Source organism: Hemiscyllium ocellatum, chromosome 15 (genome assembly GCF_020745735.1).
Source record: "Hemiscyllium ocellatum isolate sHemOce1 chromosome 15, sHemOce1.pat.X.cur, whole genome shotgun sequence".
NCBI classification, from domain to species: Eukaryota; Metazoa; Chordata; class Chondrichthyes; order Orectolobiformes; family Hemiscylliidae; genus Hemiscyllium; species Hemiscyllium ocellatum.
In genome coordinates, this window is record NC_083415.1 from 13,922,050 (window position 1) to 14,066,228 (window position 144,179).

Consider the following 144,179-nt stretch of genomic DNA (forward strand, 5'->3'; position numbering starts at 1 on the left):
AAAAAAGGAAAAACCATATCACAATGAGGCACAACAACTATCATTTTTGGTCTTGCTAAATTACTATGGCAGTTTTGTTCCAAATCTTACCAACCTCAGTGCTTCCTGCAAGTAATGTAGAAAATGGGTGAGTGCTGATTCATGAGTCAGGATGGAGGGTGTTGGTGCTGTCTTGGCACATTGTAGTGACAGGGAGGTTCACTGGTCAATGTTTAAGCTGCTGTCATGAGACTTCATTGGGTCCAAAATGAATGTTGAGGATTCCCATGGCAACTCCCTCAATTTTTGGACTCCACACATGTGCATACCAACAAGGAATCCAAAAGTTACCATCAACTACTCTGCATTGTTGACTTCAATTAACTACAAATCAATTGATTAGATTTTCCACTATGATGCTGTAGGATTCACTAATTACACCTTGTTGAATTAACAATTAGAATTTTAGTGGTGTACTCCTAATTAAATCTAGGTACCCTCACTGACTCCAAAAAGTTTATTTTATATTTCTAAAATGACACATTTCTCCATAATGTTAAGAATCCCTCTTTGTAAAATGTTTACTATTATTTCAGTTGCCATGTTAATCCAATCATAACCATTGACTTCACTATCCAAACATTCAAAAGCAAATTATACATATTAACTGTTTTTAAGATCCTGGATGCTTACATGTAAATGTTTAAAGTGATTGGCTGTCTATATACTGACAGACAGCTTGTGGACCAAGACATGTCTTTGACTTAAGAGAAAAGGAAACCATTTCACAGGGTAGCTTTTTTGAGGCCAGTAGTGAATACAGTTTATTTCACTTTTGGTTATAAAATCTGGTTACAAATGTAATTTTTGGGGGTTGACTATCTCATTTGGCTGGAAGGCTGGTTTGTGATGTGGATTGATACCAGCAACGTGGGTCCCATTCACATACTGCCCAAGATTACCATGGAACATGGTTGCCCTTTGCCTGAGGTATGGTGATCCTCAGAGTTGATGAGCAATGGAATAAATCAAGTTATGGAAAGCTATTTTTTCCAATTCATCTATCATTTGGAAAATTCACGTGCAAGTTACTAAAGCAAGAAGGAACTCTGTGGCAATCAGAGCCATCTTGCTATGTAGAATTATGCATCTCTAAACAGTGTGGTAGTTGATCTTAGGATAAGACTGGAAATTATTAGCATTCGTTAATACTCCTTTTATTTTAAAATATGATTCTATTTAGTTTGACTTTTGACATTTCATATGAGCCTTAACTTCATAGTTTGGCAATGCAGTGTTTTCTGATCAGTTCAGAATGGTCTGGAAATGATGAAGGCATGCAGCACTATTTGCAGTGTATACTTGAAGGGTTAGAGGCTCACTGATAGTTACCACTATCCCAGACATTTCACACATGAGATCACATTTCAGCTCATGGGCTTGGCTGTGAATGCTCCCTCTAAACACGCTGGATAAATAGCAATGGGAAATTGCAATATTATGAATTATCACAGTAAAGCTGAACTTTTTGTAAGGAACACTAAATAAGAGTAGCTGAATTTTAATTTGGAGCTGGTCTATTTAAGCATAATTAACTACAGATAACTAACAGTTTCTTCCAACACTTTGCACTTGCTTCTTAATAATGTTGATGCAGATTTATTCTGTTCAATGTTTCTGGGGGGGCTTGTAAACTTTTACCATCTGTTGGAATTGAGATTTGAAAAATGTATTCTGTAATTTTTTTTAAAAATCAAATTTATACAATTAAGAATGAAACTACTAATCATTCCATTACCAACCATATATTAACTTGGTGTAATCTGCTTGAAATACTTCACAACATGAATTAAATGAGGCTTATAAATTAATCTAATTAACCACTTAAAACTGTATCAGGAATATTTTGCACTTAACTAAGTCCCTGAAATCCTATAAACTTTAAAGAGTGGTGTATTTCTGCTTGTCTATCCAAAAGTTATTTTTCACTCTGTCTTAACACAGCTCTGTTGATGGTATCTAAATGTGTGCAAATTGCCTCCTATATTTCCGTCTGTACTTAATAAAAACTTATTTGGCTGTAATGCATTTTGGGGAACCCTGATAGCATGCTCGGCAGTATATAAATACAAGTCTTTCTTTCCCTCTTACTTTGGTTGGTCACATTAATGTGTTATCACATTTTATTTATTTTGTAATGCCCACAGTACAAAGGCATTCAGCAGCCATCGCTATGGCCGGCACCGGACGTACGACTCAACTATGGAAACTGGCTTATTCCGAGAATTGAACGGGGCTCTAGCAGATGGTCTCGCTTTATAAGTGCCACCTCAATGCTCGTGAGTTCTATAATGTTGCCTACTCATTTACTATTGCAGTTCATTTACACTTTTATATTCAATTCCTGGATAATTTCACACATCTGACTCAAAACGGTTTTGCCCCCTATCAGAATCGCTTCTGCAAGCAACGTATACACTCATTCTCTGACAACTTTTTTGCTGAGTGAATCCACAGTTGGCTTCTAAATTGATCTAGAATTTGAAAGCAGAATTCTTTCCGGATCCCTGAGATTATCCTCGACTGAGGAGAGCTAGGCACTACTTTGTGATCAGGCACAGTGATGAAAGCAGTACAGGCCATAGGTTTTCAGTGTTATGTAAGAAATGATGAGCAAGTTGATGCCGAATTCAATTAGAATGAATCCGACAAACGTACAAATAATGTAGCGATTAATATGCTGGATAGAGAATATTATGTGGATTGCACCAGTTGAAATTTGATATGTCTTGCCCTGGGCTGCATTTCTGACCCTTGGGATGCATTTGCTAAACATGAAGGCTATGTAAAACAAATCCTGTAATACTTAAATCAAATTGTTTTGTAATGTTTTTGTTTGCAAATTTTATGAATAAAATATAGTTTTGAAAAAAGAAACAAATGTAAAGCAACATTTGCAACTGCTGGAAATTTGAAATACAAATAAATTTGTTAGAAATAGAATGGGCTAGAATTGAAAATTATACTCTTGTCTATACTGTATTTTGATTAGGTGTTTTAATGGTGCTTCTCTTTCAATGAATAAATAGAGCAGAAGGTTTTGTAATTTTCACATCATTCACATATCCTTCTTCAACTACATAAACAGTTTCCATTTCCTCTCCAGTAAAGGGGAGCTGATTTCAGTCAAGCCAGACTCCAATAACGTTACTCAATCTAGCCTGATTATTCCAAAAATGTTTTCTAACTAACCTTTTCACAGACGTTATTACACAACTCTAGCAGAGATAGGAATTGAACCCAGCCTCCTGTCTGCTACTGCAACACAAGAACCCTTCCAATGATTATTGCATATTAAAATTCCACGGTGTTATACAGTTGCAATGAAACAGCAAGGGAATGACTGGAACTTTAGTTATCTGCCTGTATTGTCACTACATGTATGTATCTTTGAAAAATGCAGTCCAGAAATGTTATTTTGTCAGACCAGCTGAAGGATGGTAAGCGATCCTGGTGTAGATCATATGCCAGCAAGAAATTTCAATTCATAACTTTGCCATTCAGTGTAAGAGTGATATTACTGAATTCAATTGATATCAAATCATCATTTCATGTGTATAAAAAACAAGCTACATGGTAAAAAGATGATGATTACTGACAATCTTTTATATATATCATTGTGGTATTTTTCCAAACCACTAATAAAGGTGACATGCTAGTGAAATGCATGGTGATTTAAATGTAAGGTCGGTTACTTCTTGTTTCAGAGAGATCAACCAGGACAGGCATAGGTAAAACACCAATCACTTAATTGATCAGACGTCTGTGAAAAACATTTGTCTTCAGATGCAATTTCACAGAGACATAGTATGAAAACGTGGTACAAATATCACTCAATGCCTAAAAGGTCAAATTTCATCTATGAAATCAAACACATCTCGACAGTGTATACGTATAAGCTTAAATTTGTTCGACCCTTGAGTAAATGAACAAATACAAATATGCATTGTATAAAGTTGTGTGTGTACAGTGGGCTGCACTCATTGAATAATTACATTGGCATATATAAAATGAAACTTAGAAACATTGGTAATATGTTAAACATTTATAATGTCTTATTTTGTGAATAAATCTAAATGTGAGCAGCATTTGACTTCTGGTCTCCTCCTTAACAGGTTTAACAGCAAATGTCTCAGTTTTCATGTTATATGATAAAGCGATGCAATTGGTGTGTGCGAGCACATGTTAGCTCACTATCAATAAAGCAAACACCGGACTTTGCACACACTATGTTGCAGAGTGATAGCATTTGGCATGTGTTCATGATGTCCCCCACTTTGCTTTTGACTCGACTGAAGGATAATTTGTATCTGACTTTCAAACATCTAACAATGTGTGGTGTGGAAACTAGGAAGTTAAAAGCACCTCATTACCCTACACTGTTAATTGACATTTATTTCATTCGTAAGCTTCACAAATTTCTGAAAATACAAACTAAAGTAAGAATAAGTAAAAGTTCTCATTTCCACATTTTAGAGCAAAAATTGTGAAGACATAATATTCCACAATTGTAACATCAGCTTTTCTGGAATAGTGAGGATGTTTCACAAGAATTATGAAATTAGCACATTATTAAAAACCAGCATGAGGCAAAACTCTGTCAAGGCTTTTACAACAAGACTTACAATAAAAACAGAAGTTTTCATCAATTCATGACTGCAATGGAGAAAATATTCTAAGAAGACCTCAACTATGCACACTGTCAAGGATATTGTCAGCTTGAATGGTGTGATAACAAATGCTGATATTACCAAGCAATAATATGGGGCAATTGTTTAACAGAGCACATTTAATGTGTGGAGGAACCAAGAAAATCTTCAAAGAAAAGCTGCCTTGAGTGAGAGAATGAATAAATTACTCTTATGCAGTTATCATTGGAAGGTTATGAAATATGTTCAGCAAAGACAACGACAGCAGAGATCAGAAAGACTTTTAATGACTTGGCTCGTTTTATTCACAACTAGCCCTTTCTTTCAACAATGAGATCGCTTGACTGTACAACCAGATGTGGTCCAAGGACACACAGGAGTGCTCTCCTACATGAGGCGACCTTGGTAAGTGCTCCTGGTCCAGTTGTTCTTGAAGTTGAGAACAGCCAGTCCAAGCAGCTGCTTAATGAGAATGGTGCTGCCAGATCTCCTGTTTTGATTGGAGTAGTTGTTGGGTTTCTGGTGTTCCTGTTGATGCTGATGGGTGCAGTGTACAGAATGAAGAACCCAGCCCAGTCTGTCCCCAGTGTCATGAGATTGAACTGTAGAGCTTGAATACAAATAAACCAGACAAACCTGTAAAAAAAATGAGATCTCTCTCCACAATGCTGCAAGGCCATGCTGAATTTCTCAAGCATTCCCTATGTTCCTTTCAGATCCACTGTATTTGTTTTTATTTTGAGATATGTTGTGCAAACAATTTGGATCTGCCTACAGACAAATGTTTCATAATTTCTTTTGACAGAAGCAGGACCAATTCATTCCTGTTGAGTAAAGTAAAATCTTTCCCCATATTGATTCATACATGCTGCCTAAATATTACTATTTATATTCAACCATGCTGTGTATACATAGAACCATGTAAAACTGTCTGCATGAAGAGTTCATGTCAGCTGCAATTCATTGATAATACAGGTCACCAATTCACTGAGCAGAAAATCTAACCTGACACTTTAATGGATCATTAAGGAGCTGCTGCCTTTCAGATTGAGACACCATCCACCCTCCCCATCTTTATTTTAATTTTAATCCCTCAGCACCCTAGCAGCTTCTTTTATACTCTTCAGCAAATCAACAAAACAATTAAACAAATTCACTGATTAACAGCCCAGTAAAAGAGTACTGTAATAAAAATTAAATAATTGACCAACAAATCATTACATGGTACTAAATCCTAAATTTCTCAGCACAACCACAAACCTCATGGTCACACCGCTCAAAAGAATGAGAAGATCTTATGCTATGATTCTGAAATAGGATAGAGCAGTTCCCCTGGTTCCATGACTAATATTTTACCTCAACAAGTAAAACAGAGAGATTATCTGTCCATTTTCATGTTGCTGTCTGCAGAAGCGTGCTTTGTGCAGATTGGTTACAAATGTTCCCACTTTACAGCACTGAATGCACCTTAAAATTATTTCATTGGAAGTGAAATTATGTGGGATGTGCTGAGGTCATGAAAGATGCAATGGAGAACTTTCTTTTTGTGGTGTTTCTAATATCAGTACAAAATGCCTTACAGATCATTACACAACCAGAAAAATGTACTTCTCATGTATATATTCATTTAACCAACATTTAGCACTACTCAGTAATCAACGAAATAATGCATGCATAATGATCTAAAACCAATCCTACAATCTGTTTTCCACATTTTCACGCACCAAATGGACACAAGAGTTAAAATTCATTTATGGCCCGCGGATATAAATATTGAAAACAAATGGTCAACAATAGTGTCTATGGTGTTCATTTGTAACATGCTGATAAATATACAATCAGCCACATCAAGACCCTCAATTCACCAAATGTGACTGGTGACTGATGCGTTTGATAACACTGAGTAAGTGTAGCAAAGTAATTGTTCGTCTGCCAATAAGAATTACCACTGGATGGCAGCAAAAAACATTCAAATTTTCATCTATTCTATGTACAATTATTTATTTGTATCATTGGCAATGTCAGCAAATTCATAATAACGTTACCTCCAGCTACATGAGCACAACCAAGAAAAAAATCTAGGTCAGTCTCACAGGTTTAGTGGGGACCAATGGCACTTCTGGCTTTATTTTAACAAAATATTGTTATGGCCCAAACCTGGGAAATTTATTACATCAACAGGAAAGATACCCCAAATTATTAAGGCCCCTGTTAGGGGCAGTAGGAATGAACTGGCCGCATAGTTATTCCTCTACACTCTCAGTTGGTTGCAATATGGTTAATTCATAAAAGATCCCTTTGTTGTAATAACTTTTTACTCGATCTAACTGAAATTTCAATATTCATACATTTCAAAAATATACTTTATTCATTAAAGTATCTTTGTATACATATAGTCACTAAAGCAACTCAGTTCTGTACAGTAACACATGAAGAAACAAACATAAAATATTTTAAAACAAACCTATCCTTACTGCCTGAACAGTTACATTTTTAAAACCTTCACTGAAGGTCAGAGGACATGACCAACTTTTCAAGCAAGGTGACAGAGTCATTGAGATGTACAGCACGGAAACAGGCTCTTTGGTCCAACTCGTCCATGCTAACCAGATATCCTCGATAAATCTAGTTCCATATCCTTCTAAACCCTTCCTATTCGTGTACCCATCCATCCTCCACCACTTCCTCATTCCATACATCCACCACCCCTTGCATGAAAAAGTTGCCTGTTAAGTCCATGTTCTAAATCAGTGCATAAAGACTGCAAAAACACAACTTGTGCAGTCAGCAACTTGTGCTAAAAATATGCTGAAAATGTGTAGCTAGAAAAGCGCAGCAGGTCAGGCAGCATCCAAGAAGCAGGAGAATCGACGTTTCGGGCATGAGCCCTTCTTCAGGAATTCCCGAAGAAGGGCTCATGCCCGAAACGTCGATTCTCCTGCTCCTTGGATGCTGCCTGACCTGCTGCATTTTTCCAGCAACACATTTTCAGCTCTGATCTCCAGCCCTCACTTTCTCTTGTGCTAAAAATATGCCACCGTTTGCGTCAGCTGTGCTAACTTTGGTTGAAATGGGCTGTCTGTTGAAATCTGTTGTATCACGAACAATGGGCACTGGGAATGGGAAACATAACCCACCTTCAATTGTTCCAAGACGAGGAAGATGAAATGGAACAAATTCTGTCAACAATGTCAAAATATCTCAACAAACCATCAAACAGTATACTACAAATGATAAACTTGGCTCAATATTAACACTCTTGCTACCAGATTAGAGAGCTTTTCATTCAAACCTCATCCTAGAGATTTTTGGATAACCAGTATTGAATGAATGCAGCACTGTTAGAGAGGCCGTCTTTCAGATTAGATTAGATTAGACTTACAGTGTGGAAACAGGCCCTTCGGCCCAACAAGTCCACACCGACCCGCCGAAGCGAAACCCACCCATACCCCTACATTTACCCCTTACCTGACACTACGGGCAATTTAGCATGGCCAATTCACCTGACCCGCACATCTTTGGACTGTGGGAGGAAACCGGAGCACCTGGAGGAAACCCACGCAGACACGGGGAGAACGTGCAAACTCCACACAGTCGCCTGAGTCGGGAATTGAACCCGGGTCTCAGGCGCTGTTAGGCAGCAGTGCTAACCACTGTGCCACCATGCCGCCCACTAATGAGATAATAAAGCAAGGCAAAATTTGACCTAAAAACAAACAAAAGCAGAAATAACTGAAGAAACACAGCAAGTCTGATAGCACGCATAGAGAGAAAAACGGAGTTACGATTTCGATCCTGTGACGTTTCCTCCTCAAGGTTCTGAGGAGGGTCACTGGATTCGAAACGTCGGCTCCATTTTCACTCAACAGATGCCATCAGACCTGTTGTGCTTCTCCAGCAATTTATGTTTTTTGCTTGTTTCAAATTTCCAGTATTCACAATTCTGCTTGATTTCAGTGACCTCTCAGGTAAATGATCTCACAACATGATTTGAAAAGCAGAGGAAAATTGGTGTCCCGGTCACTATTTACACATCAACACCTAATTAAACATTGTATGGAGATGCTCAATTGGTTTATTTTGATTTTGTAAGTAAGACTTTACAGCATGTAAACAGGCTGCAGGATTCCTAACAATGTCTACTCTTCAAAAGTACTTAATTGACTGCAAAGTACTTTGGGATATCCTGAAGTTGTGAAAGCTGCTCAATGAATAAGTTATTGCTTCCAACTTTTGGAAACATCTGCCAAATGCGTAGTTGGAGATGTGGCTCTAGGACACGGCTCATCAGCCAAACAAAGACCCACAGAACACATGACCAGTTAAGCAGAATTTCCAAGGCGGACAATTATTTTGTTAGCAAGTGATTGCTACATACAGAATTTATTCATACGCATAGATAAACAGTAGGGTGGTATTCAGTTTTTAAGTGCACCCCCGAGAATTTCTCTGCACTTTTAAAAATAGCATATTAGCAATGACAACAGGAAATGGATCTTTGGTATATCCATTCTGTTTTCTGTCTCTGTGATACATTGTGTACTGTAGCAGTGTAATAGAGATCTGTGTAATGGCAGGTCCTCTGTTTATTTCTCCATACCTTATGGTCTTTTATTTTCCCTTTCAATTGTTTGTAGAAGTAGCCCATCAAGTCTGCACAGGCCCTCCAAAAGCATCCCATCCATACCCCTACTCTATCCCCTCAATCCCATGTTTACCATGGTCAATCCACATCATCAGCATACGTTTGGACTGTGGGAGGAAACCGGAGCACCCAGAGGAAACGCACGCAGGCATGGGACAAAAACGAAAACTTCAGACAGTTGCCCAAGACTTGAATTGAATCCGGATCCCTGAGGCAGCAATATTGAGCAACCATGCTGCCCCAACGGGTCCCTCCAACTGACATGCTCCATCCTTCTCCAGTGACCCTGTGGAGTTATATTTGGCAGAGGTCTTTTGAGGCTGAGCCTTGAATATACTTAATGGCCGAGATAGACAGATTTTTAATCAGGAATGGAATCAAGGGTTATGGGGAAAAATAAGAAAGTGAAGCAAAGAATTATCAAATCAGTCTTGATCTCATTGAATGACAGAACAGACTAGATGGGCTAAACGGTGCACAAATACTTCAAAATCTTATGATCTTACAGAAACATATTTGGCAAATTTCTAGTCTTTAGATATTTGCTTTTTCTTAAGATCAACATTTCAGGCCCAAACAAAAAGGTACACAGCTTTGATAATTATTTCTTCAGGAGTTTTACTCATTCATGTTCTGTGCAATTCTTTATTTACAGAATATATTCTTTGCCATTGGTGTCCCAGCCCCTTTCCTTAATGATCTTCTGACAAGGTGCTTCCCAATACCTATCCCAACTACTGACCATTGATCTTGATCTCTGATTTCCCACTATTGTTCTTCCAATATTCATGATTATTCCGACATATGGGTTGAATGGCCTCTTTGTACACCTTCTGTGGTTATGTTTTATATGTTCATTTCAAACAGTAAACATTCCCTGATTTGGTTCTTCTGCCTTTATCTATGGTAGACCACAAAGGAACAATGCAGTGAAACCCAAGCTTGAGCTCACAATCATCAGGTATTTTGTGAATGTGGAGAGACACCAACAAATCCCAAACACCACAGATTCGCAAGAACACTCGAGCAGAATCAAAGTGAATTCCCAAGAGCTGTGGCACACCTTGGTTTAGTCTCAGTTCCTGAAAGATACAGGGAGATACTTGAGTTGAAATATAAATAGAACATGGAATGATCTATTGATAATTTTGGTCTTAATTAAATAAGTTTATGAACTACAGTGTTAATAACTTGCTACTTTTAATTCTTGTCCAGAACCTCTTGTTAACATGCAAAACCTTGTGGAGTATTCTTTCAGTTAATAACGGAGAGATCCAATTGCTTTTTAAAAGCTAATGGTCTCTCTTGAGGTTATAACACTGCAGATCTTCTGTACTACTGGGCACAGAAAAAGTTCCAGCTCTTGCTTTAAGGCATGCAATAAGTCCATTGTACACGGCCACAATTTGTACCAGAGTTTCATTATACTCAGCAGAAGGGAATCACATTGTGACCTTTAAGTCTAGTCTTATACAACTATGAGGAGATGATGGCCTAATGATATCATTGCTAGACTATTAATCCAGAAACTCAGCCAATACTCTGGGAACCCACGATGACAAAATTTGGAATTAAGAATCATTGTCAATTGTCAAGAAAAACCTAACTGACTCACAAATGTCCTTTCAGGGAGGAAATCTGTCATTTTAGTTATATTAATTGCTATAAAGTCTCAACAAATAAATGAAACCAGACATATCACTTCACATCGATCGAAGTACCAAATTATTCTTGAGCTAAAGCCAGAAACATGCCTGTCAACCTTACACAGTTCTCCTTCCTAACATTTGGGGGTTTGTACCTAAATTGGGAGACCAGTTTCAGACAAGTTGAGCAACAGCCTGACACAGACATACTCATAGAATTTTACCTTAATGATAATGTCCCAGACACCATCATCGTTATTCCTGAACAAACCCTGTGTTGCCATCTCAACAGACCTAGTTGAGATGGCAACACAGTGATGTACAGTGGGAAGAAGTTGCCCAGGGAACCCTCAACATTGACCCCCAGACCCCTTGAAGCCTTATTGCTTCAGGTTAAATATGGGCAAGGAAATCTCCTGTTTACCACATTTCGATCTCCCTCAGCTGATGAAATCAGTACTCCTTAATATTGAACAATGCTTGGAGGAAGTGCTAAGAGTAACAAGGGCACAAAATGTGCTCTGGATGGGGATTTCAACGTCCGCCATCAAGAATGGCTGGGCAGCAGCACTACAGATCGACCTGGTCAGCTACTAACGGATGTACCTGCTAGGCTGGGTTGGCAGCAGGAGGTGAGGGAACCAACAAGAAGGAAAAACATACTTGACCTCATCCTTACCAATCTATCAGCTGCAGACATATCTGTTCATGACAGTAACGGTAAGAGTGACCACCATTCATTTCTTGTTGAAGTGAAGTCCCATCTTCTAATTGAGAATAACTGCCATTGTGTTGTGTGACACTATCACCGTGCTAAATGGGACAAACATCAAACAGATTTAGCAACTCAAAGTTGGGCATCCAAGAGATGCTGTGGGCACCAACAGCAGTAGAATGTAACTCTAGCACAATCTGTAACCTCTTGGCCTGCCATATGCCCCACTCAACCATTACCATCAAGCCATGGGATCAACTCTCGCTCAAGAGAGTGTGAGAGGGCATGACAGGAGCAATACCAGATATACTTGAAAATGAGGTGTCAACCTGGTGAAGCTACCAACAGGATTACTTGCATGTCAACAGCATAGGCAGCAAGTGATAGTCAGAACTAAGTGATTCTACACCAGTGGGTGGGATGTAAGTTCTGCAGTCCTGCTAATTACAGTCATGAGTAGTGGTGGACCTTTAAATAACTCACTGGAAGATGAGGTTCCACACATATCTCTAATGATTGTGGAGCCCAACATATCAGTGCAAAAGATAAGACTGAAGTTTTTGCAGCATTGTTCAACCAGAAATGTAGACTGGATAATCCAGCTTGGCCTCCTGCAATAGTCCTCAGTATTACATATACCATTCTTCAGCCAATCAGATTCACTCCACACTATAACAGTTGGAGACACTGTATACTGCAAAGGCTAAAGGCCATGACAACATTTTGGCAACAGCACTAAAGACTTATGCACCAGAACTTATCGTTCCAGGAGCCAAGCTCTTCCAGTACAGTTATAATGCTAGTATCTACATGACAGTGTGGAAAATTGCCCAAGGATGCCCTGTACACAAAAATCCAACAAAGACAACTATTGACCCATCAGTTTTGTCTGCAATCATCAATAAAGTGATGGAAGGTGTCATCAACAATGTTACCAAGCAGCACCTGCTCAGCAATAACTTGCTCAGTGACACACAGTTTTGGGTTCTGCCAGGGCCTCTCAGCTCCTGATCTCATTCCAGCATTGGTTCAAACACAAGCAAAAGAGCTGAATTCCAGGGGTGAGGTGAGAGTGACAGCCTTTGGCATCAAGGTTGCATTCTACCAAGTGTGACATGAAGCAACCCCAGCAAATCTGGAATCAATGAGAATCCAGAGAAAACTCTTTGGTAGTTGGAATCATACCTGGGTCATATGAAAATGGTCATGGTTGCTAAAGGTCAGTCAGCTCAGCTCGAGGACATCTCTGTAGGTGTTCCTCAGGGTAATGTCTTCAGCCCAACCATCTTCAGCTGATTCATCTAAGACCTTCCCTCCATCATATATTATCTATAGCACATGGACCACAGTGTCATAGAGTCACAGAGTCATAGAGATGTACAGCATGGAAACAGACCCTTCGGTCCAACCCGTCCATACCGACCAGATATCCCAACCTAATTCAGTTCCACCTGCCAGCACCCAGCCGATATCCCTCCAAACCCTTCCTATTCATATACCCATCCAAATGCCTCTTAAATGTTGCAATTGTACCAGCCTCACCACTTCCTCTGGCAGCTCATTCCATACACGTACCACCCTCTGCATGAAATTGTTGCCCATTAGGTCTCTTTTATATCTTTTCCCTCTCATTCTAAACCTATGCCCTCCAGTTCTGGACTCCCCGATCCCAGGGAAAACACTTTGCCTATTTATCCTATTCATACTCCTCATAATTTTGTAAACCCCAATAAGGTCACCCCTCAGACTCCGACACTCCAGGGAAAACAGCCCCAGCCTGTTCAGACTCTCCCTACAGCTCAAATTCTCCAACCCTAGCAACATCCTTATAAATCTTTTCTGAACCCTTTCAAGTTTCACAACATCTTTCCAATAGGAAGGAAACCAGAATTGCACGCAATATTCCAACAGTGGCCTAACCAATGTCCTGTACAGTCGCAACATGATCTCCCAACTCCTGTACTCAATACTCTGACCAATAAAGGAAAGAATACCAAACGCCTTTTTCACTATCCTATCTACCTGTGACTCCACTTTCATGGAGCTATGAACCTGCACTCCAAGGTCTCTTTGTACAGCAACACTCTCTAGGACCTTACCATTAAGAGTACAAGTCCTGCTAAGATTTGCTTTCCAAAAATGCAGCACCTCGCATTTATCTAAATTAAACTCTGTCTGCCAGTTCTCAGCCCATTGGACCATCTGGTCCAGATCCTGTTGTAATCTGAGGCATTCCTCTTCGCTGTCCATTACACCTCCAATTTTGGTGTCATCTGCAAAATTACTAACTGTATCTCTTATGCTCGTATCCAAATCATTTATGTAAATGACAAAAAGTAGAGGACCCAGCACCAATCCTTGCGGCACTCCACTGGTCACAGGCTTTTAGTCTGAAAAACAACCCTCCACCACCACCCTTTGTCTTCTACCTTTGAGCCAGTTCTGTATCCAAATGGCTAGTTCTCCCTGTATTCCATGAGATCTAACCTTGCGAATCAGTCTCCCATTGGGAACCTTGTCGAACGCCTTAATAAAGTCCATATATAACACGTCTGACACTCTGCCCTCATCAATACTCTTTGTTACTTCTTCAAAAAATTCAAGCAAGTTTCTCAGATATGATTTCCCCACACACAAAGCCATCTTGACTATCCCGAATTAGTCCTTGCCTTTCCAAATTTAAGTACATCCTGTCCCTCAGGATTCAGTCCAACAACTTGCCCACCACTGAGGTCAGTCTCACCAGTCTATAGTCCCCTGGCCTGTCCTTACCGCCCTTCTTAAACAGTGGCACCACATTTGCCAACCTCCAGTCTTCTAGCATCTCACCTGTGACTATCGATGATACAAATATCTCAGCAAGAGGCCCAGCAATCACTTCTCTAACTTCCCACAGAGTTCTCGGGTACACTTGGTCAGGTCCGAGGGATTTATCCACCTTTACCCATTTCAAGACATCCAGCACTTCCTCCTCTGTAATCTGGACATTTTGCAAGATGTCATCATCTATTTCCCTACAGTCTATATCTTCCACATCCTTTTCCACAGAAAATACTGATGCAAAATACTCGTTTAGTATCTCCCCCATTTTCTGCGGCTCCACACAAAGGCTGCCTTGCTGATCTTTGAAGGGTCCTATTCTCTCCCTAATTACCCTTTTGTCCTTAATATATTTGTAAAAACCCTTAATTCTATTTGCCAAAGCTATTTCATATCTCCTTTTTGCCCTCCTGATTTCCCTCTTAAGTATACTCCTACTTCCTTTATACTCTTAGATGAGCAGAGGGATCTTGGTGTCCATGTACACAGATCTCTGAAAGTTGCCACCCAGGTAAATAGTGCTGTGAGGAAGGCATATGGTGTACTGGGCTTTATTGGCAGAGGAATTGAGTTCCGGAGTCCTGAGGTCATGTTGCAGTTGTATAAGACTCTGGTGAGGCCTCATCTGGAGTATTGTGTGCAGTTTTGGTCGCCATACTATAGGAAGGATGTGGAAGCTTTAGAACGAGTGCAGAGGAGGTTTACCAGGATGTTGCCTGGAATGGTAGGAAAATCTTATGAGGAAAGGCTGAGGCACTTGGGGCTGTTCTCATTGGAGAAGAGAAGGTTTAGGGGAGATCTGATAGAAGTGTATAAGATGATTAGGGGTTTAGATAGGGTAGATACTAAGAACCTTTTACCGCTAATGGAGTCAGGTGTTACTAGGGGACATAGCTTTAAATTAAGGGGTGGTAGGTATAGGACAGATGTTAGGGGTAGATTCTTCACACAACGGGTTGTGAGTTCATGGAATGCCCTGCCCGTATCAGTGGTGAACTCTCCTTCTTTATGGTCATTTAAGCGGGCATTGGATAGGCATTTGGAAGTTATTGGGCTAGTATAGGTTAGGTAGGATTCGGTCGGCGCAACATCGAGGGCCGAAGGGCCTGTACTGCGCTGTATCCTTCTATGTTCTATGTTCTATGTACTCTTCTAAGAATTCACTCGATCTATCCTGTCCATACCTTACATATGTTTCCTTCTTTTTCTTAACCAAACCCTCAATTTCTTTAGTCATCCAGCATTCCCTATACCTACCAGCCTTCCCTTTCACCCTGACAGGAATATACTTTCTCTGGATTGTTGTTATCTCATTTCTGAAGACTTCCCATTTTCCAGCCGTCCCTTTACCTGCGAACATCTGCCTCCAATCAGCTTTCGAAAGTTCTTGCCTAATACTGTCAAAATTGGCCTTTCTCCAATTTAGAACTTCAACTTTTAGATCTGGTCTATCCTATTTCATCATTATTTTTAAACTACTAAAATTATGGTCACTGGCCCCAAAATGCACCCCCACTGACACCTCAGTCACCTGCCCTGCCTTATTTCCAAAGAGTAGGTCAGGTTTTGCACCTTCTGTAGTTGGTACATCCACATACTGAATCAGAAAATTGTCTTGTATGCACTTAACAAATTCCTCTCCATTTAAACCTTTAACACTATGGCAGTCCCAGTCTATGTTTGGAAAGTTAAAATCCCCTCCCATAACCACCCTATTATTCTTACAGATAGCGGAGATCTCTTTACAATTTTGTTTCTTAATTTCCCTCTGACTATTAGGGGGTCTATGATACAATCCCAATAAGGTGATCATCCCTTTCTTATTTCTCAGTTCCACCCAAATAACCTCCTTGGATGTATTTCCAGGAATATTCTCCCTCAGCACAGCTATAATGCTATCCCTTAACAAAAAAGCCACTCCCCCTCCTCTCTTGCCTCCCTTTCTATCCTTCCGATAGCATTTGTATCCTTGAACATTAAGCTGCCAGTCCTGCCTACCCCTGAGCCATGTTTCTGTAATTGCTATGATATCCCAGTCCCATGTTCCTAACCATGCCCTGATTTCATCTGCTTTCCCTGCTAGGCCCCCTGCATTGAAATAAATGCAGTTTAATTTATTAGTCCTACCTTGTCCCTCCCTGCCCCGACTGATTGACTCACTTCTGTTCTCAACTGTACCAGTTTCAGATTGATCTCATTCCTCACTACCTCCCTGGGTTTCACCCTCCCATCTTACTAGTTTAAATCCTCCCAAGCAGCTCTCGCAAATTTCCCTGCCAGTATATTATTCCCCTTCCAATTCAAGTGCAATCCGTCCTTCTTGTACAGGTCACTTCTACCCCAAAAGAGATTCCAATGATCCAAAAATGTGAATCCTTCTCCCATACACCAGCTCCTCAGCCATGCATTCATCTGCTCTATCCTCCTATTCCTACCCTCACTAGCTCATAAGACCATAAGACATAGGAGTGGAAGTAACGCCATTCGGCCCATTGAGTCCACTCCGCCATTCAATCATGGCTGATGGGCATTTCAACTCCACTTACCAGCTTTCTCCCCGTAGCCCTTAATTCCTCGAGACAACAAGAATCTATCAATCTCGGCCTTGAAGACATTTAGCGTCCCAGCCTCCACTGCACTCCGTGGCAATGAATTCCACAGTCCCACCCCTCTCTGGCTGAAGAAATGTCTCCGCATTTCTGTTCTGAATTGACCCCCTGTAATTCTAAGGCTGTGTCCACGGATCCTAGTCTCCTCGCCTAATGGAAACAATTTCCTAGCGTCCACCCTTTCCAAGCCATGTATTATCTTGTACGTCTCTATTAAGTCTCCCCTAAATCTTCTAAACTCCAATGAATACAATCCCAGGATCCTCAGCCGTTCCTCATATGTTAGACCTGCCATTCCAGGGATCATCCGTGTGAATCTCCGCTGGACACGTTCCAGTGCCAGTATGCCCTTCCTGAGGTGTGGGGACCAAAACTGGACACAGTACTCCAAATGGGGCCTCACCAGAGCTTTATAAAGTCTCAGTAGCACATCTCTGCTTTTATATTCCAACCCTCTTGAGATAAGAGACAACATTGCATTCGCTTTCTTAATCACGGACTCAACCTGCATGTTTACCTTTAGAGAATCCTCGACTAGCACTCCCAGATCCCTTTGTACTTTGGCTTTACTAATTTTCTCACCATTTAGAAAGTAGTCTATGCTTTTATTCTTTTTGCCAAAGTGCAAAACCTCACATTTGCTTACGTTAAATTCCATCAGCCATTTCCTGGACCACTCTCCCAACCTGTCTAGATCCTTCTGTAGCCTCCCCACTTCCTCAGTACTACCTGCCTGTCCACCTAACTTCGTATCATCGACAAACTTCGCTAGAATGCCCCCAGTCCCCTCATCCAAATCATTAATATATAATGCGAATAGCTGTGGCCCCAACACTGAACCCTGCGGGACACCGCTCGTCACCGGCTGCCATTCTGAAAAAGAACCTTTTATCCCAACTCTCTGCCTTCTGTTCGACAGCCAATCCTCAATCCATCCCAGCAGCTCACCTCGAACACCATGGGCCCTCACCTTGCTCAGCAGCCTCCCGTGTGGCACCTTATCAAAGGCCTTTTGAAAGTCTAGATAGACCACATCCACTGGGTTTCCCTGGTCTAACCTACTTGTTACCTCTTCAAAAAACTCCAACAGGTTTGTCAGCCATGACCTCCCCTTACTAAATCCATGTTGACTTGTTCTAATCAGACTCTGCTCTTCCAAGAATTTAGAAACCTCATCCTTAATGATCGATTCTAGAATTTTACCAACAACCGAGGTTAAGCTGATTGGCCTATAATTTTCCATTTTCCATAGCACTGGGAGTAATCCAGATATTACTACCATTGAGGACTTCCTTTTTAAATTTTTGCCTAACCCTCTGTAATCTCCCTTCAGAATCTCAATCTTTTCCCTTCCTATATCGTTGGTTCCAATGTAGACAATGACCTCATGCTGGCCCCTCTCCCCCACGACAACATTCTGCACCCTCTCTGAGACATCCTTGATCCTGGCACCAGGGAAGCAACACACCATTCTGCTTTTTCACTGCTGGCCACAGAAATCTGTACCTCAGACGAGAGAATCCCCTAACACCATTGATCTCTTGGAACTCGATATACCCCTCATTGCATTAGAGCCAGTCTCAATACCAGAAACTTGGCTGTTCGTGCTATGTTCCCCTGAGAATCCATCACCCCCGAGAATCCATCACCCCCTACATTTTCCAAAATAACATACCTGTTTGAAATGGGTATATTCACAAAAGACTCCTGCACTAGCTGCCTACTTCTCTTACCCTTCCTGGAGTTAACCCATCTCTGTGACTGTATCTGAGACTTTCCCCCCTTCCCATCACTGCCATCTACCACATACTGTTGCTGTTGCAAATTCCTCATCGCTTCTAACTGTCTCTCCAACCGATCCATTCGATCTGAGAAGATTCACATCCAGCAGCATTTATGGCAGATATACTCCGCAGTAACCTTTAAAACTCCCACATCTGACAAGTATATATCACAGTGGTTCAAGAAGGCAGCTCACCACCACCTTCTCAAGGGCTATTAGGGGCGGGCAATCAATTCTAACCAAGTGCACACCCCACAAAGTCAAAATTGGACACAGTTCTTTTTTTAACCTCAGGAGAGACCAAGGCCTATTTTGTTTCAAAACACCTCGCCTTGGGCTGGAAAGCTCATCGAATCAAAAAGGTTCTTACCGAGCTGCAGTTAAGCAAAGTTCACCATGATGCATAGTGCACAAGCTTACTGACGGGTTACCCGTGCAGAATCTGGGCTGAAGCGTTTAATTTGGTTCTGGCTTTACTGTTTGTTTGCGTTATTCGAATTGTTATATTCACGAGAGTAAGCCACATTGCGTCCGAAAAATCTGGTTTGAAAAACAGAACTAGTTGAAGGACCTTGATTGGTCTGGAACTTTCAGATCCAAGCCACTCCATCCGCCCTCCCTCTCAAAAACGAGCCCCTCAAAGAAGGGTCTAGTGAACGTGTCGTGCTTGAAGCCTGGAGCGATACAGCGTACTTCTTTGCATAAATCATTTACATCATTGGCAATGCAAAGTTCACTAGTCCGCTTAAAATGTTTGGGTTTGACCGTGTATCGCCTGAGCTGTTTTGTCATGTGAAGAGGGGGTCAGAACCAATCCTCCCGAGATTGCACTTACAACGTGTGAAAACGTCCAGGACCCGAGCTAATTGTTGTTCACCAATTTGCTCGGTCCCAGCCTTCACTCTCATTCAAGTTGTCGCTCTGGATTGGTTTTAAAATTCTCCATGTTACACCCGCGCAGCTTTTCTCTCGTGTGCCTCCTGTTCTTGCTTTCTCTCTCTCTCCCCCCCACTCACAATGCTGGGATCTTGCTCTCTGGAGATTTCCCCCTCTCTCCCTGCCCTGCCCTGTCTCCCACGGGCCAGTTGGTGGCAGTGCGGGCCCGGGGAGGATCAGGGAGGGACTGAGTTCAGGAACAGCCCCATTCCCGGGAAGTGGACGGGCCCGCCCTCAGCACTCACTGGGAAAGCTCAGCTCAGCGCCAGTGCAGGCAAATAAAGTTAAAAGTTGCGTTATTGCAAGTTCCCGCACTTTGTCGATTCTTACCCCCATTTGTTTCTGGTTATCCTGAGAATCCCGGAGGAAACCGTGTGGGATTGTGCAATTCCAACACGAGCCGAGAGACGCCATCAACGAACAGTGTCGCGGGGTTAGCATTGTAAAGTTTGAGTGTGTTCCCAACTTCCAGGCTGCAGCAGCCCCTCACTGTTCAAGGGCCTCACTGGCTGAAGCATGTTCAGCAGTTAGTTCTATCTCGAGAGCTAAAACCAGGTAAAAGCCTACTTGATGATAATTGATTGACATATCCATATTCTAGGTACATTACTGCCTTCATGGCTATGTGTTTTTGAGTTTGGAGACAGTCGCTGTTTTATGTTTACTGTTCCAAGCTGCCACTTTTGGGATTTGTGTCATTTTGTTTGTTCACCAGTGGATGACAAATCAGGCTGGGGAATATTCCGAGAGAAAAAGTGTTTTGCTGGAAAAGCACAGCCGGTCAGGCGGCGTCCAAGGAGCAGGAGAGTTGACATTTCGAGCATAAACTCTTCATCGGGAAAATTTATTCCAGAGACGGTCTTCCTCTCAGCTAATATAGTTCTTTTTCAAATAAGGTACTTGCGGCTCCCTCCCAAGCGGGGTTTGTGGTTCAGTGAGTCACAGCATTGAAGCTCTCCGGCGGCAAATTAATTATTCACTGGAACTACCACCTCATTGCCCTGACCTCAACCGAGCCCAGTGAAATCTGGGCACTGAACGGACCGCTTTCCTGATTGATGAGCAGGTTCTCCTATTGGAACCTCTGAGATTTCTGCAGCATGTCACTGTGGACCCCTCCAGGATTGGATGATATCAGTGTAATTTCTCGCCGCACGTGTACGCCTTGTTACTCTGATTGTGTCGGGGTCTATTGTACATAACTGATTTCTCTCTCTCCCCCCCCCCCCAACCCTGTCAAGAAGGCTGCAGTATGTCACTCTCGTCTTTTCAGAGTGTTCTGGTCTGTAACTGCTATTGTTCCTGGGATAACACAATACTGCATTTCAATTGTGAAGTGGAATATATGATATTCACCCAGAGTGTTATGTCACAATACCCTTTCTCACCAGCCAATGTCTTTTCCTGTGTCTTATGTTTGAATTACTAATGCATGGTTTATGTCATACCATCCCACTGTGTGAGCAGTGACCTGGACACAGTGTTTTACTTTGTTTCTGCTGTAATTTTCAGCATGTGATGTGGCATGGCCTCGAAGATTCTACACAAGTTTAGAAGGAAGGTTAAGAAACACAACACAACTGAGGAAACGGTGGAAGATTTTCCTGAAAGATCAGAGCTCGATGATGACACAGAGGGATTGTCAGCACGCCTGAGTGGGACACTGAGTTTTGGAGATGTCGATGTGACAGATGAGGAGTATACCCAAGCAGATGCAGCGAACAGTGACTCTGACTTTTTACAAAGTTTTGAAAGTGGTGAGATGGAATGCACAGGTAAACATTGTTTTGAAACATATCAGGATAAATTCTTAACATTCTAATTTTGATGTGACTGTTATTCTTACTGCTGAAGAATATGACATATATGGTTTACATCAATATTTAATATGTGTTCAGACTTGCTACTGTGAATGAAACTACTAGAATAGTTGATGGTGTAAATTCTGAAAATAGCTATTTTGTAGTTTCAGAGGGTTCAAATGTAGAACAATTGGAAGTAGAGCAGTAAATATAGCTTCAGAAGATGCAACAGAAACAGACATTGCTGGAGAAACTCACAAGGTCTGGCAGCATTTGTGGAGAGAAAACAAAGTTTTCCGAGTCTTTTTAGGATAACTGGACTGGAGATGTTAACTGTTTTCTCTCTGCAGTTGCTGTCAGACCTGGTGAGTTTCTCCAGCAGTTTCACTGTTCATGTTTCAGATTTTTAGCATCTGCAGTTTTTTTGTTTGATTTCAGAAGATGCAGTTGATCTAAGTGGCAGGTTGAACTATTGGCTCTGATTTTGCAGAGTGAGTACTAAATGGCTTGGTGCTCACAGTTCTCTGAAGCAATACACAAAACTCTGGCATTTGCACATATGTAGTTTGACATTGAAATCAAGATATTGCTGTTCCAGCTTTTCTGCAATCTGGTTGAAGGTGCACATTGTTGTTTACTTCTGCTCAGAGATACCCCAGCTTCATTGACTAGAATGTCTACTAATCTGGCTCTTCAATTTGCATAACACATGGTACTAAAACCCATTCAAATTCTGCTACTGACCGAGAGATCCCATTTGATATACATTCCATTTAAGCAATGATTGGGTAATTTGTAACCCCTAAAGTTACTGATTTGAAATTGTGGTATACTGTTTTCATTGCATAATGATCTACAGTGATATTGTCTTTTTTTTTAGCTTTTTGTTTATGTTGTGTGGTCATCTCTGGAAGACCAATATTTACTGTCCATCTTGAATTGATCCTGAACTGAGTGGTTTGTTAAACCATTTCAGACAGCAGTTAAGGGTCATTGCTCATTGCTAAGAGTCTGCAGTCACGTATGGGCCAGACTGGGTAACGATGGTGGATTTCCTTTCTTAGTTCCATCTGATTCACTAATGGAATTTATCAGTGATCATTATCATACTTACCATGACAGAGACTAGCTTTATATTCCAGATTTATTAATTGAGTTTAACTTCCACCATCTGTTATGGGTGAATACGCGTGTTAGCCTGGGGCTCTGGATGACAACGCCTTGTGCTAACATTTCTTAAAAAAAAGTCTAATTTCAGTTATATTAGATTTGCATTGCTAGTACGTACCTACAACAAAAGTTTCCTTCCAGATAAACTAGGCTGAAATATTGATTTACAGTTATGGTGGAGACAGATGTGGCTTCTAAACAGCTGGATCAATAGTTAAAATTCTCCTAAGGGTAACGCATTGGATGCACAACCATAATGCCAGTTGCTGTTCAAGCTCCTTCAGCTGTCAACACTTGCTGTTTTTTGTAAATATATTTATTAGCAAATTTTTTTTACTTTACAAACTTATAAAGTTATTGAAAAATACAATCAATAACAAATATCAGTATAATAAAAAGAAAAAAACCCATAAATTACAGTACAGCTACTGTCTATTAACTACTAACCTACCCTATAATACAAAATAAATCCTAACACTGTGCAAAGCAACACCAAAAAAACCCCACAAAATACAGAACAGCTATGCGCAAAGCTCCCAAACAAAGGAACGGGAGCATTGTATGTGTGTGTGTATGTGTGTGTGTGTGTGTATACACACACACACGTGCACACGCGCGCACACACACACACACACACACACACACACACTCTCAGGAGACAACCCCCCCCGAGGGCCCAGGGCTTGACAAATCTGACCATCCTGGTTAAACAAACACCCTAGTTAAGATCACTGACAAATAATCAATAATCCAAATAACTCAAGGGAATGTGCTCCATAATTAATTTCTGCTATCCCAGCAAGCCCGGCGGGTTCTCAGACACCCAATTCATCAGAATATTCTTCTGTGCACAGTATGCAAGAATATTTAATAGTTTCTTCCCATGCCTGTCTAAAGATAGTAACTTCAGGAGACCTAAGAGAGAGATATCAGGTCCACTTTGACTTCAGTCCTCAATACCCTCCCTATCTCTCCCGCCACAGTGCTCCAATAAACGTGGAGCCTGTGGCATATCTAGAAGCAATGGGTAAGAGTACCTACACTTATTTTACATTTGAGGCACACTGATGATTTTAAACTTCGCCAGACAGTCTGGTGCCAGATGAGCCCTGTGCAGAACTTTTAATTGCGTAGCGCATGTCCTATTACAGATTGGGATCTTTCAAGTATTTTCCCATATGTTCTCCCATATTTCAGGAGTAATTTCCACTCCTAGCTCTTGCTCTCAGAGCTCACATAACTGGTTAATATCCCAGCAGGCAATAGAGGGCACTAACCGAAAGGGTGTTTGTGGAACACAGCAACAACCTCCCTGTATTGGGCTTATAGGGCTCAGTGAGAAGTATAGTCTTCTTCTAGATGAAATCCCTAAACTGAAAAAAATGGGAAAGGTCTCTGCTGGGCAACCTGTATTTTCAGCTCAGTTGCTCAAAAGACATCATAACCTCCCCTTCAAACAAGTCTCCCAAACTAGAAATTCCTCTCGCTGCCCATAGTTTGAACCCTGAGTCCATCATCCCTGGTTGGAACCCTGGCCTGCCAACTATTGGTGTAAGTGGCGAAGTCTTGGATGAGCAGCCCTCACTCTGACGCATCACCCTCCATGCCTTGACAGTCCTAATGTCAATGGGGTTCCGGCAGTGGTCCATAACTGTCCTCATCTTATCCATGAACAATAGGTTAGTAAGAGGGCACTTTGCCTGGGAGGCCTTAATATCCAGCCATATTGAGTTTGGATTGTTACCTATCCAATCACAGACAAAGGAGAGCAGGGAACTCAATTGATACCTCCTGATGTCTGGGAAATCAACTCCTCCCCCTCCTTGAGGCAACTGCAATTTAGTAAGTTTGATGAGGGGCCACCCACGATGGCAGACAAAGAAACCAAACCACCCCATAAGCTTCCGCAGCATTGACCTGAGAAATATTATAGGAAGCATACGCATGGGATAAAGCAAATGAGGAAGAACATTCATCTTAATGAGATATATTCGGCCCAGCCATGAAATTGGAAGAGCCTCCCAACTCTGGAGATCTTGCCTAATATTGTCAAGCAAGTGAGCAAAGTTAATCCGAAATAACAGATCAAACTTGGGGGTAATAAAAATGTCGAAGTAACAGAACCCTGCCAGTGACCACTTAAAAGGGAACTTGGGCCACCTTCAACTTCTGGCACATCCTTAAATTTCTCCAAAGGCATAGCTTCTGATTTTGCAAAGTTAATTTTGCAAAGCCTGAAATAGCCTGAAATGAATTGATACATTGTATCAAATTGGGTACGGAGGTCATTGGGTTTGATTAAAAACAAAAGGACGTCACCAGCATACAGTGTAATCTTGCGTGCCCTCGATCCCACTTCAGGGCGTTATGACAAATGGCCTCTGCCAGCGGCTCTATCATGTAAACAGCAACGATGAGAGGGGGCAGCCTTGCTGACTACCCCTACTAATCCTAAAATTCCCAGACTTCACCCCGTTGGTGATGACCGCAGCCAGAAGGTGGAGATATAAAATGTCCACCCACCTAGCAAAGACTCCCTCCAACCCAAACTTTTCTAAGACGTAAAAAAGATACGGCCATTCCACCCAATCAAATGCTTTCATTGCATCTAAGGAAATCACCAAACCCTGAATCGATTGTTGCTGATAAACTTGGACCATATTCAGCAACCTCCTAATATTATTAGAGGACCTACGGCCCCTTATAAAGCCTTTCTGGTCCTTTTTAATAATATGGGGAAATGCCCTTTCCAATCTCAGCGCCAAGAATCTTGAAATTTGAATTTTATAGAGAGATGGGCCTGTATAAGGCACAATCCTCAGGAACCTTCCCCTTCTTAAGAATTAAGGAAATATTAGCTTCTCTGAAAGATGGTGATAGGCATTCATGCATGTAGGAATGACTGTACATTTCCAACATCGGCCTTGACAGAATACCTATAAACACCTTATAAAACTCACCCAGGAGACCATCAGGGCCAGGTGCTTTCCCACTCTGAAGTTGCCTAGCTGCCTGCTGTTTTTCCTGAACTGTCAAGGGGGCATTAAGGAGAGAGGCCTGTTCCAATGTACCCCCTGGGAGGTCCAGGTTATTAAAAAAGTCTCCATTTTAGCCCTTCTGTCCTCGCAACTTTCAGATTGATACACTTCAGAGTAAAAGCCTCATTAATCTTTTTAGCGTTGTATGTGAGGACCCCGGCTCTGTCTCTGATTGCGGTAATAGATTGGGGAGCTTTATCCTAGTCAGGTACGCTAAATACTACCCTGCCCTATCCACACATTCGAACAGCCTTTGTCTAGCAAAGGCAAGTTCTTTCTTTGCGTTTTGTGTCAATATTGAATTCAAGGCAGCCCGGAGGGCCGTGATTCGCTGTGGCTTAATCACTGAAGGCCGCACAAAATGTGCCGCCTCTGCAGCTTTCAACCACATCTCAAGTAGACGCTGCTGTTTCTCCTTCTGTCATTTCCGGCTAGCTGAATAAGAAATAACTAATCCCCTAGCAAAGGCCTTAGCAGTCCCCCGTAGCATAGACGGACTACTAGCCACGCCTGAGTTGATAGTCAAGAATTCCTGAAACTCCTTCAAAAGGTATTCCACAAATTTGGAATCCTTAAGAAGAAAAGGGTCCAAACGCCAGTGCCGCAAACCTAGCCCTTCACTCTTGGCCTTAACCTCCAAATATATGCCGCATGATCAGAGATAGCTACATTTCCAATTTTAAAACCCACAATCGAATTCAGAAGGAGGTCAACGCTCGTGTGACATTTATGTGGGTTTGAAAAAATGGTGAAGTCCCTGCCAGTAGGGTAAAGACATCGCCAACTATCCACCAGCCCCAACCCCTCACATAAGTCAACCACCTGCTTGGCCTGCGAATAAATAGATGGATTAGATTAGATTACTTACAGTGTGGAAACAGGCCCTTCGGCCCAACAAGTCCACACCGACCCGCCGAAGCGCAACCCACCCATACCCCTACATTTACCCCTTACCTAACACTACGGGCAATTTAGCATGGCCAATTCACCTGACCCGCACATCTTTGTGACTTGGCCCACAAGGATCCAAAAGACAATTAAAATCCCCCCTATAATGATGTGCCACAGTCGATGTTTAAAATGGTATATTCCTCCTCACGTATCAGGGCTTTAAGCATCACAAATTGTCCCAGCTCATCTATCACCTGCTCTAATAATGTGAATGGAAGATTTTTCTGGATAAACCACTCTCCTACTTTTAGTAGTAAAGGATGAAAAGAATACCCAGTCATTACCCCCCATTATAATTTCAGGTATCCCCCATCATCAAGATGGGGGTCTTGTAACAAAGCGACATCAACCCTTTCCCTGTTAAGGCTAGAAAGCACTTTTTTCCTTTTAACAGACGAATGACTTCCCTTAATGTTCCAGGTGCACCATTTAATAAGACACTTAGCCATATCTTCTTTCAGAGACCCTTGAACCCCTTGGAGGGAGAACCCTGCTTACAAAGCACTGAGCCTAAGTAAATAAAGACTCATAGATTCGAAGAGTAGTTTTTGTATATATAGTTTTATCATAACCATGAACAACTATTACTGTGAAGAAAACCAACTCTAAAACCTTGAATGGAAGACCCCTTCCCCTGCCCATAGGGGGCACTCACCCTACCCATCCCCTCCTTCACAGCTCATTCAAACCGGATTGTGCTCCAGCCTTAGGCTAGAAAAAAACCAAGGAACTGATCCTTAAATCAACAGAAAAAAGACAAAATCAGGATGAGCACTCCACCTATCCCTGGCTTCATGTCGCCCCTAGTTGTGACTAAAAGAGAAACAAAATAAACAAAAACAGGAGAGACAACAAAGAACATCCACAAAATTTCCAATCAAAAATCCAGTTATTAAAACAATAGGCACAACTGATTCCAAGGTCTTTCCCCCCCCCCGCCCCCCGCTTTCCAAAACGGAAATTATTAGGGAGGAAGAAAGGAATTAAAAAAAAGGAAGGGAAAACATAGGGAAGATAGAAAAGACAATAAACATTAACCGTATGCTTCAGGTCAATCCGTCTATTTTAAAGAGTCCACAAAGTTCTTAGCTCTATCGCTGAGTCAAATGTATAAACTGCGTCCTTGTGGCTGAAACGAAGCACTGTGGGGTATCTCATGGAGTACTGGATGCCCAGGTTCCTCAGCCTCTCTTTAACTCCATCAAAGGACTTGCCCTTTCGAATTACAGCTGCAGAGAAGTCCTGGAAAAACATGAGTTTTGATCCCTTGTACAGCAGTGCCTGTGGGTCATTTCCCAGTAATCTAGAAGCTTCTATCACTTTTTGCTAGTCCTTATATGAGTGGAAATGCACCAGGACTGGGCGGGGGCGCTGCACTGGGCCTGACCTGTGCACTGTAACCTGATAAGCCCTTTCAATCTGCAGCCTGCTGGACTTGATGTGAAGGCCCAAAACCTTCGGCAGCCAGCTTTCAAAGAAGCTGACTGGCTGCTCACTTTCCTCACCTTTAGGGAGCCCGACAATTCGGAGATATATCCTCCGACCTCAATTTTCGAGGTCGTCGTTATGGTCTCACAAGGCCCGCACCTCTCACTCCAGCACCTGGATCCGACTGGATGACGACTCCAGTGCAGCTTCCGATGGCTTAGTTCGACCCTCTACCCCCTCCAGCCTCTCCCCAAGACCATGGATCTCCTGTTCATGCTTCTGCAGTATGGATGTGATAAGTTGGACCTGGGCACGAATCTCCCCATAGCTTTCCTCAATCACAGCCCCAACTTTCAAGCTAAGTCTCTCCATTGCCGTGGCCAATTCCTGTGAGTCTGTCAGGTTCCCGGGGGGGTTCAGGAGAGGCTGCTACTGCTACAGTCTCTGGTGTGGTAGGTGCTGCAGGGGAGTGTCCTCCCTGCTGCTGTTTGCTCACCCCTTTTCCCTTTGGCATCCTCCCACTCCCAAATATCAACAAATATGTGTTCTGTAAGGTTTTAAACTAATAATTCCACCACATAAATTGGCAAGGAATGGCAAAAAAACACCAGTATGCCTTGGCTGTTAGGCAGAGCTGTCCACAGCAGTTCTCCAGAATTGCTGCCATCTTGCCGAGTCAAACACTTCCTGCTTTATTTATTCACAAGATGTAGGTGTCCACTGGCTGGGCCCGTATTTATTGTCCATCCCTAATTACCCAGAGGGCAGTTAAGAGTGCACCAAATAGGTATGGATCTGTAGTCACGTGTGGACCAGGTAAGGATGGTAGTTTCCTTCCCTAAAGGACATTAATGAACCAGGTAGGTTTTTCTCTCACAATCTGCAATTGATTCATATTTCTAGATTTTAATTGAATTCAAATTCCACCACCTGCCATGGCGGGATTTGATCCTGGGCCCCCAGAAGATTACCTGGGTCTCTGGATTAATTGTCTAGCAATATTACCACAAGGCCATCATCTCCCCCATTGTCTAGGGCATGAGGTTTTTATGGAGTTCCCATGTCAAACAAGATAGATCTGAGGTAATCTGTCAAAATCTAGAAATGCAAACAAGAGATTCTGTTCAAACAGTAGTTTAGCCTTTTGACCATTTTTTCTTTTTCATTATATCTGGGAATCCCATCATTTCCACCTTCTGAAAAGTAGCTGTCACTGAGTCTAGGTGAAGAGACTGATTGCTTCACACTGTGTTTCCTTCAATCAAACTAAATGATACTATATATACCTAGCTATGGAAATGGCAACGTTAAGAAAATCTTTCTTTGAACCAACATGGAAAAGTTTAACAAATTATACAAGAGAATAAATTAAATTTGATGTACTTGAGGTACCAGCAGCAGCTATTATAGCGTGGAGTTAGCTGACAATATGAAGTTATTCAGCTGGTTGTAACATAATACTGACAATATTCAGTTGTACAGTTAATGCATGAAGGCGGAAGCAGAGTAAACATTTCAAATCAATAATCTTTCATCATAATGTTTGCTGATAGGGCCATGTCAAGATGTCCTCCAAAGGCTGGTGAAATAATGAGGTACCAGCTGACTGCCTACTTAGCATTAACATTATGAAATATTTTCCTTGAAACATCCTAAAATCTTTTGAACTTTTAAGTTTCCATTCTTTAGGCAAATGGTCCTGTATCTGATGTTCAAACTTGATCAGCTGTAGCTCAGTTGATGTTGGTTCCTGACTTGAATTTGTTTCCCACGCTAAGGTCTTCATCAGAAAATGAAAATCCTACCAGGAGAGTCAGGGAGAGAATTTTTTAAAAATGTGTTGATGGGATGTGGTGATGCTGACTAGGACTGCATTTATTTTCTGCCTCTATCTTCTAGATTCTACTTCTGCTTAATTTTGAATTCAGGTATTTTTTCAGCTCATTTAATCCAGGAGCTATCTATCAGGATATACCACTCCTTTCTGTGCCCCAGAAACAATCTACTTAACATAATACGCAAACTAACTGCTAAGGAATCTGAGTAAACGGAAGCGAGAATAAGGCTGGGGAAATAAGAACAGGGAACCAGGAAAGGGCACAGGAGTTAAATAGTTTCCATCAGTCTTCACGGTAAAAGACACAAAATTACTAACCAATGAAAGGACAATAGGAGGAGAGGAATTTAAATATACAACTATCCCTAGAGAAAAAAGTGTTAGGAAAACTAATGGAGTTAAAAGTTAATAAATCCCCTGATCTAATGGGATGCATCCTCGCAAGTTAAAAGAAGTAGCCACAGAGATATTGATATATAGTAGTAATCTTCCAAGAATAATTAGATCCTGGAAAATCCCAAAGGGTTGAAAAACTACTGCAACAATACATTTATTTAAAAAGGGAAGGAGACCAGAAATAGGTAACGAAAGGCTAGTTAGCATATTGGGAAAATGTTCATTGTGAAGGATGTAATAGCAGAGAATTTAGAAATGCATAATATGATCAAACACTGTCAACAAAGCTTCACAAATTAATTACACTTCTTTAAGGGAATAACAAACAGGATAGATAAAACAGAAGCAATGGATGTAATATATATAGATTTTCAGAAGGCATTTGATAAAGTGCCACATGTTAAGCTGCTTGATTAAGTGCCCACAGAGTTGGAGGCAGTATACTATTATGGATAGATGATTGGCTAACTAATAGACAATAAAGTTGGGGTAAAGGAGGCATTTTCAGATTGCAACCTGTAATTAGTGGAATGCCACACAGATCAGTGCTAGAGTCCTATTTATTTGAGTATATATACAGGAAAGTGAATATACTATTGCCAGTTTTGAATATGACCCAAAAAAAGGTGAGAAGCCAAGTAGTGAGAATGGCATAGAGTCTGTAGAGAGGTTAAGTGAGTGGACAAAAGCTTAGCATATTGAATATAATCTGGGAAAATGTGAAACTGTGTACTTTGTCAGGTAGAATTCAGAAGCTGAATATTATTTAAATGACAAAGGACTGTAGTAAGCTACAGCTGCAGCACTGAGAGATTTAGGAGACCTGGTGCATAAATCTGAAAAAGCCAGCATCCAATTTCATTGGATAATAGGGATGGCAACTGAAATGTTGACCTTTAGTTCAAAGGTAATGGAATATAAAAATAAGGAAGTATTTCTAAATCTATAGAAATACCTATCATACCATAGCTGTAATACTTGCGTGAGGAAAGATATAGTGGCGTTGGAGGCAGTTCGGAAAAGGTTCACCAGGCTAATCCTCAGTACGAAGGAACTATCTTTTGTGAAGAGATTGAGTAAGCTGTTTCCCCTTGTTGGAGAGTCTGGGACCAGATGGCATAATCTCACAATAAGGAGTTTACCTGTTAAGACAGTGATGAGGGCGAAGTTATTTTCTGACTGTCATGAATTTGTGAACTTTTTTTCTCACAGAGGACTGGATTGATAAATATATTCAAAGCTGAGACAGACAAGTTTTTATTTAGTGAAGGAATGGAAAAGCTGGAAACTGGAGTTGAAGATCACTAGATTGGCCATGATCTCGTTGAATAGCAAGGAAGACTCACTGGGCTAGATAGCCTGTTTCTGCATTGATACATTTTGGTCTTATTAACTGACATGTAAATCCAAGAGCAGGATTCTTCTTTCTACACTTAGCTAAAAGGTGCATGGTCAAAAGGACGGAAAGGATTTTATACTTTGACTTCCTGTTTTTTAAAATGAACACAATTATGTTCAGTGAGTCAGTTTTTTTATCCTCTTATCACCAAATGCAAATATTGCTGGAGATTGCTTAATGGCTTTAGTCCTTATTTACAGAGTATGGAATTGCCAAAATAATTAGTGCAGGGGATATACAGACAACAAACAATTTAATCCAGAGCATTTACTGTCAATTGTTTATATCTTTTTAACGCACGATTACTTTTTTTCCTTTCAGCATTTGTAACTTGCCTAATGTCAGTGACCCTGATGTTCATCCTGCAGGTCTGAGGCCAGTAACATCTTTGCCAGAGATTGATAAACAAAATAATCTGTCACGTATTCCCCTGATAAAATCACTGCATAATCTGAGGCTTATGTGAGATTATAAATAATGTGTGGTATTCTCCAGTGGATTTTCATAATCTAATCTACAAGGAAGAGCTTGAATTTAAACAATACCCCTCATGATCTCGAGTTGGTACAGCCAGTGAATTAGTTTTGAAGTGTGATCCGTACTGTAATGTAGGAAAAGGTAAGCTTGATCCCACATACAGCAGTGAGATCAAATGTACCTTAATAGTGTTGGTTGAGGGATAAATATTCTTCAACTTTTCCGCAAACAATTTCATGGAATCCCCATGATTGGAGAATAGAATTGACCATGGGAAATAAAAAAATCAGAGAGTAGAGAGGCTGATGCTCCAAACAGTCTTCTCCCACTACATAACAGGACCTGAAACATCAGTGATGAAGAGCACCCGCATCCTGTCTGGTTGAGGATCACACATGGGAGAAAGATTTGGAAGGAGAGAAAACCACATTGCAAAATATAGATTATCCAAATGTTTTTATTAGATGTGTCAATTTCTGATTTATGAGCAGATGATTACTCTGCCCTGCACAGAATGTAGCCAGTTTTAATCTTGAACACGGTAAAGTTGCCATGAATTAATTTGCCACAGTGGTATGAATGAGGAATGTCATGTAGAAGGGTTATTAACATCTTTTGTAAATACTGTCTTGTAGCTTCCCGATTGGATCTGAAAATTGATGCACAATAACAATGACCATTTTGAATGTTTAGGTTCATTCAAAAAAAATCATTTACATATAGCTTTCTTAGGTTTGCAGATATTCTGTCATAACTAGTTTTTGTGCGGCATGCTCCTACAGATAGCAAATTAGATGAATAACCAACCTATCTTTGGTATTAATCAAGAAAGAAAAGCTTTTTTTGGACACTAGAGAATTGTTGTTCTTTACGGGACCTTTAACATTCACCAGAACTACCAGAATAGACTTCGATGTAACATCTGAATGAAATTCAGCAAGGCATTCAACAAGGTGCCACATGGTAGACTGGTTACAAGGTTAGATCACATGGATTCGAGGGAGAGCTATCCATTTGGATACAAAATTGGCTTGAAAGTAGGAGACTGTGGTGGTGGAGGGCTGTTTTCTAACTGGAGGCCGGTGACCAGCATTATGCCGCAAGGGTAGGTGCTGGATCCACTGTGTTTTGCCATTGTGTAAATTATTAGGATGTGAATGTAGGAGGAATGGTTAATAACTTTGCAGATGGCACCAACTTTGGTGTAGTGGATAGTGAAGAAGGTTATCTCAGAGTATAATTGGATCTTGATCTGATGGGCCAAGGAGAGGCTGATGGAGTATAATTTAAATAAATGTGAGGTGATGTGTTTTGGAAAGGCAAATCAGGGCAGGACTTATACACTTACGGGGGACCTTGGGGTGCAGATTCATAGTTCCTTGAAGGTTGAGTCACAGGTAGACAGGGTAGTAAAGAAGGCATTTGATGCACTTTCCTTTATTGGCCAGTGCATTGAGTACAGGAGTAGGGATGTCCTGTTGTGACTGTATAGGACATTGGTTTGGCTCCTTTTGGAGTACTGCATTCAATTCTGGTCTCCCCGCTGTAAGAAACATGTTGTTAAACTTAAAAGGGTTCAGACAAGATTTACAAGGATGTTGACACGGTTGGAGGGAGAAACTGAATAGACCAGGCTATTTTCCCTGGAGCATTGGAGGCTGAGGTTGATAAAGGTTTATAAAATCATGAGGGGCATGGAGAGGGTGAATAGCCAAGATCTGTTCCCCAGGGTAGGGGAGTCCAAACTAGAGGGCATAGATTTAAGGCGAGCGGGGAAATATATAAAAGGGCCCTAAGCAGCAATATTTTCACACAGGTTAGTATGTATATGGAATGAGCTGCCAGAGGAAGTGGTGGAGGCTGGTACAATTGCAACATTTAAAAGGCATCTGAATGGGTAAATGAATCAGAAAGCTGTAGGGGGATTTGCATCGATTGCTGGCAATTGGGGCTAAATTAATTTAGAATATTTGGTTGGCACTGAGAAGTTGAACCAAAAGGTATGTTTCTGCACAACTCTGACTCTAATATGTCACCTCCATCAATACCTGGCACCTTAAAACTATACTGTGTTGCTGACCAAGGTTCCATTCGTGGAGGAGCAGGTTGGGGCTTGAACACAAAATCTAGGTTTAAATGCTGCCTATTGATCAAGTTCACACTAATAATCTGTTTTGTCTTCGACTGAAGAATTCAAGATGTTTACTGACAAAGAGAAAATGTAACTGGTTGGCAATGGAACGCAATTCTAAAGTGCATGAGGGTCGTTGTGGATTTTATCTATGGAAAAATAGACTAAATTTGAAGATTAAAGTCCATCTAAACTATGTGTTCTGTAGTTTCCTTTTTGGAGATTTAAAATAAACTATCTATTTTTACCAATTGACAGTCATATAAGCTTGAACAGGATACCAATAAGAGTTTTCGTAGAAATACTTTGACTAATTTGAAGCTAAAAAAGAGAGACAGAATTAGTTTAGCCTTGATCGGCTCACGTTCAAGGAGTAGATTTGTCTGTTATGGTAGGTTTTAACTCCAAATGAGGAAATATTTAACTTGCCACAAACTTTTTCCATTCATCTATTTGTCCAAATGTCTTTTAAATGTTGTAACTGTACCTTCATCTACCACTTCCTCTGGCAGTTCATTCCACATTGAACCATTCTCTGTGTGAAAACATTATCCCTCCGGTCCCTTTTAAATCTTTCTCTACTCTCCTTAAAATTATGCCCTGTAGGTTTTAACTCCCCCACCCGAGAGAAAAGACATTTTGCTATTTACCTTATCTATGCCCCTAATGGTTTTACAACCCTCTACAAAGTCACCCCTCAGCCTCCTATGCACCAGTGAAGAAAGTCCCAGCCTCTCCTTCATAACTCAAACCTTCCAGTCCTGGCAACATCCTGCTAAATCTTTTCTGAACCCTCCACTTTAATAATATCCTTCCTATAGCAGGGTGACCAGAACTGGACACAGTACTCCAAAAGTGGCCTCATCAAAGTTCTGTACATGATATCCCAACTTTTATACTCTGGTGGTCTGAGCAGTGAGAATAAGTGTGTTAAATACCTTCTTCACCAACCTGTCTACCTGTTTTTAAATTTGGGAGTTGGTGTTGAAGATCCTTTAACCAGTTTCTGCAGCACATGTTGCAACTGTGCTATACAATTGATTCTGGTGCTTGAGACTGTACCCATCCAGGAAAGTGAAGAGAATTCCATTATGCTTTTGAGTTGTAAAGAGATGCACATGCTATCGGTTGTAATTTGTCTTGTAATGGATTCATGGTGAAACAACATTCTGGTTGTTATGGGCGAAAATATATTTTGAATAAACTTCTGATGTATGTTTATCGAGTGGTATTTGCATTCTTAATTTTGTGTTAAAAATCCACTCCACGGTCTTGCATTTAATTTTACATTTTAATGCAGGAGTGAGGAAGTGCTGCATTGTTGCAGGATCAATTTTTTTTTGAGTGAGTATTCAAACAAAGATCTTGCCTGTATTTCCAGAAGAATGTGAAAGGTCTTGGAACAATATTTCAATAATGTTTTAAATAAATCATATATGTCTGGCTCCAAAATGATTAGGCTTGTGAACCAAATGGGCCAAACATTTCGAAATCACTGATGATATGTGTTTCTTTCTCCTCCTCCAATTTTGTTGTTTTTTTTTCTCCACTTCTGCAAGGATTCACTAAAGTCATCTCTATGGCAGCATAGAAACAGACCCTTCAGTCCAGCTTGTCCATGCCAACCAGATATCCCAACCCAATCTAGTTCCCCTGTCAGCACTCCATATCCCTCCATATCCTTCCTATTCATAATCCCATTCAAATGCCTTTTAAATGTTGCAGTTGTACAAGCCTCCACCACTTCCTCTGGCAGCTCATTCCACGCACCACCACCCTCTGCGTGAGAAAGTTGCCCCTTGGGTCTCTTTTATATCTTTCCCCATTCACCCTAAACTTATGCCCTCTAGTTCTGGACTCCCCGATATCAGGGGAAAAAACCTTGTCTATTTACCCTATCCATGCCCCTTATGATTTTAAAAACCTTTACAAGGTCACCCCCCTCACCCTGTGGCGCTCCAGGGAAAACAGCCCCAGCCTATTCAGCCTCTCCCTATAGCTCAAATCCTCCAACCCTGGCAACATCCCTGTGAGTCTTTTCTGAACCCTTTCAAGTTTCACAACATCCTTCTGATAGGAAGGAGACAAGAATTGCACGCAATATTCCAGAAGTGGCTTAACCAATGTCCTGTACGGTTGCAACATGACCTCCTAACTCATGTACTCAATACTCTGATCAATAAAGGAAAGCATACCAAACACCGCCTTCGCTGTCCTATCTACCTGCGACTCTACTTTCAAAGAGCTGTGAACCTGCACTCCAAGGTCTCTTTGTTTAGCAACACTCCCTGGGACCTTACCATTAAGGGTATAGGTCCTGCTAAGATTTGCTTTCCCAAAATATGGCACATCAAATTTATCTAAATTAATCTCCATCTGCTACTCCTCAGCCCGTTGGCCCATCTGATCAAGATCCTATTGTATTCTGAGGTAACCTTCTTCGCTGTCCACCACACCTCCAATTTTGGTGTCATCTGCAAACTTGTACATCTATACTATCTGCAAGAATTTTTATTTGATCTCAGGATTAAGAGAAAATGAGGGAAGGAGATTAGAGTTCCTTTTTTTTCTCCATACAGACAAGAAGCTCATCTTCACCAGGGCAGAGTAAGAAAAATGTCGTACTTAAATTTTTTTTTATTCCCCAATTAATGCACTTGTACAAATGATCTTGGATTTCTGCTCAGGGAGTCTGCAACTAGTTTTTTTTAAATTACTTAGTGTGGAAACAGGCCCTTCCACCCAACAAGTCCACACTGACCCTCCGAAGAGCAACCCACCCAGACCCATTCCCCTACGTTTACCCCTTCACCTAACACTACAGGCAATTTAGCATGGCCAATTCACCTGACCTGCACGTTTTTGGACTGTGGGAGGAAACCGGAGCACCCAGAGGAAACCTACGCAGACACGGGGAGAATGTGCAAACTCCACACAGACCGTTGCCTGAGGTGGGAATTGAACCCGGGTCTCTGGCATTATGAGGCAGCACTGCTAACCACTGTGCCACCATGCCGCCCATTAGTGTGTGGAATGAATCGCCAGAGGAAGTGGTAGATATAGGTACAGTTAGAACATTTATAAGACATTTGGACAGGTACAGGCATTGGGAAGGTTTATAGGGATATGGGTCAAATGCAGGCGAGTAGGACTAGTTTAGTTTGGGAACAAGGTCGGCGTAGACGAGTTGGACGGAAGGATTTGTTTCCATGCTGTATGACTATGATAGTAAACAATCACATTAAGTCATTATGCGGCATTGCAGTGGCTCAGTGAGTATATTACAGGAGGCACCTGAGTGCTATAGGTGAGCATATTTTCTTAGTGGGTCACTGATTTGTTGAACAATCTCTGTCAGGACATCTAATGGAGCAAAGTATTTGGCCTGTCTATCTAAATGGGAGAGTTCCTACTCCTGGTTGTACAATGGTGATCCTTGTTGAGGTATATATTCCAAATATAAAGAAGCTTGGTTACACCACATCTGGAGTCCTGTGTGCAGTTTTGGTCTCTTTATCTCAGTAAAGATATTGTTACCATACAGAGTGTGCAAGAAACATTCACCAGATTTGTTCTCGGGATGATAGGACTGTCCTATGAAGACAGATTGAGTAAACTGGGCACTTATTCTCTAACGTTTTGAATAATGAGAGGTGATCTCATTGAAACCTACCAACTACTGAAAGGGATTAACAGAATAAATGCAAGTAAGATGTTTCCCCTGATTGGGAATGTAAAACCAGGCCATACAATTTAATATTAAGGGCATGTCATTTGGGACTGAAATGAGCAATAGCATTTTTACCAGGGGGTTGTGATTTTTTGGAACTCTGTAGCCCAGAGCACTGTACAAGCTGAGTCTTTGATTATGTTTAACGTTAAGAGATTTATTGCACCATACATAACCCAAAATCGAAGAGTTAAGTGAATAGTATGGGTAAAAGTCATTGAAGTATTTGATCAGCCACAGTTTTCCAAACTAAACTAGTCCCATTTGCCTGCGTTTGGCCCATGTCCCTCTGAACCTTGATCAGTGATTAGCATGCTGACACTTTTTGACTTCTGGTTTCAGAATTCACTGTTGTGCCCAGACCTCCACTATCTGTGCAGCAGAGAAAGAAAATTAGAGAGAACGCAGCATCAGAGAGGGCAGTACAGATCTCAATTATGATTCTTTCCTCCTCCAGAATTCAACCATGTAGGTCATAGAGTCATAGAGATGTACAGCATGGAAACATACACTTTGGTCCAATTCATCCATGCCGACCAGATATCCCGACCTAATCTAGTCCCACTTGCCAGCACCCAGCCCATATGCCTCCAAACACTTCCTATTCATATACCCATCCGGATGCCTTTTAAATGATTCAGTTGTACTGACCTCTACCAGTAGGTTCTCCGGGAGCTCATTCCAAACATGTACCACCCTCTGCATGTAAAGGTTGCCCCTTAGGTCTCTTTTTTATATCTTTCTCTTCTCACCCTAAACCTATGCCCTCTAGTTCTGGACTCCCCTATCCCAGGGAAAAGACTTTGTCTATTTATCCTATCTATGCCCCTCGTGATTTTATAAACCTCCATAAGGTTACCCCCTCAGCCTCCAACGCTCCAGGGAAAACAGCCCCAGCCTCTCCCTATATTTCAAATCCTCCAACCCTAGCAATATCCTTGAAATTTTGTCTGAACTCTTTCAAGTTTCACAGCATCTTTCTGATATTAACTTACATTTTAGTTGAAATTAAGTTGAATGAAATGAGAAGGAGAAAACATCTGAAACACGGTGATGATATAATGATTAAAAAAAACGCTGTTTTTTAAAATGTTTGTGTTAGGCTGAAGGAATGTGTGTGTGTTTAGATTGAATCATTGAGTCAGCAGTAAAGGACTGAACTGTCACAATAACTCTGGAAAAGGTTGAAGTTTTGTTTAAAACAGAAACTGAATCAGATGTGATTTCAACATTCCCTGTAATCTTTGTCATGCATGCCAATTGACCTTTGCCTGTGTAGCGATTAAGAAAATTAGAGGGAACTTGTGATAATGTGAACTACAGGTAGTTCTATAATGCCGTAGTTGCATTGCAATGAAACCTTGCTTAACAGAAAACCACTTAAGTGAATAAAATGGGGTCTATGGGAAAAGTGGGATTAGAGGCAAAGCAGGAAAAAGCGTCACTCATGATCGCTCAAAAATCACCCAAAAGCTGACATAAAGTATAGAATGAAGGTTTAAATCATATTTATTAACAAAAGTAAATGTAACACATTACATTCAAAAAATATTGTTAATGCAGGAAGAGACAGTCATCATCACCACCTTCAGGTGCAGTTGTGGTTGCAGAAGTGGATAGCTGTGTTTCATGGTCTTCTGACTGTGTCTTGGGGTTTGGTTTAAAAAAGACATTCAGTTTTTGCTGCTTTGTCCTTTTTCGTCTGTCTTGAAGAAGCTGTTCATAAGGTGCCAAATGATATCTTGTTGAACAAACTGCTACCCTGCTGCATTCTGGGTTGTAATCAAAGTCTTTTAAGAGCTGCAACTGCCTTTCAATTTCCCTCCGTGTAAAAGAGGAAAGAGAAGTGGAAAGCTCTCATGGTGTTGTATCCTGGACTTCAGCTTCCACTTGCCCCTCAAGAATATTCTCCTCTCAGAGGGAGAGCAATGAATATTCATTAGTCTAATTTTTGAGATGAAGCTGCTCAATGTATGGTACCTCTCACATGCTCTGACAGCAGCTGACATCAGAGCATGTGCAGAACGAAGCATGCAAAATAATCCATTGCTAGAATCGGGCTATTGCGAACAGAAGTGAGCGTTCTCAAAAATTCCATTCCATAATTCTTCAGCCAAATCACGCTGCTGAAACACACTTCATACAAGAACTATCTGTACTTACCAACTCAATTTGTGATTGTTATGGAACTGTACCATGTAAATATCATACAGTTAATTGGATAACCTAAAAATGGTCAACAACAAAAGCAAGCCAAACTTTATGTCAAAGTTCATCAAGGTATGAGCATTTTTCCATGAGCAAATGTTAATGAGTTAATTGAACAAACTGATGTGGAAAATATGACATGTTTGTGATGTTTGCCAGTGGTCAAATTGATCATATGCTGGAGACTGGACAATGTCAAGATGCAAAGTTTCTTTTTATGGAAAGAGTATAAACCAGCTTGCCTCAACGAAAAGTTTAGCTACCTTCTGGAAGAGGTTGATTTATCAATGACTAAAAGCTGAGAAGGAGTAGATCTGTTCTGTATGATATTCCGACAAATCCATATACAAGGGTTCACTTGTGATTTTAAGCATTGTATGGGTAAGATTTGTATAGATTATTTTTGCAGTGAACTTCGCTTTAATTAGGGAGATTGACTATATTCCTTTCTGAGGACTGCCTTGGGTTATTGATATCCAGAGTAAAACCAATAGACCAGGGAAAGTGAAAATAAAAGCTTAAGACAGCTTGTTCAAACTTAAAGTTTAATCTCATGCATAGTTGCTGGGCAGGACATAGAGAATGAGGTTTGCCTCTGGAATGGTATCCCAGCATGGGACAATGAGTTCAGGAATGGAAAGAAAATAATCTGTTTTAAAAACATTGAAGGTTCATGACCAACAGCTTGGTTTGGTTGTAGATATAGAGATTATAACGAGCCAAGTGGCCCTCATACAATATGATTACTCTGAAAGGGGCTGCAAATCTGATCCTATTAGGGATCCCAGGCTGACAGAGAAACAGGAGTGTCAGAGGTTGTGTTGACTCTGAGACCTGGCTCTGAGGAATCTGGATCAGTGTCAAGGACTTACCACTTGTAAATAAAGGGTGATTTGGTGACAGCATTCCAGCTTCTGCAGAATTATTTCATTAATGGAATTTTTTGCTTTGATTTGTTGCAAAACATCTTATTTAAAGCCATGACCAAAGGTTGAAACTAAACTAGAATTTTCAGTTTTGGTACTGCTCTTTGCAGAAAGCAGAAGCGAGATAACATCAACTGTGGTTAAGAAGTGAAGTATTACAGGGTTTTGTGCTCTGCAGCCCATGGCGGTTTTTTTACAAAGTAGTATAAATACGTCCAGTTCCACCCAATGTTTGGCAGTGGGATGCACGCTTTCCTCAGCAAAGGAGGAAGTCTTGCAGCAAAGGAGGAAGTGAACTGATCTTCATGAGACTGTATTATGTTCTCTGGTTGTGCATTGTTGACCAGATGGGAGTTTAGGCAAATGAGGACAATTTGTATTACATTGAAGAAAAAGTACTTCCTAAAAACACATCTATAGCTTAAAATGTAAGTTTCTTTGTAATTGCAGAAATGGTCTCTTGAATGAAGGAAAAATGTATATTTTAATGGAACATACTTTTCTTTCTACAAACAAAGCTAACTATCTGTGAATTACCTTTACAGGCAGTTATCAAACTATTCTTGCTATTAAACTGTTTTTCTCTCACATATTAGCATAAGATATGATTCCTTTCAAGTAATTATTTGCATTTTAGGTTTTGATTGTCATGAATGTTTCACAACTAGACTGTTCACTTTTTGTATGATTTGTGGTTTCAAGTGTTTGATTCAATTGGTAACTCCATTGCCTCCAAGTTAAATGGCTGTGGGTTCAAACATTAAGCACACATTCTGACTAACAGAATCACATTTGAGCACATGTCAGCAGTCCCTTTTTCATAAGAGCAGCTAAAATGAGGTCCTCCCTACTTGCATGGATGGTTGTGACTGATCCCACAACATGATTTGAAGAAGGAATCCTGGCCAAAATTTTATTTTCAATGAAAACAAAAGATTTAGCCATTCAATAATGCAGTAAGCTGTTTGTGGATAGTGTGTTCAAATTGGTTATTGTATTTGCTTACCTAACAGTGACTCCTTTTAATCTGGTAATCTGGCCTAGTCAGTTCATTTTTTTGATAACACCTGCAATTAATAGTAGTTGATGAATGCAAATTGTTTCTTGACTTGATTTTCAAAGTTAACACTGTTCCTGATGTTGGCACTTCCTTTTTACCTAAAGATAGGCATTTCAACTCCTTATGCATGGAAACACTCTTTGATTATACATAGAAGTTTCTCAAATGCAGTTTCTAGTGCTGTGTCTAAGACCTCTCTCTCTTCACAAGCTCATTCTAGACTGATGTCTTCATCACTGATGTTATGACATTAGTGATATTGTTATAATTTTCATGAATCTCAATACCATATCTTCTCCAGACTGATCTCTGTTTGGTCTATCTTATTGCAATACTTTGCTTTTACTTACAAATTTTTTGCAGTGATTAATAACATTATTCCTTTTCTCATCAATATTACCATTATCATTTTCTCTTGTCTAGCTTTTGTCAAATTGTGAGACACCCTCTTAATCTTGAGAGGTTATGCTTGGCTTGCAGTTGTACTCTAGACCTGGTAAATCCAGTTTTAAACTCCTCTGCATTTAATAATTTCACTGTTAAGCAGCCAGAATTGAATGGTGTCAGTCTGTAACTCTCTTGACTTCCTTGTTGTTCAATTAAAAGATAGGGTGGAGAACTTTACAGTTGCTCAGTGCCTGCCTTCAAAGTGAACTTCCTACAAACTGAGGTCTTTGTCCAATACTAATTCTTATGAGAACTGTATATTGACAAAATTTTTTTCATGCTCTGATCACTGATTCTTCTGTGATTGAATGACTCTTGTCATTTCAATTGATTTTGAGTAATAATCAAATATGACTAAATACGTCTGTCTTCCAAAATAAAACAAATCTATTACTAGCACAGATTTGGTATGATGAAATACAATCCAGTGTATCTTGTGAAATGCTTGGCCATTGTACAGATTGTTGTGCTGTGCATTTTGTGATATGTAGATGTCCCCATTGAATTTCTATAGGTTTTCTATTTACACTGACTTTGATTTATAACTATTCTCATATGACTATAAATCTTGTACTATTGACAAATGCAGTCTTTGCTCTTGTAACCTTTTTAAGACTTGATCTGCTGGACCATATATCAAACACCCTTCAAGACAAAGTCATCCTACCTTTTGGACTCCTTGTTAGATTTTTGAGCTGCATGAATTTCAAGTTTCCCTCAGTTGCCAGTAAAGTGTTGGCTATTGCCACACAATCGCGACTACTTCTACAAGAATAAGAACTTTTTCCACTCTCTTCACGGCTCCCCTTGACAGTGTATCTGTAATTACTTATGGCTTGTCTGGAACATCCGCTGATGAGATATAACTACAGCATAGTCTGAGCTTTTGAATGCACAGAGGCATTTTTGAGATTTCCTCTAATCTAAATAATATTACAATAGAATTTTGGAGTTCTGTTTTAACACCCAAGTCAATTATAACTAGACTGAGTTGAGAGAGTCAATCTAAAAGTTAATTTTTCCTGCTTTGTAACAAGACCCATTCCTCATATAAATGTGTTGTCAAACATTGCACAGAGTTTAAGTTTGGCTTCATAAATAGAAAAAAAATGATATTCAGTAAGAGCAGTGGTTTTAATTTGTTCCACTTCTGGACATTAACCTGTGTTTTTGGTTGACCGGGCACAAACCATGAAGAATCCCTGGTAAATATTTTCTAATTGACTTGTTCAGCAATGTTATTATACACCTCTGCAGCAAATGAGACTTGAACTCATGACTTAGAAGTGGGGACACTGCCAGTGAAAGTTTCATATTCCCATGTAACTGTTAACTCTTCCTTCTCTTGTTGACTTCTATTCAGTCTCATGAAACAACTCGATGTAAAATAGATTTTTTTTTGTGTTTGGCAGTTTACACTTTAATAAGGACGACTCTTGGTTCTTGTGGACTGAAGCGAGTAAGACTGGATTGTAGCTTCCTAAAATCTTGGTAGAAAGTAGCTTCACCTTAAACATTGCAAAAGCTGTAGTCTGCTCTTGATACTATTGTTGACTTTTTTCCAAAAGCTCATTTGTGGATTGAGCAAGGCTGGCTGGTTAATTTGGGGACAAATTTTCCCACTTGTTTTACCACACCTAAGAAGCACTGTACTACATTTTCACATGCTGGTGTAGAAAGCGCAATGATGGTTCTAGGCTTCCATTCATCCACTGACATGTTGTTCCGGGATATTGTGTCCTAGAAATATAACCATTCTGGAGAATTTACAATTCTCATTTGGGAGGCCTGGATTTTGACGTGCCTTTCATCTTGTATTATCTTCATTTCTCCATGAACTCTGATGTCAACCATTTGGTAAAGGATTCCATGTTTCCAAACGTTCACTTTTAGAAAAATCTGTGGTGTAATTGAGATTCCCTATGGTAGACAGTTAAAGCAATACATTCTGAATTATGCAATATATATGAGTGTAGTTGGCAATCTTGATTCTTGGATTGTTTTTTTGCCAGAATCTATTGTTAGCATCCATTTTTGTGAATAACACACTTGTCAATTTTACCAAGCTATAGATGAAATAGATGGACTTTCAGACTTAGCCCTTTGTTTAACTAAGTGAAATCCTTCGGCAAAAAGTGAGGACTGTAAATGCTGGAAACCAGAGTTTAGATCCTAACGAAACGTTGATTTTCCTACTCCTCGGATACTGCCTGACCTGCTATGCTTTTCCAGCATCACTCTGATCTAAGTGAGATTCTTGCACAGTCTTAATTCTCCCTGTCTTTAGGGGTCAGCTATTAGCTTAGAACACCATTGTGTTGATTGTACCACTGCTGCTAAAACCTTGCTTTCAATCATGCTGTCTGACTGAGTTTTACATTGCCAATCTTCATCCTTTGACCAGCAATGTACATGCTGATGAGTTAGGGTTTTCTTGAAGAATAATGTGGTACTCTACTTCAAACTGCCTAACCATTAAATAACTTTGGAAATTCTTGCTGAAATCCTGTCTTGTCTTTGTTCTGAAGTATTGTATCCATTTTCTCAAACAGACTTGAGCAAACACATGCATTTCTGCTCAGCACTGATGCATTTTGAATCCTCAGTATGTGTAATATGTCACTTGGTTATATATAATATTTCTGTGACTAAGCTTTACAGTAATTTTCCCACACACTTGAAAATCAATATCATCTTGACCTTGGGGTTTAATGTTTGCCTGTCTGACTCAGAGACTTTAGTCATAACAAGCTCTCTGCCAATATTGAAACAGCTGCTTCCACATTAATCTAACTTATGTTTCAAACCTTTGCACTTCTGACCATATTAGAATAATTCTTAGGGTTTCCTTGTTTGATTTTGGACCTTGATTTCTGCCTCCATTCTGGATTGAATTTCCTGTTCCAGCTTGAATCCTCCTTGGAATGAACAAAGTTGGTTAACTTCTTACCAACTACCATTTGGTCTCTAATTAATTAATTCCTTAAAACTACATATCTGCAATATCCTCCTACATCATATAAATCAGTTAAAAAGATTTTTGTTCCATAAAAAGGATTCTCTCAATCACTGATATCACTGATGAACTCTTACTGGAACAGCTATTGTACCTACAGTGTATAAAATATGTTAACTTGGTAATGCTTCCGCACGTGAACCTGAAGTGTTCTATATTGTTTAAACTTCCTTTCAAAGCTCCCACTTTTGGCCTTGTTGTATGATTGCTGCATTATCAAATGATTAAAGTAATGACAAATCCACATCTCTCTGCTACTACAAATGACTGATGTGGTTGAGTACTTGGTTTTTCTTTCTGACTGTTCAAGTGCTCCAATCCCGTCTGTTCCCACTCCAGAATATTGCAGGCTTTTAGCTTGGCGTCAAATTAGATTAAATTAGACTTACAGTGTGGAAACAGGCCCTTCGGCCCAACAAGTCCACACCGACCCGCCAAAGCGCAACCCATCCATACCCCTACATTTACCCCTTACCTAACACTACGGGCAATTTAGCATGGCCAATTCACCTGACCCGCACATCTTTGGACTGTGGGAGGAAATTGTGCTGAGGTTCTGTTGTTTTTTGCCATTTGTGGTTGTCCCACTCTAGCCCTGTAATCAAAGTCTTCCAAGATTTTTGTTTTCCTGCCTTTGGAATTTTCTCCTTTCTCAGCTTTATGTCTTATGTGGCAGTGGCCTGCATTCTGAGTCTTCCTGATGTACTCTGTCCTTTGGACTCTCCTTTTATCTTTAGATTCAGGCTCTGGAAGAATTACTGCTAATTGCACTTTGAGATGCAGTCTGGGGTACTATGAGTTGTGGATGTCTGCCCTTACACAATCTTTGAGGCTGTTTGCTCCTTACCGCTACAAAAGGATCATCAGTGTTTGAAGTGCTCCAATTCTCCCTTATTTGCACCTGTTCATAGTAGGTTCTCAAACACAGCATAACTTTCTCTTCACATGCTTATTCCAAACTAGTGTCTTCTCTTGGTGATATCAGTGATGTGATCAATTGCATCATCATGATCTACATGTATCTCCTTACACCATAGAGTAAGCTCATATGTTGAATTCAGAGCTTCTTGACTTAGGGTAACAATCCGCAAGTAGCCTGATTGACAGCATTTTTGGATGAGCAACCTGCTTTGCAGAATACCAATGCCGATGCAAACAGGAGAGTCAGAAAGAACGCAGGTGGAATTCTGACAAAGGGTCACTGGATTCGAAGTGTTAACTCCGCTTTTCTCCCCACAGATGCTGCCAGACATGCTGAGTATCCCCAGCACTTTCTGTTTTTGTTCAGATTTCCAGCATCCACAGTTCTTTGTTTTATTTTAGAATACAAAGCAGGTTGAGTTCCAGACCTGGGATCCCTGGTAGCCTGAGATCTATGGCATTGACAGTTGAGAGTATGTCTGACATAGATCTACTTTGTTTTTAACCTGTTTGACCTGAAAATCTCAGTTAAAGAAACAACAAGAAAAATGGCTTAAATATTATCAAGGAACAAAACATCCATCGGAAAGCTCTTCTGACTGTTTCCTCGATGAACTTAGAAGCAGGGTGTTCTGTGCGGCTGTGGGCAAGAGTGCAGCGCAGTTGGCAATAATAGCAGGTTCAAAGTATTGGTGTACACCGTGCAACAATCGCCAGACAGGGATGTTCCCTCCCAGTTGGGGAACACCTCACCAGTCAGGGACATTTGGCCTCGGGTCTTCAGATGACCATCCTCCAAGGCTGACTTCAGGATACACAACAACGCAGGGTGGCTGAGCAGTGGCTGATAGCCAAATTCAGTATCCATGAGGCTGGCCTCAACCAGGATCTTGGGTTCATGTCACACTACAGGTGACCCCACCACACTGTACACTCTCACACACGCACATACTCTCACACTCATGCAGACCCTCTCATACACACACTCTCTCTCAGACACACACAAACACACGGTCTCACAGACATTCTTTCTCGATCTCTCTGTCTCCCTCACACACACGCGCACACACAGAAGTCTAAGAGGTTAATTTACATTTGCATAATTAATTGCAGAAACGTTCAATTTTGTTCAACGAGCACACAATCTGCAGGTAGTCAATCCATGTGACATTACATAAATTCCTACTCTGGAAATAGAACCAGTCTGACTCAAGATTGGGATACAGACCGACTCTAACCTCACACCTTTGATGCATTGTCCGAGCTGAGATGTCACCTTTTTTTGTAAAACCTTCAATTATCTCGAGAATGTGATTTGAAAGAAGTTCTGTGATTTACATATTAATGAACCAATACCTGCAACCCATTCTAAAAGATATAAGACTTTACAGCAATCTAGGTTTGTTCAATAATATCGTATCAGTTGCATGCATGATGCTGTGATCTTTTTGCTATAAATTCTGGGTCTTATGATTCTGCTCCACAGTTACCTGATGAAGGAGCAGCGCTCTGAAAGCTGGTGCTCCTAAATAAACCTGTTGGACTATAGCGTGGTGTTGAGAGTGTGGTGCTGGAAAAGAACAGCAGGTCAGGCAGCATCCAAGGAACAGGAGAATCAATGTTTTGGACATGAGCCCTTCATCAGAAATGAGGCTTGTGAGTCTGGGGTGGGCTGAGAGATATTAAGAGGGGTGTGAGGCTGGGGGTATATAGCTGAGAATGCAATAGATGAAGGTGGAGGAGAAGGTGATAGGTCAGAGAGGAGGGTGGAGTGGTTGATGGGAAAGATGATCAAGAGGGCAGCACCAAGTTGGAGGCTTGGTGAAATTCATATTAATCCTGTGTTATTGCAGGGTCCCAAGGTGAGAAATGAGGTGTTCTTCCTCCAGGCATCAGGTTGTTAGGGTTGGCGATGGAGAAGGCCCAGGATCTTCTTATCTTTGGAGGAGTTGAAGTGTTTAGCCACTGGTTGGTGGGGTTGGTTAGTGTGGGTGTCCCAGAGATTAGATTAGATTACTTACAGTGTGGAAACAGGCCCTTCGGCCCAACAAGTCCACACCGACCCGCCGAAGCGACAACCCACCCATACCCTTACATATACCCCTTACCTGACACTACGGACAATTTAGCATGGCCAATTCACCTGACCCGCACATCTTTGGACTGTGGGAGGAAACCGGAGCACCCGGAGGAAACCCACGCAGACACGGGGAGAACGTGCAAACTCCACACAGTCAGTCACCTGAGGCGGGAATTGAACCCAGGTCCCTGGCGCTGTGAGGCAGCAGTGCTAACCACCGTGCCACCCCCTTCTGTTCTCTGAAACAATCCGCAAGTTGGTGTCCTGTCTCTCCAATGTAGAAGAGACCACATTGGGTGTAACGGATACAATAGATGACATTGGAAGTGTGGGTAAATTTCTGTTAGATGTGGAAAGATCCTTCAGGGCCTTCAGAGATGAGGACGGGGTAGGCACGGATTGGGGGGATAGTGTGGGCACAGGTTTTGCACTTCTTGGGGTAGCAGGGAAAGGTGCCGGGTGTGGGCTTGTGGGGGGGCGTGTATCTGACACAGAAGTTGCGGAGGGAATTGCCTCTCCGAAACGCTGATAGGGGTGGGAAGGTAAATATATCCCTAGTGGAAGGGTCTGTTTGTAGGTGGTGGAAGAGGCGGAGGATGGTGCAATGTATACAGAGTTTCTGCCCCACCAAGCCTCCAACTTGGAAACATCCTCTTGACCTGGCCATCGTCTTTCCCATCTATCCGCTCCACCCTCCTTTCAGACATGTCTCCTTCTCCCCCACATTCATTTACCTGTTGCATTCTCAGTTAACCCCTCCACTCCAGCCCCACCTCCCTCTCATTTATCTCTCAGCTCCCCCCACCACCACCACCTCGGCCCACAAGCCTCATTCCTGATGAAGGGCTCATGCCCGAAACGTCAATTCTCCTGTTCCTCTGATGCTTCCTGACCTGCTGTGCTTTTCCAGCAACATACTCTCAACTCTGATCTCCAGCATCTACAGTCCTCACTTTCTCCTGTAACCTGGTGTTTAACATTGTGCATGTGGTTAGGTCAAGTTAGGATTGAAAGCAGACTGATCTGTGCTGCTAGTTGATCGGTCTTACAGAGTGAGTAACTGAGACAAATGGATATAGGTTTCAGGCAGATGAGGTTCGAAACAGGGAGGTCATAGTTTATGGGAAAGATGAAGGAAAGAATGAGTGCTTCTGGAGAAGAAATTGAACTGGTCACAAAGAAAAGATTAGAAAGTGAGGCAAATGGAAAATCAGATTGTTAAGTATGGATGTTGCCAAGAAAACCATTTTCGAGGATTTTAGAATATGGTAGGGATAAGAAATATTTTACAGAAATAAGAGGCCACCCACTTCATCCTGACCGAGAATCTGCAATTTAATCTAATTGATGTCAGGAATGTATATGTGACTATGTTAAATTGTATTCCCAAAGTAATATCCAAACAGCAGCCTCAAAAGGGACTGGGTTGTTTTTGCAGAAAACATCACGACTGTTTTCCAGGTTGCAGCCTACTCATTAATAATGCCATGGGAGGTCCTCTCATCACTTATTTGCTCTTCAGATAAACAGAAAATTAGTCATTGACTGGAATTCTTCCAGTGGCTTGTCACATTGATCTCCAACTCTAAGGAAAATGTTCTCCGTTAGCATTTTTGAACAATGAATCAGCAAGGGTTCTTTGTGAATGCAGATTAGCATCCTTACCAGTTCTGCAAGCAAATGAACAAACATAAAGTAAAGAACATATTATAGGATTCTGATCAAAGTGCATGATAGCTTCATGTCAAGCTTATTGAAATCCTTTGTTACTTTTCGCTGTAAGCAATTCTTTTCATTTTTTTCCAGGAAGCAGAAACAGGAAGTAATCTTCACACAACAGACTATTCCCTAATGAGTTTATGAAGTTTGATGCCAGTGTGATGTTAGAAATGCAGGCCATGTCTTCCAAAGACAGGTGGTTTGTTTCAACAGCGAATCCCTTCAGCTATTTATAGGACATAAAATACTGACCACATTTCTGAAGAAGGTTGAATAGATATGAAACATTAACTCTGCTTTCTCTCCATGGATGCTACCAGACCTGCTGAGTTTTGTCAGCACATTCTGTTTTCATTGCCAGTCTTCAGTATCTGCAATCCATTGTTTTGTTAAGATACTGTCTGTACCCAACCAGCTTGCACTAGCAAAATTCACAATGCATTGTTCAACATTAGATGTGATGCTGCAGTTGGATCACATTTGCTATATCGTCTAGAGTGAGTGGAGAATTACATTGGCAATCAATTTAGGATTGTTAGTTGAGCTCGCAGTATGGTGCACGTTTGTGTATTGGAAGCCACATTAGATTAGATTCCCTACAGTGTGGAAACAGGCCCTTCAGCTCAACAAGTCCACACCGATCCTCCGAAGAGCAACCTGCACATTTTTGGATTGTGGGAGGAAACAGGAGCACCCGGAAGAAACCCACACAGATACAGGGAGAATGTGCAAACTTCACACAGACAACTGCCTGAGGCGGGAATTAAACCTGGGTCTCTGGCGCTGTGAGGCAGCAGTGCTAACCACTTTGCCACCCATATTCCTCTTTGGGACCGTGTACTTTGCAGATGCAATATTTTAACCCAAAGACACAGATGGCAGACATTCTCTTGTTTATTTCTCAGGGTAATGCCTTCACTAATCAGATTCAAAGTTAAAAATCACACAACATCAGGTTACAGTTAACAGGTTTAATTGGAAGCACTAGATTTTGGAGCGCCGCTCCTTAGATTCATGTCGCACTACAGGTGATTACCATTGCACTATATACACAGACACACGTATACACACACATGTATACACAGACATACGTATATACACACGTATACACAGATACGCACAGAGACACACGCATCCTCTCTCAGACTTAGACACTCTACACTCACATACACACACACATACACACTCACAACACCCCCCACCCCAGACACATGCACACATATACATTTGTGGGGTGAATTTGTACTTGCAGAGTTACATTGTACTTTGCTCAAAAACTGCATCAATTCACGTAAGACTCTGTTAACTCACGTTTTAGATTAGAATCAGTCTAAATCTTATGGCACAGACAGGGAACATATGGGGCTAACACCTTCAACATATTATCCGGCTAACACCAATTGTTACAGTTAACCTGAGAATGTCACTTTTAAAAATAGTTTTGTGATTTACATATGAAAGTAGTGAAACTATCATGGTGTTCGAACAGATAAAAGACTCAACAAACAATCAAGGTATTTTTTAATGTATAATTTCAGTTACATCACACTGTAAACTTTTGCTATAAATTCTGTGCCTTACAATTGTGTCCTCCACAACCACCTGATGAAGGAGTGGCACTCCGAAAGCTAGTGTGCTTCCAATTAAACCTGTTGAACTATAACCTGGTGTTGTGTGATTTTTAACTTTGTACACCTCAGTCCAACACCAGCATCTCCAAATCATAATCAGATTCATTGTGCCTTGTCTAAAATTTCAACAAAGCTTCATGGTTTACTGTCAGTCATCATTAATTGGTCCATTCTCCATGTTGTTATCTCTGAGTCCACTTGCCAGCCAATCAGCTGTCCTTTCATACAGCAAAAATGCTTTTACTTTATAATTTTTCTTGCAAAGTGTGCAAGAAGAAAAAGCTTTGACAAATACATCTTTTTTTCAACAATATTCAAGTTCTGTGCTATCAAATGACTATTCCCTCCTAATTTAAACGACAAAATCACTTTTGTAGAAAAGTTTTATTTTTATTCACAATCAATTAGTCATAGAGCCATACAGCGCAAAACAGACCCTTCAGTCCAATTCATCCGTGCCGACCAGACATCCCAATCTGACTTCATCCCATTTGCCAACATTTGGTCCATGTCCCTCTCAACCTTCCCTATTCATTTACCCTTCCAGATGCCTTTTCCATGTTGTAATTGTACCCAGCTCCACCACTTCCTTGGCAGCTTGTTCCATACACGCACCACCCTCTGCATGAAAGATTTATCCTTCAGGTCCCTTTTAAATCTCTCCCCTGTCACCTCAAATCTATGCCCTATCGTTTTGGACTCCCCTACCCTGGGGGAAAAAAGACCTTGGGTATTTACCCTATTTATGCCCCTCATGATTATATAAACCTCTATAAGATCACCCCTGAGCTTCCAATCTTACAGGGAAGAGTGCCCGGCCTATTCAGCCTCTCCGTTTAGTTCAAAGGCTCCAAACAGGGTAACATCCTTATAAATATTTTCTGTCCCACGATGAAATATCATCACAATATAAGAAGAGAAATTTGAGACCAGTAGAATCTAGCATTGTGGTTTCAGATTGTTAGCAAAACAGGAATTGACTTAGAGCACTGACTAATTTTAAAATCATGATTAGTCAAGTATTAACAGAGATAATGATCTTAACAATAGTCTTAACTCCTGCTGCAGTAAAAATAATAAATATATTATAAATGTTAATATCCATTTCTGCTCTTCCCAAACCCCACCCTCACCTTCCCTCAGTTTGGCCCAAGGATACTGGGAGCAGCTGCATGCAAATCAAACTATGTCAGAGCACTTTTACTACACAAGGACAGCAAATCAAACCAAATCAGCTTCAGGATGACTGAAATAACAACACACTGAATTTAAAATATTCAGTGATCCTCAAATTTGCTCAATTGTTGCTCGCCACACCTTATAAATAATTGATCTTGGATAGAAAGATTATATATTAAACAGTTAATTTTTTTGTTTATTATTAAGAATGTAACTTTAGCAAAACTTGTATAAAATGCAGAGCAATCTAATTAATATCTGTGATCTTGGACTGAACGTCTTTGATCGTAAACCCACTTTCTAGTTATCGCATTTTTATCTGGTCACCCTCTGTTTTTTTCTTGGGAATTTTTCTGATACCCTTGCACAGCTCTACACAGTCCATTCTGAAGATAGTGCTCTGGAACTCTATCTGCCTGTACATCAGTATAAGTTGACTGTGCTAATTTATGTAATTCAAGATCTGTTTTCTGTGCCTCAACCAGTGATATGAAAAACTCCCTCTGAAGTATCTACACCTTTCATAAAATTTCACCTATCCTTTCATTGTTTGTGGTGTTGTATCAACTGTTACTGGATTTTGTTGAATTATTGCTCTGGCTGCCCCACATGGGGAAAAGACCTAGAACCTGTTCCTGTAATTGTTCTATTTCTTGAACTGCCTTTGGGCATTCAGGAATTATGGGCAAAGCTATGAACTTTAGTCCTGCCAAATCATTACTCAGAAGTAAGTCTACACCCAGGAAAGGTAATGTCTTTCGTACTCTGACAACTACTTCTGCTGATGGCTAGTCATCTGCCAGTTGTGCTTTATATAATTGAACCAGAATATATTCTCTGTGAATCCCAATTATTCTTAGTTTCTGTCAAACTTTCTGGAGGGAAGACTTAAGTCTTTCTCCAGTAAAAGTGATTATCTTGTTCCTGTACGGTTGAGTGTTTAGCTTCTTCACCTAAAGAAAAAGGAATCACATTCTTTTTCCACAAAAGCCCTCTATACCTCTCATCTGTCTGACGTATTTCTTTGCTAAAAACAGAATTTACCTCCGCTCTTTTGTTCTCAATAGAGCTACAATCTTGTCTGTAGTGTTATCTTTATGAGTTCACTTCTCTAACTCATTTTTACTAACTGCTGCACGGTCCCTTGGTTTTACCTTGCAAATTCCAATTTTACAAATAAACGTGGCCCACCTTATTACTATAGAAACATTTAAGCTTTCTAACTTCACCTCCACCTTCAACACTTTCCTTCCTAGTCTGAGGAAGTGTTTTCGGGACATTCCCTATTGTCCGTTATCCATACAAGTTTATCTGCCTTCCTTCACTCTCCCATTTCGTACCTCTTTCAAACTTCTGGGGTGACAGAAAACAGTGGGTGGCATAGTGGCTCAGTGGTTAGCACAGCTGCCTCGCCAGCGACCCGGTTCGATTCCCACCTCGGGCAACTCTCTGTGTGGAGTTTGCATATTGTCCCCGTGTCTGCGTGGGTTTCGTCTGGGTTCTCCGGTTTCCTTCCACAATACCAAGATGTGCAGATCAGGTGAATTAGCCATGCAAAGTTGCCCGTAGTGTTGGGTGGATTAGTCAGGGATAAAACATAGGGTAGAGGACTGAGTCTGGTTGGGTTACTGTTTGCTGTGAACAAGGACATGAGGTTTGCAATTCGCCATCCTCTAGCACCATCATCCTGGGGATCCTGGGAAAATTGAAAGATTGTTGTCAATACCTCTGAAATTTCTTTTTCGTTTCTTTTAATATCATTGGATGCATCTGGTCCCAGTGTCTGATCGACTTCAAATGGTGAAAGCTTATCGAATACCAACTCCTAGTCAATTTTCCTCCGTTGTAGTGACTGTGTTTCCTCTTCTGCCATCATACCATGGGCAGAATCTGCTTCGTAAATGAAAACAGATGTGAAGTATTCATATAACATGCCTCTTGCCTCCATGTGTCATTCACCTTTTTGGTCCCTGCTTAGCTCTTCTACTTTTACAACCCTTTTTACAATTTGTGTGCTCATAGAATACTTTGGGATTTTCCCTGCCAGTCATTTCTTTGTTCCATGTGTTTGTTTTCTCACCTTCCTTCTGAACCTTCTGTATTCATTTTGATTCTGAACTGTACTTACTGCCTGACACCTGTCATAAGCGCACTTTTTTCCTACTTTATCTTAGTTTCTATCTCCTTTGTCATCCAGGAAGCTCTGCTTTTGTTTGTCTTGCCTTTCTCTTTTGAGGGAACGTTCCTTGAATATGCCTAAAGGTAGCCTGTTGTTCAGGTACTGTTATTCCTGTCAGTCAGCCTTTGGTTTCTGTCCATCTGGCCCAGTTCCATTCATGCCATACTGAAGTTAGCTAACCACCAGTTGATTGTAACTACTCTAAGTACTTTGTCTGCTGTCTTTGTGGCAAGATTAACATTCACTTTGTGTTTTTCAGAGAGCCTCTGGGGCGAGGCGAAGCACTGCAACATGCTTACTAGACAGCTTCAGGAAAGTTGGAAGAAATCTAAAGGGAACCACATCGTAGAAAAACTGATTTTTGAAGTCACTAGTGCCAATGTAGTTCAGGACACGTCCTCCAAATATGTGGTGAGTGTTTAATGTTGTTGAGGTTAACTGTTGAATAGATAAGCCTTTGTTTTCTTGATGAAAGGCATTAATGTGTCAAAAAAATTCTACACCTTATTATAGTCTCACCATTGAGGTGAATAGCATAGGAAAAACTAAAGAAAAATGAGAATATCATGAAAGGGAAGGGATTAGACAGATTTTTTAATAGAGTGAGATCAGCTGAATTAGATTGACCCTTCTCTGGAAATTTTTCTCTTTATCTGTCCCCAAATACCTCCAATCTGACATTGCCATAGATTCACTGATATTAAATCTAGAATCTGTCAATACGTTTGAAGAATGAACAGCATCTGAACAGTTTCTTAAAACATAGAAAGGTGGCAATAGACTGAGATCACCAAACCAGGCCACTTGGAACTAGGATTCAGCAACTCGGGAGTTTTGCTGTTCTGTCAACTAGAACCATTTTGAGTTAATTTCTTGACTTGATTTGATGGGAAACTTGAAACATGCTCTCGCAAACACATTTGGATTTCATTTTGACCGTAAATGAACAAGTGCTCAAACACTCAGGCGTGGAATCCATTTATGGGTGGTGTGTGTTCACATTGCTGCTGCTCTTTATAATTCTCACAGTCACACACATCCTTATCTGGTCTGGTCTCGTGTAACTCCAAACCCACAGCAATGTGATTGGCTGTCAATTGCCCTGTGGGCAATTAGGACATGGGTAACAAATACTGGCCTAGCCAGCAATATCCACATCCAGAGAATGAATTTTTTTTTAGAAAAGTGGATTTGCTTTTGTTTCTTGTTTTACATCTTTCTCAAGCAAACACACTTGAGAGTATGTTTTACTTTTTAAAAAAAAAATCATTTTTCTGATAGAAGATCTCAAGTTAGGAGTTCAAACTCTTCAAACTTCATTTATATGCTTTTCTTTTTGATTGGTCAAAACTGCAACATAATTGTATTTTACACTTTTCTTATTGACTAACGTTCCTAAACTGAAGTATATTAGTCACACACTGAAATGTTAAGTAGTTTTTCAGAGTCCATTTTGTTCCTTTTAAAATTCTGAACATATGCATCTTTCTATAAATAACTGAAGTTTTTCAAACAATGTGTAATTACTTCATTAAAGAGTACCAACAGTTGGAGGGATGTATGAGCTACCATATGTCAATGTGTCCTACTAATCTTTCAGTTCATTTATAGTAAAGAATCGTTTTAATCACAGAATGCCACAGTTACTTGTACTCTGTAATTATATATTGAGTGCAAGTCATTATCTAAACAGTCTCCTGTGCCAAAGGTTTTTTTGCCCATGTTCTTCAAAGATCTAGGCAACAGTATTAATTGTTGTTTGGGTCACAAATGACACATTGTGTAATCCTGTATCAATTTAGTCTTCCTTTTAAAAATTCAAACAGACTTCTTACATTTCTAATGGTGTTAGGTTTGTTAATTAAAGCAAAAATAGAAATGACAGGCAGCAGCAATCCAGTGTTACTTTAATTGACCCATTAGGAGTGGCTTAACTAGGGTGATAGCTGGTAATGCTCTTCATTAGGGCACTATGATTCCAGATATAGCTATCTCACCAACAGGGTGAGACAGCGGCTATTATTAATAAACTATGACAGTGGCAATTAATAGATAAAATGTCAGACCAGTGGGAATTGCTCAAAAATGATTTGATTATGGTACAGAAACAGTTTATACCCAAAATGGATAAGAACATTACCTGACAAAGAAAAAACAGATGACTAAAGAAGAAAGGTGTACAGAAATTTCAAGAAACGATGAAAATGTGTAAACCCTGGTGAAAAGAAGTGCACAAAGAATAACAAAATAGACAGTATGTGCTTTAAAAAAAGAGCTTAAATATGAACTTGCATGAGACATCAAATTCAATACAATTGTTTTATAGTTCTATTTGGGGAAACATCAAGAGTATTATTGAAGCTAACAATGATAATGTTCCTAATTAAAGTAAGGAATGATTGGCATGTTGGTGAATTAATGGCAGTCAGTATTCTTGGCAGATGATAAGGATGTGCCATTTCACACAATAAAACTAATCTTGTATCAGGGACAAGGACTCACCATAATTCACATGAGCAAAAATAATAGTACTGGAGAAAATATGATGGTAAAATGTGACAAATCCTCAAAATACATTGAAAAAAAGAATTTTAATCTTTGGTATTGCCCTAACTATAATTCTCTAAATTTCTTGCAATTCAGAAACTCTTCCTTTTGAGCAGAACATTGCAAATGTTATGCAGCTCCTTAGGAGAGGTGAGAAAGGGAAACCAGAAAATTACAGGCCAGAAATAGATGGTGACACCTTGCAAAATGTCCATATTACAGAGGAGGAAATACTGGATGTCTTGAAACGCATAAGGTGGATAAATCCCCAGGACCTGATCAGGTGTACCCTAGAACTCTATGGTAAGCTAGAGAAGTGATTGCTGGGCCTCTTGCTGAGATATTTGTATCATCAATAATCACAGGTGAGATGCCAGAAGACTGGAGGTTGGCTAATGTGGTGCCACTGTTTAAGAAGGGTAGTAAGGACTAGCCAGGAAACTATAGACCAGTGATCCTGACGTCACTGGTGGGCAAGTTGTTGAAGATAATCCTGAGGGACAGGATGTACATGTATTTGGAAAGGCAAGGACTGATCAAGGATAGTCGACATGGCTTTGTGCATGTGAAATCATGTCTCACAAACTTGATTGAGTTTTTTGATGAAGTAACAAAGAGGATTGATGAGGGCAGAGCAGGAGACGTGATCTATATGGACTTCAGTAAAGCATTTGACAAGGTTCTCCATGGGAGACTGATTAGCAAGGTTAGATCTCACAGAATACAGAGCGAACTAACCATTTGGATACAGAGCTGGCTCAAAGGTAAAAGACAGAGGGTGGTGGTGGAGGGTTGTTTTTCAGACTGGAGGCCTGTGACCAGTGGAGTGCCACAAGGATCGGTACTGGGTCCTCCACTTTTTGTCATGAGAGCATAAGTGGTACAGTTAGTAAGTTTACAGATGACACCAAAATTGGAGGTGTAGTGGACAGTAAAGAGGATTACCTCAGATTACAACAGGATCTTGACCAGATGGGCCAATGGGCTGAGAAGTGGCAGCTGGAGTTTAATTTAGACAGATGTGAGGTGCTGCATTTTGGGAAAGCAAATCTTAGCAGGACTTATACACTTAATGGTAAGGTCCTAGGGACTGTTGCTGAACAAAGAGATCTTGAAGTGCATGTTAATAGCTCCTTGAAAATGGAGTTGCAGGTAGATAGGATAGTGAAGAAGGCGTTTGGTATGCTTTCTTTCATTGGTCAGAGTACTGAGTACAGGAGTTGGGAGATCATGTTGCGGCAATACAGGACATTGGTTAGGCCACTGTTGGAATATTGCGTGCGTGCAATTCCGGTCTCCTTCCTGTTGGAAAGGTGTTGTGAAACTTGAAAGGATTCAGAAAAGATTTACAAGGATGTTGCCATGGTTGGAGGATTTGAGCTATAGGGAGAGGCTGAACAGGCTGTTTTACCTGGAGCGTCGGAGGCTGAGGGGTGACCCTATAGGGATTTACAAACTTATGAGAGGCATGGATAGGATAAATAGGTAGTGTTTTCCCAAGGATGGTGAGTCCAGAACTAGAGTGCATAGGTTTAGGGTGAGAGGGGAAAGATATAAAAGAGACCTAAGGGGCAACTTTTTCATACTGGGGGTAGTACGTGTATGGAATGAGCTGCCAGAGGGAGTGGTGGAGGCTGGTAAAATTGCAACATTTAAAGGCATCTGGATGGGTAAATGAATGGGAAGGGTTTGGAGGGCCGGGTGCAGGCAAGTGGGACTAGATTGGGTTGGGATATCTAGTCGGCAAGGATGGGTTGGACCGAAGGGTCTGTTTCCATGCTATGACTCTATTTTAGCATTACATCTGCTGTGAGGAAATTACTAGTCTATAATTAACCATAGAATAACTGAAGACATGAAATGTTTAGCTGCTTAGTAACAGTGCCAGCCTAAGTTTATAAAGGGTGGGTTAAGCCTGAAGGACCTGACTAAATCTTTTGAAGAGCATCTAATAAGTAAACACAATTGTAGCAAATAGATTCCAGTATAATTGAGGCCAGAAAATAGATAGATCTGAGTACCTTCTTAATGGTGAAAGACTAAAATCAGTATCAGTCAAACAAGTTTATAGTCCATGTACAGACCACTAAAATGTCATAGGCAGCTATCAAAAAAAAATTAGAAGGTTAATAGAATGCTGGCTTTCACATCTATAAGTAAAGAATATAAGGGGACTGAAGTCCTATGAGATGCTTTAACTGTTTTAAGTCCTTGAGGAAGGAAGAAACAAAGTAATAATTTTGTGTAGAATAACAAGCAACAATTCAGAAGGATGTTAATCAAGAGCTACAGCATTTTTTTACTGTATTCTTCCTTGAGATGTGGATGTTACTGGATGGGCATTTGGGTGCCCATCCCTAATTACCCTGATTAGCTCTGTGGTCTATTTTAGGGATCAGCTAAGAGTCAGATATATTGTTGTGAATCTGGAGTCACATGTAGGCTAAACCAGGTAAAGAGAGCAGATTTCCTTTCTTAACAGACCATAGTAAACCAGATCAAAGTTTGCAATGATTACCTGGTAATGTGATCCTCTGCTATGTGGAAAAGCTGCTTTCTGACAGATCAAGGGTGCTGGTGAAGATCTACGACCCCTCAAGAGGGGCCTCTTGGTTCGAGATTGGTCAAAAGAATCAACAAATGAGGTCCACTCAAAAAGCAAAGGTCATTAGTTTATTGAATTAAGGTACCTTCATGTGATTCTATCCAGCAACACAGAGTTTGAAGCTTCTGTGTTCCGTGGTGAAGTTGCGCAATTACATTTGAAAATTACATATTATTTATATTTTTATTTAGTATTAGTACAATCTTAATGACGAGAAAGACCAATCACATATAATAAGATGACATGATTTACAACAAGTTAATCCAATGATATTTCCTGGAAAAGGGTTCTTAATTAAAAAAAGTTTAATCAACTGTAATATGGTGATGTGATTGAAGACAGGCTAATCCAATGCTATTTTTTAAGAAGGATATCTTATTTATGTAAATTGTCATGCCATGTATCAGTTCAAGGTTAGTCCAAATGGTCAATTAATGTCAGTAATCATGTTATGAAAACTCTATTGTCCTCTTATATTTGAACTGCAACTTAATTCTGCATATCAGCAGTATGGTCCACACGCCATTTTATAGTATTCTTTTAAATTGAGAAACCATTTTATGATAATAAAAATCTACATATTTTTGTTGCCTAAATTCAAATTTTAGATCCTCACTGGTGATGGTGTGGTTATTTTACAGAAACAATTGTATTAACCATACAAATACAGGTAGTTCTCGGATAACGTGCATTCCAGCAGCACGGTTTGTATATAACGTTGCTGAGGTTGGAATCGAACCCAGGTCACTGGTGCTAAGCCACTGTGCCACCCCATATTGTCCTTGGTTTTCTTTCAGAGGGGTCATGAAGGCAGAAGTTCCAATATGTCTGGAAATATCTACTTGAGAAAGTTTCTAAGTTTTCTTTTAAAACACTTGTACAATGAAAAGGGAGTGGCCAGTTCTCCCAATTCAGGTTTTGGTTTGGTTGCCTGGGGTGCTGGCAAAAGAAACAGTTCCATGGTGATCCTCCCCCTCTCCCCGCCTCACATTTTGTCTCTCTCTCTCTGTGATCTTACCCCTGTCAGAACCTGTGTTTGATTTTACCGTTTTTTTGCCAAGGGAGTGTTTATGGGATGTTACAGGTATTTGGAACAGCATCATTAAGTTGCGATAGAGTCAGTTGGGTTTTTGAATATTTATGTTATTCTAAATTTGATTTTCTTTTGTGAAATAAATTGTTTTGTTTAAAACTAAGTGAATGGGCCACTTGCATCACTGTTGGAATATCCACTTTACATCTGCTTAAAACAACTAGAAAAGTTAGGGTCTGAGCTACCTTCTTGAAATGTTTTGAGGGCGTCTGGCCTGGTCCATAACAATAGTGACAAGAATGTTAGCAAGAAGAGTCCTGCTGATAAAATTGCAGGTGGTGAACGCAAAAGAAAGGCTTTAACACTGGATGAGAAGCTAGATATTATAAAGTGTTTTGAGCATAAGTAAAGAATGTGATATAGCCCGCTTAACAGGAATGAGAGAGTCTATATCTTATGCACCATGATGACCCTCTGTCCCTGCATTAACAATATTTTTTAAATACTCTGTTAAATTTATGTTTATTGATATATATGATGTATATCTTCATTCAGGCTGTGCCACACTATGCATTTGACCTTTGGGTGATTTTTGAGTGATTGAGAGTGATATTTTTTGCTGGTCTGCCCCTAACCCCACTTTTCCCATAGGCCCTGTTATTTATATTAAGCGATTTTCTAATTGGTGAGGTTTTGCTGGAACGCAACTATGGCGTTATAGGAGAACTACTTGTAGCACACATTCCTGAACAGAGAGCACATGTTTAATATGACTGGAGTACCACTCCCAAAAGTATGTACAATTAAAGCCAGTGGAATTAAGGGCAATGAACTGATGTGAATAAACATTTGGTTGGCAGACCCCAGACAAAGAGTAGGAATAAACAAACCCTTTCCCAGATAGCAGCCAGTGGACTGCTGGGATGGCACATTGGATAAGTAGTTAGCATTGCTGTCTCTCAGCACCAGGGACCCAGATTCGATTCCAGTCTTTGGTGTGCGGAGATACCTGTTCTCCATGTCTGTGTGGGTTTTTGCCTGGTGCTCCAGTTCTGTCTCAGTCCTTGGATGTCCAGCTTAGAGTGGATTGGCAATGTTAAATTGTCATGTAGTGTCCAGGGATGTGTGGGTTAGGTAGATTAGTCAGGGTAATTGCAGGGGAGGGTGGAGGGGGGTTGAATCTAAATGCTCTTTGGATTGTCAGTACAGGCTTGATGGACGAAACAGCCTCTTTTTGGAGTCGAGAATTTGATGATTGCTGTTACTGCTGGGATCAGTGCTTTGACCCCAGCTATTCACAATAAATATTAATAATTCTGAGGGAACTAAACGCAACATCTCCAAGTTTTTGCAAATGAATGGCTTGGGTGGGAAGGTAAACTGTGAGGAGGATGCAGAAATGCTTTTGTTTTGGGAGAAAATGAGTGAGTCGACAAATGTGGGTGAAGTATCAGGTGAATAATGTGAGGCTATCTACTTTGGTAGCAAAAACAGGAAAAAGTTGAAAATGTGTTGCTGGTTAAAGCACAGCAGGTCAGGCAGCATCTCAGGAATTCCTGAGATGCTGCCTGACCTGCTGTGCTTTAACCAGCAACACATTTTCAACTGTGATCTCCAGCATCTGCAGACCTCATTTTTTACTTTAAGCAAAAACAGGAAAGCAGATTCATATCCGACTGGTGATAGTTTGGGAAAGGGGGTGGTGCAACAAGAACAGTTGCTGAAAGGCAGCAGGTGGTGAAGGCCAATGGTATATTCACCTTCATAGTGAGAAGATTCAAGCACAGGGACAGGAATGACTTGCTGCAATTGTCTCCTTATCTGAAGAAGGATGTTCTGGTTATGGAAGGAGTCCGTTGAAGATTTACCAGATGGATCCTGGGATGGCAGGGCTGCTGTAGTAAGAGAAACTGAATTAGTTAGGACAATATTCATTTCACTGGAGTTGAGAAGAATGAGCAGGATCTCATAGAAACTATTAAATTTTAACAAGACTAGACAGGATAAATACAGAAAGGATGTTCCTAATTACCACGGAGACCAGACCAGGTCTTAGTCGGAGGAGGCCAATTTGGATTGAGATGAGACATTTCTTCATCCCCAGGATGATGAGTCTGTGAAATTATCTGCCACATGTGGTGGTTGAGGCCAAAATATTGAATGCTTTCAAGAAGGAGTTAAATACAGTTCTTAGGGCTTAAGTAATCAAAGGGTATGGGAAGAAAACGAGAACAGGGTACAATACTGGATTAGATGATCCTTCCTGACCATATTGAATGGCAGAGCAGTCTCGAAGGGCTGACTGGCCTACTCCTGCTCCTGTTTTCTATGTTTCTTTGTTTAAAAAAAAGCATTCCTACTTTTGATAATTCCTAAAAGTGCTGACTATATCCATACTATTAGGATACTGCACATTCAGAACTCTTCTGTGCTTTGTGATTTCTTGCCAATCTGGAAATGCTGTTCCTAATGTGTAACTTTAAAGATTCCGAAGTCTCTCTCAATCTGATACTCAGCTATTCAAACATATTCCCCATTTCGCAACCATTTTCTTTTCAATGCTTTGTTTATATTTTGATTAATTATGTTCTGCTATTGCAATGTCCCTGTTAGGTTGATATCATCTGCTGATTGGATTAGCCCTCATTGAGGATCCCCTCTGGTAAAGGGGGCCAGGTCAGATTGGCTCACTGATACTTGATTTGATTTTACTATCACATACAGGAGCACAGTGAAAAGTGTATATTGCCACACAAAGCATCATCCTATATACTAGCACCTCGGTACAGAATCTAAAGAACAAGGTAGAAAAAAAAGGAACAAAGTTAAACATTGCAGTAATTATAGTAAAGCATAAAAACATACAAAATAAGGTTAAAGGTTACACACTGTAGACCTTATACTATTAAGTAGAAAATAAAGAAGTAAAGTTGAAAGTTCAAACGTTGCAGTCTTTCTTACTTACATAGCCACAGTGGGACCACACTTCAAAGAATCACCTCCAGTCGGGTCCTGTCTGGGAGAAAGCGCTAGCCAGTTTCTATAACTAAAAGTCATTTACTGTGCCATCTGTACTGACAGGGCGAATTCCAGTTCAAAGGAGGTGCACTCCCAGCAGTAGTGTGAGCCAGTGACGATGCTATGTGCAGTGAGGTCAGTCCCTGGAGGGATTTCCCTTTACGCCCATGGCTGTGTGCATGTATGAAAATAAATTTTGATTTACCTGCCTGTGAACCCAGGTTTTCCTATATTTCTCAGTGGCAATGGCCTCTCCCACTGCGCTGCTGCGGGTTTAGAGCTGTCAGTTCCATGATGGGGCAGGCAATTAGGAAGGTATCTGGGGTAAAATTACTGAGTGGTTCTGCTGTTGGCAAATTTAACCAAATTTTCACACTATTGTTGGGATCACCGTTCAACTGCTGAAACTCAGCCTCAAGTTTCTGAATTCAGTCATCGATGTAGCTCGAAAGTGCTGGTAATTCCAACATGAATCACTGGGGTATCTCATTTCATACTGTCACTACTGGTATGCTCAATTTGATATGATTCTTCTAACCCTTACTCCATTATTTTCCATTTTTCTTTTAACTGTTGTAGAATTTATCATTGTTGACTTAGTTTGTCACTTGCCTCAATTGAATCTGAGGTTGGTCAAGCAGAATCTTTTCTTTTGCTGTTCAAAAGATTTCTGGTCATTCCTGACAATCAATTTCTTATGGGATTGAAGTAAAGCTGATGCCTGTGTGGCTGACTTTAACTGTTTTATTACCCTTTATGAAATTGTAACCAAATAATAGTCTGTTTGTATTCAACTGATACTTCCCTGGTGTCCATCAATTGCAATGTAACAATTATTTTCACTTTTTATTTGAAATTGGACATTTTTGAATGGAAAATACCATAAACTGTTCTTCCCTGGAGCAATGTAGTAACTAATTCTGGAATCAATGATAGTCCAATGGCTCAGGCTATGAAGCCGAATGTGCCACAAGCACTTAGTTACATTTGGTGGAATACTTGAGGGAAATATTTGGAGTCCAGTACCAGTAATGAAGAGACAAGGACTTGTGTTTCTGAAGTGGCTTTGAAGGCTTCATGATGCTGTAAAGGGGCTTTACAATGAAATAAGTATTTTTGTAGAATGTCACATTTGGTGTGCCACAAAGCAGCCAGTTTGTACACTGTAAGACCCTAATATACAAAAGTATAATGTTGACTGAATATTGATTAAAGTTATTGGTTAAGAGCCAAACTTTGGTCAGGACGCCACTGAAATTCCCTTGAAAGTAATACCTTGGAATCTCTTCCAGACACATGAAAATGCAGAGGTCATGACTTAATGTCTCATCTGTAAAACTACAGATGTGACACTTGGCACTGCTCTATAGTGTTAGCACAGATGTTGTGCTAGTGTCACTCGAATAGGAAATAAAACTACAGCCTTCAGAATTAGAAGAAAAAGAGCAATGAAGAGTGATCATAATGCCTGTGTGTTGGACCAGTGTCATTGCAAATATAGCTTATACATATAACTCCATTATTCATTGTTAAAAATGGTAACAAATGCCTATAAGGAAGGTCATTAATAGATCTTTTCCATTTCCTCACAGGCCTATACCATACATGTTATAAAATCAGGCAGCTTCGATGGCAACAAGGCATTGATTGTTCGACGTTACACTGATTTCGCAAAACTGAATGAGAAACTCCATAAACATTTCAAGGAGGAGATGAGCAACGTAGTATTTCCAAAGAAGATCATCAGGAAAAACTTTACACACGAAACCATAGCCAAACGCAGCCGAGCGTTTGAGCAATATCTCCAGCACATACACTCAATCACAGACATTCGCAGGTCCAAAGTATTCCTGGAGTTCTTTTATCTGCGAGATTTAAAAGCTGGTCAGGGGTTATTGCGGGGTGGGATGTGTGAGGACGCTATGGAGACACTGATCAATGCTCTTCACTTGCAACAGAAGCTGGGGTCCTGGGACACTGAGCACTTACTTTTCACTCAAGCTTCTATTTCACTTTGTTACCAAGAACTGGATCACTTGGAAGAAGCCCAGGCCTACTGTGAGCAGGCCTTACAGACAGTAGACAACCAGGAGAATCATCCACTTCTGGTACCTTTACTTCATTCCAACATCAGATTATCCTGGAAAATAGCAAAGGACAAACGTCAGTCAGAAGCCAAACTCCAGCAACTCCAAGAATCAGGGTTAGATACTTTAAATCAACCTAGCCTTAAAGAATATCTTATTAGAGATTTTTAGATTAAATTAAACACAGCTTGATGCTACATGAGGGTTAGAGGGAGACCACTGTAGGTACATTTCAGTTGTTTCATTAAAATTGTTTTTTTTATATCTGCAAGAATTTTAAAACACACCAAAGTTTAGTCAAAGAATCTCCATTTTTTGGGTAATGTATGCAGCTTTTTTCATCTTTCCTAAATCAGAAAACAAAGGTTATGACACCTAAAACATAACGTTGTAAAATAAAACATTTTATATTTAGATCTGTCTAGAAGGAAGATTTGCTGGAGACTCACCTGATCATATTGTGATCTCAATCTTATTCTTTCTTGTTTCGAAGAGCATACTTTGTATTGCACCCAGCCTTATGTGGATATAGGCATGATGGCGATATTCATTAGGAGGTGAAAATCACATTAAGGTTACAATACTGGGTGAATTGCTGATTTAATAGCTTCAGTATTATTGCAAGATTGGTCTTTGGAGTTGTTCAGTAACATGCGTTGAATTTCTTTAATAATAAATATAAAGGTCGCAGTCTATCTGTTAATGTCCCTTCTATATAACCTTTGTCTCTAATTCTCAGAGCGGTTGCTATATACTCTTCACTCTTCACACTGACCCAAACTAATCCAGCGTAACCTTCAGAGAAAAATTAGTTTGACTGGTTGGACAATAGAGAGAGAAGTGTGCAATGCTATAAAGCTATATTGTTTTCAGAGAAAGGAAATAAATGCAAGCACTCCTACTGAGCTATATTAGACCAGGGAGCATAAGGTTTCACCTGGCCAGTCATAATTAGCCTCAGTTTTCAGCTATGCTTACACTTCATAAAAATAGGAATGGACTCTGGTAAAACCCTCATTGTGGAACTTTTTATAAATATTTAATGGCAATGGGCTTATATGAAAATTGCCCTTTGTAAATTAATGGAAAGCCTGTGGCACTGTATCCTATTGTCTTTCAGAAAAATTGCAAGTGTAAAGCAGAGAAGTATTTTGAGGGTTTCAGTTAACCTTGAAAAATAAAAGCTAGAACCTGCAAAGTGGAGACAGTTTAAGGTGTAGGTTTGCTTGCTGAGCTGTAAGTTTGATATTCAGATGTTTAATTACCTGGCTAGGTAACATCATTAGTGTTATGCATGTTTAAATATATAGAGCGGTCCAGGCAGCTGTACAAGATAGGAGAGAAATTTCCTCCAACTAAGCCTACGGGGTGACTAAAAAGGAGCAGCCCTATGGGAGTAGCACATATTCGAATGCTGAAGCTGAACTTTTTATGAACAGTGCATCAGAAAAAGGACATTTTGCTTACAGCAAGCAACATATAGCACTTTAATATTGGATATAGTGTTTATAGTGAGAGGCCTGTCAATCGAATAGTTGAGTGTTTGGAAATGTTTGCATGTTAAACATTGCTATCTGTATGTTAGTTTCGTTTTATTGGTAATGCATCACAAAATTGGTCATCTCCACTTTTTTGTAAGTTTTAAAGTAGAAAGAGAGCTCAAGGAGGTGAGAGTTTAAAATGTTTCTTCTTGACAGCCAGCATTCTGAACTGATATAACTGGACCCTGATGGCAGGAGCCAAGCCTGGGACAGACAAATGACTGTCAGCCCCGTGCTAGTAAAGAGAATTCTGGTCCCTGCCATTCCTTGCTGCTGCTACTTTCTCCTTTCACAGTATTCACCCCATATGTCTCAAAGACCAGAAGTTCAGTATTACCCTCCTTCAAGCTGCTCATCCAGGGGCAGGTTGTTTTGAAGAGTGGATGGGAAATAAAATTGGGTTGTGTGAAAGGGTGCAGGTTTTTTCCAACCTACATCTGATGGAATATTGGGAAAGTGTTAGAAGGCTGACCATGTGGCCATTAAGAGCCACTTAACAGCTTGGCAAGGGTTCAGGATGCCCATGCCATGTGGTGAGGGACCCAGCGAATCCTGGTGGCTTGTGTCAGGTTGGAGGTGTCATTCCTATTCAGGCAATCTCACCCCGAGGGTACATTGTATCCTCTGCTTCTCCCCACCCTGCTTTATCAATGGCAGTCTCAATTTTCCTCACCAGACCCTGCCAGACTCGCCCCAGCAGACTCCACCCCCCACCCCCCCCCGTTATCTGGATCTGTTGTGAGTTGTCTGCAGTCCCAGCAGTGGCCACTGCTCCTGGAGGTGTTGCTGGAACTGGAGAATTATTGGCTGCCTCATTGGTCAACAACTCTCAAATGCAGCAACCTCCTCCCTAAAGGGGTGGAGTCTACCATACACCAAAAAATGGCCAGTGACCTTGGAATCAACATGGGGCTTTCCAGACCCATGGTGGTGGGCTCACGCCTGAGCTTTTACGAAGAGAAGAATGGGGGCCAATGCCTCCATGTAACATTCCGTCCAATGACTTGTTTGCTTATTCTACCCATTTTATCAGGAAAATTGACTTCTTTTCAGTGATTATTTAACAATAGGTGGTATCAGAAGTAAGTCTAATTCCAGCCTGCACAGATGATGCTTTGCAACAGGAGCCATAAGATAGTGACCTGAAGTAGAGGGAGACAAGAGTTGGCTTATTTTCTTTTTAACTCCTCATCCTGTGGGACTGTAACTGATTTGTAGTTCTCTAATGCTGAAATCAGCTAATTCAAAGCAGACCAACAATTGGTCCATATATTTTTTAATGCATCAAATTATTCATTTGCATAGAGCAATTTTAGGAAGTTCTATTCCTTTCGTAGTTCAGACATGCTTTGCCCCTAACCTGTTCCTATTCATGATGACAAGTATGCAATCTGGAGGTCACCGCACAGGGATCCTTGGATATAGAGCTCCATTTGTGTGGAAAATTGCTAATCCATTAGCAATAGGTTATGTATGCAGTCCTGCAACTGACTTCATTTGTGAAACTTAACAAATTCAAAACTTAGCCTTGGCATTCTATGGAAAGTTTAGCAGCAATATATTATCAGCCAACTCTTTCAATAATACATACTTTCAGGATATTAAACAATGTAAGGCCAATTTAGAAATTAAGAACCACTCTGTTCTTATATCAAATCTTCACTCAAGAAAGGTCTTGAAATCATTACACTCTGAGTTAATTTGTCAGACTAGAGCTGTGCCCATGTAAATTAGGATTGGTATTCATTAAGAACTGGGTGGTATGAGTCACCCATGTGTAGCATAAGTCTGGCTCTTGCAAAGGGACTTAATGGAAAAATAGATGGTTTACATTACAACAGTAAGTAGAAGGCAGTAAGCCAATGTATTTTTAAAATAACATTGTCATTGATTCAAATTCCAAGCAACTTTTTGGAGGACTTTTCCCTTTTTCACTCAAACCTGCAGCTGCTACTTGCATTTATGGAGGCTGGAATGGATGACAGTGTCAGTTCAAATCTAAAGCATTGTTCCATACTCATAAAGATCCAAGAAGTTTTCTCCAGTTTTAATGTTTTACACTTTTGTTTTGCTCAAAGTGCTGACTGATGTTGAGATCATTTATGTCCTGAGTTGGCTCTGAATGCTCATTATTTGGAGCAGTACTGTAAATTATTGGGCAGATCATGATGCTGGCTATTTCCCTTGGGTATTTACGCAGTGCCTTGCACCCAAACCCCATCTAGTGGGAAGAGAGGTTGGCCTCAACCAATGGTCTTCAAGGCCTAGAAGCCTCTGGTCTTCAATTGGCTAGCAACTTGTGCTAAACCAAGATAGCATGGTCAAGGCCTGTGATAGGACAAGAAACCTGCCGGCGTTCACCTGTTACATTGTGATTAGCACATGATTGGGTGAATTCTTTTGGCAGTTCATAGAAACCCTACAGTGTGGAAGCAGGCTATTCGGCCCATCGAGTCCACAGGCATCCCACCCAGACACCCCCCACCCTTCCTATCACTTGGCGTTTCCCATGGCTAATCCACCTAGCTTGCAGATCTTTAAACCGTGGAGGAAAGCAGAGCACCAGGAGGAGACTGTGCGAACTCCATACAGATAGTCACCCAAGGGTGGAATTGAATCCAGTTCCCTGATGCTGTAATGTAGCAGTGCTAAGCTCTGAGCCACCATGACATCCTTAGGGAAGTACATTAGTCACCACCTAAACGCTTGCCCCCATACTTTAATAAATATTGGAAAGCCATACTCTATTTTATAAATCATCATCAGAGTGATATAATTTTCAGTTTAATTCACAGTAAAAGAATACACCCATCAACTTAAACCTTCAGTACCTAAGGGTTGTTATCCTATTTTCTGTCTGAAATGTCCATGTTAATGGCTGGACTGATTATTGCAGTTGGAGTAGATTACTAATCTTGTTTTCGTGATTATTAAAAAAAAATGAAAAGTTTTTGAAAGGTCTCATTCACTACCAGTCGAAAATGTGGTGCTGGAAAAATCACAACAGGTCACACAGCATCTGAGGGGCAGGACAGTCAACATTTCAGGCAAAAGCCCTTCATCAGGAATCACTTCCACCCCAGCAGCCAACATTAGACATTGTAAAATCCTATTATTGTGAAAATTTAACTTGGAATATTATTTGCAGTCAAATCTTTTGCACTAGAAGTCTAAAGCTCATTTTGGAATAAAAGGTGACTTATATAATATCACAAATTCTTTGAAATATTTTTCATGGTCATGTTCAAGACTTTTTAAGCCTATATGTTTTAATTTCACAGTAAAGTTAGCATTGGCTAACTTAAGTCTAACTTGAGCATTCATGATTCTGGGAACCCCTCCTTTCCATTTCATTTCAAGGAAAAAGACTCATACATTCTGGAATTAGGATAAAGGGAAATTGCTATTTTTTTTAAAGTTTCTGATACCGGCTATGAAGCCCTAGATTAGCAATAAGTTTTCAAATAAGTGCTCATTAAACATATCCTGAAAGATGACTAGGCAAAGAATTTTAAAAGTTAATGGTCTGCCAAATCTCTGCATGATTACACTGACCTGCACTAATGGTCCAATAGCAGACTACAGTCAGTGTGAAGTTAAATTGCTGGAGAACTGTCACAAAGTAAAGGATCATTCAGAAACTTGGGTTTGTTATTTCTAGTGAAACACTGAATGTTTTTGTTTACCTTAGTCCCTTTAGCTACGAATTATAATTGTGTTTTATTTAAATTTATGTAAAATCATAAAAGAAAATTCTCTCAAAAGCAATAATAATGTATCTTACATGCAACAATAAAGTTGGATCATAGAATCTTGTAATTATATCACCATCAAACTCTTAATGGTCTGATCACTTTTTTAACACAGTCCCAGCTATATATTCCAATCAAAAGCCTCTAATGAATTATAGATATTGAATGATTTTTGATTTTTAGCTACCATTATTCTCAAGTCTAGTTGATTACTTAGTGATATTCAGGACATCACTGGGATATGTTTCAAAATATATCCACGTTGGGACTTACCTACTTGACAAAGGAGTTCAGTGATCAGAATTTGAGTTAACCTCAGAACTTTCCCCGATTTGTTTCAGTAGCACTTTTACAAATATTCTATTGAATATGCAACACTAGATTCAATATAAGCATGAAGCAGATCCCTTGCTTTTAAGCCTTTCAAGAAATTGAAATTTGGTCAATTATTTCAAAAACTAGCACTATTTAAACCATCTATGGTTTACTTCAAACTATGTTAAAGCTAGGGTTTAATAACAACTATTTTGTGACATTATTTGTGTAGTGTGATACTCAGGCAGCAAGTGAGAGGTATACACTTAATCAGGCATTTCAGTTCACACCAACGTCAGTGACAACGCACATCTTGAAACTTATCTGAACAGAAATAAGTTTTTCACTTGCCAAGTAGCAAACATTTCATGTCAACAGTGTGCAGGCAATGTTCTAAATTATTATAAACATGCTTTTCAAACTTCTGCAAATGTCAAAAATCTTCCCTCCTGCTCAGGCATTTTTTAAATGTGGTTTTACACATGATTAGATTCACATCACTGCACAATTGCAAAGTGCTGAGTTAGCTTCCTGGGAGGGCCTTACAGTCTTTGGCTTTCAGAAATCACTTTTGCCTGAACGTAAACACAGACCCCTTTTCATTATTGCAAAACCAACAGTATAACTACAACCAGTATTCAGGCCACTCCAAAGTCTGTCAAGCTAATTGAAAAACAGATGTCCTGTTTTCAAGCATTGTTGCATTACATTCAATGCAAAAATCATGTCAATAACAATTAAAAAGGACTAGAAAGGAGAGTAGAGCAGCGATCTAATTTTCTGTCCTTTGTTTGGATCATTTGATTTCTTCAAAAAACTTTTGGGATACGCTATTTTGCTAGCCCAAGGATATTTTCTTTTCCTACATTCCTCTTGTGTTCCAAATAGTTTTTCTGTGCTGCTAACTTTATGGCTCCAGAATGCATTTTCTGGGTAAAAGATCCTGCTCCATATGTCGCACCCAGTATCAACAAGGTATCTGAATTATTAACAATGGCAATGATTTTTGGATTTCTGAAAACTCACTGCTGCTTCAAACAAAACTGCAAGCACCCAGCTGAATTCCAGTAAAGAGCTGGATATAAGCGTCCATTGGTACTGCAAAGGGAAATCTAACTCCCAACTAACAAGTGGATTTATTTATTTATTTCATGGTTCATGGGATCATATTGTATACAAACTCTCTGTTTCCTGGCAATTTTAAAGTATTTCATACACCGTGATCAAGAGGTGATACATCAATGCAATTTCTTCTGTAGGTATATATTGGGATTCTTGAGCAATTGAGTTTTAAACATTTATGTTCTCCAGTCTGCTTTTAGTTTTATCCACACTAGGTTTTGTCAGATCAATTTATGCATGTTAAGGGAAATTCAAAATAGTTCCCAATATTATAAAAGGCACTTTAATAAAATGCAGTAGTTTGATTTATATAAAAGGCACTGATATTTTGCTATGTTAGACATGGAATAACTTTAACAGTTATAATTCTATTTTATTGAAATATAAATAATTATGTGTATCTTAAAACAGGTGAAAGAGTTGAACTAAGGTACAAATTGGAAATATTCCTTTGCAATGTGTATTGACTTTCTGTTCAGTCTTAAATTTATTATAGATTCCTAGTCGACATTCAAACTAAATTAATTGCAGCTGCCTGCGTTACATCTATACCCCACCAAATCTTTCCTATTTGTGTACTTATGTAAGTGTCTTTTAAATGTTGTAATTGTGCCTGCATCCATAACTTCCTCTTCCAGTTCATTCTACTAACCACTCCATGTAAAAATGTTGCCTCTCATGTCCTTTTTAAACCTTTCTCCTCTCAGATTAAAAATATGTCTCCTAGCTTTGAACTCCCTCGCCTTAGGAAAAAGACCTCTGCTATTCACCTTATCTATGCCCCTCATGATCTTATAAACCTTGGAGGTCACCTCTCAACTTATTGTTTGGTATTTTCTGTAACTAATTACCCTGTATTTAATTATTTTCTGTACATTTATTTACTATTGGTTTGTTCAGAATTTTATGTCTCCACCAACTATTAATGCATCTCTGTATCTGCATTTTGAATAAATAGATTTATGTACTGTTAAATATCTGCATGTGCTTTGATATATAAAAATGGTAAAAATAAAGTAGATCAAAAGTTCCATGTAGACAAATGACATTTTATTAATGATCATCCAAGATAATTTTGTTTGATTTTAATTCTGAATTTTCTTTCTATAGCATTGTAATTGTTAAATGTGGTTTAATTTACATAATTCTTAAATATTTCTATTCAATCATCCACCAATCTCTGATCCAATGACAGAGAAAAATGCAAAGCTCAACATTTTTCACCAAGGGAAAATAAATGTTGGGGAAGCAGATTTATGAACAGCAAATAACCAGCCAATGGTTATGCCAGGGCTGTAATGTAGCAAAAAGATGTGTCTGTAGCACCAACGCACCCTGAACAATTGGCAGAGGTATTCAGTAACTTACAAAAGATCATTTTGACTATACTTCAAAGTGCTATGATGGAAGAGGAGTGGAATTAACTGAATTACTCTTTCAAATAGACAAAATGGATTCCTCCTGCACAATACAGTTCTTTCACGCTGAATTTGAGGGTAATGTTCAGACCTGTTTCTGCCTCATCCAGCTGCATGAACAAAGGTTAGAGAGGGGAGACAGAAAATACTCACATTTTCAGGGAGTTGTATCGCACCAGGTTAATAATCCAGAATCGCAGGCTAATATCAGTAAGATATTAGAATTAAAATTTTTAAAAACTAGCCTAACAAAAATCTAATAGCAAACCTGAATCCATTATTTTTTTTTAAAATTCACCTCGTCAATAATGTCCTTTTGAGAAAGCAATCTGTCATCCTCACTTAATTTCCATGTTAAGACCAGACCAATAATGTGGTTGACTCTTAACTGTGTTTTCAGCAATTGAGAAAGGACAATAATTTTTTCTTTAATTCAGTCAGGGGCATCATTGGCTGGGTCAAGATTCATTGCCCATCCCTAGTTGCGGTTGAGGTGGTGGTGGTGAGCTGCCATCTTGAACTCTGCAGTCCATTTGGTATAGGCAACCCCATTATACAGTTTGAGAAGGACTTACAAAATTTTGATCTTGTGACACAAGGACTGACATTATTTTACCAATACTGACATTATTTTTCCAGAGTGGCTTGGAAGGGAAAGTGCAGGTGGTGCTGGTCACCTGTGTCTGTTGTCCTTTGTGGTAGTGATCATCAGTTTGGAAAGTGCTAAGGAGCTTTGGTGAATTGCTGCAGTATATCGTGGTACTGCTGCTTCAGAGTCCAAATGTGGGTGGGGTTTGGTGCCAATCAAGTAGGCTGCTTCATTTTTTCTTTTTTTTTCTAAGCAGTGCCCTTGATCCCCTGTTTATTTTTTTTATGATTTCATTTTTTTAAAAAAAACCCACACTACCGCCTAACTGCGGTAAGTAGGCTGCTTCATCCTGTATGGCACAGATAAAGGATTGGCTGACCAATAGAAGACGCGCAAATAAAAGAAGATTTTTCAATTCATAACTACTGGATTGGCAACAGGAATCAGTGTTCAGTACTAAATTATGTACAATGTGTATTCATGACTTAGATGACAGAAATGAAAGTATTGTCACCAACTTTACAGATGACACAAATAAGTGGGATGGCAAGTGGGAAGGTTGACAGCCTACAGACATATAGATGTCCTGGTTAAGCAAGTGGGCAAATCTTAGAGGATAGAATATAATATCGAAAATGGGAGGTTATACAACTGGCAGGAAGATTAAAGGATAAATATTATTTAAATTGAGAAAGATCACAGAAAGTTGCAGAACAAAGGTTTGTTAAGTCCTCATGCTTGAATTACACCAAGCTAGTTTCTAAGTTCAATGGGTAATAGGGAAGGCAAATGGAACATCGAAATACAAGGATTATGTTCAAACTATATAAACCACATAGTGGAATACAAGGAAAGGCATACCAAGGTTGCAGGCAGTCAAAAAGTTCACTCGGTTGATCATGGATATGGAGGGCCAGTCTTAAGAGAGGTTGAGAAGATTGGGCTTTTAATCGTTGACATTTATAACTGTGAGAAGCAGTGATATTGAAACATAAAAGATTCTAAAGGGGCTTGACAGGACAGATGAAGAAAAGTTGTTTCTCCCCTTGTTAGGAGTTTGGAAGCGAACTGTATAATCAAGATTAAGAGGTCACCGATTTAACACGTGATTCTTCCACATTTCCCCTCCACCCAAGGATGGTGGGAAGCTAATTACTGAAGAGAGCTTCAGAGGCTGGGTTATTCAATATATTCAAGGCTGAGATAGTCAGATGCTTAATCAGTACAGAAGGCAAGGGTTGAGGACACAGGAGTTGAAATTATTAGGTCAGCCATAAACTTGTTGACTGGAAGAGTAGAATCATAGAGTTGTACAAAACTGAAACAGACTCTTTGGTCCAACTTGTCCACACTGACCAGATATCCTAAACTGATCTAATCCCATTTGCCAACATTTGGCCCATCTCTCTTTAAATCCTTCCTACTCATTCAAATGCCTTTTAAATGTTATAATTGTAACCACTTCCACCACCGCCTGTTTATTCCATACACAGTTGCCCTTCATATCCCTTTCAAAATCTTTTCCCCTCTCACCTTCAACCTCTGTCCTTCAGTTTGGGATTTGCTTACTCTGGCAAAAGGTGAATGGATTGAATGGTCTACTCCTATTCCTATATCTTATAACATGGAAATAAGACCATTGGATCAATGCCAGCATTATGATTGTATTGGAACAGCTTGGTTAGGCTTTTTGTACAGCACAATCTTCAGTACTATTATTAGTTTCCATAATCTTTGCAGTATCCACTGTACTCAGCCATTTGTTGATATCATGTGGAATGAATCTAATCAGATGAAGCCTGGTAAATGTTGCTTGCACCACAGGGATGCTCACTGAAGACTGTTGTAAAAACTTCAAACTAATCTTTTGCATTCATGTGCTGAGCTCTTACATAATTCAGGATGGTGATACTAATCGAACATCCTATGAAAATAGTAAAACCTGACGGTCATGAAAATTGTACTTCAAAACCATGGACTTGGAAAGGAATGAATGAAAGAAAGTGAAAAATAAATGCCATCCCTATTCCCTCCACGCCATCCAGATAATAGAAGGGAGGATACTGAGACAAAGTTTTCAAACTCTAGAAAGGTTTTAAAGTGAAGACAAAAGATTGTTTCCATACTAGAAGGCAAATGGTATTGTGGATAATAAGGATTACCACAGATATAAAAGAGGAAGCCATAGGTATTATCCCTCAATCACAATACTAAAGTAAATTCAAAGTTTGTGAGAAGACTTTTAGCTCGTTGTTGTGGTTCTGTTCGCCAAGCTGGGAATTTGTGTTGCAGACATTTCATCCTCAGTGCTTGGGAGCCTCCTGTGAAGTGCTTCTGTGATCTTTCCTCCTGCATTTGTAGTGGTTTGAATCTGCCACTTCCGGTTGTCAGTTCCAGCTGTCCGTTGCAGTGGCCGGTATATTGGGTCCAGGTCGATGTGCTTATTGATTGAATCTGTGGATGAGTGCTATGCCTCTAGGAGTTCCCTGGCTGTTCTCTGTTTGGCTTGTCCTATAGTAGTAGTGTTGTCCCAGTCGAATTCATGTTGCTTGTCTGCATGTGTGGCTAAGGATAGCTGGTCATGTCGTTTCGTGGCTAGTTGGTGTTCATGGATGCGGATCGTTAGCTGTCTTCCTGTTAGTCCTATATAGTGTTTTGTGCAGTCCTTGCATGCGATTTTGCACACTACATTGGTTTTGCTCATGCTGGGTATCAGGTCCTTCGTTCTGGTGAGTTGTTGTCTGAGAGTGGCTGTTGGTTTGTTTGCTGTTATGAGTCCTAGTAGTCGCAGTAGTCTGGCTGTCAGTTCGGAAATGCTCTTGATGTATGGTAGTGTGGCTAGTCCTTTGGGTTGCGGTATGTCTTCATTCCGTTGTCTTTCCCTTAGGCATCTGTTGATGAAATTACGCGGGTATCCGTTTTTGGCGAATACATTGTATAGGTGTTCTTCTTCCTCTTTTTGCAGTTCTGGTGTGCTGCAGTGTGTTGTGGCCCTTTTGAATAGTGTCTTGATGCAACTTCTTTTCTGTGTGTTGGGGTGGTTGCTTTCGTAGTTCAGGACTTGGTCTATGTGTGTGGCTTTCCCTACCTTTGTGGTGAATTCTCCGTTCGGTGTTCTCTGTACCATCACGTCTAGGAATGGGAGTTGGTTGTCCTTTTCTTCCTCTCTAATGAGTCGGATTCCCGTGAGTGTGGCGTTGATGACCCAGTGTGTGTTCTCTATTTCTGTTTTTAATGATTACAAATGTGACATCCACAGAGTTGGGTTGAATTTGCAGTAAGACTGTTTGTTCTAATCTTTGCATTACCACTTCTGCTAGGAGTCCAGAGATGGGTGAGCCCATGGGTGTGCCGTTGACTTGTTCATATATTTGGTTGTTGAATGTGAAGTGTGTTGTGAGGCACAGGTCCAGTAGTTTCAGTATGCCATCTTTGTTGAAAGGTTCAACGTTCGGTTGTCTGTTCTGTATGTCCAGCAGGTTGGCTATTGTTTCTCTGGCTAGGGTTTTGTCGATAGGCGTGAACAGTGCCGTTGCATCGAATGAGACCATGGTTTCTTCCTTGTCTATGTGTATATTTCTGATGATGTCCAAGAATTCCTGTGTTGATTGTATCGTGTCTGGATCCACTGATCAGGTGTTTCAGTTTCTGCTGTAGTTCTTTAGCCAGTTTGTGTGATGGTATCCCTGGTAGTGATACTATGGGTCTGAATGGGATGTCTGGTTGTGCACTTTAGGTAGTCCATAGAATCTGGGGGTGTTGTTGCTTTCAGGTTTCATTCTTTGTAGGTCAAACCTGGTTATCTGTCCATTTTTTTGTAGGTTCCTCAGTGTGTTGTTTATCCTATTGGTGAGCTGTGGGGTGGGGTCAAACTCCCTGTTTTGGTAGGTGTTGCGTTTTTTGGATGTAGTCTGTTTTGTCCAGGATGACCATCATTCTGCCTTTGTCTGCTGGCAGTATGGTTATGTTCTTATCGTTTCTTAGTGATTTTAGTACTTCCCTCTCCTTGGTGTTGAGGTTATGTGTTTGTCTTTTCCTTGTTATCAGGGGTACGATACTTTGTCTCACTGTTTGTTGTGTCTCTTCTGTCAGTCCATTGTTGCTGAGTGTGCATTCTAGTGCTGCTAGGAAGTCTGCTGTCTTGGCGTCCCTGTGGTTGTAGTTGAGTCCCTTGGCCAGTATTGTTCTTTCCGTGTCTGTGAGCTGTCTGTGGCAGAGGTTTCTAACCCAGGTGTGTGTTGTGGTGTCCTCTCTGTTGTGTGTTAGTTTGGCCATTTTTTCTTTTAGTGCCTATTTTTTGCGGTGTGTGGTCCTGTTATGTCCTATGGTGACGGCCTGTTCTATAGTCCGGGTCCATTCCTGATTGGTGGTTTTTGAAATTAATGACTTTTGGTGCGCAATTTCTTGTCTGTATTTGTGAAGTCTGTTGTGAGCGTCTGTAATCATTACCTGGATCATCCTGAATCCATTCTGTCTGGCTGTGTCCCTGGTTTGTGGATTGTTGACTGGTGGTCTGTATCTGACACATGGTGGAAGGATTCGACACATGGTAGAAGGACATGCCAAACAGAGAACAGCCAGGGAATTCCTAGAGGCATGGCACTCATCCACAGATTCAATCAATAAGCACATCAACCTGGACCCAATATACCGACCACTGCAACAGACAGCTGGAACTGACAACCGGAAGCGGCAGATTCAAACCACTACAAATGCCGGAGGAAAGATCACAGAAGCGCTTCACAGGAGGCTCCCAAGCACTGAGGATGTCACCTAGACAGGGGACAAAACGTCTGCAACACAAATTCCCAGCTCGACGAACAGAACCACAACAACTAAACTAAATATTGAATTAAGTATTATCAAGGATTTAATAGTTTAATTAGCTAGCACCAGCATATTAAAAAAAGTGCTGTCGTCATTGCCTCCAGGTATTTCAGACAATACCTAGGTCTAGATTGGATGTCACTTATGGCTGTAGAAGCTGATTCAGATCAATAACATTGGTTTGAGACGGATTGACCGATTTCTCTTTCTCTCCGCTGTGCTCATTTCTGCCATCTGGTCATTTCTCTTATCCTCAGCATTTTCCACTCTTCCTCACTGCTATGATCCAGGCACTCGGGCAGTAGGAAAGACTTCCCACGCAGCAACTCTGATCCCAATCAACTCCAGCCCTTGCAGATGTTCTTGTATCATGCCAAAAGCAAGCTCACCACTGAGCATTCAAACCATGCTTTGTGAGAACAGCAGCATTAGACCTCATGTAAAAAAATTGAAGAGGGTTTGTGCAGATGACAGAAAATCTTCTGCGTTAACAGCTATCTACTAAAAACTGCATATATACAAAACAGGCTGTACACCAGATATAATCTAAGCTATTTAGTCTTGACACGGCACATTAATTGTTTATATAAAATTACAAAAAAAACACAACCACCACAGGCATGATTCAATAAAAGATAATTTAATTCCAAGATTGAATTCTGTAACAGCAAGTTTTTTTTTAAACATAATGGAATGTAGAAATGATATTACATCCATGCTGCCCAAATCCTCCAGTTGTGACAGACTTTAATCATATTTTGACTTTATTTTTCTCAATTCTCTCATTGTTAAACCATGACTATCAATGCATTAATATAAAATAAATATGCTGTAACATCTGACAAAATGAAGTACCCTGTAACCCAACTGGTGAAGACTTATTAATGCATAAACATTAAGTCATACTTACTGTATGGTCCAAGATTCACTTTTTGGCCTATCAAAACTAGCTGATCTCAGCCAAGGTCAGTTGGGGCCTTATGTTAAGGTACCCGGTAACAACAAAAGACATGGAAAAAAAAAACGGGATTCTATCTCCCCATGATGCCAACTGCAAAACATGCATGTGGTCATAAGAACAAACGGGTTCATTTCGGACATGACATAGCAAAACAGTTTGCAGAAACACCGTCCAAAATCACATAAAGAATGGTCATTTAATAGCTAAAGGAGGGCAACCGCTGACGATAACACTAAACTAACACTTTCAAGAGTATAAATATAAGTAAGAAATTTGACAATTGAATTTGTATAACACCTGGATTTTTTTTTCTTACATTGGAATGTGCAAGTGTATGCCCAAATCATCTGGTTACTGGACATATTAATTCTGGGTTCACTGCACATGGCAATGAAAGTTGGAAATTCCATGTAGACATGGCCCTTAAAATGGCATGGGAGGCAGAGATATAATAACTACCGTAAAGTCAGAAAATGTATGTCTTTGATCCCAGATTATGTGTTGGAATTGAGGAAGCTCTTCTGGATTGAGTAGTTTGGGAAAGGTTCCTTCATTTATATGGAACAGCAGGTGCCTGTGCTACTATGGGCCGAAGTCAGTCTCACACAAGTGCAATACATCTGAGAAATGGCAATGACTCGGCACTCGAAGTCTGCAGCTGCTCTAGCTGCATTGAAATACTGTAAAACTGATTGGCTCCTGGTGATAACAGTTTCCGTTTATTTGGCCTTTAATGTAATAAAACATCCCAACGTACTTCACAGGGAACATAAAACAAAAGATGATACCAAGTTACATTTGAGTTGCCTGGGCAGATGATCAAAAGCACTGTAAAAGAGGTAGGTAAAAACAAAAGCTACTGAACATCTATTAAAAAAAAGAGAAACAGCTAAAGACTCAACGGGTTTACCAGTATCGAAGGCGTAGGGATGTGGAGAGAGACAGACAGACAGACAAAGATTTACCATTGAGCCCTGTATAATTCTTGTTTGGAACTCCAAAGAACAGGCCCGCTGAGTCTCTCGAGTCTGTTGCTTCTATTTTATAAAACTATTATACATGGATTTTTTTTCTTGTATGAATATGAGGAGAATTACTGGAAAAGCTTCACAGAAAACAAACAGACTTACAATATTACAGCTATCATCCCTTGACAAATGAGACAATACATTAGTAAATACATGCTAAAAATGCTGAGGTAGGTTAATTGACAATTAGCCATCTCAGTCACAACTTGCTTTTGCTAGTTGCTGGCTTCACATAAAATACTCCCTCTTGAGCACAAGAAACTGCTAAGACTCCATTCTGCTTCCATAGGCGACCTTGGACCAGACCTCTGCAGTCACCTACAGACAAAGTAAGATCATGAGCTATACCGAAGTAACCTGGTGCAACTGTTATTAGAATGTCAAGCACTAAAAGACAAATTCCTCTAACTCTTTACCATCCTATACTCTCTCAGAGGAAGCCCAGGAAGTCGTAAAGTATGGAATTTGTGTATCTATTTCAATTGACATTTTTTGTTGCTACGTACCACACTATTTTATACTCTATGCCATTTTCCTTTGCAATGTGTCACTGACGATCAGAGATTAGGACAGGCCTCCATGTGAATGTCTCCATATATTTGCCCTTGGGACAAAAGCTGAAAATCACAGCCACATCCACACTGAACAGCAAATGGGATGGGTAAACACCTATTTCCAAGGACCAATTGCTAGGAGAAACTCAGCCATTAATCTGTGTGGCAAAGGAAGCATCTGGCTTCTGTCTAGAACTTGTCTCAGCTAGATATCCTCCTACCACTGCATTGCAACAAAAGGTTGCCATCACTAATATCATTGCTGAGCATCCATTTTTGCAGCCTCACTCCTTCCCGCCATTGCTACACTCACTGCCACCCCCTTAATGCCTATCTTGACACTTCATTCAGGTCATAGGTCAGAGACTCAAGGACCGGATGCAAGACAATGAGATGCAATGCAAATGGGGTGGCGAGCAAAACACCATGTGAGGCAGAATGTGGTAGCAATCAATCAGCATACAAAGCAAATTCAAAACCTCACATTGATGGCAACAATTCAAATAATGTTTTTTTGAAAAATGGATGTTGATAGAACTGTAGGTGAGATTACAAACTAGTAATGTGGGTAATTGAAGCAGTTTTTGTCAAATAGACATTCCTGCTGCACATTCAGTGGGCATGCCCACAAAAAGTTAAAATGTCAGCAAATCCAGCCTTTCTTAATGGCATGATTAAAGAAGAAGTAGTTGTAATCCTGTAAAGGAAATGAGTTTGCAAAGCTGGCTCCAACACAGTAACATTGGTAATTTCTTGCAAATGTAAAGTGCATTCCCTGATATTTGACACCCACCCCCAAATTATTTTGATACACTTTAAATAGTTAACGAATCATTCCTGTTCAGTTCTGTAAAAATAAAATGATAAAATAAGATGTGTAAACTCACCAGACCAAGGACTCTCACATTCGTATAACATCCACTCATCAGACCGGAATGGGGCATGAAACCACATGGAATGGTCCAGGGATGCCATGAACTTTACCCTGTAGTTCATGTGAGGCAGTAATGCAGTTGCCAGGAAGGAATAGTCAGAAATGTAGGCAGCAACACAACAATGCAACTTCATGTTCCCATCACCTGTTAAACAGTTAAAACAACTATGTACTTTTGTATCAGTAAGTTAGCTTCTTAGAAAGCATACAAAGTCTGAACAGTTTGCACAGAATCTTTCACACCTCCACGGTACAGAAAACCAATTTTTTTTCAAATGCTTGTTCTGTCGGCAAATATGGAAGTCAATTTGCGCAGCTCAATTCAACAATCAAGAAAAATGATCGTTAAGTTGTTACCCTGGTTTTAGTTGAGGGAAGAAAGTTGGCCAGGAGAGAACTCTTGTGCTGTTCTACAAATGGATCTTTAACAGTCACCTGAGCACCCTGATGATCAAGAGTAAACAGATGGGAGTGGTACACGGCCAGGTTGGATCTAACCTGACTTTTGGGTACAAAGCATACAGGGACAATATTATTAAGTAGATGGCAGTGTTGTGGTTGTACTGGAACACCTTAACTAAGGGGAGAGCAAATTCTGGTCCTGAAGATCCATTGTCAGCATGTTACCACAGTCCACTACTTTTGCAGTGTCCAGTGCATCCAACCCTTTCTTGAAATCATATGGAGTAAATCAGAATTGGTTGAAGACTGCCATTTACAATGCTGGGGACTACAGGAGAAAACAGAAGTGCACCACTCACTTGGCACTTTTGGCTGAAGATTGCTGCAAATGTTTATCTTTCGCACTGATGGGCTCTCCATCACTGAAGACAGAAATATTTGTGGAACCATGTCCTGTGGTTAGTTAATTGTCTATCATTATTCACGATTGGTTTGGTAGAACTGTTGGAACTGTCCACTCTATCTGACTGCTCATGCTGTTTGGCAGGCTAATAGACTGGCACTGGAGCCTTACCAGGTTGAATCGATTATTTTTAATAAAATGATTTGTTTCTTCTACATGTGTTTGACTCTAATAGAGATTTTGCAGAAGTTTATTGGTTTCATTTTGAGTTCTGTTCATAGTGGATATTGGATGATAGACTCCCACAGTAGTTATAAGCGAGCACAAAAGCAACTTTGAGGGTTAATGGATTATAGGCCTGACATTTATCATTAAAACATGACCCGTTGTTGCAGTCAACGGAGGGTGATGTTGCAGTCTGCTAGCATTCCACTTTGTCCATTTCTGTTGCTACTTTAGGGCTGTCTCTGAAGTGAATGGTCAGGATCTCTCCCTCACCCCTCTGCTCTCTCTAAAATACAAAACTATAGCCACAGGTGTGTTTCTTTTTGGAAGGAGGTGAGCCTGTGGGATCCCAACCCAATCTCTCACAACATCATTATAAACGTCAGCTCCAAGTCTCGAATCTCATTTAAAAAGGAAGTAGCTCCATCAATGTACCACTCCTTCACTATCTCAGTGACCAACCTGAATCTTTGGTTTGGGATTTGAGAAATGCTGTGTACATGAGGTGAGACAATATGATTCCAACCAGGCAACAACAAATCTGATACAGTCCCTGTAACTGTGCATCACAGAGGAATGCAAACTGATAGTTTCAACCTAATCATTAAAAGAAGAGGTCATTTGTTCCATGGCATCTATTCTAACTCGAAGGTGCAATTACTGCCACTCCTGCGGAATTTCTCCACAGCCCATTTTTCTGTGCCGTTCAAGCTTTAATCCAATTCTCTTTTCAAAGCTATTGTTACAACGTCTTTATCCACATATCTTACGGGGAGTACAAGTGTTTGAAACCATCTCAAAGTAAACCTGCTGAAAGCACTTCACATGTAAGCCAGTGTGCAAATCACCAGTGTGCTTTTCTGGCAATGAAAGTAAAACCAGAAGCATTGATTCCTTGCCCATCTGATAGGATTTCTGGGAACATCAATGTCTTCAATGTTTAACATATCCCAGACATCTGTCACAAAACTGCCTGGAGCTAATTGTTCCTAACACATCACAACACAATGCATATTCTGGTTGGACAATTTTGTCTCAAAGGGAAATAGGACCTTTATCCCTTCCCCTTTTCTACTTATATTTTGTATTTTCATGCAACAGACTTGTTTATATTTAAGAGCGCTTTTGTGTAATTTCAATACTGTTTTGTTTTCTATTCACTAATGAGACATGGCTGGGCCAGCATGTGTTCTGAGCTTTAAGAAACAGTTTTTTTTCAACTTGTAAAGGTTTTTACAGATACAAATCTCCAGGTTTCTGCTTGCTACCTGCCCTTTAAAATTGTACTTTTTAGTTTGTGTTGCCTCTCCTAATGCTTTCTATCAAAATGTATCACTTTGCAATCTCTGCAAAAATCTGTGTCATCCTATTGTCCAAGATGGATTTTCAATGTTCTGTTCCATTTTGCAACCTTTGAAATCATCTCCAAGCTCATGTTATTAATAGAGATCAAAATGAACAATGATTCCAGTACCAACTCTGGGTGAGCATTACAATGTACTTTCTTTGAAGCTGAAAAATAACCAATTGCAATTGCAAAGATGTTGCTGGGATTGGATGGCTTGGGCTATAGGAACAGGCTGAATAGGCTGGGCCGATTTTCCCTGGAGCATTGGAGGCTGAAGGGTGACCTTCATACAGGTTTATAAAATTATCAGGGGCATGGATACCGTGAATTGCCAAGATATTTTCCTCAGGGTAGGAGAGTTCAAAACTAAAGGGAATAGGTTTAAGGTGAGAGAGAAAAGATTTAAAAGGGACCTAAGGGACAACATTTTCACACAGAGGGTGCTGCATGTATGGAATGAGCTGCCAGAGGAAGTAGTGGAGGCTGATACATCCTGACAGAAGCCCTTCATTCCTGATGAAGGGCTTATGCTCGAAACGTCGAATTCTCTATTCCTGAGATGCTGCCTGGCCTGCTGTGCTTTGACCAGCAACACATTTGCAGCTGTGATCTCCAGCATCTGCAGACCTCATTTTTTACTCGAGGCTGATACAACTACAACATTTAAAATGCATCTGGATAGATATATGAATGGGGAAGGTTTAGAGCGATCTCACCAAAAACTGGCGTTGGAGGCGGAGAGGTGTAAAATTATGAGGGGCAAGAATATGGTGAATAGTAAGGTCTTTTTTCCAGGGTAAGGGTGTTCAAAACTAGATGACACAGGTTTAAAATTGGAAAGTGTCCCAAGGGGCCACTTTTTGCACGCAGAGTGTGTTGCACGTATGGAGCAAGCTACCACAGGAAGTGGTGGAGGCTGGTACAACATTCAAAAAGCATCTGGATGGGTACATGAAAAGGAAGGGTTTAGATAGAAAGGGACCAAATGCTGGCAAATGGGACTAGATCAATCTAGGACATCTGGTCAGCAGGGAGGAGTTGGACCAAGAGGTCTAATTTCTTGCTGTACGACTCTATAACCTGCATTCTGTTTCCTAATCAATTCTGCATCCATTCCTTGAATATTGCTTTAATTGCATGAGTGTTCTTTTGTCAATACCATGCGATTATTTATTGCGTTAATCAAAAAAACCCTGGCTAAACTTAGATCAAGCTGTTCTATCCAGTGCACTAGAGTTACAGTACTTTCTTTGCACAAGCATTCACCAGTAAGACAATAGCACCCCCTCTTGGCAAAATCCATCCTAAAATTATCTCACAGCATTGTACAGTATAAATTCAGATTGATCATTGTCACAAGTAGATTTCATTGCACCCTTTCCACAAACAACGAAGTCAAATATCTTTTGATAAAGTCCCCCACAAGGGACTGGTTAAAAAACAACTAAAAGCTCACGGGATAGGAGATAATACAACGGCATAGATTAACAATGGGCTAACAGATGGAGGGGTGGAAGAATAGTAGGAATAAATGGGGCACTCTCCCATTGGAAGCTTGTGACTGGGGTTACTGCAAGGATGAGTACTTGGGCCCCTACTGTTCACAACATATTTCAATTACTTGGAGTTGGGGACTAGATATATTGTGAACATGATACAAAACAATTCAGGAGAATTTGGGCAGGCTTAGAAACTTGGGAACGACATGCCTAGTGGAATATAATGCACAAAAAAATGAGATTATCCAGTTTAATATGAGAGAAACAATGGTAAAAAGTTGGAAAGTGTAGATATGTCAAGGGAGCCAAAGTTCCTCATCAATAAAGTTAACGAAAGGTAACATGGAAGTGCAGCAGGCTATTAGGAAGGCAATGGAATATTAGCCCTCATTGAAAGAGGATATGAGTACTGTATTGAATCTTGCCTTAATTTTATAGTAGCTTAGTTAACCCACATCTGGAGTACTATGTGCAGTTTTAGTCTCCTTATCTCAAATAAGATATCATTGCCATTGAGGGAGTGCATGAAGGTTTACCAAACTCGTTCCTGGATGGTAAGAGAGAATTTGAGCAAACTGGGCCCATATTCTGTAGCGTTTTTGAAAAAAAAAGTGGGTGATTTCACTGCAAGCTATCAAATATTTTGAAGGGGTAGATACAGGCAATGTTTCCCCTGGGTCTAGAAACCACGGACACAATATAAAAAGAGAATGCCACTTAGGTTCGAGATGAGGAGAAATGTTTTACTCAGGTTTGTGAATCTTTGCAATTCTCTGCCAGAGGGAGCTGTGGAAGATCAGTTTGATTAGGTTTACAATACAGATAGATTTGTGATTACCAGTGACAAACAGAGGTATGGGAGTGGCGTGGGTAGGAAGCATCAAAGTGTTCAATCAGGCAAGATTATGCTGACTGGTGGGCAAGACCGAATGTCTTACCCTGGTTCTTAAATAAATGGTGGTATTGCACAGATCTGCGAGACAGGCAGAGCCCAATGATAAAAATGCCTCATGAACAAGCAATATGAATTGTCAGAGGGGCAAAAGTCTCAGAAGTAATTTGGAAATTGAACTGCATAACTGCACTTTGGTTCAACAAAAATGGTCTACAGAAACAGCGGAAATACTGAGTCAAGACATTGAGTCTAGTGACAGAGAGTCAAGACATTGAATCTAGTGACAGAGAGTCAAGACATTGAATCTAGTGACAGAGAGTCAAGACAGAGAGATGTACTGCACGGAAACAGACCCTTCGGTCCAACTCGATCATGCCGACCAGATATCCCAATCTAGTCCCATTTGCCAGTATATCCCTCGAAACCCTCCCATTCATATACCCATCCAGATGCCTTTTAAATGTTGCAATTGTACCAGCCTCCACCACTTCCTCTGGCAGCTCATTCCTTCCACTCACCACTGTGTGTGTGAAAAAGTCCTTTTTATATCTTTCCCCTCTCACCCTGAACCTATGCCCTCTAGTTCTGGACTCCCACACCCCAGGGAAAAGAATTTATCTATTTACCTACCCATGCCCCTCATAATTTTATATACCTCAATAAAGTCACCCCTCAGCCTCCAACTCTCCAAGGAAAACAGCTTCAGCCTATTGAATCTCTCCCTACAGCGCAAATCTACCAATCCTGGCAACATCCTTGTAAATCTTTTCTTAACCTTTTCAAGTTTCACAACATTCATCTGATAGGAAAGAGACCAGAATTGCATACAGTTTTCCAAAAGTGGCCAAACAAATGTCCTGTATAGGTGCAACATGACCTCCCAACTCCTACACTCAATGTTCTGACAATAAACCATACCAAATGCCTTCTTCACTATCCTATCTACCTGTGACTCTACTTTGAAGGAACTATGAACCTGCACTCAAGATCTCTCTCTTATTATACACTCCCTCATCTTACATTATGTGAATAGGGCTTGCTCTGATTTGCTTTTCCAAACTGCAGCACCTCGCATTTATCTAAATTAAACTCCATATGCCACTCCTCAGCCCACTGGCCCATCTGATCAAGATTCCATTGTAATCTGAGGTAACCTTCTTCGCTATCTAGTACACCTCCAATTTTGGTGTCATCTGCAAACTTACTAACCACACCTCCTACATTCACATCCAAATATTTTATACAAATAATGAAAAATAGTGGAACCAGCACAAATCCTTGTGGCACTCCACTGGTCACAGGCCTCCAGTCTGAAAAGCAACCTTCCATTACCACACTCTATCTTCTACCTTCGAGCCAGTTCTGTAACCAAATGACTACTTCTCCCTGTATTCCATGAGACCTAACCTTGCGAACCAGTTTCCCATGGGAAACTTGTCAAACGCCTTACTGAAGTCCACATAGGTCACGTTCACTGCTCTGCCCTCATCAATCCTTTGTTACTTCTTCAAAAAACTCAATCAAGTTTGTGAGACATGATTTCCTAAGCACAAAGCCATGCTGACTATCCCTAAGCAGTCCTTACCTTTCCAAATACATGTAATCCAGGATTCCCTCCAACTTGCCCACTACTGACATCAGGCTCACTGGTCTACAGTTCCCTGGCTTGTCCTTACCAACTTTCATAAATAGTGGCACCACATTAACCAACGTCCAGTCTTCCAGCACCTCATCTGTGACTATCGATGATAAAAATATCAGCAAGGAGCCTGGCAATCACTTTCCTGGCTTCCAATAGTGTTCTAGGGTACACCTGACCAGATCTTGGGGATTTATCCACCTTAATGTATTTCAAGACATCCAGCACTTCCTCCTCTGTAATATAGACATTTTTCAAGATGTCACCATCTATTTCCCTACATTCTATATCTTCCATGTCCTTCTCCACAGTAAATACTGATGCAACATACTCATTTAGTAACGCCCCCATCTCCAGTGGCTCCACACAAATGTTACCTTGCTGATCTTTGAGGGAATCTATTCTCTCCCGAGTTACTCTTTTGTCTTTAATGTATTTGTAAAAACGTTTTGTATTTTCCTTAACTCTATTTGCCAAAGCTATCCCATTTTCCCTTTTTGCCCTCCTGATTTCCCTCTTAATTGTACTCCTATTGCCTTTATACTCTACTCAGGATTCACTCAATTTCTCCTGTCTATACCTGACATATGCTTCCTTCTCAGTCAAGAATCCATTCCTGATGAAGGGCTTTTGCCCGAAATGTCAATTTTACTGCTCTTCGGATGCTGCCTGACCTGCTTTGCTTTTCCAGCACCATTCTAATCTTGATTCCAATCTCCAGCATGTGTAGTCCTTACTTTCGTCTATATGCTTCCTTCTTTACCTTAACCAAACCATCAATTTCTCTTGTCAACCAGCATTCCCTACGCCTACCAGCCTTTCCTTTCACCCTAACAGGAATATACTGTTTCTGGGCTCTTGTAATCTAATTTCTGAAGGTTTCCCATTTTCCAGCTGTCCCTTTACCTGCGAAAATCTGCCCTCAATCAGCTTTTGATAATGTCAAAATTAACCTTACTCCAATTTACAACTTCAACTTATAGATCTGATCTATCCTTTTCCATCACTATTTTAAAACTAATAGAATTATGGTTGCTGGCCCCAAAGTGCCCCCCCCCCGACACCTGTCACCTGCCTTGCCTTATTTCCCAAGAGTAGGTCACGTTTTGTACCTTCTGTCATAGGTACATCCACATACTGAATCAGAAAAAATTATTGTACGCACTTAACAAATTACTCTCCATCTCAATCCTTAACACTATGGCAGACTATGTTTGGAAAGTTAAAACCCCTACAATAACTATTTTTCTTACAGATAGCTGATAGCTGAGATCTCCTTGCAAATTTGTTTCTCAATTTCCCTCTTATTAGTGAGGGGCTACAATACAATCCCAATAAGATGATCATCCCTTTCTTATTTCTCAGTTTCATCCAAATAACTTCCCTGTATATAGTTCTGGAAGTATCCTCCCTAAGTACAGCTGTAATGCTATCCCTTATCAAAAATGCCACTCTTCCTCCTCTCTTGCCTCCCTTTCTCTTCTGCCTCGAGCATTTGTATCCTGGAGCATTAAGCTGCCAATCCTGTCCATCCCTGAACCAAAATACTGTAATTGCTATGATATCCCAATCCCATGTTACGAGCCATGCCCTGAGTTCATCTGTCTTCCCTTTTAGGCCTCTTGTATTGAAGTAAATACAGTTTAATTTATCAATCCTACCCTCATTCTCTGCTTTGTCCATGCCTCCCCTGACTGTTTGACTTGCTTCTTTTCTCAACTGTACCAATCTCAAATTGATCTCTTTCTTCAGTATCTCCCTGGGTCCCAGCTACCTCCACCACACCTTACTAGTTTAAATCCTCCAGAGCAGCTCCAACAAATCTCCCTGCAGTATATTAGTCCTCTGCCCATTCAGGTGCAATCCATCCTTCTTGCACAAGTCAGTTCTACCCCAGAAGAGTTTCCAATGACCCAAAAATTGTGAACCCTTCCTCCCATGCACCAGCTCCTCAGCCAAGCATTCATCTGCTCTATCCTCCTATTCCTACCCTCACTAGCTGGTAGCACCAGGAGTAATCCAAATATTACTATCCTCAAGGACTCTTTTTTTAAATTCCTGCCTAACTCTCTATATTCTCCCTTCAGAATCTCATTCTTTTTGCCTTCCTATTTCATTGGCTCCAATGTGTGCAATGATCTCCAGCTGGTCCCTCTCCCCTCTGAGAACATTCTGCACCCTCTCTGAGACATTCTTGATCCTGGCACCACAGGCAACACATCATTCTGGATTTTTCATGCTGGTCACCGAAATGTCTGTTTGTGCCTCAGACTAGAGAGTCCCCTAACACATTTGATCTCTTGGAACCTGATGTACTCCTCATTGCATTAGAACCCGTCTTGATAACAGAAACCTGGCTGTCTGTGCTACATTCCCAAGAGTCCATCACCTCTACATTTTCCAAAATAGCATATTTGTTTGAAATGGGGATAGGTACAGAAAACTCCTGCACTACCTCTCCTATCTTTCCTGGAATTAACCCTCTATCTGACTGTACCTGTGGCTTTTCTCCCTTCCTATAATTGAAATCCATCACGCCCCCTTGCTCTTGTAAATTCCTCACTATCTCTAATTGTCACTCCAACCAATCCATTCGATCTGATAGTATTCAAAACCAAAGACATTTATTGCAGATACAAACCTCAGTAACACATAAATTCTCTCTCAATTCCCACATCCGACAAGAAGAACATACCACTCTATTAAAGGCCATCTTTGCTCCTTCACAATCTACTGTTCCAGGCTAACTTAATATTTATGACTTACATTTTCAAAATATAATAATGAGATAGATCTCAATAAAACATAATCAATAAAGAACACATTCCGCTCAATGTTGGGGATTTACAAAGCTACACTTAAAATTATGCACTTATTTGTTTCTTTCCCATGATCTCTCCCAAACAAATTCCTCCAATATCAGTTGTGAATTTCGCTGATTGGAGTGCGTCCAGACAAATTTAACAATGTCCAGAGATACATGAATTCAAACAGCAAAGGCAGTAACTGCGCAGAATCACTACTGTGTCAGCTTTCTTTCTCTCTCTCTCGCCTTGACTGACCACGTGCTGCCTTGTGTCTGCCCTTCTCCCTTTTAAAAGTGCCATTTTGACTTTTTTTTCTCCAAAGGTGCAAAACAATGCAACAACAATATAAAACACTAATTGCTGCTCCTGGAATTCAAGGAAATCACCTCCAACACTAAAATACCTCAAAAAAGGAGCAACTCTTTACAGCCACAAATTTTTACCATCCTCCATCTTGGATTAACAATTAGCCAAAATATTGGTTTACAAAGAAAGAAACTTCTACGTAGATGTACAGAGGTAATTCTCAAACTTGATCAAGACATTTTCCATATAATAGTTGAAGTGGATCAGTGATGTGAAGCAGAATCATTTACAATGAGACAATAGGTTTGTCAGAGTTATAATTAAGTCACGGATTGTGACTGTATTCCATTTTTCATTGCTGTATACTTTTTATGGGAATACATAAACCGATTCATGTTCTGCCTCATTGTTGATGATTTTTGTTAACTGCACCTCATGATATAGTGAAAAGTATCATACAAACTCAACATCTGATTTTTGCTCAAATTTGGTGCAGATTGTTTTTACAAACAGCTTGAATATAAGCATATTTTAAAAGGAAAAGAAGTCAATTTTACCCTTCCAACTCACACACGCAGAAAAAAGTAAATTTTGAATCCTACCTATGTAGCCACGTGCTCGTACCCAAAACCTCTGTACAGGCTCTGTGGGTATACGTCTATAGTAATCTGGTGGATTTATGGGTTTGATTTCAATTGGAACCTCTTCAGCTAACATTTTCGTCAGACCCATTTTATAATTCTCTGTTAAATCTGGATCTCTACAAAACAAGGAAAACAAAGCAAAGTAAAATAAAAATGTGGAACAATGCAATCACAAGATATTCCTAAAATAGATCAGGAACATAATGCAAAGCCAATCAATTTGCACTGCTTTTATCAAATAAAATCTACAAAATGCCCATCTATTGACAGTAGAGCAGCACAATATTTAGCTCACCACATCAATATTCAATGGTGCTGGCCCTGATTCAGTAGTAGCATCTTCAAGTCAGAAAATGACATGATTCAAGCCTAAATCTAGAAGGATAAGCATCTAACCTATGCTAATAGTTCAGTGCAGTACTGAGTGATGTGCTGCTAGTTGGAGATTTTCCTGATCAATGTGAAATCGAAGTCTACTTTGTTCTCTCAGTATGTGGCAATTTTTGAAACGCAAGCCATTCTCCTTATGGCCTGCCAACAAACGCTCGTCCCATACCAAGAATCTGAAAATCCCATCATTTATTTTATTGTTGCTTTTTGCATTGAGAAAACAGCAACTTGTCATACATTTCCAGTGTCTCAAAACACTGAGGAGTGACAGACGGAGTTTAATTTAGATAAATGCAAAGTGCTGCACTTTGGAAAAGCAAATCTTAGCAGGAAGACGTTTGGTATACTTCCGAAATTGATCAAAGTATTGAGTAAAGGAATTGAGAGGTTATGTTGCAGCTGTACAGAACATTGGTTAGGCCACTGTTGGAATTTTGCATGCAATTCTGGTCTTCTTCCTATTGGAAAGATGTTGTGAAACTTGAAAGGGTTCAGAAAAGATTTACAAGGATGTTGTTAGGGTTGGAGGATTTGAACTATAGGGGGAGGGTGAATAGGCTAGGGCTGTTTTCCCTGGAGCGTTGAATGCTGAGGGGTGACCTTATAAAGGTTTATAAAATCATGAGGGGCATGGATAATATAAATAGACAAAGTCTTTTCCCTGGAGTGGGGGAGTCCAGAACTAGAGGGCATAGGTTTTGGGTGAGAGGGGAAAAATATAAAAGAGACCTAAGGGGTAACTTTTTCCACTCAGAAGGTGGTACGTGTATGGAATGAGCTGCCAGAGGAAATGGTGGAGGCTGGTACAATTGCAACATTTAAGAGGCATCTGGATGGGGATATGAATAGGAAGGTTTGGAGGGATATGGGCCAGATGCTGGCAGGTGGAACGAGCTTGGGTTGGGATATTTGTCAGCATAGATGGGTTGGACTGAAGTGTCTGTTTCCGTGCTGTACATCTCTATGACTCTTAGGCTCGCTCGGACACTTAATGATAAGGTCCGAGGGAATGTTGCTGAACAGAGACACCTTGGAATGTAGGTTCATAATTCCTTGAAGATGGAGTTGCAGGTAGATATGATAGTGAAGGCAGCAGTTGGTATGCTTTCTTTTATTGGTCAGAGTACTGAATATAGGTGTTGGGAAATCACGTTGCAACTGTACAGGACATTAATTACGTTACTTTTGGAATATTGCATGCAATTCTGGTCTCTGTCCTGTCAGAAAGATGTTGTGAAACTTGAAAGGGCTCAAAAAAGACTTACAAGGATGTTGCCATGATTGGAGGCTTTCAGGTATAGATAGAGATTGAATAGGCTGAAGCTGTTTTCCCTGGAACACCGGAGGCTGAGGGGTGGCCTTATAGAGGTTTGTAAAATCATGAGGGGCATGGGTGGGATGAGTACACAAAGTCTTTTCCCTGTGGTGTGGGAGTCCAGAACTAGAGGAAATAGGTTTAGGGTGAGAGGGGAAAAATATAAAAGGGAGTTAAGGGGCAATGTTTTCACATACAGAGTGATGCGTGTATGGAATGAGCTACCAGAGGAAGTGGTGGAGGCTGGTACAATTGCAACATTTAAAAGGCATTTGGAAGGGTATATGAATAGGAAGGATTTAGAGAGATATGGGCCAAGTGCTGCCAAATGGGACTAGATTAGGTAAGGATATCTGGTTAGAATGAAAGAGTTGGACCAAAAGGTCTGTTGCCCTGCTGTACCCTCTCTGTGACTTCACACAGTGGTTTACACTGCAATGTAGTATTCATGTTTGTAAATAATTTTTATGAAATGTAATAAAAAACATTTTTACAAAAGAAATTAAAATGCCTTCCTAACAACCACTGTCTAACTAAGGGCAGATATTTGCAGTAAACTGGCACTCTACATGAAAGTACAACTATCACCTGTTTTAAAGAAAAACTACTTATTGGGATTGTATTATAGACCCTCTAATAGTCAGAGGGAAATTGAGAAACAAACTTGTAAGGAGATCTCAGCTATCCGTAAGAATAATAGGGTAGTTATGGTAGGAGATTTTAACTTTCCAAACATCGACTGGGACTGCCATAGTGTTAAAGGTTTAGATGGAAAGGAATTTCTTTAGTGCATACAAGACAATTTTCTGATTCAGTATAAGGATGTACCTTCCAGAGAAGGTGCAAAACTTGACCTACTCTTGGGAAATAAGACAGGGCAGGTGACTGAGGTGTCAGTGGGGGAGCACTTTGGGGCCAGCGACCATAATTCTATTTGTTTTAAAATAGTAATGGAAAAGGATAGGCCAGATCTAAAAGTTGAAGTTCTAAATTGGAAAAAGGCCAATTTTGACGGTATTAGACAAGAACTTTCAAAAGCTGATTAGAGGCAGATGTTCGCAGATAAAAGGACAGCTGGAAAATGGGAAGTCTTCAGAAATGAGATAACAAGAATCCAGAGAAAGTATATTCCTGTCAGGGTGAAAGGGAAGGCTGGTAGGTATAGGGAATGCTGGATGACTAAAGAAATTGAGGGTTTGGTTAAGAAAAAGAAGGAAGTATATGTCAGGTATTGACAGGATAGATCAAGTGAATCCTTAGAAGAGTGTAAAGGAAGTAGGAGTATACTTAAGAGGGAAATACACTTAATGGTAAGGTCCTAGGGAGTATTGCTGAACAAAAAGACCTTGGAGTGCAGGTTCATAGCTCCATGAAAGTGGAGTCGCAGGTAGATAGGATAGTGAAGGCGGTGTTTGGTATGCTTTCCTTTATTGGTCAGAGTATTGAGTACAGGAATTGGGAGGTCTGTTTGCAGCTGTACAGGACATTGGTTAGGCCACTGTTGGAATATTACGTGCAATTCTGGTCTCCTTCCTCTCGAAAGATGTCGTGAAACTTGAAAGGGTTCAAAAAGGATTTACAAGGATGTTGCCAGGGTTGGAGGATCTGAGCTACAGGGAGAGGCTGAACAGGCTGGGGCTGTTTTCCCTGGAGCATCGGATGCTGAGGAGTGACCTTATAGAGGTTTACACAATTATGAGGGGCATGGATAGGATAAATAGACAAAGTCTTTTCCCTGGGGTCGGGGAGTCCAGAACTAGAGGGCATAGGTTTAGGGTGAGAGGGGAAAGATATAAAAGAGACCCAAGGGGCAACTTTTTCATGCAGAGGGTGGTAAGTGTATGGAATGAGCTGCCAGAGAATGTGTTAGAGGCCGGTGCAATTGCAACATTTAAGAGACATTTGGATGGGTATATGAATCGGAAGGGTTTGGAGGGATATGGGACGGGTGCTGGCAGGTGGGACTAGATTGGGTTGGCATATCTGGTCAGCATGGACAGGTTGGACCAAAAGGTCTGTTTCCATGCTTTACATCTCTATGACTCTACGACTCGACTTCAGAACAGTTTTGCATACAGATTAAGGTTTGAGAAGAGCTAGTAAAATGTTGTCCACCTAATATAAATTCTCTTTAAACCACTTTGCTTTGGAACATACAGTACAAAGCAAATTATACATTTGACAGGATATTCTGGAGCAATAATGCACATGTCTTATCTCAATTCTAGTTAACTACTATACCTCAAGTATTTTTCAATAAGTTCCTCTTGGGTTAATACGTTTTCAGGGGCAGGAACCACCGGCATGGTAAACTGATGCTGAATTGGGCTCTCAATTTTCTTTTGGAAAGAAGCCTGGCAAATTAGAATTGGGTGCCCATGCTGGATGGCTTTCACTGAACGGACAGAAAAGCTTTTACCGTCTCGAGTACGATCCACTCTGTACACAACTGGCACATCGGGATCACCTACAGTGAGATCAAAACACAATACTAGGAGGTACGGCCACCATCATTTGATGCATTAAAGTAAAATACAACTTGTTCAAAAATGTCAAGCTTCTTGACGTAACTGATTTTTACACTTGCAGATAGATTGCTCAGCAATTTATGACCCCATTAAAAATAGTAAATGAGTGACCGTTTCAGAGAACATGTCAACTGTGAAATATTCATCGCCATCTGAAACCCTAGCCTGTTTTCCCCTTTCAGTTACCAATAGACTTGCTGTGCACTTCCAAAATCTGTTTCTATTTTAAACGTGATGTTCAATATCAAAGTTTTCCTTGGCAAAATAGGGTATTATTTAATCATGAGATAACATTTCAGCACCAGTTACCTATGGCTGCAAAGTGGTTTTTAGACTGGGCAAACAAGGATAGGACTTTCTATACCAGCACTGAAATACTCAAGGCTCATTGCAGTATTTCTGTACATAGGATTTACAACAAATAACACCAGAACTGAACTGGGACTGAGTTCCTTGTGGTTCATTTTGCCAGCGCTTTGAGAAGGCCTTAACTTCACTTGACAGGGGTGTGGAAACCAAGAAAAAATATTCAAGAATACTAGAGTTCAGAAAACATTCAGAAAGTCAGATTACACCAGTAGAGAATTAATTGAAGTCAGAATAAGAACAGCACTTACAATGAGTTATCAGGTAACTTCTATAAGGAAAAACCTTTGGAACAGTCTTTTCCCCATTTCAGTCCACAATCAAAAATTTATGAGATCAAAAATATTGGAATATGAATGTCACTGTAGAAGTGAACTAAAATGCAAACCTCTCTCTTCATGGCACCTACAGCACCAAATATGCTCAACATTATTGTAGAAGATAACATTTGTTTAAAAGATGTATACAGTGGAAATCTATATGTCTGTTCAAAAATAATTTTCATATGAATGCAGCCAGTTAGATGGCTGCATTTCTGACGCAACATAAACTGTGACAAAAAAATTAAGCTTAAGAGGAAACAAAACTAATCAGCGCAATTATTTCCATCTTACCTGCACGAACAAAGTAACAGTGCAACGAATGAGCAAAAACATTCTCAGGTACAGACTTTGCAGCAGCTACCAGTGCTTGGCCAACAATCTGCCCACCAAATAACATGCGACTCCTCGGGATCCAATGGTGTGTTCCTCTTTTTAAAAAAAGTATATGATTCAATCAGACTTTTAGGTATAAAATAACAAAAGAATATTGGCTTTTGAAAAGATCACAGCATAATCACAGCTTACATTGCTCACCACAAACACATTTTGTGGTAACAAGGGTATTTCTACAAGCTACCTTTTTTGTTTAAAATTGAGCTATTCAACATAATTCAAATTGCATGAGACTTCAGGTCCAAACAATTTGATTCTCAGCCCAGTACAAAATTAAGTTTAAAAAATCCATATGAACTTCATTTGTATTTCTCTTTACCAGATTCTTCACTTTCATTCACCACTGATTTTAATTTTACTCAGCTTCCTGGTTTTTTTAAAGTTAGTCTTATTTTTAATATCCATTATCATTCAAGACCTGACTTGACTTGTGTTTTTACTCGTTTTCTTTTAATTTTTTAGATTCCCTACAGTATGGAAACAGGCCCTTCGACCCAACAAGTCCACACCAACCCTATGAAGAGTAGTCCACCCAGACCCATCCCCCTACCCTGTGTTTACCCATGACTAATCCACCTAATATTATGGGCAATTTAGCATGGCCAATTCACCTAACCTGCACATCTTTGGAATGTCGGAAGCAACGCACGCAGACACTGGGAGAATGTGCGAACTCCACACAGATAGTCACGAGGCTGGAATCAAACCCGGGTCCTTGGCGCTACGAGGCAGCTGTGCTAACCACTGAGCCACCATGCTGCCCACGGTTTTGCTTTGGTCTAGAATACTGTTGGACCAAGTGACTTTTATGAATAATGGCAATTTTTAGCTGGTGTTCAACAGTAATAAGCATCATAAATGTACCACCCAAAAGAGGACACTGGATGAAAATAATGTCATGGAGGAGAAAGTGAGGTCTGCAGATGCTGGAGATCAAGAGCTGAAAATGTGTTGCTGGAAAAACGCAGCAGGTCAGGCAGCATCCAAGGAACAGGAAATTCGACGTTTCGGGCATAAGCCTGATAAAGGGGTTATGCCCGAAACGTCGAATTTTCTGTTCCTTGGATGCTGCCTGACCTGCTGCGTTTTTCCAGCAACACATTATCAGCAGCTGAAAATAATGTCAACCTTGAGTTGGTCTCCCACATCAATTACAATCCTCATTCTGGCAACTCCTGCATTCCTTTAAACCCAATAAGAAATGTTGATGTCAGAGGGAAAATTTGAGGACTAATAAGGTGCTTTGAAGAGGGTTGTACATTTCATGTAGTTTACACGAACTTCAGTAAGGCTTTTGAAATAGTCTCATATGGCAGACTGGGGCTATAAATCCAAGAGCCCACAGGATCCAGTACAATTTGGTAAATTGTTTCCTGCCAGTAAACCAATTTCATCCAGAGAATGATGATCAAAGGGTATTGTTATGATAGGAAGCCTGTGTGCTTTGGCATATCACAGTGTTTGGTGCTGAGTTCCTGGTGTTTGCAGTGTAGTGATCAGATTAGTGATCTAAATCTGAATGTAGATGGTATAATCAGCACATTCACAGATAACACAAAAATTGATGGTGTGAAAATAACAAGGAGCAAAGTCTTAGGCTCAGTTTTATACAGACAGGCTGAATAATTGCAAATGGAATTTAATCTTGAAGAAAAATGAGGTGATGCATTTTGGCAGAACTAACTATGCATGTTCAATTATACAGTATCAGGAGATCTTGATATGCACATCCATGGACCACTGAAGGCAGATCAGGTGGTTAAGGCAGCATACAGGATACTTGTCTTTACACGTCAAGGCATTGAACTCAAGGACATTTTGATGGAGCTATAGAAACAATAGTTAGGCCAGAGCTGAAAAACTGGTCATCCAACAAGGTCAATGATATGATTTTCCCACAGGATGCAGAGGAGATTCATCAGGCTATTGCCTGGCTGGAATGATTCGGCTGTGGAGAGACGAAATAGGCTGGATTATTTTCTGAGACCAGAAGGCTGAGGAGGGTCCTCTGATTGAGGTGTACAAAGTTCTGTGGGGCTTAACGAGGGAGAGATCTTTCTCCTCAGCAGACATGTCAATAACCAAGCAGTGCAACCAGGGGATAAGAAGCAAGAAGTTGAGAGAGATTTGAGGATTTTCACCCAGAGGATTGTGTGTGTCTGGAATTCACTGCCTGAAAGAATGGTAGCCATGACATGGAGCTGCCAATACTGGACTCGGGTGGACAAAGTCAGAAATCACACAACACCAAATTATTGTTTAACAGGTTTATTTGAAACCACAAGTTTTCAGAGCATAGTCCCTTGGTCAGGTAAAGTGAGGCAGTGGCATACAGAAAACAAAACTTATGGGCAGACAGTTCAAAGATTCATATAAATGGCTGAGTGAAGTGTCCAATAATAAGTCCCTGCAGGTGACCAAGAATGTTAGGAGTTGTGAGTAAAGTGTCAAGAGCTGAATAAGAACCAAACGGATGGCCTATAATCTGATTAAATGACGCAGGGTGATAATTATTTTTAAAAAAAGGTGTTGCTGGAGACAAACCAAATGACTAGAATAACATGGAACAAAAACAGAAACTGCTGGAAAAGATCAGCAAGTCCAGCAGCACCTGGGAAGAAACACCAGAGGAAGGGTCACTGGACTCGAAACATCATTCTGATTCTTGGTAGAGGCAGGGACCCTCCATACATTTAAAAACTACTGAGATGAGCATTGGAAACGCCACCCCGTCAGAGGCAGTGTGGCCAAGAAGTACGGTCCACAAGCAGGAGGCTGGGAGAGCACGGCAGGGCAGGCAGCGTCAGGAGGTGGTGGTGGTGGTGGTGATCCACACCAGCTGGGAACTGACTCAGCAGCAGGTCCGACACACAGCCCGACCTACCTGTACAGGTCCACCTCCAGCCTCTCCAAATTCAGGACACTCGTCACCAACACACTTTGCAAATCCGCCCTGACAGGGGGCGAACCCCTGCCACCGGCGGGCACAACAGCAGCACTCGAAGCCCCTCCATCACCCCGGGCCCGGCTCTCCACTCCCCCTGGAGCCTTGGCCGCCATCTCTCCCTCTCCGGTGGAGTGACCAATCAGAACACGGCGCTGCAGAGTGACGGCGCTGTAAACAAATCAGAGTGTTGCTGTCGTCACAGAGCACCTCGTCAGAGGCTGGTTACGGGTTGGTGGGCGGGGCTAACACGGAGCTGTGACCCCGGGCTGACCCCGACACCAGCAAATGCTGCAGCAGCTGCAGGGATGAATTAAAACCAGAAATTGCTGGAGACTCGGCAAGTTTTTGCAGCATCTGTGGAGCCTTAGAGCCATAGAGGTGTACAGCATGGAAACAGACCCTTCGGTCTAACGTGTCCATGCTGACCAGATATCCCGACTCAATCTAGTCTCACCTGTGAGCACCCAGCCCATATCTCTCCAAACCCTTCCTATTCATATACCCATCCAAATGCCTCTTAAATGTTGCAATTGTACCAGCCTCCACTACCCTCTGCATGAAAAAAGTTGCCCCTTAGGTCTCTTTTATACCTTTCCCCTCTCACCATGCCCTCTCGTTCTGGACTCCCTGACCCCAGGGAAAAGACTTTGCCTATTTACCTATCCATGCCCCTCATAATTTTGTAAACCTTTATAAGGTCACCCCCTCAGCCTCCGACACTCCAGGGTAAACAGCCCCAGCCTGTTCAGCCTCTCCCTATAGCTAAAGTCCTCCAACCCTGGTAACATCCTTGTAAATCTTTTCTGAACCCTTTCAAGTTTCACAACATCTTTCCGATAGGAAGGAGACCAGAATTGCACGCAATATTCCAACAGTGGCCTAACCAATGTCCTGTACAGCCGCAACATGACCTCCCAACTCCTGTACTCAATACTCTGACCAATAAAGGAAAGCATACCAAACGCCGCCTTCACTATCCTATCTACATATGACTCTACTTTCAAGGAGCTATGAACCTGCACTCCAAGGTCTCTTTGTTCAGCAACACTCCCTAGGACCTTACCATTAAATGTATTATTCCTGCTAAGATTTGCTTTCCCAAAATGCAGCACCTCAGATTTATCTGAATTAAACTCCAGCTGCCACCTCACAGCCCATTGGCCCATCTGGGCAAGATCCTGTTGTAATCGGAGGTAACCCTCTTCGCTGTCCACTACACCTCCAATTTAGGTGTCATCTGCAAACTTACTAACAGTACCTCTTATGCTTGCATCCAAATCATTTATGTAAATGACAAAAAGTAGAGGACCCAGCACCGATCCTTGTGGCACAGGCTTCCAGTCTGAAAAACAACCCACCATCACCACCCTCTATCTTCTACCCTTGAGACAGTTCTGTATCCAAATGACTAATTCTCCCTGTATTCCATGAGATCTAACCTTGCTAATCAGTCTCCCATGGGGAACCTTGTTGAATGCCTTACTAAAGTCCACATAGGTCACGTCTGCCACTCTGCCCTCATCAATTCTCTTTGTTACTTCTTCAAAAATCTCAATCAAGTTTGTGAGACATGATTTCCCACGCACAAAGCCATGTTGACTATCCCTAATCAGTCCTTGCCTTTCCAAATACATGTATGTCTTGTTCCTCAGGATTCCCTCCAACAACTTGCCCACCACCGAGGTCAGGCTTACCGATCTATAGTTCCCTGGCTTGTCTTTACCGCCCTTCTTAAACAGCGGCACCACGTTTGCCAACCTCCAGTCTTCCCGCACCTCACCTGTGACTATCGATGATACAAATATCTCAGCCAGAGGCCCAGCAATCACTTCTCTGGCTTCCCACAGAGGTCAGACATAGAGTTAGCATTTCAAATTCAGTATAACTCCACTTTGGAAGTGGGCTTGACCAATCCAATTGGACAATCACTTTTTCTGTATTGGAATTAGGGGCAGTAGTACACCATTCAGTCTTTCAGCCTCTGAACTGACTGCACTCCGTGCTCTCTAACCCATTTGTTGACAAGGCTGGTGCTGTTCTTGTCTGGTGTACGGACCTCTACGTTGCAGAGACTAAGCACCAGCTGTCAGATATCACCTCCTGGACTATGACTCTGCCATCAAGCATCAGGTCATTGTGTCTACAATGATCACCAAACTCATGTCCTCTAGGGATCTCACCCTAACAGCCTCCCAGCTCCTAGTCTCCCAGCTCTGTACAGAGTCAAAAAGTGTGGTGCTGGAAGAGCACAGCCAGACAGGCAGCATCCGAGGAGCAGGAGAGTCAAAGTTTTGAGCATAAGCTCTTCATCAGAAATCAGTCGCCTTCTCTTCAACATGGCATGCAATCACTTTTATACGTAACTCCCCTACAGAATGGTCTCAGGGGTCTCTGCTTCTTCTTGGAAAAAAATGGCCTGAACTGTCCCCATTCACCACTGCCCTACTCTGCCTGGCTGATTTTGTCCTCACTTTGAACCACTTGCTTTTTAACACCTCTCACTTTCATTTGGTCAAAAGTATGACCATGGATACATACAGGGACCCCAGTTATTCCTCTCTGTGGGATACATGGAAAATTTCTTTTTCCAGTTCTACTGGGGCACCTTCCCACAACTCTTTCTCTGGTTCATCAATGATGTAATTGGTGCTGCTTCCCTCTCTCATCCTAAACTGGAAAAATGATCAAATTTGCTTCCAATTTCCATTCTACTCTCACATTCTCTTGATCTATCTCTGAGCCCTCCCTTCTCCTCCTCGATTTTGCCATTTCTATTTCTGGGGATAGGCTGGCTTTTGATATCCATTACAAATCCCTGAATTCACTCAGTTACCTGGACTATACATCCTCCACACCCTGCTTCCAGTAAGAACTATATTCCATTCTCCCAGTTTCTTCATCTCCATTGCATCAAAGGCATCCAAATGGGTATATAAATAGGAAGGGTTCAGACGGGCATGGGCCAAGTGCTAGCAAATGGGACTAGATGAGTTTAGGATGTCTGGTTGGCATGGACAAGTTAAACTTAAAAGTCTACTTCTCTACTCTATCATTCTATGACTCTATCTGTTCTGACAATGCCACCTTCACAGGGGACTCTCAGAATTGTTCACCTTTTCCTTCAACCAATGATTCCCTACTACCATTGTTGACAGGGTCCCAGCCATGTCTAGCCCATCGCTCATACTTCTGCCCTCACTGCTTCTTTTTCCTCTCACAACAAAGATAGAGTCCCCCTGACCCTCACTTATCACCCACCAGCCTCATCGTAAGCTGCCACTTCCATCACCTCCAACTGGATGCCACTACCAGACAAATTTTTCCCTTCCCTCCTTTGTCAGCATTCCCCAGGGACCTTCCCCTGTCATCGCTGAAGATGTAACATTTCCTTCCTCCTCACTATCCAAGGTCCTAGGCACACCTTCCGGGTGAAAGAGTGATTTACCTGGTCTTCGCTCGATCTAGTCTTCTGCATTCACTGTTCCCAATGTGGTTTCCTCTACTTTGGAGTAATGAAATGCAGACTGGGTGACCATTTTGCAGAACACTTATGTTCTGTCTGCAAGAATAACTCAGAGTTTCCATTTGCCTGACGCGTCAATACACTATCATGTTCCCATGCCAACATTTCTATTGCAGGCCAACTGCAGTGTTTCAGTAAGCCTCAGCACAAACTCAAAGAATAACATCTAATTTTCTACTTGGGCACTGAAGCCTCCAGGACTCAGCATTGTGTCATAGAGTCTCAGAGATGTACAGCATGGAAACAGACCCTTCAGTCCAACTTAATGCCGACCAGATATCCGAACTAAATCTAGTCCCATTTGCCAACATTTGGTCCATATCTTTTGAAACTCTTCCTATTCATATGCACATCAAGATGTTTTTTAAATGTTGTAGTTGTACCAGCTTTCACCACTTCCTCTGGCAACTCATTCCATACACACACAACCCAATGCCTGAAAAGTTGCCCCTTCGGTCCCTTTTAAATTTCTTCCCCCTTACATAAACCTATGCCTTCTAGTTCAGGACTCCTCAACCCCAGGCAAAGACCTTGTTTATTTACCCTATCCCTGCCCTTCATGATTTTATAAACTGCTAAGGTCATCCCTCAGCCTCTGATACTGCAGGTAAAACAGCCCCAGCCTTTTTAGTCTCTTCCTATAGATTAAACCCTCCAACTCTGGCAACATTCTTGTAAATCTTTTCTGAACACTTTCAATTTTTACACCATCCTTCCAATAAGAGTGAGACCAGAATTGTACACAATATTCCAGAAGTGGCCTAACCAATGTCCTGTATCGCTGCAAAATGACAATCCAACTCCTATACTCAATGCTCTGACCACTAAAAGAAATCATACGAAATGCCTTCTTCACTATCCTGTCTACCTGCAACTCCACTTTCAAGGAAGTATGAACCTGCCCTCCAAGGTCTCTTTGTTCAGCCACACTCCCCAGGACCTTACCATTAAGTGTCTGAGTCCAATAATTTTAGAACCACATTCCATTCTTCCTTGGTTTTTTTACCCACCCCAACACCCAGTCATGCTATGTTTTTAGCACATTCAACCCACTTTCACTCACTCTCAGGCCTATTATTGCATTTCATGTTTCCCTTTGCATAAAACCATCAGATATGTTGTGCCATTCGATCTTGGCTTTTATGTTTCTCAACTCTGTTCTCCTTCCAGCACAGACTACTATTCTCTGCTACCTTCAGCTCTCATTGTCACTTCTTCACCTTCTCTTCTATCCTGACCTATCATCCATTATACTTTCAATTACCTCCCCTTTTGATATCTCTCTCTTTCTCTCTCTCTCTTTCTTTCTTTCTATCTCTCTCTTTCTCTTTCTCTCTCCCTCTCTTTCTCTCTCTGTGGGTACCACATCGACCTCTCTGCTCACCCTCACCACCCTGTCATCTTCAGCATAAATATCAGGACTTTTTTCTAATTGCTATTAGTTCTGAAGAAGAGTCACCAGACGCAAAGCATTCACTCTGCTTTCTTTCTATAGATGCAAGGAATTCACAGACTGCCACAAAACTCAAAGTAAAGCTGAGACCAAAAGTCTCCCTCTCTTAAGTTATGCTGCTCATTACAGTGATGCCCACATACCATTTAACAATAAATAAAGAGCATGCTGTGTGCACAATTGTACTTTTATATTCCCTTGGTTGACTGGTGGTTGAGGTGCCATTTACTATGATTGATGGAAGATCATGAGTTTATAATTGTTTTGCAATGTGTCATATTCTTTAAAATATTGAAGTTTTTCAAACTGACAGTTGCTGACTTACTATTGGTCTTAAAGATAATCTTAAAAATGTGTAGCCTGTGCAATGTAACCTGATACTGCTGATGTTGAACAACGTTGTCTACTTATGTTCAGATCCACTGTTGATGTACAGTGTGACGTATGTCTATGAGCAGTCCAAGCTGCCAAAGTAAGCTGCGGCAAGAGTGAACCATGATTTATGTGGCACAGGTCTAGCCCATCCCCACTTGTAGTCACCTGAGCCATTATCCATTTTATATGGAAGTCGAAAATGGACTGTGTTCATAGAGAAACACTATAACAAAGCTTTAGCCGAAAGGTGAGAAATGAACCAGCATTACTCTCATCATGAAGGCTTTTTTTGCCTAGAAGCTTCAACAAGTGCAATTCCTCTGTATGCAAGCATTGAGTGGCATTACTGAGATTCATTCCGTGATGCAAAGGATGGGTCTGGCCACATTTCCATAGCATGTTCCACTCAGTTCGACTTGCATTATCACCAATTACTTTTGAATGAGTCTATGCAAAGCACGTTTTGAGAAGATTTGTAGCCCAGGTTGAGGTTCTGGATGTAGGTTTGCTCGCTGAGCTGCAAGATTAGTTTTCACAGATTTCATTACCACACGAGGTAACCTCGTCAGTGAGCCTCCAGATGAAGCACTGGTCATATGGCCTGCTTTATATTTATGTTTTTAGGTTTTCTTGGGTCGGCAATGTCATTTCCTGTGGTGATGTCATTTCCTTTTCTTTTTCTCGGGGGGTGGTAAATGGGATCCAAGTCAATATGTTTGTTGATAGCGTTCCAGTTGGAATGCCATACTTCCAGGAATGTCTCTGTTTGGCTTGTCCTAGGATGGATATGTTGTCCCAGTTGAAGTGAGGTCTTTCCTCATCTATATGTAAAGATACTAGTGAGAGTGTGTCATGTCTTTTTGTGGCTAGTTGATGTTCATGTATCCTGGTGACTATGTTTCTGCCTATTTTCCAATGTAGTGTTTGTTACATGCAAAAAACTTTTGACGATAGGTCTATAATTTCCCGATGAAGGGCTTTTGCCCGAAACATCGATTTTCATGCTCCTCAAATGCTGCCTGACCAGCTGTGCTTTTCCAGCACCACTCTAATCTTGACTCTATCAACTAGTGGTCGACTCATAATGTTATTCAGGCCCTGAAAGAGAAAGGGACGATATATCCTGTTGGATGTTTCCCTGAACCGCTTTGAAATTATTTGCAGAATACCTGGGCGGCAAGGTGGTACAGTGGTTAGCACTGCTGCCTCACAGCGCCTGAGACCCGGGTTCAATTCCCGACTCAGGCGACTGACTGTGTGGAGTTTGCATGTTCTCCCCGTGTCTGCGTGGGTTTCCTCCGGGTGCTCCGGTTTCCTCCCACAGTCCAAAAATGTGCGGGTCAGGTGAATTGGCCATGCTAAATTGCCCGTAGTGTTAGGTAAGAGGTAAATGTAGGGGTATGGGTGGGTTGCGCTTCGGCGGGTCGGTGTGGACTTGTTGGGCCGAAGGGCCTGTTTCCACACTGTAAGTCTAATCTAATCTAATCTAAACTTCCAAAAAAACCTCTTCACCAGAGCTTTCAAACAAACACTAAGATGGAACTTGACAAGTAGTGAGAAAGACTTCCACCAGCAGGTCCTTCCTCATCTCCTGAGAGTTACGTCCTCCACACATTATCCTCAATTTGTCCTCAACAGCATATTGCAGACTGCCAAATTCCATGCTGATGGGCTTACTGGAGACAGTGAGGTCTGCAGATGCTGGCGATCAGAGCTGAGAGTGTTTTGCTGGAAAAGCACAGCAGGTGTGGCAGTGTCCGAGGAGCAGGAAAATCATCGTTTCGGGCCAGAGCTCTTCATCGGGAATGAGGCTGGGAGCCTTGGGGTGGAGAGATAAAAGAGATGGGGGTGGGGGTGGGGAGAAGTTAGCTGAGAGTGCAATAGGTCGATGGAGTTGGGGATAAAGGTGATAGGTTGGAGAGGAGGTTGGAGTGGAGAAGTGGGAAGGAAGATTGACAGGTGGGATAGGTCATGAGGGTGGTGCTGAGCTGGAAGGTTGGAACTGGAGTAAGGTGGGGGGAGGGGAAATTAGGAAACTGGTGAAGTCCACATTGATACCCTAGGGTTGTGGGTTCCGAGGTGGGAGATAAGGAGTTCTTCCTCCAGGCGTTGGGTGGTGAGGGAGTGGGATAGAGGAGGTCCAGGACCTGCATGTCCTTGGCACAGTGGGAGGGTTGAAATATTCAGCCATGGGATTATGGGGTTGGTTGGTGTGGGTGTCCCAGAGATGTTCTCTAAAGCATTCTGCAAGAAGGCGTCCAGTCTCCCCAAAGTAGAGGAGACCACATCAGAAGCAATGAATACAACAAATGACATGTCTGGAAGTGCAGGTGAAACATTGATGGATGTGCAATGCTCCTTTGGGGCCTTGGATGGAGGTAAGGGGGGTGGTCTTTGCGAAAAACGGATAACGGTGGAGAGGAAATATATGCGGGACATGGATGAGATGCATTGCAGAGCATCTTCAATCACGTGGGAGGGGAAAGTTTGGTCTTTAAAGAAGATTTAGGTCTAGAAAGGGAAGGTGTCAGAGATGGTCCAGGTGGATTTAAGATCTGGGTGGAATATATTGGTGAAGTTGATGAACTGTTCGACCTCCTTGTGGGAGGTGGCGCCAATGCAGTCATCAATGTTGCAGAGGAAGAGGTGGGGAGTGGTGCCAGTGTGACTTCTTTAAAGATCAAAATTTCCCCTCCCACATGGTTGAAGATGCCCTCCAATGCATCTCATCCACACACTGCACCTCAGCCTTCAAGCCCCACTCCTCCAACCACAACAAGGATAGAACCCCCCTGGTCTTCACCTTCACTCCACCAATCTCCGCATAAATCACATCATCTGCCAACATTTCCGCCATCTACAATTGGACCCCACTACCAGGGATATATTTCCCTCCTCATCCCTATCCGCTTTCCGCAAAGACCATTCCCTCCATAATCCCCTGGTCAGGTCCACACACCCTAACAAGCCAACCTCCCCTCCTGGCACCTTCCTCTGCCACCACAGGAATTGCAAAGCCTGCGCCCACATCTTCCCCCTCACCTCCATCCAAGACCCCAAAGGAGACTTCCACATCCATCAAAGTTTCACCTGCACTTCCACACGTCATTTATTATATCTGTTGCTCCAGATTTGGGCGGCACGGTGGCACAGTGGTTAGCACTGCTGCCTCACAGCGCCTGAAACCCGGGTTCATTTCCCGACTCAGGCGACAGTCTGTGTGGAGTTTGCACGTTCTCCCCGTGTCTGCGTGGGTTTCCTCCGGGTGCTCCGGTTTCCTCCCACAGTCCAAAGATGTGTGGGTCAGGTGAATTGGCGATGCTAAATTGTCCGTAGTGTTAGGTAAGGGGTAAATGTAGGGGTATGGGTGGGTTTCGCTTCGGCGGGTCGGTGTGGACTTGTTGGGCCGAAGGGCCTGTTTCCACACTGTAAGTAATCTAATTAACATGCTGTCTCCTCTACATTGGGGAGACTGGGCGCCTTCTCGCAGTGTGCTTTAGAGAGCATCTCCAGGACATCCGCACAAATCAACCCCACCGCCCCATGGCTGAACATTTCAACCCTCGCTCCCACTCTGCCGAGGACATGCAGGTCCTGAGCCTCCTCCAGCGTTACTACCTCACCACCTGACGCCTGGAGGAAGAACGCCTCATCTTCCGCCTCAGAATCTTTCACCAGTTTCCTCATTTCCCTTCCCCCCACCTTACCCCAGTTCCAAACTGTCAGCTCAGCACCATCCTCATGACCTGTCTTACCTGCCAATCTTCCTTCCCACCTATCCGCTCCACCCTCCTCTCCAACCTAACACCTTGACCCCCACCTCCATCCACCTATTACACTCTCAGTTACCTTCTCTCCAACACCAGCGCCCTCCCATTTATCTCTCGACCCCTGAGGCATCCAGTCTCTTTGTTGATGAAGGGCTCTGGCCCAAAATGTCGATTTTCCTGCTCCTCGGATCCTGCCATACCTGCTGTGCTTTTCCAGCAACACACTGTCATAATAAAGCTTGGAGCAGCTGCCACTGAGTCTCAATGGGGAAAGATCACAGCTTTGTATATTGAGGGTCCAGAAACTGGATAAAATCCGTGTAGCTCGATGTTTGACCTGAAATAAATAGTGCAACTATTTACTGTATTTGTAAATGTAATGAGTAACAAACAGCACTGGAAGAAACGGATTAAGGTTTGCACCTTATTTAATGTCAACATTGAACAATCGTTTAATGTGCCTTTATAAGTAGTATGAATAAAGTACATTTTGATGATGGTGGTAATGGTCTGGGGGTGGGGGTGGGGGTTGTAAGTCTCTTATTAAAAAGATATTGCCTTTTAAAACTGCTCTCCTGGTAGGCACATGGAGTCACTGATGGATTCACAAGCCCTCTATGGGAGAAGTTATAAGATGGTACGTTGCATAGGGATCTTGACCCAAACCTTTTCTGTGACCTTTGGACCCCACTTATATCTGGACAAGGCTGCAACAGCTTAGGAAATATCCGCCAATGAACGTTGTTTCCCCCCCACAAGAGGCTACCTGACTAAAGTATTTCCTGTTTATGTTTCAGATTTCTGGCACCTGTTGCATTTTGCTTTTTTTTTCTATACTTTTTGTAGTTCATTTAGAAACATCTTGCTAAAGAGCAGGGTTAGTATGTAGGCTTCTGTTATATCAGTTTCTCCATACCAGCTGTCAGCCTCTGACCCAATACGTATCACAAATTCTTTCTGTGGTTAAAAATAGCAGAAGCAATAAGGATCACAGAAATGGCTGCAGTGTCAGATTCGTATATACGCTTCCACAATATCCATGGAACCAACGTGAGACTGGATGCTTCTCAGACCGAAGCGACAAGAACAGACAGCTTTGGGAATGGGGTTTGTTTCAGTAAAGAGCCTCTAGATCCTGATAAGATTTTCCTGATAGAAATTGCAGAGAAAGAATTAGGGTGGTGTGGGAATGTAAGGATTGGTTTGACAGCGCACAATCCAAAAAACTTAGAATCAGTTCCTGAATATTCTCTTCCCGATTTAGTAAACATGGGAAGCAGTTGGGTTTTTGCAATAACCAGGAATCACAATAAGGTCTCCACTGATGATCAGGAATCCAATCCTGCTCCACAGCCACTCTGTTCTACAGAGGCCTATCTGCAAATTGGAAAATGTAGGATCCCCAAGGACAAGTTGGTCGGAAGAAGCAGGCCAGGAAGGTACAGTCACCTCTTGGATGAATTGTATAAGACGAATATTCTTCCTGCAACTGCCAGAGGAAGCAGAGTTGGGGTCTTGTACACCACGCACGCTAATATGGGTGAAATGCACATTGTCATCAATGGGGAAGACATGGGTCCCTGTGCCAGAGGAATTCCCATTAACCAGCCTCTCTACGCTGTTGTAGATGTGTTTGCTTCCACTAAGACTGTGAGGATTATACAAGTGGACTATGGTTGTAAGTATCATCTAATCAATTTTATTACATTAATATAATCTTTCAAATAGAATTGTTCAATGGTTAATGTTTTGGCTGCACTCCTGACTGACTATGCATAAAACATTTTGCATCTTTACCTCTTAGACACACTGGAATAGAAACTAGTTTGATTTATTGAAATTCTGAAGAAGTACTACTTTGTATTTTACAAACCAAACTTAGTGAAGTCATGTAAGCATCTAAACTATATTCAGTGAATCTAAAGCAAAGTTTACTCAAAACCTTTATATATTGTAGTCGATTATTTCAGCATTCACTTCATGTCTGTTATATAAATAGGGAATCTATGTTGATAATGCACATTTTCTAATATTTTAACTACAATATAAAATTAATGTATAACATATCATACAAAGAACATGCTGTATAATTCCAGTGTATTCTGTTCGCTTCATATTTCCAGATTTCAGTTTTTTTTAATCTATGCTACAGCAGTACGTTTTAATCAATCAAATTATTAATAACATCATCAACAACTGGTCTGTCAGTGTTTTGCTGTATTATAAATTGAATTAATAGCTGAGTTGAATTGGCTCACAGCACGACTGCACAGTCATGTTTAAATTTAGGGAAATTGATTAGTGTTACATCCACCGAGATACAGTGAAAAGTGTTGTTTTGATAGACTTAGAATCGAACTTTAGAAGAGCAGAATGATTATTAGATATGTAAGAATAAGATTTGTTGCAGATAGCCTGCAAAATGTTGCTATGCTCTGGCACCAGACTGAATGGTGAAATAGCTACTTGTGTACACTGTACTGGAACAAAACCTGATAGGTATAATAAAACAAAGGTAATTTGCAATAGCAATACATAAAGCCAAGAAGTGTGTGAATTCAGATTTAAACTCTCCCTTCCAACCCTTTAGAGAGACAAGCAATTTTCATAAAAGATCAAGTGACTATCTTCCAATCAAGTCACTGTTTGGATTTGTGGCTCTTGTCAATTGTTAGTGTGCCTGGTTCAAACATTCATGAAAAACAGCTAAATACATAGCTCCTAACTGAGAGTTATATATCAAATGAATTGATACTTCTAGAATATATCACTTAATAATGCCATTTTCTATTTTCTGTTTTTATTTCTGCAGTTCCATCTCTACAGACACTGTGTCGTCAGCTTGTTCAGAAATGTATAATGCATAGACTGGCGATCGATTGGCTAGATCTACCTGACCCTTTAAAGAATTACTGCAAATATGAATGATTGTTGTTGATAAGTGTTGTTTGAAAAAATTGTTTGATCTTGATTCATGATGAAGAGAGTAAATCCATTTTATATTTGCATCCATGTTAGGAAAATCTCTAATTTTATGATTCAACGCAATAGTAAAGCTTATACCTTGGGATTAAAGGTTTTTGAGAAAAATAAAATATTGCAATTGGTTTGGGGAGAATAGACTTTGGGGGAATTACAATTCCAAAGTAAAGTTCTGTTGTGTTGCTGGGGATGGTGGTAAAAATATATTTACACCTATGATTTTTATGGCTACTTTGGCTTCTTGACTCTTGGAAAATGTTTTGAAGTTGTAATGTTATCCAGTGGGGTATTGTCATGTAGATGCCACAGTAGATCACCCACATAAAAGGAGCAGAAAGTAACTTGTAAACATGGGTTTTCTTTCTGAAATCAGTAAATCCATTATGAGCGGTATTATTTCAATAAAGATAAATTATTCATGTGGGTATCATAATCAGAAGGTTATTTTAAAAATAAAAAAACATTGGTTTTAAATCTCCATCTAGGATAGTGGCCCACCTGTGATATTGCCAGCAAAGTACCCTTTCAGGTGGGTTTTATCCATGTTTTTCATTTGAAACAAAGAGTCATCTTGGAATGCTGTGAACAGGCAAATTTGTATCTGCCCTGAGCCAGAACAAGGGGCACAGTAGTTGTTAGGAATCAGAGATGTTCCTGGGCTGGAGTAATGAAGCAGAATTCTGAGGGTGACCCACATTTGAAAGTACTTGACAAATTAAATTGTTGAAGCTGTTGAGCAAGGCCAGTGAAGAGATGTGCCAGTAGAAGAGAGATTGACAGTCACAGTCACAGACAGAGGGAGGGAGAGAGTTCAGAAAATCTAACTGCCAGACTGGAAAAGTGGAGATTCAAAATCAGTTCCTAACAGCTGTGACATACATTGGTTGGGACTCATGAAAAGTAAAGGAACCCACAAAATGTTACAGAATTTTGAGGAATTCTGAGGTAGAAATAAAATAAACCAGGACGTAGTCTGTTGAGATTATCAGGCTTAAAATAATTGCAAAATATATTGCTAAAGTAGTAGTTCTTGCTTTTCAGATTTTTGCACAGTAAAAGCTTTTATTTAAGACATTAAATCTGTGGGGGAATTTTCACTGTATGACTGGAACTTCAGTTTCTTTTGTTAAAAGTTAATAGTCTCCCTTAAGATCATAGCATCCATGTTACTTATTCCTTCATTAGTTTCTTCTTCTACTCTTAGAATAACAGTATGTGTTCTCACAAATAGAATGAAAAAAACTTTGAAATAATAGCTTATTTATTCACCAGTTAAAATGTCAAAATCCATTTCACTTGACCTCTGACTTTGTTTTTATAAATTATGTTACCAATTAAACGTGTTTTATTCCATGCATCTTCAGTCTCTCTCTCTCTCTCTCCATTTCCTTCCCATCTTTTACAGTGCCTCACACACTTGATTATAATTATCTTTAATGAATTGTATTTGATTTGGGTTCATTTTCTGAAAATTACAACATCTCATCATTATTTCTAATAGCTAATTTGTTCTTGCCTCACAGATTTTAATTCCATGTGTTTCAATTTAACTGCATGATTGGTAACTCATGGATTACCCTTTATGTGTAACCGTTAGTTAAAGGTGAAATTATCATTCTGGAGCTTTTGGTCTCAGTCATCACTATGTTTCAACAAGGTTGTGGCTTACTGTGTAACTACAAACCTAGAATAATCTTGATTTGGAGATGCTGGTGTTGGACTGGAGTGCACAAAGTTAAAAAATCACACAACACCAGGTTATAGTCCAACAGGTTTAATTGGAAGCACACTAGCTTGTCAATTGTCAATCACCTGATGAAGGAGCATCGCTTCGAAAGCTAGTATGCTTCCAATTAAACCTGTTGGACTATAACCTGGTGTTGTGTGATTTTTAACTTAGAATAATCTTATTACTGTGGAACTCAGATAGAAACCACTAGTCAAATGCTGATACTGAAAACTTGAAGGACAAGAGATTCAATAATCCATAGGTTATTAAAGAATCCAGAGAGCCCAATGCCACTTTATTGAAGTGACCTGTTGAAGTGGAGCAATGAAAAAACAGCTTTTCTTGTGAACCCCAAACTGGAAAACATGTAATAATGAATCTCCTGTGGAAATAAACATATGTTGGGAATCAGAAAAAGGAATCTCAGGTTTTGTCAACTCAATTACTGGGGAGGCCAGCAAAATAGACAAATTATGCCATTATCTAATTTATAACTCTCACCTGAAACTCAAAGATAAAATACTTTCTCAGATTCATCCAGATCGAGTTCATGAAAATGTCTTTCTTCAATGCTGAGTTATATTTTGTGACAATCATGTAACTGATGAGGAAGCTGCTAGAATTGGATGGAAAGGTCTTGGAAACTTGATATATAATTACTTGTTTGTACCCTTATGTTTTAGTAGCTACCTTGATTAGGTAGACAGGCAAGAACTTACTCCTTAGGTTTTGAAACTCAAGTTGTTTTAAAGGATAAAGTGTGTATCTCTAGTGAATGATGATGATAGTTATGGTAAATATATTTATTATGAAATAGGATGGGTTTATGCCTCCTGATTCAGTCCTTGTTTCTGTGAATGTCTCTTTATTATTTTTTGAAATCATCAATGAAACTACAGACCAAATTAGATCAAATTAAACCACACTAAAATTTAACAGTCTGCATACCAACCCTGTAGCAAAACCCAAAAGCAAATTTAAATTGGAAAAAGATGATGAGTAGAAATGATGCACCCAAATGGACAGCGAGGTGCAGTCATAAACACACAAAGGGGGCAGGCAGGTGTATAACAATCTTCTTCTTGGTTTCATGCTTGGACCTGTTGATAGCTGCTCAGACCAAGGGGAATATCCTCCAATCTGTTCAATCCCTCTACATCATTTGTTGAAAGATTAGGAGCATGGGGCTGAACTCGTAGAGTCATAGAGTCACAGAGATGTACAGCACGGAAACATCCATGCCAACCAGATATCCAACCCAATCTAGTCCCAATCTAGTCCCACCTGCCAGCACCATGTCACTTCCTATTCATATACCCATCCTTGACATACTCTTTCTTATTTCCCAATTCAACCCTGAACTACAACCAGAAATGAAACAGCATCCCTCTCAAAATTGAATGATGATTTTCAAGTTTAAATAATCTATGTATGCAGGAGCACAGTATCCTCAAGGGCACAAAAAGCACAAATGGTCTGGGAGATTATGAGCCATCTGAGATTCCTTTTGCATGGGACTGCTACATGTATCGCTCTCCATGTCCATTCTATGATGTTTAAGAGTCTCTTTGATTCTTGTCTAATCAACCTGTTCAAATGTGTTTCTCCACACCTCCCACATCAGGTTCCTGGGAGCAGATGGGACCTGAACCCAAGCCTCTTGGCTCAGAGATAGGGATATTGCTAGTGAACCACAAGAGCCCCCCCATATATGCTCATAGATAATCAACCTGATCAGACATATTATTGCAGGAATCTGGAGCAGATGGGACTTAAATTTGGGTCTCCTAACTCAGAGACAGGGATACTACCACTGCACCACCATTTGTGCTCATATATCTATCCAATCAATGGCATCCATCAGCATGTTCCACACTTTTATTGATTGACTAAAAGTGAAACTGGTATTCTTTGTAACAGAGGAAGAATAACCTTAAGTGTTTCTGGTCAATCTGATTAGCTGGGACCTCCATCACTCTCAGTAACATGAGAGATTAATACGGGCATTGCTGGCAATGTAGGAAGAAGGCTAAGGAAGATCATGACTGCTCAAAAGATGCATTGCGGAGTTTTTGTAAAGTGAGAGATTGTTGAGCCCTAAAGCAGATGTGGGGAAGAGGGCTTTGAGTGACAGGTTCTGTTAGGCACACAGCGTAAATGGAAAGGTGATACCTTCAATGTGCACAGGCCATTCGTTGAAACAAATGTCTACTTAATTTCTGGCTTTGTTCATGCAGACTGTTCATGTCTGTCCACTTCTGACCACATTAGGTCTATTATTCAGGCCAATAAATTTGCTTAACAATAATAGATGTTTATTTGTTAATTTAAATACGGCAGACAGACATTAAAATTAATAGTGCACCTATCGATCATATTGTGTGGATAAGGAGTTGGTGGGCTATCGCTCTTTGATCTAATTTAACTGACCCGCACCAGAAACATGTCTAGTGGGGGAATATAAAATCCATCTCCTGCATGTATATAGTGCATTTCATTATGATTGTATATATCAATTGAGTACTTTAGAAAAGTGGGTATTGTAGGAAGCAGCCAATTTGTTCACAGCAAGTTCTCTCAAACAGCAATATGATCATAAGAAATAACCTGTTTTATGACAGTTGAGCGATTGAAGAGTAATTGGCCAGACATTGGAGTTAACTTTCCAAACACTTATGAGGTATGGCTGATACTCGCTATCCCCTAGCAAGAACTCAGGACCACGCTTTTCAGTTGTCTAATGACTAATTAACTATAACCTTCAGAAAAGCTAAAGGTACTGTTTTCAAGATACTGTTAAATCCAAATCAGAATTATAAACTCAGAATGAACTAGTCAAACCAAGTGGATCTTCATTGAGGCTTTAAGAATCCAGAAGCAGTTGACAATGGCTCATCCAGTGTGTCATTTCCGTGACCAGGGAAACGAGTTCTGTGACTAGGTGCTATGACATTTTCCTAATAATTAGGATGACCCTAACTAAACAAGTTGCAAAAATTACAAGTATTTTGTGCTGATAAATTGTGCAGCTCTAGATTGCATAATTCAGAAGTGCAGTTACATACATATTAAGATTCCAAAGCCTTTCCTTTGAGTTTAGATATAATGCGATCTAATGAGTAGAAAGTATGTCTTCTTCATCAGACAAATGGAAATACCTGGCTGTTAACATGAAGGCTTTTAAACAGATTTACAAGATTTCATAGCTGTCAGACATTCAAGTGACCAAATAAATATTTTTGATGTAGATTTTTTTGTTTATTGGCTGATCAGTGAAAATGTAAGTAATTCCCATTATATTTGCAGGAAGTAAATCTGATCAAATTTCAAAGTTCATATCACAAATTGGCTGTTTCCTATAATGCCTACCTTTCTAAAGTACTCAATTGGTATACAATAATATCATGTTCCACTAAATGTTCTGTAGAGCATTACTTTCAGAGATAGAAAATAAATAGTCAAACATTTCAAATTTTCTGAAGTAATTTTCACACTCATCAAGGAAAAGAGTTGGAGTTATTTAAGAAACAAATGTATTTCTTCATCCTTAAAGTTCTTCACAGAAACTGATTTGCGACATTCAGGAAATTTGTTACAATCTTCAGGAGAGGATATCTTCCCTTTTTTCCTAAAATTTAAAAACTGCTCAAAAACAAATTGGAACATTCTTTTGAGTGATAGACATTTGCCAGTTGGTGTATGGAATTTCTGTAGAGGATAGTTAATCTTTTCACACGACATGTTTGAATGCACTAGGGTACAATTTTATGTGCTGCAGTTGTCAGCCATATGCTCTTTAGAATCAATTTTCCAATCAAAATACATTTTACGTCACTGGGAGTATTCCACAACATGATCTTGCAATTGTATAGCACCTTTATCAATGTAAAATGTTCCAAGCAAATAAATTACAGCCAAAAAGCATTTCTATAATTGGAGATCTTCTTTGATGACCACTTCAGTTTTCTTAAATCTGTAGCCTCTTAACTTGTAATGTTGTGGCTCCTGGGTTTTTGCCTTAATACAAGAAATTATTTGTATTTAAATAGCACTTTTCACTGTCATATCATCCTAAAATAAAAAAAAATTGGCTGTATAACTCAGAAGAATTGCCAGCTGCAAAACAGCAAACCAGCCATACTGCACTTTCCCAGTTATGGTCTCGTCTTTTATGAAAACTCAGTTGCTGATCAAATTACTTTTTAAAAATGTAGCAAGGATTTCTGCCTGAAATATTTTGTAACACAGTGAGTTACAAATTTCCACTAACCCTAGGGGAAAAAGTTTTGGACACCCCTCTAATTCTAAAATTGTAATGCTAAAAGGAGACAAGAAGGTGAAGTTCACCATCTTGCACTCATCAGAACATACGCAAAAAACAGACTTGAACACAGGGTCACCATTTTATACAGCATGAGGAGAGGATTCTTATTGATTGAACATCATCAGCATGGAGAAACAGCAAGAAGGACAGGGGCAACGAATACATGGGAACACCATCACCTCTCTTAGCCACTGACCATCCCTATATGGAAATATGTCACCTTTCTATCATTGTCAAAATCCTCCCTCCCTTATTGTCTAGAACAAAGAACAAAGAAAATTTACAGCCTAGGAACAGACCCTTTGATCCTCTAAGCCTGAGCCGATTCAAACGTACTGTCTAAAACTGTCAGTCAATTCCTAAGCATCTGTATCCCTCTGCTCCCCACCTACTCATGCATCTGTCCAGACGCATCTTAAATGAATCCACCGTGCCTGCCTCTACGACCTCTGCTGGCAATGCGTTCCAAACGCCCACCACCCTCTGTGTGAAGTACTTGCCGTGTATATCCTTCTTAAACTTCCCACCTCTCACTTTGAAAGCATGACCTCTCATTATTGAATCCTTCACCCTAGGAAAAAGCTTGTCTCTATCCATCCTGTCTATACCCTTCATGATTTTGTAAACCTCAATCAGGTCCCCCCTTAATCTCCTTTTTCCAAGTGAAAATACACCTAACCTACTCAACCTCTCTTCATAGCTAGCACCTTCCATACCAGGCAACATCCTCGTAAACCTTCCCTGCTCCCTCTCCAAAGCGTCCACATCCTTTTGGTAATGTGGCGAACAGAACTGTATACAGTATTCTAAATGCAGCCGAACCAATGTCTTGTACAATGTTAACATGACTTGCCAGCTCTTATACTCAGTACCCAGTCCTATGAAGGCAAGCATACTATATGCCTTCTTGACTATTCTATCCACCTGTGCATCAGCCTTCAGGGTACAATGGACCTGCACTCCAGATCTCTCTTCCCATTTACTTTTCCCAAGGCTCTTCCATTCATTGTATAATTCGCTCTAGAATTAGACTTGCCTAAATGCATCACCTTACATTTGTCTGGATTGAAAGCCTTCTGCCACTTTTCCACCCAACTCTCCAGTCTATGTATATCCGCCTGTATTCTCTGACAGTCCCTTATGCGTTCTACTTACCAAATGGATTGCAATGGTCAGGACGGCAGCTCCACACCATGTTTGCAAAGGCAACTAGGCATAGGCAATTAATGTCAATTCAGCCAATGAAGCCCACATTACATGAATAGATAAAATAAAGTATAAGTAAAGAGGAGCAGCAGGTTATTCATCCCCTAGAACCTGCTCTGCCATTCAATATAATCATGGTACATCTGACTGTAACCTCAAATTTGCATTCCTGCCTATCCCCAATAACTTTTCACTTCTGTCCCTAACAGGCATCTATCTACCTCTGCCTGAAAAATACATAAGGTTTCTTAGGAAAGTTCCAAAAGCTCTTCCTGAGGAAGGAAATACACGTATTCTCTATTAAATGGTCAACCCTCATTTTTAATTGTGATCTCTTCTATCATATCCACCCTGGCAATACCTTTCAGGATCTTATGTGTTTCAATCAAGTTGCCCCTTATTCCTGTAAACTCCAGTTGGATGCAAGCCCAACCTTTTGAGCCTTTCACCATAATACAATGCTTTCATTAGGCTGGTAGACCTGCTCTGAACTGATTCCAATGTATTTACATCCCTAAATCAGGTGACAGGACTACATGTGGTCTCAACAGTTTCCTGCATATTCGAAGCGTAACCTCCTGTGTTTTATATTCAAATCCCCCCACAAAAAATTATCAAATTCCATTAGCTTTGCTAATTACTTGTTGCATCAGCATGCTAACATTTTGAGATTCATGCCTGAAGATACCTGGTCCATCTGCATCTTGGAGCTCTTCAATCCTTCACCATTTAAATAATTGTTCTTTATTCTTCCTGCATGGACAATTTCATAATTTCTCATATTATAACCAATTTGCCAGATTTTTGCCAGCTCTCCTAACTTATCTATATTTGAAGCCTCCAAATAGCATCCTTACAACTTATTTCATATCCCACAATAAAAATAATTGTCAGCAATGAAGCTTAGCAATTTGATCATCACTATCTATCATGATTTAACACCTTGTAAGTGCTCTTCCATCCCCCATGATCCTCTTTTGTAATACCCCAAATACACTGAATGTCCCGAGTGTTCTTATCAGATGTACAAAATTGAACCTTTAAGAACTTTTCAGAAAACATATTTAACCAATTAATAAGAGTTTATATGCAGAGAATATGGCCACTGACAGAGAAGCTGTTTTACTTCTTTCTCGAGAAATAGACAACAAGAGTCCCTGCAAATAACAAGAACTTTTGACCTAGGCTTTCATATCACATTCTTAATTTGGTACAATGATGCTGTGTATACCTGTTTCTCCATGCAAGTATTCAGAACGGGACAGGAAATAATCCTCAGCAAGATGTAAACTGAAAGCTGATCTCAAGCTGGAGGAGGGAGGCAACATCATGCCCACTTCACCTCCTTGGCAAATACCAAACCATCCCCCTCTCACTTCCTATCAACGTATATTTCCTTGACAATGCTCAATCGCTCCCTTACCCATAGAACCTGGATTCTTGTCCATGTCAGCAGAACAGCAAGGAAAGCAGAGCTTAGCTCTCAAGGGGCATTGGCATTATCAATGCTGACCCTAGAGCAGGATTCTTTGAGGAGCAGAACACCTTGCAGAAGCCCTGAAGCTGTGCTTGAGATCACAATTTAAACAGAAGAATAACTCTTATTTAAATAATTTATCCTTGTACTTATTGTAACTCAAATCAGATTGTGGCAACAAAACACTTTTCACTGTATCTTCAAGCTATGTGTGGCAACGAATCATTTATAAACTGAAGGGTGATTGGCTTGTAGTTTTGTATCAATTGTGGATGCCAATAGCTCTGAGTCTGACAACAACTATCTGTTTGGCCCTAGATAGTTGTGAGTGTGAATGATACTGACAGAAGCCTTTCGACTGCTAAAACAGTGCCTCTCTCTCTCTCCAGTAAAATGTTCAAGGCTTGAAGAAAATTCGTTTATTTTTTCCATTTGCTGTAAGCTGCTGCTTTTAACCCAAAACATCAGAAACTATTTATGAACCAGTCACACTGTGCCGTCAAGAGAGAACCTGAAGGAAAAGATCAGAGAACTGAAGAACATGGAAAACACTCCATCAAATCCTGAGGACAGGTGCTACTGCTTGGGCTGGTTCCCCAATATTTAGTGATTGCTTATCTGTATTTGTGTATCAGTGAGTTTTAGAGGCATGCTTAGAGTTTTAACTATTAGAGTTATATATTGACAGTCTATAGTTGTTTACCTGTGGTCAGAATCTACTTATTTGTAATAAATAGTAGTTCTTTCTATGGACAGGAACCTATTCAGAGTTTTCTGTTAACTTGGATCTATCTGACAAGTAAATTGTGAATTTTGCATAGTTTCCTAACTTTTTTTTAACATTTATGATGACTGTGGAAATAGTGTGGCTTGTGACTTACAGCACACCATCCCAATGTGGTGTAACTCCTTTCTTATTTATCCATCGTGTTACCTTCATGAATCTGTGAATTTTTAAACCAAAATGCGTTTGTTCCTCTACATTTCTCAATGTTATATATTTTATTCTGTGCTCCCTTGTCTTGTTTGTGATTGCCAAATGCCTTACTTTCCACTTCTTCATCCTGAATCCTATTTGATATCTTCCTGCAATGTCCTGCTTTCTTATGTACTGTCCATCACATCGCCAATTTCTGTATCAACTACAAATTTCTTATCCATTGCCCCTAAATATACCCCCTCTCATGCTCTCAAGACCGGGGTAAATACATGGCAGCAAATTGACATGCATCGAGATTTCTTGATCGTGATATGGTGGATCTGATTTGATTATGTTGAGTGAGGGATAAATGCGGGCAGAACACTAGCACTTCTTTGTTCATTGAATATCTGCGGCATATTCCCCATACACGTAGCTATGTTTTCTGTGGAACCGCATTTTACCTTCAAAAGTAAATGCTGCCAGCTGGAAAGCTGGTTTATGATGCAGTGACGTCAATAACATTGTTTCAATTCCAACAACAGCCGAAGTTACCCTGAGAGACTCTTCTTGTCAAACTCGCCTCTGGCCTGAGGTACAGTTACCCTCAGGAAAAACCACCACCAGTCTCCCTATCTCTAATGAAAGAGCAGTGTTCCCGTCTGTTAAGACGATGGGAACTTTTTTTTAATTTTCCAGATTGAAATTCAGCTGCCACTCTACCTAACAATTCTTTTGCTACCTATTTTTGCTTTGTAAAGTAGATGAAATACAATATCCTCGGGTAAAAAAATGGAGTCTGCAGATGCTGGAGATCACAGCTGAAAATGTGTTGCTGGTTAAAGCACAGCAGGTTAGGCAGCATCCAAGGAACAGGAAATTCGACGTTTCGGGCATAAGCCCTTCATCAGGAATCCTAACCTGCTGTGCTTTAACCAGCAACACATTTTCAGAAATACAATATCCAAAAGGTATCCACGACACAACACAGAATTTATCCTGTCTAATCACCCAGAACAACTGGCACAGATAGTGCCTTTAAAATGGCAAAGCTGGAAATGTGTTGCTGGAAAAGCGCAGCAGGTCAGGCAGCATCCAAGGAACAGGAGATTCGACGTTTCGGGCATAAGCCCTTCTTCAGGAATGGCTTCACGATTCCTGAAGAAGGGCTTATACCCGAAACGTCTAATCTCCTGCTCCTTGGATGCTGCCTGACCTGCTGCGCTTTTCCAGCAACACATTTTCAGCTCTGATCTCCAGCATCTGCAGACCTCACTTTCTCCTTAAAGTGGCAAAACCTCCTTCAGGCTGTACAACGTACTAAGAGAGCAATACTCTCGGTAACAGAACTCTGTCAGTACTTTGACTCTTCACTCCTAATTTCCTCTTGTCTTGTTCAGCTTTGTTGTTTTTTGTAAATGTCTTTGTACACATATGCAGGAGACATGGACAAGAATTTGACACTGTGATAAAACGAGATTTATTGAGAATCTTCAAGGCTCGCCCAACCGCCCCCAGCCCCGGATGGTGTGAAGAGCAAAGAGTTCCTTCTGCGGTGACCACAAGTTACCCAAACGACCATTTCATAGGCGCGGCCTCTGGTCTATGGCGCCAGGCTCAGATCTCTCGCCCCCTTTTCACTCCATGCATGTGGTGGCGAAGCAACACTCCGAGCCCGAGGCTTTGGTGGCGCAGGGCTCCTCGCCGAGTTTCTGCTTCCTGTGGGGGCAACGTGGGCCGTGGTAACGGGTCAGTTTGGGCAGCTCATCGGGCGGGCTCTGGGGGCAGCACTGCGCTGGCTGGGGCGGTGGGCACTTGTTGGAGCTGCCAGCGAAGAGGCGGGGCTTCTTGCTCTGGATTTTCAGAACCTTGTTGTTGCAGACGGTGAAGGTCAACGAGTCGGTGCAGAGACCCGCAGGGAGGTCGATCTCATTGGAGAAGCCCCTCAGGCTCAGGTTCATCGCTCCTGTCGCGTCCTGGGACCTCTCCACGTGTTCTCCATAAACGCACATCCTCCCGTCTTTGATCTTGACGGCCAGCTCTTCGGGGGGGACCCCGCTCAGATTGACAGTGCAGCAAAACTCGGGAGGGTCGGCCCCGGTTTGCATGGTCCACTCGTTGATGTCTATTTATCGCGCCCGCCGCTCAAATCCTGGGGCCCCCCCACTCGGATTGTTCAGTGTCAACAGCTCTGGTAACTTTCAGGGAAAGAGCGAGCCCTGGGCTTTATCATTACGCCACTGGTCTGTTAGTATGATCTCACACACCGCCTGCACACCTCAGTGATGCAAATCAGTCAGACACATTTCGGGCATTGTCTATTTCGTAAGAATCTCCGTGAACGTGTTCATCTCCCGAAGGAAAGGAGCCCAGAGTTTCTGTTTGGGTAAAAATATCACAGACTCAACCCCTTTGCAGTCTCTCAAGGAGAATTCGAAGCCAGACGTGACGTTTGTGTGTTTACATTTCGCCTTGGTCAAAGCTAGAGTAAATGTTGTGGACTTGTTTTCAAATCGATCCCCAGCCCGTTGAGCATCGAAATGGGAAAAAATGTTCAGGATCGAAATTAAAAACAACGGTGTCTGTAAATTTCTAAAATCTAGTTAACTGTTCGTCCAGATTCCATAAGTTGAGACGTTATGAATTATAAAACAAAAGTTTTGTTTATGGACGAGTTAGACCGAGGGGTCTGTTTCCGTGCTGTACATCTCTATGACTCGACATATATTTTTTAAAATCTGGAATGAGTCTAATGATGACAAGGTGACCATTGTTGATTTGTAGGGGAACAAATTTGAGGCACTCATCTCTTTTAGGGAAGGAAATTGTTGTCCTTACATGGCCTAGTGTACAAGTACTCCAGAGCTACAACGGCATTGGTTTTAAATCTCCCTTTGGCCAGTAGATGCTGGCCCCGCTAGTGATGCCTGTGACTGAACAAAATAGAAAAAGAAGTCTGGGAGGAATAAAATGCTCAATTTGTAACAAGTTAACAAGTGTTCATGTCATCTTTCTTTTAATTGTTGTAGGCAATGGCTTTGTCCTGTTTGCCGCGTCAGTGACATCACATTGGTTTGGTTGCTGCATCACACAGATGTGTGAGTCACAAACATCCATCTGGACAGTGCGTGTGCTGCCATTCCTTTCTCTGGATTAGAAAAGGAGTGAAGGTGCAAAGTTTTGTCAATTTATCAGGTGAGACTAACTTTAAATATATAAATATGTGAGGGAGTTGATTCTAGTGATTATAGCACTGACAACTAGTCTATCACTAAAATATCTGATGAGTTTCTGTTCGTTTTTGCTTCAAAACATATGTTTTGTCATAACTCACTGGGTTTGAATGGCTGAGTATTTTCAATATGGCTGTCAAATAGTGGCTGAAACCATAAGAACATAAAATATCGGAACATATTTGACTGGAAATTAAGCTTCATTGTTCCCAGAGTCATCACAAAGTGAAAGTATTCAGTCAAACTATTGAATATCACCAATTTACTTGACTAATGATGTCAAGTTAAAAGAAAATGCTCACCAGCTTTCTGTACTTATCTTTAATCAATTATGAATTGCTATCTTATAACTTTACAATTTAAGCTCTATCCTTTCTTAAGTGTCTCCCCCATAAAGACAGAGGAGACATAGATATTGAGGGTAGAAGAATGGAGAAAAGATCATGGAAAGACAATTTGATAGCTCCAGTCTGGAACACAGAAATTAATGAGTTTTTTTTTCACTTTCTTCCTATTTGCTTTAGTTGTTTGCTGTTGGTATCCTGATCTTCCCTTTCACTCACTGGCTGGTACTGAAGGTTTTTTTAGAAGCTACTTCCAAGAGATAGTGATGCATAAAAAGAGACTTTTCAATGGTTTCTGTTTGTAACTTAGGTTGTTCTCCACTCCACTGCTGCCACACAAACCATGCTCACCTGGTCAGGAGCATTCAGAACATTGCTGCCAAACTGTATTTTTTTCATTTAAGAGCTTTGATTAATTGCAGATATTATTTTCAGAAATCATACAATTTGAAGCCAATTAAAAGGCATCCTTGGTTGTCTGCCCACATTTTGCACACCATAAATTTGGCAATGTCAAAAACCCTTCTGTCTTTGTCGTAATTCACACCAAGTTCTATTCACTCATCAACCCTGTGCTCACTGACTTAAATTTACTTTTGGTTGAGGAAAGCATCAACTTTTAAAATTCTCAATATTATTCACAAATACCTCTATAATCTCAGTCCTCTCAATACCTATACTCATCATCAACTTTGTAACCTTTGGAGCTATGCATGCTCCTTCAATTGTAGCCTATTAAGCCTCACTGATTCTAATTTTAAAACATTGGAATTCATATCTTCACCTGCCTGAATGCCAAGATGTGTAATCCCCTTCCAAAACCTCTCTGCTTCACATTTCTATTTTAAGATTCTTTAAAACATACCTTTTGGCTAAGCACTTGGTTATCTACCATAACATATCCGTATGCAGTTTAGTTGTCATACTTACTTTAGATGTTCCTGTGTAACACCTTGGAATATTTTACTACATTAAAAGTGCTATATACATACAATTTATACATTGTTCCACAGCTATAATTCACATTTGAAGTATCATTGTTACAGCGAAAATAGACTAAATAACTGCAAAGGATTTTGTGCAGCTTATAAGCTAATACATGGCAGCATTCAGAAACGATGTAGGCTTTCATAGAGTCATAGAGATGTACAGCATGGAAACAGACCCTTCGGTCCAACCCATCCATGCCGACCAGATATCCCAACCCAATCTAGTCCCACCTGCCAGCACCACGCCATATCCCTCCAAACTCTTCCTATTCATATACCCATCCAAATGCCTCTTAAATGTTGCAATTGTACCAGCCTCCACCCCTTTCCCTGGCAGATCATTCCATATATGTACCACCCTCTGTGTGAAAAAGCTGCCCCTTAGGTCTCCTCTCACCCTATACCTTTGCCCTATAGTTCTGGACTCCTTGACCCCAGGGAAAAGTCTTTGCCTATTTACCCTATCCATGCCCCTCATGATTTTATAAACCTCTATAAGGTCACCCCTCAGCCTCCGGCACTCCAGGGAAAACAGCCCCAGCCTGTTTAGCCTCTCCCTATAGCTCAAATCCTCCAGCCCTGGCAACATCCTTGTCAATCTTTTCTGAATCCTTTCATGTTTCACAACATCTTTCTGATAGGAAGGAGACCAGAATTGCATGCAATATTCCAACATTGGCCTAACCAATGTCCTGTACAGCCGCAACATGACCTCCCAACTCCTGTACTCAATACTCTGACCAATAAAGGAAAGCATACCAAACGCCGCCTTCACTATCCTATCTACCTGCGACTCCACTTTCAAGGAGCTATGAACTTGCACTCCAAGTTCTCTTTGTTCAGCAACACTCTCTAGGACCTTACCATTAAATGTATAAGTACTGCTAAGATTTGCTTTCCCAAAATGCAGTACCTCGCATTTATCTGAATTAAACTCCATCTGCCACTTCTCAGCACATTGGCCCATCTGATCAAAATCCTGTTGTAATCTGAGGTAACCCTCTTCGCTGTCGACTACACCCCCAATTTTGGTATCATCTGCAAACTTACTAACTGTACCTCTTATTCAGAAAGACAAAACTTGAAGCTATCAATTTGGAAAGCTGTGTTGTTCTCAGAAATAAGTTAATAATCGGATAGTGTTAGGAACAATGTATAACTTCAAGTTTTTTTTTAATTTTTGTGTACTAAGACAGTGGAAACTTGGTTTTAGTTTCACTTTAGAGTTGCTGTTGTGATCTTGTGATGAGATGTCAGGAGGCCATTTTACTTGACATGTATTTTAGGGAGGTTTTATGAACCTGGAGTAAAATGTAGGGAATTAATATTTTTATTAATCCAAAAAAAAGAGTTAAGAACCTGGCTATTGCCTAGTGACAGAAGTCCAGAGATACACAGAAAAAGAAAATCTAGAAGGGACTCAGTCAATGTGCATGTTTGTATGCCAGAGAGTGGAGCATTAAAATCTTTCATGTAAACCTGTAGGACTGCTGGCAATTGAATTTAAAGAACTCATGTTGCTCTGAATTTAAAGTTATAGTGAGTGTTGTTTGGAATTTCATTCAGGTGCCTTAGGAAGACCTAACAGCTGAAAGAAAAAAAAAGCATCTGGAAAATGCACAGAAGGAAAACAGTTGGAAATTGAATGCAGCTGTGTTACCCTGATCAAGAAGCCTTGATGTGCCCCTCATTGTCAATCTTTTCTGGAGTTTTGGTAAGGACATCTTTGGCATAAAAAGTATAGTATTGGTTTGAATCCATTTCTTCTGTTTGCAATGAAATCTTTCCAGCACTTCTGTGTGGTGTAATGTCTTTCATGTTTCTCTTAATTAATAATTGTTTTGTTCTTTGTGTTAATTGAGTTAAAAGTTACATTGATGGACTTGTCTAAGTGTTCATTAACTGATCCCCATGGTTTTAAAAAATGTTTAGGGTCTATCAAGCCAGATCTCACTGGGATCTGACTTGTCCAATATTAACATAAGTTGATAAAATAATAGTAGTCAGGAAATTAAGTGAAATTGATAACTTAGTATATCATTATTATTTCAGCAGTTAAGGACAACAACAGGCGATGATGTGTTTGGGCTCTTTACTTAGCCAGTGATAAGAAAAAGAATGATAGAGTGTGTAGTACATACTTTTATGTCTCAGATCTATGTTAGGACTCCGATCAGATTGATGTAATGAATGCCTCAAATCACTATTAATTGCACAAATACTACATTTAAATGCAGTTGGATAAGATTTGAAAGAAGCTTAACTTGCATTTTGAATTTTTTAATGGGAGCATAGAGCACAAGCAAAGTTAGGAATAATCTGTCTAAGTACACAATTAGGATACAGCTGTGATGAATTGTCCAGTTTTATGTATTTTCAGGGCTTGCAGGTCTTGTGGTACAGTGGTCAACCCTAACTCTGAGCTAGGAATTCAAATTCCACCTGCTCCAAAGGCGTGTTATAACATCCCTGGATAGGTCAGTTAAAATAATACCTATGTTTTAGGGGTTTTGTGGTGCAGGAGAATGTATCTTCTTTATAAAAGAAATTAAAGCTGGAGTGAGCACACAATGTAGATTGGACAACCAGGAAGGAAAAATTATAGTATTGAGGTAATGGGACAATTTCCAGATCTATGAAAATGAAAAGATAACTAAATTGTGAGTTCTTAGACCAATTAACAGTTTTGATGGAATGCACAAGGGGAGATTATTTTTACTGAATAGAAGATTATTTACTTAGCTTCATTGAGAAAGTGAAGAGAAAGGTTGGGAAACATTTAATTGATCATGTAGTTACTAAAGTGTGTAATATTTTGCCATGGGAAATAGCTGATGAAGAAGTTATTGCATATTTTAAGGAGAAAGTAGATAAACATTTGAAGCAGAAGAGGAGTCAATGGACGAGTGTGTGCACAGTCATGGGATTAATATTGGATTGATTAAACAAGGTACCATCATTGATCCATGGGCCAAACACTCTTCTTTCCGTGAAATAAACATTTTAATGATTCATATGGGGGAAGGTATTGATGCTGTTCTTAATAGTTATGGCACATTACATTACTCACATTCTTATACAACTGATATAAGGCAATCTTACATAGAAAAACAGGAGTGTTACTCCACAAGCACTGTTAATGTGCATTGTTAAGGTGGAGTAGAGAAATTTTAGTTTTGATCTGGCTATGCTATAATCAGTCTGAGTATATTTAATGCTGATCTAGGTGATACGTGTAAGCAGTATTTCAGACAGGGGAGAGAGACAGTCTGAACTCTACCCTGTTTTCCCTTGCCTTCTGTCAGTAAACAGAGTGATTTAGTTTTTGTATCGGCTGTTCTGTGTTCCTCAAGCCCCTGCCCGTGCCCTCATCATTTTACTGTGTTAGCGGTATCCAACAGTTCTAGGTGTGAAATTCCACAAGGGATTGTGGTTTAGCTTTGTCCACTGAAAGTTTTGAGAACTGAAACTAATTGTGAATCATGTGATTTGTAGCCGCATTTTAGTCCAGCAAAGCCCATTTTAAATATATACAAGGAACTAGTGTATTTAAATAGTTTATGATCCCTTTCATGTCCTATTGACACAACATTGTTTCCACCTCTAGGAAAACAAAATAATCAATTTCATTTCTCAGCATATTATCCAATAGATTGCAAGAAGGAAGTAGAGACATGCATTTATGGGCTCAGTCAGACTTGAAAGTCAAACACCCAGGTAGCAGCTGCAGTGTTAGTTCTCTGCTGCATTCTAAGGGTCAACAAAATGGGATAGGACAATAATAACGAAACTGCTTTCTCCAAAATTGTGGGTAGTTTTTTAGTTTGAAGAGTTGTATGTGTGAACTTCACTGGAACAATCAGAAATTGGTTACCCCTGTAATCATCTTCCTGAAGCAGGACAGCTACTGTGCCTAGATTTCCAGCATCAGTGGCCACTCTTAAAGATTCATTGATGCTAAGCTCAATTGGATACAAATTTTATTTTACTGGTGGGGGTTCTCCCATGTTTATATCATGGACTGTTATTGGGGTATGTTCTAACTGATCCTTGCAGATTCTTAAAAAATTCCCAGATGAGTTAACACCTCCTGCTGCACGTTGGTTAGAGGTATTAACTGGGAATTTAAGTATTTTATGATTACTGTGTTTACCAACTTATTGGCTAGGGTTCAGTGCTGATCACTGTCATATGTTCGTCACAAATCCTCCTCATGGCTGACCATAGTTGCCAGTTGACAGAGCTCTCTTTTTAATTCTAGGTTATCTGCACTTGAACTCCTCTTGTGACAGTCACAAGTGCATCATTTTTGGGATATTGCAGCTCATTGGTGGCTATTCAGCTTTTGCTGCATTGTCCTGCAGCTCCTCAACTCTGTGACACAATTCACTCACTACTTGTATGATTATCTAGGAACTTTTTGGTTTATCTTCTAAATCTGTCAGTATGGCAGTTTGCTACTCAAATATTCAGCAGAGGTGAACATTTCTTTTTAATTTTTCCCTGTCTGGTTTGGGACATTTTTGTGTCCCTACTCTATCCCATGACTTTTGGGACACCATTGCTCACAGACATATAGCTCGAGTTTGATTCTTGCCCTGCAGCTCTTCAACTGAGAAAGATAGCTTCCTCACCAGTTGTGCATCTATTTGTCCCTGGTGCCTGGCAAACTGGAAAAAAATATTTCAGAATGTCTTCAATTTCTGCATCAGGGATTTTTCCTTCTTTCTTTTCTTGTCCTGTCTCTCTTTATCTCTGGGGGAGAAAAAAATGACCTGCAAGTTTAGCTGCATCTCCCCCTTCATCTGCTATGTCCATTCTAGTACGTTTTTCCATCTGGCTCCTCAGCTAAGTAGTGCTTAGTAGTTTTGACTAACTGGGAGTTATCAGCAGCACTTGAACTACCTTTGGATTATTGCAAGCATGGGTTGAGCATTGCAATAAGTGGTAATGATTTTTTTCAGTTTGTTTCCAACAGGGATAGTCTGATCATTATTCTGTCTCAGGTCTTTCAGGACACTCTGGTTCATTGGTGGCTAGCTAGCTTCTGCTGCTATGCCCCTTGGCACTTCCTGGGTGAAACCTCTCTCTCTCTGATCAGTTCATCTGTATAGGTACTTGTTTAATTCAGTATCAACGTAATTTGCCATTTGATTTTAGGTTCACTTCCTTCATCTATTTTTAAACTCTATTAATCCTTTCTTGATGCTTCTAAATGTACTTGCCAATTTCTTTCCATTTAAATTAAGCTAGCTTCTCCTGAACTGCTCAATCCTTGTGGTTTTGAAGCCTCTGAAACTTGACCAATTTTCTGCAACCCTGCAGAATTTTACTGAAACTGCCAGCCTGTGTCATCTTTCAGGAATGTTGCTTGAGTTCGGTCTATTCCATTTTGGCTCAACATGCCGTTTTTAGCCTTTCTAGTTTGCATGAGTTGATTTTGATTTTTTTTTGACTTGAAAGGATATTTATTGGGCTTCTTATTTCCCATGCACTCTTTACCCCTTTAATCTGGTAGGCTCCAGCATGAAGTCCAAAAATTCCTGTGGATTAGCTTCTATTTATCCAACATCACATGCTCTTTCATTTTCCTTGAGGGTGCTTGGGAGCTCTTTGTATTGCTGTGCCTGCTCAGATATTAAAGGCAGAATCAAGCAAGGATTCAGAAATATACACTTAATAGTTCTTCAGAGGCCACAGGAATTTTAGTCATAGAGTCATGCAGCATGGAAACAGACCCTTTGGTTCAACCAGTCCATGCCAACCATAATCATAGAGTCATAGAGATGTACAGCACGGAAACAGACCCTTTGGTCCAACCCGTCCATGCTGACCAGATATCCCAACCCAATCTAGCCCCACCTGCCAGCACCTGGCCCATATCCCTCCAAACCCTTCCTATTCATATACCCATCCAAATGGCTCTTAAATGTTGCAATTGTACCAGCCTCCACCACTTCTTCTGGCAGCTCATTCCATACACGAACCACCCTCTGCATGAAAAAGTTGCCCCTTAGGTCTCTTTTATATCTTTCCCCTCTCACCCTAAACCTATGCCCTCTTGTTCTGGACTCCCCAACCCCAGGGAAAAGACTTTGCCTATTTACCCTATCCATGCCCCTCATAATTTTGTAAGTCTCTATAAGGTCACTCCTCAGCCTCTGACGCTCCAGGGAAAACAGCCCCAGCCTGTTCAGCCTCTCCCTGTAGCTCAGATCCTCCAACCCTGGCAACTTAAACTAAAATAATCTCACCTGCCTGCACTTGGCACAGATCCCTCAAAACATTTTGTTTCATGTAACTGTTCCAACAAGGTGTCAGTTTCACCTTAGCATTTACTTTCTATCTCTCTGATCATGGATCCATTGTTCACCTCTTGAGATAGTTGGGGCTATTAGCTCATCTGTAAGTAGAACGTTATGATACAAGCAACAATACTACAAATGTTGAAGGTCTGAAATAAAAGCTGGAGAAACCCAGCAGGACTGGCAGGATTCATGGATAGAAAAAGAGAATATATTTTGAGTTGTAAAGTCCTACAGCATGGAGTCAGGCTCTTTGGCCCAAACTGTCCGTCCACGCCTACGCCATTTCCCTGCACTTGGCCCATATCCTTCTAATTCTTTCCTATTCAGGACTCTCAAGGTGTTGATATGTCGCCTTTGTTATTAGTTCAATTTCAGAGAGAAAACATCTCTGCTCTCCTTGCCTTGCTGTATTTGCAGTGTCATGCAGTTATCGGTATAAAATTCCATGAATGTGACATTAGTTTTGTCCAGTGGATGTTTCTCAAACTATGGCCAACATAATGTGATCTAGAACAGGTTCATTTCAAAACTAACCAAGAAAGTATAGTATTTCCTTAACAATTTATGATCCCTTTCATATTACATCACATGACCACAGTATTCTATTTCAAACATAGAACAGTACAGCACAGGAACAGGTCCCTTTGCCCATCATGTCTATGCCAACCATAATGCCATCTAAACTAATCCCATCTGCCTGCATATGGTCTGTGTCCCTCTATTCCCTCCCTGCTTACATGTCTGTCTGAATGCCTCTTAAACGTTGCTACTGTGCCTATCGTATCACACTCCCTGGCCATTTATCCCAGGCACCTACAACCCTCTACACAAAAAAAATTGCTTTGCACGTCTCCTTTAGACTTTCCCCCTCACACTTTAAACCTATTCCATCTAGTAGTTGACATTTTCACCCTGAGAAAAAGACTCAGACTATCCACCCCCACCATGCCTCTCACACATCTTGATAAAGATAATTCATAAAAATTATGAAATGGAAGTTCAGTTGGAAGGACCTGGAGCTGCAGTAACAATGAATCATGCTGAGGTAGTCTGCATTTTGGCATAATATGTATGAAGATGTCAATGAAGAGATCCTCAAAAGTTGTAATCTCCAGATTGCTTCCAGTGCTATGTATTACTAAGCAAAGGACTAGGCAGATGAATTTGTGGCTGAAGAGTTGATGCAGGAGGGAAAGCTTTAGATTCTTGAATCACTGGTTATGTTTTTTGGGGATGGTGGACTTGTAAAAGTCAAGATTAGTGTGGTATTGGAAAAGCACAGCAGGAGTATTAGAAACCAGAAACAGGTCACCAATTCTCCATTTTGTCTCACTAGTATAGAGCAGAATGGCCCCTGATTTCCAGTTACTTGCAACTTCAAATTTGCTTCACTGGCTGGGCCAGCATTTATTGCCTGTTTCTTGTTTCTACTGAGCAGATGGCAGTGTGCTGCCATTTTGAAAGGTTGCAATCTGTTTGGAGTAGGGATCTCTGTCATACCACACAGTGATACTGATGTAATGCAATATATATCCGAGTGAGAAGGGAACTTACAGTCAGTGATGTGCCAACGTATCTGCTGCTCTTGTCCTTCTAGATAACAATAGTTATTGGTTTGGAAAATGCTGTCCAATAAGCTTTGATGACTTTTTACATTATATTGTGCACAGTCTGCTCCTATTGAGCGATGGTGGTGGTGAAAAGGATACTTGTGGATGTGGTGCCTATCAAGTGGGGTTGCTTGTCCTACATCAAGCTTCTTGAGTGTTGTTAGAATTACATTCATCCATCACACTCCTAACCTGTTCCTTATGGATGGTGGACAGGCTTTGGGAGTTACTCACTGAGATATTCCAAGCCTATGACCTGCTCTTGTACTGACAATCATTGCACGGCAGGTCCAGTTCAGTTTCTGATCAATAGTATCCTGCAGGAGGTTGAAAGTGGATCATTCAGTGCAGGTAATACCATTCAAAGTCAAGAGTCATTGATTTGATTCTTTCTTGTTGGAAATGGTCATTGCCTGGAATTTGTGCATTATCAGCGTCACTTTCCACTTTCAGTCCAAGCCTGGATATTGTGAGGGTTTTACTATATTTGATAATTGACTGCTGCAGTATCCAAAGAGTTGTAAATGATGAAATATCATGTAATTATCAGCGAACATCCCCACTGCTAATGATGGAGGGAGAGCCGTAGATGAAGTATCTGAAGGTGTTTGCACTTTGAATACGTACCCTGACGACATTACCCTGAGGAACTCCTGCTGAGATGGCCTAGAGCTGAGATGACCTAACCTCCAATAATCATAACTATCTTCCTTTATGCCAGACATAACTCAAACCAATAGATCAAAAGTCACATGACATCAGGTTATAGTCCAACAGGTTTATTTGAAATCACAAGCTTTTAACATAATATGTATCAGAGTTGCACAAGATCTCTCTACCTTAATTAGTTTGTACAGTTTTGGATTAGTTGTTAACTTTGGCTAGAGCCTCGACATGCAACTCTTATATCTATCATGTTATTTCAGCACCACCTTTTATTTTTGTAATTATCTCTTTGAATCTTTTAGTCAGATTATAGGTCATCTATTTGCTTGTTATTCAGCTTTTGATACTTTACTGCCTGACACTCTTGGTCACCTGCAGAGACCTATTATTTGACCATTTGGCACTCCACCCGCACCATTTGTATGATGTTTGATCTCTCTGCCTATAAATTTAGGGCCTGTGTGCTTCTTTCTCACTTCACCTGATGAAGGGGCAATGCTCCATAAGCTTGTGATTTCAAATAAAACTGTTGGACTATAACCTGACATCATCAGACTTCTGATCTTGTCCACCCCAGTCCAACACCAGCATCTCCACATCTTAATTAATTGAGGCAGTGAGAAAATTACAAAATATTAAAAATAAGGTGGTGTTGGAGACAAGCCAAATGACTGAAATAACATGCTAGATATAAGAATCACATGCTGACAGTCTAAACAAAGTTAACAAATAATCCAAAACTGTACAAATTAATTAGGGTAGAGAGATCATAACAGGTTATTAAGGTGATGGTGTCAAAACAGGACAGTAAGGAAGATTTTACAGAACAATATGGTGGGGTTATATAGAGCGCAACATGAACCCATGATCATGGTTGAGGCCATCCTCATGGGTACAGTGCTTGGCTATCAGTGATTCTGCATAGTTGTGTATCTTGAAGGCCACCCTGGAGTACACTTACCTAAGGTTGGAGGCTGAATGTTGCTGACATCAAACCAGTAGAGCATTTTCCCTCTGATTCGCATTGACTCCAGTTTTTCTTGGGTCTTTTGTGCCACACTCAGTCAATTGTAGTCTTGATGTCAAGGGTATTCACTTCTGGAGTTCTTTCATATATATTTGAACCATGGCTGTAGTAAAGTAGAGCTCTGAGTAGCCCTGGTGGAACCCAAGGTGTCAGTGAGCAGGCCATTGTGAAGTAAGTGCTCCTTGAGTGCACTGTTGATGACATGTTCTGTCATTTAACTGAGATCAGATTGATAAAAGATTAGATTTAAAGATTCTTGTGGTAGTGTCCTTACCTCTGAGCCAAAATGCCTGACATGCCCCAGGCATGTGTCTGAACAGATTGACTTTGTCCAAAATGGTCACCCACTTCTGCTTCATCAATCTGCTCAGCAGCATTTCCTAAGACTAAATATAGAATTATTGCTTCTCTTATTGAACTTTTTCCCTGAACTTGCCGTGACTTTGCAACTTATCAAAATGCTCGGAAGAATTGCAAACTGAGAGGAAGACATTGTGGAATTCCGAAAGGACAAATTGATGGTGTATGTGAATGGCTGACAATGAGGTTCCGTGCAGTGAAGTGTGAGGTGATGCACTTTGGTAGGAAGATTTTGAAAGACAATAGCAAACATAGGGTGCAATTTTAGAGGGGGTTTAGGAGCAGAGGGAGCTTTGCGTATCTTTGTGTGGATTATACAAGGTGGCAGGACCGATGGAGAGCAATTAATAAAACAGTGTCCTTGGCTTTATTAATAGGGGCATAGAGGTGATGCTGAGCTTGTTTAAGATATTTGTCAGTTCTCAACTGGTGTATTATATATAATTGTGGGTGCCACATTACAGAATATGTGAATGCATTGAAGAGTGCAGAAGAGATTTATAAAAATAGTTCCAGGAATAAGCAACTTCATTATGAGGATAGATTGAAGATGATGGGACTGTTCTCCTTGAAGAGAAGGCTAAGAGGAGATAGGATGAAGATTTTCAAGATCATGAGTGGGCTAATAGAGTAGATAGGGAGAAGCAGCACCCACTCGTAAAAGAAACATAAACAAAAAAAAACTCTTTCACAAAGCAAGTAGTCAATGCAAGTAATACACTGCATAGAAAAAGAATTGAGGCAGGTTTTGATTGAGGTATTCAAGAGGGCTTTAGGTGAATACTTGGTTAGAAATGGTATGCAAGAGAATGGGAATAAAGCAAGAGATTGGCACTAGGTAATGCCGCTTGTATGAAGAGTCACTGCAGACCCAGTGAGCCAAATGGCCTGCTTCTGCACTGTAACAGTTCAGTAAAGTAGTAAGCATTGCTGTCATTGTGCACTGTTGATGGAAGGACTGAATATTTAATCTAGTGCCAATGAAGGGAGCTGCTTTGTATGTATGCTACACGCTATTCCAAGCAGTGGAGAAATTTCACCTTTTTAAGAGAGTAAAATTGGACATTAAAAGCTGATCTCACCAAGCATGTCCACAAAGCTTTTGGACTTGGTATGCTTTCCTTTATTGGCCAGAGTATTGAGTACAGGAGTTGCAAGGTGATGTTGTGGCTATAGGGACATTGGTTAGACCACTGTTGCATGCAATTCTGGTCTCCTTCCTATCGGAAAGGTGTTGTGAATCTTGAAAGGTTTGAGAAAAGATTTATAAGGATGTTGCCAGGTTTGGTGGATTTGAGCTATAGGGAGCGGTTGACTAGGCTATGGCTGTTTTCCCTGGAGTGCCAGAGGCTGAGGGGTGATCTTATAGAGGTTCACAAAATTATCAGGGGCATGGATAGGGTAAATAGGCAAAGTCTTTTCCCTGGGGTCAGGGAGTCCAGAACTAGAGGGCATAGGTATAGGGTGAGAGGGGAAAGATACAAAAGAGACCTCAGGGGCAACTTTTTCACACAGAGAGTGGTGCGTGTATGGAATGAGCTGTCGGAGGAAGTGGTGGAGGCTGGTACAATTGCAACATTTAAGAGGCATTTAGATGGGTGTGTGAATAGGAAGAGTTTGGAGGGATATGAGCCAGGTGCTGGCAGGTGGTACTAGATTGGGTTGGGATAGCTGGTCGGCATGGACGGGTTGGACCAAAGGGTCTGTTTCCATGCTGTACACCTCTATGACTCTATGACTGAAAACATTTAAATGTTAGATTAATTTAGATGTTGGTCTAAATTATCCCCGTTCACAGGTTCTGCTTAGTAATTAATGATAATAAACATCATATTTGAACTAAAATCATGCATGAGGAAGAGATAATAACTTAACTTCAGTGTTTTATTGTTTTCCATGGCTCTTTTTACTGAATTATAACCTGTAAAGGTTCTGCACCTCTGTTGTTCCCCTTGGTTACAAATGTTACCACTTAAGTATATTTTCATTTTTATTGAAACCTACCGTTTGAATTATATTTGCTACTGATTAGCCAAATCTGCTTAGTCTCCTGCAGATTTTGGTTATCTCCTTCAGCTTACTGTGTCTGCTATTTGATCAATACAACAAACATCAGTGCGCATCAAAATAAGTTCCATAACAGAAACAAAAGAGGTCACCATAGAACCCAGTGGCCCACGTCAGTAAAATAAAATTTCAAACTCTCATTAAAATCTTCTCAAAAATCCAATTATCCATACTCACTGCATTCTGTCCCTAAACAATATTGGCCATATGGTTACATCTTCTTTAACATGAAGTAATTCACTTTGAACCCAAAACACAGTACAGGTACATGCTAAATAGCAAAAAGCTAGAAACAGCAGAGGTTTCAGAGATTTGAAATTCAGTTACATAGATCATTAAACTATCAAGTACAGGCACAGAATATAATCAAAAAGTTAGTGGAATGAAGGCATTTATAGTTGGAGGAATAGAATCCAAGATATAGAGCTGGAGAACTGTGAGCTGTTCTGGTCTTCAGGAAGTGAAGGGAGTATAGTGCACATCTAATAGAATGAGACCTTAGCTTCAATGTGTGGTAAAGTTTAGAAGGAAAGATTGCACAATGTAGATTTCCAGAGTTTTGTTCATTGGAATTTGGAAGGTTAATAATAAGGTTGAATGAAGTTTTCAAGATATTGATCTGAACAAATATGGTAGTTGGAGTGAAACTATTTCCTTTTTTTGGTATTCTACTTCTAGGTTGCTGCATAAATGTTTCAGCCTGATCTTTCAGAAGTGAAATTTGGCAACACTTGTACACTCAAAGAATGGGTAGAATCTTGGGGCTATCCTTTGCAAACTACAAACTCTGGAAAGGTTCAGAGGGATATGGGCCAAATACTGGCAAATGGGACTAGATTTATCTCCAATATCTGGTCAGCATGGACAAATTGGACTGGAGGGTCTGTTTCCATCCTGAATTATAACCTGTAAAGGTTCTGCACCTCTGTTGTTCCCCTTGGTTACAAATGTTACCACTTAAGTATATTTTCATTTTTATTGAAACCTACCGTTTCACTATCACTATTTCTGACCTAAAAGGATGATTCCTAATTTTGAAGCAATGTTCCTCAGCTCTAGAATAACCCACAAGAGTAAATATCCTTTCCATATTTACCCTGACAATTCTGTTCAGAATCATATATACTTCAGTCAAAGCCTTCCCTTACGTTTCTAAATCCCAGTGGAAAAATAAAGCCTAGCCTATTCAACCTATCCTGACAAGGCAACCCATTAATTCCCAGTATCAATCTCATAAATTTCCCCTCAACAGCCTCTAATGTATTCTTCAAGTAAGGCAACCTAAGCTATTAGTATTGAAGTTAGGTCTCACCAACATCCTGTTTAACAATATATAGCATTCTTGTTCTTATATTCAATTTCTTTCTCAATAAATAGTTGCAAAAAATAAATTATTTGCTGTACAGACACACTGATATTTTGTGACTCATGCACTGTCGATACCTATGCACCTCAGGGAATTCTGCATTAAGTCTTGTTGACTGTTTTGAATTCTTCCTGGCAAAATGAACAAATTCACACTTTATATTATGCACATTATTGTCCATCTGTCAGGTTGACCCACCACTTACTCAATCTACCTATCCATCTGCATTCTCTGTGTCTTTTTCACAACATATTTTCCTGCCTAATCCCTGTGTTAACTGCAACTTTAATTAATACCATGCCTTCGCTTCCCTTACCTAAGTTGCTGTGGTCTGCTATGTTAATATCACTCATTAATCTCCTCTTATATTCATGTCATATGCCACGTTTGCAACTTAGTTACATCTGTTATACTTCTTTCTCAAAATCAATAAGTACAACTCTCACATCATCCCTTTATGCATGCCCGTTGATTTCCTCCAAAATTCATAACACACTTTTGACATAACCTGCCTGGTTACACCATGCATCTCCAATAATTAATATTGATTGTGAATTTGGAATTGGGACATTCTAGGTGACACCTAATTAGCCATCAGTAAACAAAGCTGCTGGAGTTTGTACTTCATTTCTTCAGAGGACAATTTATGCCAGGTCAGTGGTTCATTTTAAAACTGCGATTGAGTGATATCTGTTAATGGGGTGAGATGAGAGACATCGAGAGTAATGAAGGTAGTCTTGTCACAAATCAGCCATGATTGAATGGCGGACATAAGAAACTCCAAGGGCTTAAATGGCTTAGTCCTGTATTTGTACTGGTTAGTTCAAGGACAATGTGTATCAAAAAGTGACAGTATCTGTTTACCATTTTCGAACATGCTTGGCACTTCAGTGAGGTGCTCCAGTTTAGAAATGTATATTCTGAAAACTGGTTCCATCAGTTGGCAGCTTCGTTCACCCTTTTCTTAACATTAACCACATTTCAAACTGAGGGCGTTGTCCCTGTTCTCAGACATTATGTCAAGCACACTGAATGACCATGATCTACCGTATCTACAGTCTCATTTATCTTTACTGGACTTTGAGCACGGTTCACCATCACGATGGGGAAAGATGTTTGGGTCAACATTTCTGTAACTACGATGAAATACGAGCTGACTCTAACATGTTCAAAATACATTGCCTCCCTGTTGCTTTTTACAAGTAGCACAATTCCTATGAATGAACAATGGACCAAATATTAATTCAGAATTTTATTAAAGTTTCGCTTTAGAGACTTGTAAATCCAAAAGGATCTCCTGCTTTGACTAACTATAGTTAGTGTAAGAAGTTTTTTTTTCAAAAAAAGAAATTAAATGCCTTGTTTTTGCAAAATGAGGGTTTTTTTCTTCTGGACTGGGTCGATCTGCAGCTGTGTCATCAAGTATCGGGCCTATAATACAGGGACAGTGGATTTTCTAGCTTGGCGTGGGTCCAGAAGATTTAGAATATCCGAGGGCAACAACAGAATGGAAAACTAGCAAACCGAATTTTATGTCCCTTTTTGGAAGTTCTCGGGTAGTGTTTGCTGCGTTTCCAGTGAGTGGAGGGGGGGACTGGCCCTGGCCGGGCTGACTGTGACCGCTGCTTGTAACGGCACGCCTGGCCGGGAGTGGTCGGGGGTCTCCGGGCCGCCTCAGTGGTGGACGCCTGGTGGTCGATGTCGGTGGTCGAGATGGACGCGGTGCTTGTGGCTTTGTCCAGCACGGAGTGCTTGCTGGTGTCCGTGGTCGAGATCTCGCTGGAGAAAGCGGGGCTTTCGCTGGCCTCGCTGCTGGATTCTGGCGACGGGTTCAGGGCTCTGAGGGATCTGTGGGAGGAGTATGGGGGCGCGGAGAGAGAAGATCTCCTGTCGAGGTGAGAAGATCTCTGGATGTGAGAAGATCTCTGGATATCCTCTGCGTCGTGGATGGACCTTTTGCTCTCGCCTTGGCGGTCCCTGGAACCCCTTCTCTCGGATTCCCTCCTGTCTGAGCCTCTCCTGTCACCGTGAATTCTGGACTCTTTCTCCAGGGAGGACCTCCTGCTCATGTCCGCGCTGGACCTGAGATTCCTGTGAACTGAGGAGGCCGCGGTGTGGAGCGA

General features: G+C 40.6%; 3 protein-coding genes across 3 annotated transcripts; 2 read left to right on the top strand and 1 right to left on the bottom strand.

Annotated features, from left to right (window-relative positions):
• Positions 1 to 20,073: 20,073 nt before the first annotated feature.
• snx21 (sorting nexin family member 21) lies at positions 20,074 to 67,550 on the top strand. Its single transcript, XM_060835970.1, has 4 exons — positions 20,074 to 20,397; positions 21,355 to 21,617; positions 55,827 to 55,978; positions 66,363 to 67,550. The coding sequence occupies exons 2-4, from the start codon at positions 21,368 to 21,370 to the stop codon at positions 67,026 to 67,028; spliced, it is 1,068 nt and encodes a 355-aa protein (XP_060691953.1). The 5' UTR covers positions 20,074 to 20,397; positions 21,355 to 21,367; the 3' UTR covers positions 67,029 to 67,550.
• Positions 67,551 to 81,105: 13,555 nt separating this feature from the next.
• acot8 (acyl-CoA thioesterase 8) lies at positions 81,106 to 102,444 on the bottom strand. Its single transcript, XM_060835972.1, has 6 exons — positions 102,266 to 102,444; positions 99,280 to 99,416; positions 98,013 to 98,238; positions 94,025 to 94,182; positions 83,852 to 84,043; positions 81,106 to 82,728 (listed from the first exon to the last, which is right to left on the bottom strand). Exons 1-6 carry the CDS (start codon positions 102,439 to 102,441, stop codon positions 82,610 to 82,612), a joined length of 1,008 nt encoding a protein of 335 aa, XP_060691955.1. The 5' UTR covers positions 102,442 to 102,444; the 3' UTR covers positions 81,106 to 82,609.
• A 9,996-nt stretch (positions 102,445 to 112,440) lies between these two features.
• neurl2 (neuralized E3 ubiquitin protein ligase 2) lies at positions 112,441 to 115,508 on the top strand. Its single transcript, XM_060835973.1, has 2 exons — positions 112,441 to 113,127; positions 114,262 to 115,508. The coding sequence occupies exons 1-2, from the start codon at positions 112,446 to 112,448 to the stop codon at positions 114,375 to 114,377; spliced, it is 798 nt and encodes a 265-aa protein (XP_060691956.1). The 5' UTR covers positions 112,441 to 112,445; the 3' UTR covers positions 114,378 to 115,508.
• The last annotated feature ends 28,671 nt before the right edge of the window (positions 115,509 to 144,179 follow it).

Excerpts from the sequence above, each read along its gene's own strand:
- acot8 (XM_060835972.1), bottom strand. The coding sequence starts at position 102,441 with ATGGCGGCCAAGGCTCCAGGGGGAGTGGAGAGCCGGGCCCGGGGTGAT. Across the intron at positions 99,417-102,265 it reads CTGGAGGTGGACCTGTACAG|AGGAACACACCATTGGATCC; the intron begins GTAGGTCGGGCT and ends TTTTTTAAAAAG. Across the intron at positions 98,239-99,279 it reads CTGTTACTTTGTTCGTGCAG|GTGATCCCGATGTGCCAGTT; the intron begins GTAAGATGGAAA and ends ATCTCACTGTAG.
- snx21 (XM_060835970.1), top strand. The coding sequence starts at position 21,368 with ATGGCCTCGAAGATTCTACACAAGTTTAGAAGGAAGGTTAAGAAACAC. Across the intron at positions 21,618-55,826 it reads TGGTGAGATGGAATGCACAG|AGAGCCTCTGGGGCGAGGCG; the intron begins GTAAACATTGTT and ends TGTGTTTTTCAG. Across the intron at positions 55,979-66,362 it reads ACACGTCCTCCAAATATGTG|GCCTATACCATACATGTTAT; the intron begins GTGAGTGTTTAA and ends ATTTCCTCACAG.
- neurl2 (XM_060835973.1), top strand. The coding sequence starts at position 112,446 with ATGGCTGCAGTGTCAGATTCGTATATACGCTTCCACAATATCCATGGA. Across the intron at positions 113,128-114,261 it reads TATACAAGTGGACTATGGTT|TTCCATCTCTACAGACACTG; the intron begins GTAAGTATCATC and ends TTATTTCTGCAG.